Genomic DNA, 117,732 nt, shown 5'->3' with positions numbered 1-117,732 from the left:
ACACAGAGCTGGCACAAGTCTTTGTAGTTTTATGATCGACCTTGAGGTACAGAGGTAATTTTCAGCCTGTAATTATTATTTCCCTGCTACTGCCAAGGCTTCCATAGACCAATCACTCCTCTTTCAGGGTTTCTAATTGGGAATCCTCTGAACAAAGTCCCACAGCTCATTTTGCTCAGTGCCCAACATCAACCATCTTTAGAGGTACATCCAAGCCACTGCCAGATATAAGTACTTGCCTTACTCCAGGGCAGAAGTACCTATTAACACCAGCATAAGATATCTGCAGCATTCCCATCAGAACTCACTAAGCTGATTTTCTTGTCACAGCATAATCTTATGCAAATTTTCATAGAGAAAAATATTAATTTTTCATAATGATGAATGTATGATCAGCTCGGTACACTGAAGATATGTAATCTTGTTTTTGCTGTAGACACCTCAGAGAGCAGGAAGGAAATGTTCCTGAGGAACACAAGGGAAAGGAAGAGGATCTGGAGCATGAATTTGCAGCAGAGAATTGGAGGAAGTAGCTGGGGAAGATGAACACATGGCACAGTAATTGAAGTTCATAACATGATTTTACATGTGAACATCAAATCTGTACCAAACATTTAAAACCATATATGTTTAATACCCATTCTAAAAACATTTATCTATGCACCAAAACATATAAAAATGTCACTAGAATACCACTATATTAAGAACTGTAACAGTGAACAGTTCATAGCAATAACTGATTTCAGTCATTGTCTAAATCACTAACTGAGCATCCCACAATGCACAAACTAGCAAAATAGTGTTTCCTATCAAATGATTGCTTAAAAGTATTTTCTTGCATCTCACTCTAAACCTTGAAGAGGTCTTTTGGGCTTCACACCAGAAAAATAACTGCCAGTGAAAAGAACCCTCTATGTTGTCCCTCTGGTCTAGGAAACACTGTCTCTAAATGCAGATTTAGAAATTCTTCACCTCATCATTCTCAGCAGGCATTGTCTTTAGAAATCTCTCCCATTATTTGAAAAGGCGCAAGAAAAAATTCAGCACATTGCATACTATGTAGAGAAAAATGTATTTTTCATTCCTGCCTATCACTTTCAGAATTTCAACAACAGATGTAACTGAGCTACCAAGGCTTCTGATACCAAATTCAAGATCCCTTCCTTTTGCCCTAGGTAAGGTACACTGTTTTCTTGGCAGTTTTTGAGTGGCATCTCCTAGGCAGAAATACATGTACACGTGCTAGGTTTTGGAATTCTATATGGTTAATTTGGAATTCTACCATATGTGAAACGATCTGGACAGGGTTCCAGGACACATGGATGTGATGCACAGACTGACATCTCAGAGCTGAAGTGCACATTTGCCCTAGGTCTGGTCCATCCAAAACATGATCTATCAGTGAACCATAAGCAGAATGCAGTTAATATAGCAGTCTCAATATACAGCATGCATTACTGGCTGCCACTGTAGTAATTACCATTAATGGATAATAAAAGACAAATCATCCTCACATGTCCCTGTAATCCTTAAATTCATACATGTCCATCTGGTATAAAAATTTACTTTACATTAATAGCATGTACCAACTTACAAATTTAGAAATTATATTTTTCATCTCTTATTTTTCATCTCATAAGGCAGAATTTTTTACCATAATTGTTGTCTGTCTTCTCTTGATGCAGGGAACCTAAACCCTCATGCTTTTTTTGCTGCATTTATTTACTTCCCAACACCCCTTCTCTCTCACTGGAGTACACAAGTCTCAGAAAAGCGATGGCCATGGAAAAAGGATGTTAGCAGCAGCAGGAAGATGGATGCAAGATCCAAGTTGGACACAACTTCAAAGCAAGAACATATGCACTCAACCTCTTATCTGCTTTCTGCTTTATCAAGACACATCTCTTGCTTCAAACACCCCTAACAGTATAAGGTCTGTCAGTGCACCTAAAAAAATCAATGAAAGTGCCTAGGTCTACAGAGTCCTGAAGAAAAGAATAGTGTCACTTCAACCACATGAATGCATCATTAATCAAGTAGTAAGAAAGTGCTGGGTTTACAAAGTTGTCCTTTTCTCCAGTCACGCTGGATTTTATCACATCCAACAAACTGTTAGTAGAGCATGACAAAAGAAAAGAACAAGATCTTTGGATTATCAGAGCTCACTGTCATTGTGAGGACTGCAAATATTGATAACATCCTGGGCTGGGCATCCAATTCAGGTATCCGAGTGCAGAGCTGTTTTTCACTCCTGCATGTGCTGAGGGAGAGCTTTAAGGGAGTTGTACAAAGGCAGACTGGAGATCATTTGCTCTTCCCTGCCACACACTTCATGACCAAAAACTGGAGAGGAACTAACGAACACTATAAATAAGGAAAAATAAATACAAAAAGACTAAAAGAGGTTACAATAGAGCAGAAATTGGAAACAGGCATAAGTCAAAACCAAGCAACAATCTAAATAGAGACAGGCTGGCATCAGTTCAAGCTATGGGACTTAAAATAATTTAAGGCAGTCACCTTTAAAAAGAAGTCATAAAAATGTACTGGTTGTATCAACAACTTAAGCCCTTCCACAGAGTAAAATCTTTGGTTTTTGTCCCCCTGTTTACTCTGTTTTTTCATGCATTTTGCATTTCCTTCAGGTCTTATTCCTCACAGATAAATTTTCCTCCTGCTCAGAAATGCATTATTTAGAGTACTCAAGCCCAGGTTTTTTTAAATTATACTGATAAGCAATGGTATTTTTCTGGGTCTTTGAAAAGGAGGTGACATTTTTAAAATAATATTAAGTTAATGGCAACATAAAATTTTGCACAATTGTTTTTACTGTATTATGTCTCAAAATAAAAGAAAGGCAGTTAAATGTATAAACACTTCTGAAGAGATAAAAATGCTTTAACTTTGCCATCTATAAAGATGAACAGTTAAGAAAAACTAATGTATGAAAATGAGATTATCATAAAACAGCCTGGAATAATTATGGTGAACATTTATTGTTAAATGGAGATAAAATATTTTTGAAAAGTATTTAAAAAAAAACAACTTTTTAAAATGCCTTGTCACAGAAAACATAAATGGTATTGGTTCTGTTCCAAGTAGAAACAAGTTAAATATCCATGGGGTCATAAAGATTTCCCAGAAACTCCATGAAACTGTGAAGTCTGTCATAAGGAGGATTTTCCTGATGAAACCATATATAAATAGCTTAAATAAAGTAAGCAAAGGAGTTAATTCTGGCAGAAGGGATCTGCTTTGAGTTCTTGAGAAGTTGCTCTCTCCTCACATATCACTCTCAATTTAAATCAATGGATTTAAACAGCTCAAGCCACCAGAGAATAGTAAAACCTGGGACTGGTAACTTGTTATCTCATTCCCAGTCGTAGACCTTGGGCTGCCAGGAATGTCGTCTGCCCTTGGCTCAGCACAGGACACCCATCTGCCTACCCCACTGCCTTCCTACCCCTTCTGCACACTGAGGAAAATGTAGGTGTAGCTAGCTAGTTGAGAAAGATAATTTGTTCCAAGCTGCTAGGTTTCTCAAGTGAATGTCAGATTAATTCATAATTGTGAGAACTCTTGAAACATTTCCAGCCTTACACAACGTTTGTTTTAGGGTTCCGGTAATGTCTGTAATGTGTGGGTCTGCTGAGATTTGGAACAGATGCATTATTTTCCTCAGCCACCTGGAAGAAAGTAAAAATATTGAAAAAAGTTGGTTTATAAGGACTCCCTAGTGTCCACAAGCTGGTCTGGTTAATAAAAGAGAAAATATATCTGATTTTTTTTCAGCTACAAAACAAATAGTAAACGTATAATTGCTGCTTTCTGTCAAGGACATAAAAATGTCAGGAGGCTTGCAAGGCTTAAAATCAACACACAGTAGCTTGCCTAGTGTCCTGATTTGGGGATACATTAAGATTTGTGAATGTACTTTTCAGACCTGTCCTGTAAACCTGAAACTGAAGAGAGAAGGCCTCAAACCTATGTGCAATTCAGTGTAAACCAGGCGGTTTTAGCATCAGTTGGAAGAAATTTGTAAGGTTGTTTTAAGTTCATAAATTATTTTACTGGGAAAAAGGCACACTTGAAGTTTACACTTTTGACAGCAAAAGATCTTTGAAAAAGGAAAAAGTGGCCAAGGTCAAATGGCAGCCCAAAGAATGGACTTCTCCAGACCAAGCGATGTTCAGCTTGTTCCAAATGCTCTTGAAATTACCAGCAAACTATTTCACATATACAAATGTCACCAGCCACAACATTTGCTGAAGTCCTCCTCAGCTTTCCCTCAATATAATGAAATGTGGCAAATCCTTCATAATCCCCACTCCCTTCTTTGCAAGATAAGGGCCTGTCTATCTTTAGGCTGAAAAGGAACTTTGTGTGCACAGCCCTGGGCTCAGGAGCAGGTCCAGGACGTCACCAGCAGCAGTGACTTTGCAGCTGGAGCAAAGCCTCAGGCAGGGATCAGGAATCCGGGAGGGAGGAGACCCTGCTGAGCTGCAAGGCTCCTCTGCTGCTCTGCTCATCTATGCTCATATATGGCCTCAGAGGTGGTGGCATCCATAACAAGAAATTCTCAAGCTGGCTCAAGATGGAGCTTCTCTTATATAGCCATTGGTTCTTAAAGATGGTGAATAACAAATCTTCCTGTATGCAGAGGCCATGGACTATCACAGACCAATCCACAGAATCTGGATAATGACAGGAGAGATCAGCCTTTAAAGCAACTCTATACTGGTGCTTTAATATCCAGGATTTCTCAGGTGGATTTACTTTTTAAAAAGTGGTTTAAAATGTCTTCACAGGCTGACCAGAGTTTTCCAACATTCAGATATACAAGCTTTTGCCTGAATTATATTCACAAATTGTCCTGAAATGTCATCAATGTTAAATGAGGTGTTTCTTAACTACTGCTGTGAATAGGGAGGACATAGTATATGTAGCAAAAAACACTTGTCAGAGACAAAAGGTTTTGTCCCACATATACACATTTCAGCAGCACATGTAAAGAGCAGTTGTCTCACAAGACATCCTAAGTTGCTGGCCTAAAAAATAATTGTTTGGGTAGATAGTATTCTAAAAGAAATAACTCTCTGGCCAGCTGTTTTTGCAGGCTTTACAACCCTGAATGTACTTCTTTACATGTTACAACTCAGCTGCAAGATATATACACTGGAATGTCCAAACTAGGTTTCAGATCTATATATTTCATTGAAATTATTTTTTTCATTTCGTTGGAACTCTAAAATTTCAAAGGAAACAATGTGCATCTATTGCCAAGAAAACATCAGGTTTAACTGAAGTTATCTTTTGTCTCTGCATTTCAGAGATCGAATGGCAATGATTAAAATATGATTTTGTAGCACATATTTATGCATCACTAACAAAATTCCTGCATTGTTCTTGTGTGCTGGCCATTCTGTAAGACCAACTCTTTATACCACAGTCAGTTCATCTCATCTTTGAAATATAAATTATGACATTTACATGGTAAAGTGCTCTGTAAAGGGATTACTGTGAGAGAAGTTGTCACTTCTTGAAAAAAAATAAACTAAATAAAATGTTTCTTTTTCAAGCCTCTCCTCTGCTGAGTGAGTTAGAATATAAAGACATTTAGCTATAATTCAAAGAAAATAAAATATGGAATACATTCCTCTCCTTTCAACCCCCCAAATCTAAATCTTCATTATCTAACAATTTACAGTGAGCTTCATCTGCGAAACTGCATACCTGCATTTGAAAATCCCAAAGGCCTAGTGCAATTCCTAACAGATGTATCATTGCTTTTATACAAAGGGGAATAATGTGGCCCACTAACCTGAAGAAATACACCAAATTATATCTCTGGTGATGACTCTAGTGTCTGGTGATGATATCATGTGGCAACTCATTTTTTCAGCATATTACAGGGACCTAGAATTAGGTCCCTGTCTGTGAAGCTCAGCAGAGAATTGCACTACAGTTCAATTCTTATTGCCTTTTGAGGAATGCTATGGAACATTTAATTGAAATTATAATGCATTTAGGAAGTCTGTTATTTAGTAAGCCATTTGTCATCCTTACATCATGGATATAATCCAGATATCAAGTTTACAGGCAATGCCTTCCTAAGTTAGACTCAAAATTGCTCTGCTGGGGCTTGATGATGTTCTTGGTTTTTCCATCTGGAGGAAAAGTGGGAGTGGGACTAGCAAACCTGGATGAAAATCTAATAGGAGTAGAAGGATTAAGGTGACAAGGGGAGGAAAAAGAGCAAGCAACCAAGGTGACAATGCAGAAGAGAAGGCAAACTGAAGGGGACATCAGAGAAGTGACAGCAGGGCAGGACCCAAACAGGGCTTATCAGCTAATGTAGAAATTACATGGACCTGTAGTCTTCAAACAGCTCACATAATTGCCAGTTATCCCAGGCATGATCTAGTCCATTGGTTTTAGATATTTTAAAATTGACACTCTAAAACTGATTGGCCTGTTTGTGCTAACTTTTTCGAAAATGTTAGTTGGAATGAGATGGAAACGTGCTGGTTCTTTCTAACTCATTCACAGGTATGAAGCTGGTATTATTTCATTTACTGTCAAACACAGTTTCATCAGCCTCAGATCCCTCAGAGTCAGCTACATGTCTGCATCACTGCCTTGCCTACAATCAGCTGTTCTTGCATGCAGAACAGCCTAGCTTTCAGATAAAGTTGTTCTCAAGTCTATTAATTTTGTCTGTCTTCATTCCATGAATATTTAATATTAGGCATCACCTAGTTCTCAGCCTCTCAAGCATAATGAGCTAATCAGCAAAACTGCATTGCTGCATTGCACCTCTGATGCTTTATAAGCCATCATATTACTGTCAAACCACTAAAAAAATAAACATCCCCATAAAGTTTTACATTAAGTATTATCAAGCACCTGAAAATTAGCACTAGCATGCTTTTCCCACTTACATAAAGGAAAATATCCCTTTGAGTTAGTGTAGGTTGCTCACTGTTAAACATATTCTTTTATCATATAGTCCATTTTTAGTTTTAATTGTCATTGTGCATTATACTAAGTTTAATAGCCAACATCACGTTTTTCTCTGACCATAACTGTAGTGACATTTCTCATAAAGTAGCTATCTTCAGAGAGATTTCTACTCATTGGAAAAATACTATATTGATTGAGTGCCTACCATTGTACATAGTAATTTCTGTCAACAGCATCTAGATAAGTACAAAAGGTTCTTATTCCTACTAGGAGTATATATAAATACAAATTTATTTTTTATGTTATGACATCAAGCAGTTAATGGCCATTCAGAAAATTTGCCACGGGATAACAAGTTCACTCGTGATTATCACATAAATCTTTTAGTAAAAACATCCATGCAAACTAGATAAGGAATTCAAAGACTAACAGAGAGTAAGAGTACTTCTAAGAAATATTTTACTTAATTCTACCTATGCTCAACTTTTTACAGGGAAATCTCTAACTGAACTTCTTAAATAGAATTAAAGCTGCTAATTCCTTTTGGAGAAGGGAATAAAAATATAATTCACGCTATAAAGATATACCTATTTTTTATCAAAATAATTTGAATTCAGCTGTGAAATAAGCCCATTTCTTATTCTTCATCAGGAACATTTATGAAGGGGACATCTTTACCTCTTTATCAAAAACGTCTTGAACAACTTGGAAGTAATAAACTTGTTATTGAGGATGATTGAAGGATGGCTGCAGAAATTCCAGTGTTTTGAGAAAGTAGAAGCATGTCTTGTCTGATTCCATGCTTGCCTGGGAAAATTTAAGGAAGGTAATATGCAAACAGGATGTGAAGACAATATTTTCCAGATTAATTTAGGATGAAGGTTGTCTGAAAAAAATCAGACATTCTGATGAAAGATGGAATTTAGGACTCATCAAATATCTCAGAAAATTAAACTGATAAAAACTTAATTCTATCTGCTAGCAGAGACAAAATTTTTGTGTGTTGTTTGATGATGATTTCAAGTTCACTGGGGTCCAGTGAAATTCTAGGATGTTCTATGATCGGTTCCAAATTATATTAACTGGCATTTTTTCCTTCAGTTTAGTTTCAGATGGGTAATCTGATGTTCAAGTGATTTGAGGATTTATTTTTAAGGGCACAGGCTATCTGACAGGAATTAATTATGCACAAGAATTTTATAATTCTTCACATGCCTATCTCCATCCACATGAGAGGAAGGAAGAAAGGACAGGGAACTCTAAACTCCACTACAGAGCAGCTGGTAGGAAATTACAGGCACTGCAAGGCCATTATCAGCCACTCCCAGACCTGGAAAACTTCTGTCATAATCAGATCATCTAAGACTCAGCTTCCCCCTCTGGTTAAATGTTCATGGAGGTGTTGTACATGGTAGATTTGTCTTCCTTTGATCGACCAAACTTCTACTCAAAATAAAGGCAAAGATCACTAAAATGAAAAATAAATAAGGAAAGGAAATAACACATAAGAAGGAACATCAGTAAGCTTTCTCTGAGATACAACAGGCCACCAGTGAGCTTCAGAGATTTTAAAAGACTTTGAGAGGCCTGCATTATTATGTCTTTCTTATGGATGGGAGACTTAAATATTGAGAGCTAAAACTGATTGCCTGAGCATGCCAAAAGCTAACCCAAGAATGAAACCATCCTGTTTCTTATCTTCAAGGCCATCCTGCCTTAAATTAATTGCTCTAAATCTAGTCAAAGAAAGCTAAGAGATGTTTTTTTCTCTGTCTGCCTTGATCCAGAATATTTTTTATGATCAAGATGTCAAATCGTATCAATGTAGAATCCAGTAAGTCTGGAGACGGGAAGGTGAGCAGCTCAAATCGGCAAGTGTCCTCTCCAATGTGTTTAAGAGCAAAACATCCTCCTAAATTCTATTTAACTATTTAGGCTCCCAGCCACAAGAGTTGAAAACCACTTTCTTGCTTTTTTATTCTAGTTTGGGCAGCTAATTCTACCTCTTTCACTTTTTAAAAACATTTTTTATTTTGGTTCAATCATGTGTATAAAACACACTAAAACAGAGGATACATTGTGCAGACTGTAGAGTACTCCCTAACAGTTCATTTCCACTTCTCAGTATACAGGTCTCTTTATTGCCTTTAGGTCAGAGAAACAGAATTGTAACAGAGACTAGAAACCCCAGTTACTGAAAGACAACTAATATATGGATAACTAACATATGGATAAACTTGTAAAAAATACATATTAATATCAGATAAAAGGAACAAGACTCCTAATCACTGGTTTTGGCTGGGGTAGGATTAATTTTCTTCCCAGTGGCTGGTATGGGGTTGTGTTTTGGATTTGTGCTGAACACAGGGTTGATAATAGAGAGATATGTTTGTTATTGTTGAGCAGGGCTTGCACAGAGCCAAGGCCTTTTCTGCTTTCCATGCTGCCTTGCTAGTGACGTGACTGGGGATGCAAGGGAGGTTGGGAGGAGACACAGCCAGGAGAGGTGATCCAGATTGACCAGAGGGATATTCCAGACTGCATGACATCATGCTTAGGATATGAAGTGGGGGAAGGAAGGAAGAAGGAATGTTTGTCTTCCCAAATCATCGTTGTATGTGATGGGGCTCTGCTGTCCTGGAGATGTCTGAACACCTGCCTAATCTTGGGAAGCCCTGAATTAATTCCTTATTTTTCTTTCCTTTCCCTATTAAACTGCCTTCATCTCAACCAGTTTTCTAGCCTTCTTCCTAGCTTTTACCCTTCTGACCCTCTCCCCAAACCCATTGGTGGGGAGTGGGTAAGAGGCTGCATGGAGCTCGTTTGCTGGATGGGGTGAAATCATGACATCCTGTCATGTTAAAATAATTATCAAAAGCGTATACAATCTATTAGCACGGTAATTGCAAATTATCACTTAAAAAAACCCATTTTAAATACTGCAGATAGTTCTTACATGTTGGGATTCCTTTCACAAGGAATAGAACTTGCTAGAGTAAATCAGCATATAAGTAAAAGCAGGTATGATGCATTTAGATATACTGCAAATCTTGAAAATTAACAATTTAATATATCTTTATTTTTGTACATCCTCACTTTGTGTAAATTTTACCATGGACTGAATAAATTAATTCCCTCAGTTTACTTCAGGGATTATTCCACACTTTGAAGAACTGAATAGGGTAGCTCAATGTTCAGTGGCCATGTTTCTCTTCCCCAAATTGCATTCTATTTAAACCACCTCAAGAAAAAACATTTTCTTTCATTTTCCCAAACATTTCCTACAAAATAGTTGTGAATTGTTGCCATATTCAGACACTTCATGATGGTTGCTTGGCAAAAGGTCGTTAACTTCCTTAGAAAACCAGTCCTAAAGTCCCCATGGGACCATAAATGCTGGTTTTCTCTTACATTCACTCCCTTTGATAGAACACTTTGGTGAGGATTTGGATCACTTGTTTAGGTACAAAGTCACCAGTGTCATGCCATAGAGAATCATGTGGACTACAGAGGTCGCTAGATAGGCATAAGAAATATCTGCATCTTAGAAATAGATGCATGGAATCACTACAATTTCTTTAACTCATATAAATATCAAATATTTCACAATTAAAAGAAAGTACATGTAATAAAGGAATACTGTTTTCAGTGGAAGTTTCCTTTCTGCCTCCAGCTGGAAATTCATGTATCCTATAGAGATATTTAACTAATTGGCTCTCAAGTTTACAAGACAAAAGGGAAGTATGGATTTTCTGCCTGATTGCCAGAGGTTTTATTCAGGGCCCAAGAGAAATATGTGTTCATGTAAGTCATGATCCTGTGCCTGCTTCCTTGGTGTGCTGTGCCAAGACTGATGTAACAAGCCTTGGGAATCTTCACTGAAGACTCAAATGTGCTAACTGAGATCTGAGATAGCAGCCATCATCCTGACAGTTTGGCAAGCTGTCTAGAAGAATTCTCTGAATCTGCTGCAAGAGTCAAAGATATTTTCTAAAGAGAGAAGGATTTCTTGATATCTTGCCCAAACCACAAAAGCTATTTTTTTACATGGGTTCCAATTTCATTTGTAGCTAGCACTCACAAGGATGGACTTTGCATAATAAAATCTACCTAGAAAAAAAATTTAATATTTTCTAGGATAACATCACCATGATTTTTATTGGTGTCCTGTAAAACGAATACATTTAGTGAAATCCTGTCTTTAAATTGCAGTCATATATTATCCCTGGCATTCTTATTAGAGAAGATTTCTAAGTAAATTGTTCATGAGTGTTCCTTGGGATACTTCTATTTTCAGAAGCTGCAACTAACTTCTCTGTTTATTCAGTTTACTTGCACTGGGCACTTATATAAAGAAAGAAAAAATTGGACAGAGGCCTGGGACATTACAGAGAACAGGATTTCTTCCAAATGAAAATACACTCTTCAATGCTGTCATACTGAACTGTAGTAAGATGACATTACTAAAACTGATTTCCTGATCTTGTATTTTAAGACACCAAATTCCTTCTCCTTCTTAATGCACAGAATCCAGAGCTACAGGAATATGATTTGATTATCTGTGTGGAAATCTTGGCCCAACAAGAGTCTTTCCCAGGACTGACCATGAAGTGTCAATGACATCACCACATTGACTTAGCAGAGAGAAGAGTCCAGCCTTGTCTTATCTCTTGTTAATTTTTATGAGATTTTAATGTTAATGTTTTAATGTTAAAGGTTTTTATGGGCTTTCAGAATGAAAAAAAGGATGTGTTTGGTTGAAGATAGAAAGACAAAACAGAAAAATAATGGTCCATTTAGGGAAGCAGTTTCTACAACACTTTTCCAAGATCATACCTTATTAAGTTTAAATTGCAAGTACTTAAATTTTCTATAATCCTATAGGAAAATTAAGACTATGATTTTAAAACAGCTGAAATGAGCTGGTGTAGTTACTGCGATCTGCTCTCTTCAGACTAAACTTAGTACTAGTATCTTGGGTGCTTTGCAAGAAGCTGTGAATGTAAAGCTGTAACATTTTCTGTGAAAGTCTGGGATTAACACTCTAGTTTGTACTTAGTAAAAAAGCACTCAAGATTTGGTTTACAAAATAAATGTGTAATTGTTATAGCATTTCCATTTTCGTCTATTCCTTTTAAATTTACTATTTAAAGTAGTAATTAATTTTAAAAATACCATGTAAGTAACTTTTTTCATGCATATTGTAAAAGTCCAAATAATAAATATTATGGATTTTAAGGTGGCCATAGTTAAATACTGCTGATGTGAATGCTTCTATAAGACAGGTAAGATGGTTTGCAGGGTTTCTTGTGGAGAAGCAAAATTGTAACCAGTAATTCAGCACACAACAGAGACACACCTTTCTAACCACCTGTGAACAAGCAATGCCACAAGTCCACCAAGGCTGGTACTTGCAGTGTTAGTCCCAACAGAGACACCAAGGCTTGAATGAACTCAGATCTTCATCTGTGCCTGAGGAACTTTCCAGAGCTGTGGTGCTGTTCAGAGGCGCTAGAAAGTTCTCACATCTGCCAACCTTGCAGGCCAAGGCATTTTATTTTCCCATGCAAATCCAGCACTAAAATATGCAAAATTCCTGACTACAGCTATAGTTTCATGTAGCCCAAACTCTTAAACTTATAATATAAACAGTTTCTGCTCTTTCATAAGTGTGGGCTATTCGTGTTTTAATCTAATTTAAATTAGCAACAGAACTAAGGGCTGCAATACAGGAAAGCTGAAAGGGAGAGACAAGATTATCACTACGAACACAAAACCTATGCTGTGTGTTACTATACAGTGTAAATCCTGACTTTCTATCAAAGCCTCTTTTTAAGCTCTTGTACCTTTAAATAAATAAATAAAGTGCATCTAGAGTGAAGCAAACAGCAGCAGATATGAGGGGGGAAAAAAGCCAGAGATCATCACCAGCTTTTTTCATTTGTGAACATCTCACCACAGATGGGAAGCAGCATCTCAGACTTCATTTGTTTTTCCTTAGCTTTCTTATTCTCTCAAGTGTGGTCAGTCATACTTGGCTAATTATTGCTACAAAGAATCTACAAAATGGATTCACTGTAACTGCATTGGAATATTTATACCAGATTACTTGAAACCTTAAGTAAATAACTTTCTATAAAGAAAATTAAAACAATTACTGATAAATCTGGCTTATTTTCTAGATGTTTATCTGATTAGAGTAATGTAGTTAAATGTAAAATCATTCATGGGAGAATAAAGAATGTGATTCGTACAAAAAAAAGAAAAAAAAAAAAAGAAAAAAAATTAAAAAAAATCCAGGCCTAAAAGCAGCTCTAAGATCTGGTGTCATTTAGTGAAGAAGAGTCAACCTTAAACTGCAAATGGCATCTATCTAAACCTTGTAGGTTTGAAATGAAAACAAAAAGAAGGCTGATATGATTTAAAGTGAAACTATGGGTTAGGATGAGCAGTTCAGCAGTAGAATACAAAACTACTGCAGACTGAATTTTTTTGTGAGCATAATCCCAACTACACTTTAAATTATGGTCATGCAGAAGTAACACTTTAAAATTTTCCATCAAGACTGGAAGACTTTTAAAGACAGTATTCAAACACAAGATAGTGTTTTAATGCAAGAAGCTCTAGACAAATTGAGTTTACTAGAGAAGGCTACAGTGACTTCTCAGGGCTTTAAATTAAAGTCTGTTAATCTAAAGCAATAGGTAGGAGCTATGCCCCTTTTATCAATCCCAATGTGCAAAATCCTTGAACTCAAAAAAGTACGGTGACCTTTTCTGATATATATCTGCAGGTCAAATAAAAAATACTAGCTGCTTCTGAAGTAAGGTTTGTGGTAACAATAGCATTCCACCAGAAAAAAAAATAATACAGGATGAACATTTTTAAATCTACATTAATGTTTGCCTATAAGCAGAAACAAGCAGTCTTACTTCAAGGTGCTTATTGTATGTTATTGCCTGAACTGATTGTTGATATAAAAGAAATCCCCAATAATCCTATAGCAATATTTAATTTAAGGCTGTATGCAATCATACCAAAGCATTTCAGACGGAAGAAAACCTTTATTTCACTTCTACAATGTCCCCAGTCTGCTGCACTCCACTCAAGAAAGCTATTTCCACAAAGTCTAATTAAAAAAAAACAACCCTTTTCTGTGACATTTGAGTTTTTAAATAAAAATGTAGGTTGCTAAATAACTGATTTTTATCCAGAGGTAGAGAAAATAATTGGTTAAAACAACCTGAGCTTCAGCAACTGGAATAGCTCTCTTTATATGAAAGTTGTCACACTTATCTCTCAGGTGTAGCAAGAAGATGGCTTTCTACAAAAAGAGTGACCTAGGAAAGAGCAATCCTTCACCTTGGCATCTCCTAGCAGAGTTCCATGGAAGTGTGAAATCTGTTCTTGAAATTCATACCTAACAATGCCAAATCTGTTACCCAAGCAGAGGAAAAGAACAGGAACTCCTGTATGTCCCTCTGGGAGATGTTTTTAACTGGCTGACTCTGAATCTTTCTCTGAAGCATCTCATTCAGGCCTCTCTTGTCCTTGTTCACCAGCCAGCACCTGCCATGCTTGTCAGGCTGATGATTTGCCCTAATAAACACTTTGACCTTCAGTCCTGAGTTCATATTTAAGTTCTTTAGCTGTGAAAGCAGGTAGGACATTTAAAAAAAGTTCACTGCAAGAGAGACAATGCACAGAGTGGAGGTAGGGGACTAAAATAATGCTTTACTACCTCTAGTAGCTGGCTCAATAAATGGCGAAATTGCTTCCCAGTGCCTTAGGACTCTCTATCACAGTCTAGTATATGTGCTGCTTTGGTAAAATTAACCTGCTCCTATATTCCTAATGAATTTTTGCATTTGCCTGAATAAATTCAGAGGCCTTAGTGAAATCTTTCCTTTTTTCTCCCTGCTAAAACAAAACAGTAGTTCATTTCCTTTTCTCTGGACAATTCCTGACTACTTTTTTATCCCCCATCTGGACACCTTTTTCATGCTTATCTCTATGAAAAGAGACACAAAGCACTTTGCCATTTCAACCCTTGGAATGGCTGCACATCAGATTAACCACTTACAGCATCTCATAAAGATGTAAGTAAATAATGAGATTTGATTTGGCAACTCAGAAACAGCACATGACTTGTGGGAATGTAAAGCTGTATCACTGAGGGAGGCATCAAAAAACCACTAACATCTTTACCAAATGCAACAATTAAGTTTATTCCTTTATTGCAGGAATTTCTGTTCTGTTTATTCTATTTCTGAATCTAAACAGATATTCAATTCCTAGCTCTTCAGCCAAACACAGCTAGCCAGATCTTCTTGTAACTTAGGCACATCTGATCTGTACTCTGCTCCATCTGTTAGCAGGCTGTAATGCTTAAGCCCTGTGAAAGGACCATTCATAACACTGCCAGCTGGACAGCAAATACATGGGGCCCAAAAGAAAAGGAGAAGTTATGCTGGAGGTGCAGACGTTTCCTTCCCCAGTCATAGAAGGCTAAATGGGAAAAAATGGGAAGTAACAGAACTATGTCATGAACAACAGGACACGAGGAAATGGCACGAAGCTGCATCAGGGGAGGTTTACGTTGGGTATCAGGAAAAGGTTCTTCACCTAGAGGGTATCTGGGCACTGAAAAAGGATCCCCAGGGAAATGGTCACAGCAACAGCCTGACAGAGCTCAAGAAGCATTTGGACAGTGTTCTCAGGCACGTGGTGTGACTCTTGGAAATGCAGGGCCAGCAACTGGACTCAGTGATCCTTGTGGGTCCCATCCAGCTCAGCTGATTCTATGGTTCTGTGAACTAAGCAGCCAGGACAACTGCAAAACAAGTGTCTGGTATTCTTAGTATGTCTGTTTTAAAATATGCTGTTAAACAACAATGCTGCCTTTTAATGACTCAGAACAATCTCCTGACATCATAATCCAAAGCTGGTCAGGACTGTATTAGTATTGAACAATTTATTAAGCATTCAGCAATTTATTTGTTCACATTAGTTTTAGGGATAATGCTTAATTCCACCGGGAGTCTGACAAACTTCAGAATGAAATATGTGCATATGCTTATATTAGTATTTTTTGTTGACACAGTGTATTCATATACCGGATCACCTTTTTTCTTATACAAAACAAAAATTAGTCTAGTGAATTCTGAAATATATTTCAGTGAACTCCATGTTGTAGATGGGAGGCCATTAGAGGACATTACACAGTCTTTTCTTCTACTGATAATTTTATAATTTTATTACTGTGTGTGCATAACTTAAACTATTTTAACAATACAACAGCAGATATTTAAAGAAAATTAGTCAAATACACCAGCTTTTGATACCTTAATCTAGTTTTCAAATGAAAACTATGGAACAGTCCAACATGTCTAATAGCCTCTCTGAAAAGATTACTGATTTGGTACATACTATAGGCAAAAAACATGAAGCTAGCTGAGGATTTGAAAGAAAATATGAGGATAAATACTTTAGATAATGTAATTATATATGCTGTGGCAGCAAAATATTCTTTTATGAAACAAAATTAATGACTATGGGAGGTCACTCCCTATAAAGACAACTTTAATCATATTACAGCCAAATGATTCTTAGCTGTAATCAACTAAAAGAAATAACAAAGTAAAAATTTTACTTGATTTATTTCAAATGTAACCAAGACTTCCTCAAAATATAGCAGTATCAGTGCAAGGGTTTTATTCTAAATGCCTACACTTTGTGGTTTGCTAGCAAACTTCTAGGCAATTAACACCAAGTGTGGGTGAGCAGCAGTATATTTCACCAGTCTGCCGGAAAACACACAAATGACCTATTGCAGTTTTGCTTTTCTAGATTTGCCTTATGAAAAATGATAAACTATATAAACTATAGTGAAGTGCAATTAACTGCAACCTGAACACGATTCTTAACTTTGTCTCTTGGAGTCCTTCTTTAACTTCTCCCATATCAACATAAGGTAACTTAGAATTATATTAATTTCAGTGATATTGTATCACAAAATTCTTCAAATGAATTTCAAGCAAATCTGACAAAGGAACTGACCTAATGTCCTGGAGATCCTAACACCTCACCAAAGGATGAGAGTAACTCATCGTGTCCAGCAGTAATTCATATCCCAGGATAAAAAGAATAAATGAGGTAAAGAAGATCTCTTGCACGGAAGACTCATTATGAACTGAGATTACATAAACCTGAATATCCATTGGTGAAATGATGTGAAAAAAGAATGAATGTAGAATCAAGTGCTTGGCAAGGCAAGTTATGACTGGATCTATTTGGATACATGAGAACTGTAAGAACAGGCTTAAATTTCTATGTATTTGTATTTAACTGTTATGACATTCCCATTAAAAAAAAATAGTTCAGCACTAAGGTCTAAAAAATGCATTTTGCTAAAAAATAAGTGTATTTTAAAATATTCCTCCTAAGTCTATGGTATCTTTTTCCAATCATCTAAAAGAAAACAGTGAAGAGACTTTTAAATTCTATGTGTTGTAATATTATATAAACTATAGAATCTACATTACTCATTAGCCCATTGCTTACTTCTCAGAAACAGTCCTGATTATGACAATACTGCTTAAGATAAGTAATATAATCTTATCAAAGCCTACACATTGGAATTTCAGCAAATAATCTAAAGAATACATGTGCAAGAAGAAATCTTGACATTTACTTGGAAATGTGGCCCATTTTATTTTAACTGTAAAGCATTCATTATACAGTGCAAACAGTTCTTTGGTAAATTTACTGATTAAAGTAACAATAACAACAACTTTGCTTTAAGGAACATTAAAAAAAGAAAATAAATATGTAAAATTTGCATCATATTACAGCAATATTCTCACAGTGGATACTGAGCAAATGGTCAGCTAGCCCTTGGCCACTGTTTCAGAAATGTTAAAATCAATGCTGATTCTAAGACACTGCAAAAACTGAACTAGTACAATGCATGACTGATTACATTTTACACTGTGGATAAAGACTTGTTTTTCCTGGTTTATAAACGGATGGATGGTGGAAAATAACTCAGTATTATACTTGTTACATTTGTTTAAGCATATCCAGACTCCTAAGTCCATTTATATACCATATGAATAAACAGTGAACAGCGAAGAAAACCTCCCACTTAGGAGGTTGGAGAAAAGAAACAATCAGATATAAGGTACTATTTTATAATGTATGAAATGGAAACTCCTCCTATAAGCAGAAATCTTGAGAAAGTTTATTTAATATAAAATTGAAAAGAAAGAATGCAAGTAAGTAACCAGCTGGATGTATTACTGCCATATTTAACTGTTTGGACAGTTAAATAATATTTGGTTTAGCTCTGCAACCCTTCCTCTTTGAGGAATTTCTGCTATAGGTCAATGGGAGCTCCATCTGAGTTGGAATTACAGGACAAGACATGTGGTTTGGACTCTCAAGAAAAGTCAACAAAACACAGATTATCAAAGAAATACAGGATTGACATCTTTAGGAACCATGTGATACTCAAACATGTTCACCACACAATTTCTAGAAGTATTAACAAAGAATATTACATAAATCAAAACATTGTATATAAAATCAATTAAAATATTCTTAAAAATATAAATTGCAATTCCATGTGTACCACACACCTTTAACACAGCACTCACATGTACATTGCTTCTACCATAGTATGAAACAAAATTTCTGTAGTAAGCTTTAAAGTTACACCAAAGTTCGAATGTGTGTCATGGTAATAGTTTATCAAATTAGAAATTATTAATGTTAGTAATCAGAGAAATTATGTGCCAAAATATGATAGTGGATTTCATATTGCTGTGCTAGGTTAGTTATTAGACAGGTATTTGTTCTACCATGCAATAATTAAGTACTCAGTCTGTTTGCATAATCTGAAATGCTTAACATATGATGGTTTAATTTTGTGCAGATTTCTTTGATATCCCAATCACTGCCCCTTGAATTTCAACACTTAAAACTCAGAAGTCAGTGAACCATGTAACCAGTTCTGGTTGTAGTGAGTTCTGGCTTAGAACTAAAGGACAGGGCAATAACCTCTAACAAATTAAGTATTCAGGGAAAGAATCAATTCTGAATAAACAGAATAAAAACTGTAAAATGAGGTATGATAGTTGTCCTTCACTCAATCTAATTCCTGGTCAAAAACACACAGTTTGCATCCTATAAAGTACACAACTTTGAAATGCTAGTGTAGACATATACTCTATAATGTTAAACATTTAAATGGGAGATGAAGTCCATTGACAGACCATTTTTAACACGAATGATAAAAAAAATTGAGGTAAATATATATATATTCATTAGATGAAACTGGGAAAAAAAATCAAACACCCTGTCAGAAAAAGTAGTCAATCCAGAATTAATCATGTTGCTTGATTTTGATTTTTCCTTTTTTCAACAGTGCCACAATATAATTAGGAACATATGTCTATTGACAACATGCACAATGAATCAGTAGGAATCTTTGTATACAAAATGGCATGTGATATCTTTTCACATTTTCAAAACAGGGCCACACAATTACATGAGCTGATCTGAGATAAAGAGAAGCACGCTTTCAAACTGACCTGGATGGTTATGTCACAAAATTTAAAATAAATGAAACAAACAAAAAAATGTCATCAAGCAATTATAAATGTTTTGACAAAAAGGATTCTGCTAATTTTTAAGATCAAATGCTACTCTGCCATGCATGTTTCCCTAGAATGAGGAACACTGTCAGTTACATCTATAATACACATTCAATTACTTTTGCTTTCTTCCAATGACAGTTATTTATATTTTCTTACTAATTCTAGCTTTTATTGCTTTGAAAACTTGGTTAATTTTGCTCCTTAAATTAAGGAAAGGATGTTGAAAGGTATCAAGTAGCTTTCTTTATTGTCTTGCTGGTCCAGGCCCAGCAATGATAGTGTGATTTAACAGAATTTCCATGCATTGATGTTTGCAGAAACTGGCCTGGATATGGCATTGCTCAGGCACAGTGACCTCGTGTTTTTCTTTTTTTGGCATTTTACTAAATAACAGCAAAAAGCTAAATATCAAGACAGACTGGCACTAGAAAGGGACAGTAAACTTTTAATGTTGCTAAGTACAGATAGGAAACAAAGTGTTCATATTAGAGTAAATCCTAAACCCAGTCATTTTGGGTACCTAAAACTACCTGACAGTGTTCTTTTAAAGTAGCACCAGTTCGAGTTTGTCTAACCTGAGAAGTATAACACACAATTAACTTTTACCTGTTAGCTATTTTCCCTTTTGTTAATTTTTGCATTGTGATTTATCTTCATGGGCAGAAAATGTTATACTGTTACAGCACCATTAGAATATTGTAAATCTTGATTTCTTGCTGCTGTTACAACTGCAGTTACCTGTTTTTGCCATCAGCAGGCACTGATATGATTTGAGGAGTATGCACCCTAAATTCTTAAAAAGCAGATTTATGGCGTCTTTTTATTAGTATTTTGTTGTAAGCAGACTGGACAGCAATCTCCTTTACCCTTCACAGGTGCTTCGCAGTCAGCTGGCGGGCACGATTCTACAAAACAGGTAATCTGACCAACCTGTACCAGGAGAAAAATGCCAGAACAAAAACATACTTAGATACATGTTCCAAACAAGAAATACATTTTTCATGTTATTGCAGAAAATATTCTCATTCATTCTCTGTAAGAATCTGACATACATATCCACATATAATATGGTAACTCCATAGAGTCTGTTTTAGTATAAACTGACAATTAGAAGGTTAAGGCACTCTCTGGATTACCATATTTTTTGATAAAGCAGAATATATGCTTTTGTACATGTTCAGGTGCAACCAGGGCACCAGGCACTAACTTATTTTTTTACTACCTTTTTAAAAATTTCTCTGACAGAAGAAAATGACAATCCAGCAATATGTCCAATGAGCTTTTATTGATTTTTATGCATTTGGTTGGATTTTTTCAAAAATCTCTCACTTTGCAGTTAAAATTACCCATATAACTCTACATACAAGAAAACAGAAGTATAATAGATAACATCTGGATTGAAAAATAATGTCCAGGGCAGGGATATCTGAATAATATAATTTTCTGCAAAAAAATCTGAGAACCATAAAAAAAATTTGCAGGTACTACCCAGAAATTAGCAGGCACGAAACTGGAATTGCTGTTTTAGAAGCAAAATGATAATTTCAAACACAAAATTAATTTCCACATACTTACTTTGCATTCACACACAGTACAAGGGTCCCTTTTCCAGGTTTCATTGCTGGAATATGATTTACCCTCTTCATCAGTGCAATCAGAATTACTGAGGCGCGATTCAAGTTTTTTTATCTAAAAACATTAAAAAAATTAGCAACTGAATCAAAAAAGGCTTTTGTTTGTGTAAATTATTATTGTTTTCCTCTTATAATACAGGCTATATAAACCTTGTTATACTTGTCTAGGTTCTTCTTCTAACTACTTAGTTTTTATAATGCTGAAAGACTAGAAACAGGTCATACATATGGAGAAAGTCTTTCAAAAGAAAGCTAACAGAAAATATATCTTTCCTACCATTAAAATACTCGGCTAGAGCATACAAAGAGAAAAAACCTTCATGTTTCGTATAGAGAAAGACAAATTTAAATTGTCAAAAATATTTTGGAAAGGAAGTGAATTTTAATTTTTTTTATAAAAACACCTTAATTAAAAAGGTTTACTTGAATTTTTAAGTAACTACTGTATGGTGTACAGTTTAAAAATGGGATTCCACTATGGCTGACTAGAGTTTACCTGCAAACATTGTAAAGTCTTCTCTAAGTGATCTAGATTTTAAATCTGTTTACAGCTGTCTGACTCATTACTTCTTATGAAGTCTGCATTTTAATCATTGCCTTACACAAATTGTATATGTTTCAAATGGTAAAAAAGATTTTATTAACACTACAAACAAATTTTTACAAGATTAAGTCTGTGTTTAGCATACAATTGTTACACAAGGCTTCAGGTTCAAGAAGGTCCAGCTGTAGAATATTTCAATATGATTTCAAGAGAACACAGAAATAAAGACTAACACACCATCTTCTGTGTTGGTTTTCATTTGAGATACTATGTGGTGGGTATTATCTGCAGAGGATGTCTAAATATCAAAAAACGTAACACAGATGTAAGGAAAATATTATTAATTAAACCTACAATTAGACATGATAGTACAATAAGTTCATTATAGCATCTTACCTGATTTCTGAGACTTGAGATAGTTTTTTGCATTTCCAAAACAAACTCTTTGAAGTCATTTACTGCAGGTACATTTCTCTTTTCATTAGATGTGGATGTTGTGTTACGAAAATATTTACTCTGTTTCACAGAACTGCAACAAATGAGTGCCAAGTCAGGATATTAATCTAAGTAATTTTTATTTGGCTAGATATTTAAGACAATTAGCAAAAAATGTAAAAGAGCAACCAACAAATGTAGGAATATGAACCACAACAGCACACAAGCCCAGCTGGTGCTGAAGACAGACTCAGGACAGGTGAGCTCCAGATTACTGCCAATATCACTAGCAACAGGGAATTTCTTATACTTAGAAAAACATGTATTTTGTGCAGGGATAGACACAAAGTTGTCACCAGTGACAGTATACAGCATCGCCTTAAATACATCCCTGAGCCTCCAATACGAAAGCAGACTGAAGTGAAAGAGTCTTAAGAAGTGTTCCCTCTAATGTGAAATTCACATTTCACATTCTGATTCATAGATTCTTCCTCTACAGGCTTGTTGGAAAAACATGCATTTTAAGAAATATGACTTTAAAAAAGAGAAAGCTGTGTTTCCTAAGTAAATGAGAAGTACTTTCAGATATGAACATATTTTTAACTAACATTTTACATTAATAGTGCTTATAGTACACAAAATCTAAAGTCTTTTGTCTGTAGTACTTTCCAGCTGATATCTTGTAGCAGATATATAACACAAAATTTTGTTAATCAATTGAATCTGTTGATGAGAAAGTGTAACAAAAGGAACCGTCTGTAACTAACAATATATTATCTAGTACCACTTGAAAAAACAGGCATTCAAAACCATGGATAACACTAATTTTTAAGTTACTTATTATATTAAGATCCTTGAATCCATTTACTTTTTTGAAAATTCTTGAACCATTAATAATTACAGGCATAACATGTTATCTCCAGTGCTAAGGAATATCCAAAGAATGAACTGGCAAAGAAATTCTCATATATTAGGGCTCAGGATTTATAATGTTTCTGCATAAATTAAAACAGCACTTCCTGGCAGGCGTTCAAGCTACTCAGTTTCCCATAGTTTTTAATCTAAATTAGAAAAAAGGAATTCTAAACAACATAACATGCCAAAGTTCAAGTAAACCAGCTGCTATTGCATAACAAAATATTTAATCTTCCCCACCTGTTCAAGTTATTGAAAATGAGAAACTAAAAAAAAAAAAGGAGGATAAAACCCTTCTCACCACAAATGCAATTTAGATACAACACTGAGCATGAGAACTCATGGGAATGTTCAATGACTGAGGTTGCTTTAGCTGTATTTATGCTACAAATGAAGCACTGTGAATCTATTATTTTGTACTCCTAATTAGTAATTGGACTGAAACACAGACAAACAAGCTGATACTTAGATGTAAGCATTTATTTTTTTCTTGCTTTCATTTTGATTTCATTTAACCCCTATTACAATATTAGAATTATGGGAATAGGCATCCTTAAAAAGAGAGCTGCTGTTTTGTAATTTTTTTTAGCAGTTCACTTGCAAAGATGGACAAAAATCCTTCTTCAAGGATTACTTCAAAGGAACCTATCTTTTCATATTATCTGTAAGCCAGCTTATCCATAGCTGCTGTCTTCTCTTGTCTAAAATCCTAAACACTTAAATGATCTTTTATTTTGGGACAGATTCCTCTCAATTAAATGGAATATAATCATAGTGTTCCTTTAAGTAATAAAACACATCCAGAGTATTTGAAATTGCTGGAATTCATTTACCTCTTTATGCATCTGTCTAGATGCTTTTCTTGCCACAGTGGGTAGACTTTGCTTGATCATTGTCATCACTCAAGCAGAAAGTTTTATTTGTTAAAACAATGCATGCTGAATAGAAAGAACTACAATTCAGGTGTCTTACATTTGTTCATCATGATGGATCTTCACAAGAAATGGTCTGAGCAGAACTCGTTCATGTCACTGATTCATAATTAAGTTTTCATTCCCATGAAAGGGCAGGGACACTGTGCAGCTGATAACTTGTGACTGAAACTGTGATTTACTTCCTTGCTATATTTTGAGGATTAGGGAGTTATAAACAATATTATTAGCACTGCTGTTCTGCATTCCTGCTTGAAGTATTTTGGTACCAGAAGCAAACCTTACCATTATCACAAATTTTTATGAAACTGAAATCAGCACTTGGTATCCTCCTATTTCTACAGGAGGATCTAGAAGCTGCAAATAGGAAGTAAAATAATTTAATTTTGTTACTGCAGTCACTGTAGGAATGTGGCATTTCAAATCCTCAAAACATATTTCATTAGTGGTTTTTTTCATGAAAACTGAAGGAAGAACAAAAGTACTATACTTATACTAGTCACAAAGAGTTTTACACAAATTTGAGCTTGAAAAAAAAGTGGTTTATTGTTAGTAGATAAGCAGAAGTGTCAGAATAAAATAATCATAAACTTAAGAAAGCAGGAACTAGAAAAAAAGTGGCATGTGCTCCCAAAGAAATAATTCAGTTTCATTTCATTTTGAAAACAAATGTTTTTTTATAATTCTTTAAGAAAGTCTCACCTTACTGATTTGGACATTTTCATTTTCTTCAGGGGCTTGTCCTCCTGAAAGCTGTAGTCAAGAGAACGTCTTCCCCGAAAGTGATATGAAAATGCATTAAACTGCCCTCTGGTTCTACAGTCTGAAAACAGATAAGAAATTACACATAAACTACAGCATATTTCACCAGCTACAATATTAATATGGTTTTGCAGTATTTTCTGATTTGGTAAAGGCAAGTCATACGTTCATTCTGATCCGCCTAGAATTGGTTGATGGCAGATGGATATATCTCAGTGATAGAACGTTTAAGCTAGTTAAGATGCAGAGCATGTGTTTACCCACAGACCAGCTTTTTAGTGTGAATAAAAAAAAGAAATAAATACAATTTTAACAAACCCATATAGTGCTACTTTAACTATTTTTTCACTTCTGAAATTTTCACTCACTTAGTTTTTAACTATTTTCTGTGCAAACAGGACAGCTACATATGAAGAAAAACCAATGACAGAAAAACCACTCTGTGGGTACCTCATCTATCCCAGCCATTATTATTTATTATTTTTGCCATCTGAAAGAGAATTTTCAATTTAATTCCAAATTTGCAGACATGCTTTATAGGTTGATGAGTTCTATTTCCAAATCTAGGTATCTAAATGTATCACCAGACCCTAAGATTCCTACAACCACAGAGCAAAAATCTCAAGCCTGGAAATGAGCTATGACAGAAATCTTCTCCTATGATCCAAAGAGGATGTCTTGGCAAGATGAAGTATGTCTTTCTTCCAGTTCACTTTATTTAGCCTTTCAAACACAGTGAGCATTTGGAAAGAGTCCCATTTAAGAAAGGAAAGGAAAACAAAACTGCAACAGCACTTGATAGTGGAGACAATGAGAAAATAGAAGTTTTCTCATTTCTGTTCACAGAAGCTTTAAAGCTAAAACTTATAATAAGCCAAGCTGAAGCAGGAACAAACTACATGATCAACTGCTAGCAGCAGTCTGCTAAAACCGAAGGGAAAGCCTAAATACAGAATGCCACAGACATTTCTCAGCTAAGTCTGGTATTAGCAGAATGAGCCATGAAAGCAACTGAACATGGGAAAGAGTCATGTTCCATAATGTTTCTCTTAATTTGCACCAAAACAAATCAAATCAGAAACTCAGTAACATTTATAAAGTATTTTTCTGGAATTTAGATTGAATACCTATAGTATAAACACAAATTACTGCAAAAAATTCAAGTCTATAAACAGTGCTGAAATAAGGAACTAGAGAAACAAATGGAAGGTTGCTGTGATTACACAAAATTAGGTATCTTGGACTACTTTTAATTGTGTTGAACTTTTATGTATATTAAAATATTATAATTTCTCTGTTAGTAAAAATTTAAGTTTGTCTTAATGGCTTCATATCATTTAAGACACAAAAAGAGAAGAAGAAAAAAAAATTCAGATCAAAACCAGTATCTACAGATCATTCTTGAACACAAGTTATCCACAAATCCCCTTCCCTGTGCTTTCCTTGCAGTTTGTCCGATTCTTTAATAAACACATTACATTCCTCCTATAATAACAGCACCCACCAAGAACTACATGCTATTTGCTGCCAACATATTGTTCATTCTTCTTGTGTGTTCTGCTGTTTCCCACATAATCTCCTTGCTGTCCACTCAGAAAGTAAACTGGTTCAGATGGGAACAGACCAACGTGTCTGTAAGAAGCTCGGCATGAAGGCATTTTTGAACACCCTTAGACACTTCTATATTTAGTATGATGAGAAAAAGGATCATACTGAAGGGTTCCTGAAGAAAGAACTAATTTTGGTCAGAGGAATTTTCTCAAAGCAACGTACTGCCTAAAGTTTTCCTGAGTATCACAAAATCTCTGGTTTCTCTTGGAAGCAATATTTGAAAGGTTTCTGCTATCCTACTTTGTTTAGTAACTGCTATAGTCATCTTGCGTGATACAGATTTTTGGGGGTTTTTTTGTACAATAATACAATGACCTATTGTTTTTTTCATTCCTAGGTTGTTTCTTAGAAACAAAGGTCTGAAATCTTGGGATGGTTTTATCACCTTAGACTGGTAAATATAAGAACCACATGTTCAGTGACAGCTTTAAGTACACAAATCTGACTTTCCAAGTTTTTTTAAAACTCAAATATGTCAACTTGCTAAATTACCAGCTCTTATTGGCTTCTCTTTCAGGTACAACAGGGAGGAATGTCACTGCTGAGAGGTGCAGGACAAAATGCATCAGCTTTCAGACAGCCTAAATCAATAAATTTCCTCTCATTCCTTTTTTTATTTTTTTTAAACTTTTATTCTTAATGATGAATACCTTAGCAGTAATAGTAAATAGTAAAAATAAGACTGAAACTCTGGGCTTTTTTTTTCCCTAATAACTAATATGTCCCCAGATTAGCTATACCCATTCATTTAACTGTCTGCAGGAAAAGTGAATATTTAAAAGCAACCTAACCATTCTTTTTCTCTATGGACAGTTTTTTCTTCCAGAAGTTAGCTAGTTACACTGAAAGTGTCAAGCTGATCCATTTACAGAATCACAAATAATCACAGAATAATTTATGTTGGAAAAGACCCTGGTATCTTCAGATCCAATCTTTGAACAAACATCACCTTGTCAACTAGACCATGGCACTAAATACCCTATCCAGTCATTTCTTGAACATTTCCAGCAATGATGATCCTTCCATGTCCCTGGGCAGCCTGTTCCAATGTATAACAACCCTTTCCATAAAGATACCAGCATTTCTATTTTTATATGGAAGCCATGTCCACATCTTTAGAAAATCCTGTTTCCCACAAGGTTTTAAAAATGCATTTATTACATAAATTGGATAATAAAAAACCTGATAGAGAATCATAGTGCAGACTTAATTCTCTATGAATCACTCCTCAAAATCTAGGCCATGGAGAATTAATCTAATGGTAGATTAAAACAAAACAACTTAAAAGACTGAGGAAATGTGAAGCAAAGCACATATATCTATTTGATACTAGTTTGATTCTCCAGGATTTATTGTAGTGAATTAGTTTGCTTTTACTGTAAGCATTTGTATTAAGAACTTGTAGACATGCCAGTGGAACAAGTAAAAGGGTGGAGAAACACTGAAAATATCTGATGTAAAATGATTTTTTTGAGTAGATGTTTTCACAAAGCAGCTATGTAAAAATTGCACAATATAGGAAAGTGACTTTACACATAAAATAAAGCCCTAACTCAAAATAGGTGGTTTTGTTATTGCCTAAATGGGCCACAATCCTTCACATTGCACAGCATATCTTCATTTCTTCTGTTGAATGAGACTTTCTAACAAAAGATAAATTAAACACCACCAAAAATATAACGTGGTGGTCTGAAATCCAACACTAATCTGCTCAGATCAGAACAGATGTATTTTATGAAAAGGTTAGTTAAACATCCGAAAAGGAAAATGTATAGAAGGTAAAATATGAAGTAACAAATCAGATTGTCATCTGCCAGCTGATATACTGGGGAATTTTAAGAATAAAGATGTTTCCTGTAGTTTATCTCAAAACTCACACACTGAGCTTCGAGATCAGTCTATTTCCACAACTAAAAGGTTCAGATGTTGTTGGGAAAGCAAATGTCCAGTTTGTTAATATATAGCTAATGACAGACTAAAGACATTTAAAAACATGTCATGCTTTCATGATCCAAATAGGTTTTGAATGGTCTTCAGGTAGATAAAGGAGAAACATTAGGTTCTTGACCCCAAAACAAAGCAAATCCAACCTCTCCTCTCCAGTGAAAAAGTTAAATAGGCCTAGTTAGGGAATTTTGAAGATTAAAAATATGCAGCTTTTGGAATACAAATCAGTAAGAAAAAGTAATTTCAGACAGACTGAAAATCCATGGAATTTTTTAAAATAAAGACCCTAAGAACTGTCCTGCCCACTAGACTGTGAAGTCAACAGTGTCTTAGAAAGGCAGTCCACAGGAAAGAAGGAAATCCTCCAGCTGCCTAGATTTGTAGAAATCACTGAGACACTTCACTGAGATGCTTTCCTACCCATGTTGATTTTAGAGTCAATGAACACTGACAATAAGTTGAGATTGCAGCCTGACTGTCCTCCACAGACATCTCTTTATTACCAGCAGTGGACTTTTGACAGATCTGAAGTTTGAATTTAAACATAATGATTGAAGCCTATTGCTTCCCTGTTGCTCTTCAGAAGGGATGACAACCACTGGCATGAAACTCCTGGTAGCAAAGACAAAGCAATGTCATAACCTAAGTCTCCTTATTTTGTGTTTATGAATGCAGAATTGTATTTAATGGATTGTAGATACCTGAGAAAGATAAAATATTTTTGTTTGGATGAAATGCAAATAAAAATACTGATTCTCTCAGTAAAATTATTAATCATACAAAAACACTGGGCTGTATAAGATACTTCCACTCAAGGATAAAAAAGATGACATCCTTATAATTTTAGTAGCTTGGCATAGACTGAATTGTTACTAAGCTGACATCATATCTTTAAATGTAAATTTGAATGAAAAAAGAAAATTTGAATGTAGAAAGCAAAAATATATGACCTGACCAAAGCATAAAAGTTCTGGGTAAAGACAAGACCTTTTCAGGCATAAATCACATCATTTTTGTATTTTGAGAGTTATTGGTGAACAATATCCTTAGTCAAAAAAGAACTTCCAGTCTCACACTGAGATTTCTGTTAACATTTTAAAGTATTATTTACACTATATTTCACAGTATTTAGTGCTTTGCCCAGTGCTGTTTAGTGTTCTCATTGAAGATTAAAGGACATAATGAGAAGTGCATAGTAAGAGATTAATGTTGTCAGTAGAGAAGCAATAGACAGCATAACTGTTCCTCTGGTCTTAAAATACAAGAGCTCATAAATATAGGTCTAATCTACTGAAAGCATTCAGATTAAGAATGTGTCTTAACCCTTCAAATTCAGTGGGATTTGAACGTTTGATCATAACTTGTAGAAGGCTGTGTTTCTGAATTAAACAAAGAAAAAGAACAGAGAAGACAGAGACAGAGAAGATATAGATAGAAGAAGCCTATCTTCTGACAGAGAAGATAGGCTGTTCACTGAGAAATAGTTAAGAAAAATCTTTCCAAATCAGTTTACACTTATAAGGATGACTTGCATCTTATCTGAATCACTTCCTCCAGGGTCATTGTCCATTGTCCTCCTGGGTCCATGTGAAACCTCATGGGTTTTGACATAAAACAAAAGGTTAAAGAAATTTTTTACTTCAACTTACAAAAAATGCCCCCACAAAACAAAACAAAACCAAACCAAGAAGTGTGAAACTTTTAAGGATTCACATTTTAGTAATCATGAAAGCATACGCTGATTACTTAAAAAAAAACAGATTTAAAATACACTTCTTGCACTAGAGAGCCTGAAATAAAGCACCAAAAGTTTCTTGTTTGGAAAACCTGAAGCTCAAGTGCTCTTTGCACAAATAAAGAGCAGCAGCAAATCCAGCAATTACTCATCATCTCTGACAAGACAAAGGTAGAAAGTGAAGGAAAACAGAAGAAAATTTGTGCACTTCAGTGGAACTCCTACTTTTTGCCATAATAAACTAGTAACTCTGTTGTATGTTTTGCCAACTGAAATCTAAAGGTAATCTGTTTTTTAGTTATTATAAAGAGTAATTCTTTGTTTTGTAAGAAGTAAATACTAGCTTTGCTCAAAAAATGTACAAGGCAGATTTTTATAACTAAGAAATTTTTCTATTCTTCATATGGAAAAGTATTTTGACTTTTAACAAAACAGGAAAGACAACAAAACCAGATGTGTTTTTAACCAGGCTGAAACAGCTGAACATATGGATCACTTATGAAACATACATAAAAGTGCAATGAGCAATATTCTGTACTTGAAATTAGGATAATTTTAATTTTAAAATCATTAGAAGCATTTTAAATGTGGAGAAGGGTTTAATAATTTTTCCTTTAAATAATGAACAATAATAAATTTAAATAAACAAACCCCTTTAAGGTATTAAACTCAAAGTAAATGCTGTTCCTGAGTGTATACTCCACCTCGGAGGAGCGGTGGCTACAGAAGGAAAGAAATTTTTAACATCAGTTACTTAAACTGGATTCCCACAGAAAATGTCACAGTCATTCATCCATGCAAGAAAGCAGTTCCAGCCATGGATACTTCACTTTCTCTTCATTAACCCCTGCAAGGCTTCAGAAATTCAGAAAAAGGGGATAAAAATAGGAAATTTTTTACAAAACAGTACTTATTTACCCTTTCTTTTGTTTGACAGTTGTCTAACTGTGCTGCATCCAGTGGTACTCTCTGGTAGCAACTTCTTGGAAGAAAATGCAAACTGGGTTCTTGGACAGAAAAATACTTTAAAGACTTTCCAAAGATAACATCTCTTCTAAAGGGCTCAGTGATAACATAAACGTTTAGAGAATCAACACATAATTTCTCAGAACAGCATTAGCTTTTTCACAAATCAATATAAAAAATGTATTTGTGAAACTGTCTGTTCACTTCATGAACCATGGCAAAGTGAATTTCTCCTGAATTGGATGAATGTGCTTTATTTATGGTAAAGCATTGAAAGGTGATAATTGATTTTCTCCCAATGTTTCTGGCATATGTCAGGGAATTTTTGAAGAGGTTCCGGAAGACTTTGTATTAAAATTACAATGTGTCTATCATGTCTAGCTTTTTAGAAACTATTATCATTAATTCGGGGATTGCAAACCTGGTAAACATTGTTTAAAAAAACACAAGTAACCTACCAATAAAAAACAGCTGTAAAAATTAGAGTAAGGCCTGAAGGATATGGTATATGGGTAATACTGTACAAGATCTTATTGAAAAGTATTTATTTCTGTTAGTCTCACACTGATAACTGACATTTTGAACAGTCTTCAAGGAAGAATTTTCTTAGAGAGTGATTATTTTTAAAGATTTGTTTACTGGATAAGACAATACAGTAATCAGTTTAAAAGCTAAGTTATGAAGTAACTTTGAATAGTAAATCTCTATCTACCTTTTTAATTGTTAATGATATCTGAGTTTATTCTCATGGTACAGTCACATGGCTATAAATCCTCCCTCAGGATTTACTGCATCTGTAGCAGACTGAAGAGACATCCTCCATCAGTTTAACTTTTACCTTCTGCATTAAATTCTGAGCTGTATCACAAAATAACTTTGTCATTGTGGACAATTCTATCTTACCAAAAGAGTTAAATAAACAAAACACTAGTAGGTGACTTCTTTCAAAAATGAAATCCACCAGTTCTTTATATGTGAATTTCTTTCAGCAGAATATTAAATAACCTACTCAGCAGTAGTAAACTCAAGACAATCAGCAGTAGAAAAGATGAAGAACACAGATCTGGATACCTTTCATCAGTAAATCTACAAGGATATTAGTATTGAAATATATGAGGAAAATGATCAGATTCTAATAATATCAACCAACCCTTATCTTCTGAAATAAAAGCAAGGCTTTTCATACTAGGAACATACTATGTTTGACAGCAATTTCTCAATAGTCAGAGATCAAGAGCAAAGTTCCTAAAATTCCCGAATACACTTTTACAGCCTGGGCATGTCATTTGAATTTTGTCCAAAGAAAATGATAACAACATTGTCAAGGAGATCTCAAGAAAGAGAGGTCATTGTCCTCTGAAGCATTTTGTTGTTGATGCTACTGAAAATCATTCTGCATCATCCAGAAGATTCTCTTGGGAATGGACTCTAACTATGTAACAGTTGCAGAGAATTCTGATGTGACGATGGCTGAAGAGAGGCCACGCAGAAAATCTGTGAGACAGAAGCCAACATACAGGCCACCAAGCAGTGTCCTGTGCTCCATGCAGCTAAACAAATCCTATTTTGGGAGAAAAAAAGCTTATTTTTCAGGAAAAAGAAATTACCCCATACTCCCAGCTTTTGAAGGAGATGGAAACGAACAAGACTATTTATCCGCAAAAGAAAGAAAACAAGTAAACAATAATCTACACCTTGCAAATAACAAATCATGCTATTTTTATGAGATGTTTATTTAATATAGAATATGGAATGATTTCCCACTTAACAGGGGCTATGCTTCAGATTAGAATTTGTAATATCTTAACAAAATCCCAGAAATAGTAAAATATCTTCTTAAAATAGAGGAGACACTTAACAAACTGCACACACCTCACTGCCCCCAAATCCACCTCTATACAGACCTTCACAGCAGTCCTGCCACATCCTGAGGTCCAGTTTAGGAATATCTTCACAGCTACTATATCCATGTGGGAATTCAGCCACCTTAAAGACATCATGTTGTACTCTGGTTATGTTGTCACCATTGTCACACAAAACTCTGGCAAGAGATGTCTGCTTGATCTGAGTGAGCTGGGCAGGTGTGAACACACCTGGGTTTTCATACCATAACCTGTAATCTCACAGAAAAGACAAGTCTGCTAGTGAAAAGAAACAAGTGGCAGTTTTTCAAAGATATTTCAATACTGTGTTCAGAATGAAATTAATTATCTCATAAATCCTGCTCTCAACATTCTATCAAGGGACTGATCCAAATGCAAAAATGTTAGTTCCTAGTGTCACTTGAGCACTAGCTGGTGTCATGCTGACACTCTGAAAGGCATGAAGTCTTCAAGAAATTATTTGATTTCTCTTTTAGTCTCATTTTGATGTCCTGAGTGTCTCTGGACATCTAAAACACCACCAGACTACCAAGTTAAAGATTCTTTTAAGTAGGAAACTTAAATAACTATGATTTCTTTCTTTAGGCAACTTTCTTATTGTCATGAAAACCTTCTGATGGAATTGATGAGATTAGAAGAATGGTTAATCTATTTCCAGTTTACTATCAAGATAAGTAAGATGATTTAATTTACTAATGATTTTTCTTATTTTAAACTATTTTCATGACTATATTGATTCATACATGTTCAGTTAATTCATTATATTCAAGAAGAAAACACTATGGTTTCAAATAGTTTGTTTTTCATACTTAAAGGGCTAAAAGCCTGTTATCAATAGCAAATATAAATAATACATTACTATAAAAAGAAAGCTTTACATGGAAAAGAAAATTTCCTAAGTTCCTGCCCAGAATCTGAAAACATTTTACACCATTCTAACACATAGGAGCTGCTCACTGGGACATTCTTTTGGTCTTCCAAAGCTGTATCAATATTGATACCTTTACACCCACCTATGTTAAACCAAAACAAAACAAACAAAAAAAACCCAAACCAAAACAAAACAAACAAAAAAAAAACCCCCAGACCTTTAAACTTTATGAGTAATCAAAACCAGTAGAAAACTTAGAAGAATGGTCGAATGGTCAAGACAGTTTTTCATTTTACCTATTTAGTGTATAATTTTCATAAAGTATTGACAGTGGCCAATGTATTTCCAAGTACTACAATCAGATTCTCAAATTTCCATCTTCACATAAAGTTAGGCTCCCTTCATATATCATTCCTTTTTCATGCACAGACACATCTGCTTTGCATGGTGTTATCAGCTTTGATCCTCTGCCCATTGAAAAGGCTTTTCAAGGAAATAAGAGTTGCTTTCATTATGTCTAATAATATTTTACTATTTGCTGACATGTTACTTCCAAATATTTGTATTCCTTGGACATCAGAATCCGCTTTCCTAAATATTCAATGTTTAGCTAGTGTTTCAAAACGTTGTATCAGAAAACAAAACAGGAAAAGGTGCTTTTGCAGAAAAAATGCAAACACATATAAACAAAAAGAAGTATAGATAACCTGTTGTGACTCAAATAGGTACTTGTCATCAGTAACTTGGAGCATATACTGCATATATTTCTTCCCTTTTTACTCTCTCTACCTCCAGGCATGAGAGTTATATGCTTCACAGCTTTATTTTTAAACATATTTTACGCAAAAAAGTTTAGGGAATCTTAAAACAGCACAGAAAAAGGTTTGGGTTATTGATTACAAAAATAAAAAAACCTTTATAGTATTCTAAGTACCAATTTAATAACTTAATGCAAGAAAATAGCATTAAATAAAGAGAATCAAATCTAATTTCCTAATTCTTCCTCTGTTTTCCTTTCACTAGGATTGAATTAACCAGCCTAAGTCTATATACTCTCATGCCATGATAAGAACAGGATTCTAGGTAATAAATTATGTTAAAATGAGGGAAATGTTGATTTTCAGATGCTGAACAAGTGTGTTGAAAGTGTGCAAAAGACATCTGGTTGCTGTGACAAGAGAAATGACTACTCTCTTATTTCAGGTATTCTAAAAACTGAAAATGAGAATTTCTTCAAAATTAAATATATTTTATTTATAATTATTTCATTTATATTTGCATATATTTAGAGTATTTTTACTTTGAATCATTTTAATTATATATATATATATATATATACACACAATTATATAATTAGAATTTAAAGTAATTTAAAAACAATTATCAAATTATGGTCTTTGAATTACCCTGTCTGTTTTTAGCACTTTTTTTGGTGCATAGACTGTTATACTGTAGTATGCATAGGGTTATATATACAGAGTGATACTGTTCCAACCTATGCTTAAGTAACAACCACAATTTCTTTGCCAATAAAATAACTCAATAACAATGAGAGAAGCATCATTGTTTCAAAAAGGTAAATTACTTGAATATTTGGCAAAAAGAAACTCAGCATGTGTTGGCTGTTGTGTTTTTGGGAGTCAGTATGATATTCACCACAAAAAGTAACAGAATTAATAATCATGGCTTCTAACAATGTTTCAAGCATGTATTCTTCATCTTTTCAGTAATATTTTAAAATCATAAATGAACATAAAATGGAGTTTGTTTTGGAAACAAGACCTTACAACTGTTATTAAGCATCCTTAAGTTAAAATTCATTTTGGTTTCCATAGTATTTTAATGTACCTGTCTCCATCCCGAATACGCCTGAACTGCGTGCTTAACAGACACATCAAAGTTGGCCCCAGTCGACTCCCTGGAACTAAGTCTTCCACCATTAGAGCAGGAAATAGGTCTATGTTCAGTGGGGAGCCATACAACCTATAAATTGAAAAATACAAATATGGAATAACAAATATTTTTTTATTTACAAACTAAACAGTAAATGGTGAAGCTAAAATAACTAACAAAAAACTCACAGGAAAAAATGTAGTGATAACACTACATCTTTTGTGAACAAGTTGTGAGTGTATACAGAAGAAATCCTGCAATGCAGTTTCTATACACCATGTGGGTCTGCACGTCTAACCTGCAATTTTTTTTCTCCTAGCAGCCTTCTTCTGATTTCTTAGAATTGTTTCTTTTTTATAGCTTCTATTTCCTGTGCCTCTGTAAACCAATTTTATATTTCTATAGCTGAGACTAATTCTCTGTCTTTAATTTTGAGCAAATAAGCTAGGGGGCTGGTAGATGTAGATTTAATTTCAAACACTGAATCTCTAAAGAAGAACTCATTACTGGTAGTGAAGGATGTCCACATGACAGTACAGTGGACGCTACTGACATTTGTTTCACTGTACAGAATTAATGGAATTGAACATCTAAAACTTGCATGAAGTTGTCATTTAATATGGCCTTAGCATTCATATGTAACAGCATTTACAAAACTAGGCATTTCCAATTAATAATTTCATGAACACATGCAGTATATATTACTGTATATATACTGCATATACTCTTACTGTTCATAGAGATGTAGAAGCAGAGAAATTATCTGAATGTGGAAATTGTTAACATATATTTTCTGGTACTGATGGAAGTTTCTTAAAAATCTGTTAAGACTTTCTTAGCAAGTATCTTTTTCTAGATAAGACATTCAGATACGGTTTTTGCATGCACATTGAGATAATTGACTTTTTCTTCACCTCAGGCTCACCTGCTAAGTTTCTCCCTGATTTCAGGATTCTTAATTTCATTTTTCAGATCTTCAAAAGTCTGAGCTGAAGAAAGATTACAGTAAACTCTAAAATCATGGTAGGGAGGAATTCCATGATCTCTGCCTCTCTGAATATTCATAGCTGCCAGATCTAAAGCCACAGTACGTGCCATGGAGAAGAGTCTTTCTGTTAATTCTGTATTGAGTAATTGTGAGGGGACACGCATCTTACCAGCAACACCAAAAAATCCCCTTAGAAGTGGATCAATGCCTCCTTCATTTACAATCCGAAATGGAGAGAAGAATGCCTTGTGAAGAGGTAGGTGGCCTTGTGGAATAGGTTCAAAGTTTTCATCCAGTCGATACAGAAAAGGATTAATGAGTGTGTGACCAAACCTAAAAGCGGCAGTTGCAAACTCATTAGTTATGCCAGAATTAACACTGGGATCATAACCCTTATATTCGCCAAGCATCTTCATGCCTACCTCTCCAAAGATCTTAGGAAGCCAGTGGCTAAATGTTATGTGTTGCATTTCTGCCCCAACAATTTTGCGTGTTTCGTGATATATTGTGTCACCGTCCCAGTGAGGATTGAGTTTCAGTAGCTCTGTGGCAATTCTGTTGTGTTCTCTAAACCACAATGTGTGGATGCTGGTAAGACCCAACTGTTCATTAGAGCGCTGATCACCAGCCAAAAAGCAGGGTATTGGGCTTTCATTTTCATCTCTCATACATTCTGTTGGTGGGCCAGTGGCAAATGGAAGAAGGGGCTTGCCAGATCTCTGTACAATGCCCTGCCTCAGAAGACCCCTTTGACTTGCCAAGTCTCTGATTTCTAGTGCTTCGTGGTCCGAACTGCCGTACACATTGGACGCATCAATGTATGAAGTCAGCTGGTTGATCTGTTCTCGTGGGTACACAGAATTCATCAGGAGAGATGTCATGCCACTTCCACAAACCGGGCTGGAGCGTACGAAAAACATGCAGCGTGCACCATTTCTAACTCTGGGATCATTTGGTGGTATCATGATTGAAAAGCATGGAGGATCATTTGTACAAACAGAACTGCAATGCTGACCATCTGAAAACCTGGCCTCGCTTAGCGCAGCCACGGTGAGGTCAAGGTCATGGTCAAGAAACTGACCCCACTGCATGAGCATGTGAGTGTACTGGTCGTCAGGAGTTACGGTTTCCGTCCCGATGAGAGTAGTTGAAACCAAGCGAGGCATTGGGAGTGGGTAGCCATTAGAGAGTCTTCTGGGTTCAATTCCCCGAGGCAAATTAAATCCATTTTCATAGACTGACTTTAACAGACGTTCAAAAGCTGTCAGAGAAGCGCCCCACATGGGATGCTGAAGGTTGTTGCAGGTTCCATCGTGTGTCCTGTACTTCTGGTGGAAGCACATATCGGAGCAGTTGTTCACTCGTCGATGAGCTGTACAGCCTGAGAGATTGGCTATCAGATTCAAGTACTGTGGGGATACAAGGTCATTATAGTGATAACCTGAAAGAGAAAACAGAAATAAAACTATCAGAGAATTCATAGACTCACGGTCCCCCCACAGATCACAAACGTATTTGAAATGCTACTTTTCTTTTTTTATTTTACATTTCCCATCAAGATTAAACATTCATATTTTTCGATAAGGACAGCAATAATCATATATGTATATTTGAGCATTAGGTCATTTGAACAACTTCAGCACCACTAGGTCAGGAGGAAACTAAAATGCCAATTCAAGTGCAACTTTTACAAAATGATCACAAAAGGAGTCCATTTTGTCATTTAAAAAAGCAGAGATATTTTCAGAAATAAAAGCTTCATATTGAGACAAATAGAACATTTTCCTCATGTTAGTAAAAGCATTTTTAAAAAGTAACACTTAAATGGACATCAAGACTTTCGGGTTTGAGACTGGCTCATTCACTGGACAATAGTATTTTGTTTTGCTTCATTACAATGAACGTTTCAAATTTCAAGAAAAAGAAATCAATGAAAAAATAAAATAACCACCAGCAATAGAGCCAAACGTGGAATGATCTCTAGGACAAATGTTGTGGAGTAACTCATATTCACATTACCCTGGACGAGTTTCCATACAATAGTAGTGTTTGTGGAACATTTGGCACAGATTTCTTCTGCAATCCACACCATTCACCTCTGAGACTAAAACATACTTATCATTTTCTTGTATTTTTTTCTCAGTTCATAGAAAAATAATACCTACAAAATATACACTGTAATTCATTAGAATTGTGTTTTGAGAACCTCAAACAAAGGTTACATACAGTATGATCTCTGTTGTGGTATGATGGCATGTGGAAGGACTGAAGACCATAAGGCCTCCCAGTACAGTGTTGGCTGACTGCAAATAGTAGAAGAGTCAGCCTGAGCCTTGTCCTTGCTGCCTATTAGGAATCATTGTAAAAGTGATTTTTACTTAGTAACATTTGGATTTTATTTCAGGGGGAAAAATTCTGGCTACATCTACATTATCAACTTTTGTAGATCAACAGAAATGTCTCAGTAAAGTGAAATTTTTGCTGCTGAGTAAGACACATCTACTGTATCCAAGAGTAGGCTTCCTTCAGAAAATCTTTACTTTGTACTCCTGGACTGAATGTAGGCCTGGACCCCATTTTTCATTTAAGTTGAAAAGAATTCACATTATTCAAGACCTATAACAAATCATACCAAAGCACAGTAAGTGGGGACAAATTCAAAAAGGAGCCAGTGGTCCAAAGCAAAAGGCACACTATGAGTGACTAATGGATAAAGAGCGTGGATGAACAAGGTTCCAGGATCCAGGAGAAAGTCTAGGAGGTGGAGTATTTGGCAGTGTTGATGTACGTTTAGCTAATTAGAAACCATCATACACCACCATGGATCTTGATCTGGAAAGCTTGCAGTCAGCAATAAAATCAAACAAGCAGTATAAAGGCAAAAAGAAACAAGTAAATGAGTGAGTGTAGAGGGGTACTGCACTCCCACAGACTTCAGGGGTTCCCAACATGATGGCAAACACTCAAAAATATGAACTGAATGCAGTTTTGCAAGAGGTCGGTATTGGTTGATTGCACACAGCTGGGAAATGTTACTTTTAATCCTGAGCTCAGTCCCAGTGTGCCTGCAAAGACAATGGTCTTCATCTAAATTCAACACATAAACATGTGCTAGGCACAGCTGGCTCTCTGCCAACCTCCACAATACAGGGCAATTGCAAACAAACTACCTAAGCCCAGCCTTGTCTTTGCCTTGAAAGGGACTGTGCGGCTCAAAGTTGTCCAGCTGGGACAGGAGCTGTGCTCAGCCAGGGAAGCTGTTTTCTCAGCCTTAGACTATGAGTACTCCACATGGTTTACAAGTCAAAGCAAAGATATCAGATATTTAGTGCTTGCATTAGGCAAAGCTAACACGCTCATGCAGACATACAGAAATTATTTTATGGAATATTCCATACTAGGAAAAGAAAATCAAATCACAGAGCAAAACCTGTAAGTGCCACTGGGTAATGCAGCAAAATACACACTTAGAGGATATAATTGGTAGCATATTAAAATATCCTGGCTACCAGGGCTGCCTAGCTACCAGTTTAATTCTAGAATTATGTCCAGAAAACTTATCTTCTTTATAATAACCCTCCTGTTTAAATGACCATCATTCATTATGAAGTTATTTGCTTATGATAATTATTTCTGAAATCAAGTTGTGAGCAAAACTTGACTGTGGACCTTTTGGGTGGAATGACCTTCAGTACTAATTTATAATAAAAGGCTCAGGTTCTCTCTTTAGAAGCTCAAGTGGGATGTAATATCTCATGATGGATTAGATTTTAGCTTTCTGATGCCAGTTGCTAATCCTTGATTGCCTCTTCCATTGTAGGCACTAACTTTGCCTCTGCTCTCTAAATGGCTGGGCACTGGGCATTTCCAGTGCTTAGAAGCTGGCTAGCTCAATTCACATATTACCTTCTTTTTGAAGCAAGGAAGATGTTTCATAGAGTCATAGAAATATAGATTATAAGGGACCTCTTATCCAGACCAAGCTCCTGCTAGAAGTAGAGCTGTTTCCAGCACTAGATACCTGTATAGCTGGTCCAGCAGGCTTGAAAATCTGCTAAGTCTGAGACTCCTCCACCTTTCTGGATTAGTTGTTTCAATGCTGCACTGGTCTTCTGGTGAGAAACTGTTTCCTAATGTCTAATGTGAACCTCCATTAATGGTCATTCCCCTTGTTATACAGTCTGCCACTGCGGAGGAGAATTTGGCTCCATAATCTCTCCTTGGGATATTCAAAGATTTTGCAACAAAAAAAAAAATCTCTGACTGGGAATCTGTCACGTTTCTCAACTGTTCTCAGTGCTAAAGTGCTAAATAACACCTTTCATTTGGCTCTGTATTTCAAAATAAAATGAAACAAGTACAAAATTTACTATTAAAAATTGGAGTATTGGGCAACTTAAATGAAAACAGATTTATTTTACTATTCAAGTTTCCCTAAAAGACAGGTTTCTTTGGATTCTGTAGGTCTAAAAAGCAAGATCTGGTTGCAAACAGAATTTCCAGTATCACAAAAAGTTGCCAATTTTTGTTTTTATTAACTAGTATCCATAGGTTTTAGTGCCAGTTTTTGGTAAACTTTAGGTGTTTCACTATTATGAATCCTAGTCAACCAGTTCTCACATATCACATTTATATATTGCTAGTACTATATATTTATAGCGTATATATTCAATATTCTTGCATATGCATCTAATCAGAGAACCAAACCAAATAGGGTGGCTCTTATAATACATCAGCTTTCAAAGAATTTTGAGTAAGATTTTGTGATAAACAATTAATCAAGAATTATCTACTGGGCTCTAATAATGAGTAACAAGCTGCTTTTACTAGCAAATGTGACAGTACACCACAAAGCTTGTTATCTTTGGTCTTATAAATACTTGATAGTTCATGGTCAGTGTTAAAATTTTCAGAAGTTACAATAAATACTCAATTATAAATATCAAAATTAATGCAATGAGTAAAAGTATTTCCTCTAGATTGTCAGGATAGTTTTTGGCTATGTCTCAAGTCTCAAAAGCTCTCCTAAAACTCTATTATTATTTCCAAATGCTTTAATCCTATGTTTCAAGCCTATCCACCCATTTATCTACACACATTAGTTGTAAGTACTCCAGCTGGACTTCATGAGTTTGACTGGAATCCAATACCTAAAAGGCAGAAATTAAACCTCACACCTTTTTTTGCTAGTTATAAAAAGCAACAAGAACTGTATTTCTCATTACATCATGTCAGTGTTAAACAAAGCAATTAGCTTAGTTTGACACTCATAAAGTAGAAAATAATTCTTTGAATACTATTGTGATACATGCAGAATCCTTGGTTTGTAAGATATACAAATCCTTCTTGTTATGTCATATTTTCTCCTTGCCAAGGCACACTGATATTAAATGGTTTTTCTTAAAGAAACAGGAACACTGCTTATTTTTACCACACAAGAGAAAAATCTGTTCTGAGACAGTGATCCTAATAAATAAACACACAGAGAATTAACAAAGAGGATACATTATGGCCTTCCATTATACTAAGTTCGACCAGCAGAAGAATCAGAATCTGAACTTTTTCCTAATATGTCAGTGTGAGAAAAAGCACTACACTTGGAGAGCTCAGAGTTATATAGTGAATAATGTACAAACCAAGGATGGAATTTGTTAAAGTTTTACAAAGTCAAATACTTCACCATTTTTAATGTAATGATTTTGCAGCTGGGACCAAACCTCAGAGAATTAATGTCTCCTGAAGTATAATGACTTAAAAAGGCAAATACACGTCAAAACAGAAGAAAAAGGAAAGAATACTGACTTGTTCCATTCAGGTCAACCATTAGACCATCTTGTACATGATCTTGAATAAGCTGTAAGGTCCTTTCAAATATTTCCCCAGCTCTTGCTTGCTCAACAGTGTATGGGTCCCTTGGGTATCGAAATAAGGCTAGCAAATCATTTGGAGAACGAGGACGACTGATAGATAATTTGGAAAAAAACAGTAAGTGTACACAGGGGTTACAAAACAACAACACTACGTAAATCATATAAATGTTCAGCAACATGATTAGTACATACCTTGGTTACTCATCTCAAAATGGAAGGCAAACCAAGAAGAAAAAAATTCAATAAAATAATAAAAATTTAAATATTTAGTAGTAATTAAATATTTAGTAGCATTTTAATACACATTATTTCAGCAGAAGAGCTGCTGCAATGAACAGAGATCTCAACAAGAGTGTACGAACAATAACAATCCTTACATGTCAAACTGTTATTATTCTCAGAAACAACCAGACACTATCAATATCTTTTAAGTAACAAAATGGTTTATTGTTTAATAAATCTCACATTATTTCTGGTATATACAAAATTAATTCTGACTTCTCAATTAAAAAGAAAAAAAAAAGGAGATACCTGTCAAACAGATGTGTACGTGTTGAATTTATTGCTCTGTCAACAGTTGCAATTGCTTCCACAATTGATGTTTGCACAAAAGGATCTCCATTTCGGCTGACATTAGGAACTAGAGAAAAAGGAATTCACGTGTTATTGCAAAAATGGCCACACACAAAAAGATATTTCCATAAAACAGAGTCTAGACACGACATCATTTCAGTTCTACAAAGTAAACCCTTGTTCTATAAATGTTAGTTCATCCAAATATAAAATTCTTAACCATTTTGGAATTCTATCAAGGCATATTAAAGTAGAATAAAAATTAATTTAAAACAGAAGTTAACCTAAGTTTAAAAGTCATCTAGCTTGTAACTCAAAACCAAGATAAAGATAAATGCATAGAGTGTTTATCTGTCCTACAATTTCAAATGCAGATGACCAAATAAAAATTAATTATTATTATTAAGGGTTTTTTCTGGTGTATTATCAGGTTTCAGGTGTTGATATCAAGAGCCTGAACTATAACCACTGAAATCAATGCATATTTCCCCTTTGATTTCAGCTAGTTCTGAATTAGTATTGAATTCAATATAAGAGCTTAAAGGCCTTACAGGAATGTGCTGCAAGTGGTACATAATGAACATAATTTACGTAACTGAATGAACACAAATTAGCATTGTTCTTCTGCTGGTCTTAGTATAATAAGTAACACAAATTAATTTTAAAGGGCAGTAAATATTTTTTTTTATTTAGATCACTACTTTGTTTCCTACTTTACAATTATCTTTTAAATACTAGATTAAAACTCACATACTTAATGCTATTTAATAACCATATACAACACTGGAAACTCAAAAATGCATAGGCCTTTTGTGCTTTGCTGCAGTGGGATGTTTGTACAAACTATGTAGGACTAATAACCTTCCTTTCAGTCTAAACTAGGAATTACCAGATCCAGGGGCAATAGCTAACAATTTGCAGAGTGTGTTTAGATTGGAAAAGTCACACAGGAAGAAGGGTAAAGTAGGGAAAAAGTCAAAAGCAAATATACTGGTATAAAATCAGCAGATGTACAAAATCATCTGACATAAAAACTGTTGTTTATAAGCTTTTCATTACTTCTTTTTTTTATTTTTTCCCTAGGCAACTTTTCATTATTCCTTCCTAAGTGTCAGCTTAAATTGTCCCTAGATGAGTTTCAAAGTCTGGGGCCCACTTAGTCAAACTTAACCATCTATACCATCAAATAAATACAGAGCTCTCTGGAACTCTATAGCTGCAGATGAAGCCCCTTTCTGTGCCCGGAGACCAGTCTCAGGCTTTTGGCAATATATTCCCAGCATCCAAAATCAGCTGCCCTTTCCACACTGCCTGAGGGCAGTAGACCCTGATCTGTCCTAATTACCAACTGTACTTGCTTGACAGCATCATTTTCAACAGCAACCACACAGAAACACTATCAGATAAGCTACTTATTTTAGGAAGAAATGCCATTTACAGGTTTAAATTTTAGTTGTTTCAGCATGTTTGCGTGCCTTGAATGATGTGAACAGTGCAAAATTGCAGTCTTTAGAAATCCAGTGGCTGGTTACCCTCCTTAATGCTGTCTACATTAGATGTAAACTTGGTGTTTACTTGCAGGGCAATCTGATTAATGGTATACATTATATGTGGGCTGAGGTATAAACCTTTCTCAGACGTTAACTATTCTGTACTTTATTTTTGTTTAGATTATTTATTGCTAGCAGTTCTTTGTTTAGACTGATAAATGTTAGAAGTTAAAGCTTCTTGTAAGAGTTTCCCACATTACTTTTTTTTAAATTGGTCAGGGAGAGGGAATGACTCTTAAAAACAACAAAAATAAATGGCTAAAGGAAAGCATCTTTAAAATATTATCCAACACAGCCAGCAAAACCTGTTCCCAGCTTCTATACATATGTCTTTATTTTGTCTCAGTCTTAGGAAAGTGTTTTGGTTTAGAAACATTCATAAAACATTACCCTTTTTAAAAGAAATTATGCCATGCAAGATTTTAGGAATTTCTGGCTATGTCATTACAAATAATATCCACACAGCAATTAACCAATACTTATAATCTCTCCACTTGTCCTCCTTGATCCCCTGACACCACCAGTTTTTAAAGTAGCCATAGCAAAACAGCATCTCATATCCCACTAGTATGAAGGAGAAATTTAATTTAAAGTTTCACATGGAATGCAGATTAATGAAGTGTAGTTTCACTAATTTTAGGTATATTTATGCTACAGTTTAGAAGAAATTACCCATATTCAATTATTAACTGCAAATCAGCAAATAAGTAGTTTTTTAGTTTGCTGATTTCAGCAGACTAGAATGATGAATCTACACCTGTATAAGTGAATGAAACTGGGGTTTTATTTCAACTCATGATTTCATTTTTCAGCACTCTTAATGACTTAGGTAATCTTTCCTAAACAAAAATGGTTTTTTGCTCTGCATCTCCAGAGTAGCCAGATTAACTGATTTTCATGGACTTTCTTTCCTTTCCTACTTCATAAAAGTAGATATAGGAATCTTATTACTGAATGATTCCTAGCCTTATAATCTTTCTCTCCTGAGTAATCTTTACAGATTAAAGAAATAATTTTCATAGAACAAAGTACAGATTAAAAATCTACTAAAAGCAACCTAAGACAGGTAACATCATACTTTTGTTGATGCTATGGCACACAGTACATTGGAAAAATCACTGGTACATCTTTATCAATTTAGTAAACAAAATACGGAATATCCCAAATAGCACTGGGAAAAATACCAAGTATATTGAAGATATCTTCACACTAATCTTCAAAACACCAAAAAAAAAATCACTGTTCTATACTAATTTTTTGAAGATACAAAGATATTGTCATATATTCCCTATTGAGAGACAGAAATTAGACAGTTTTCTTTTATTTTCCATCAAAATTAAACTGAAAAATCAGCTATTTCAGTAAATAAGTCAGAAAAGCTCTATGGCCAATCTTTGTAGAAAATTTATTTCCTTAGCCTCTTTTGCTGCTTTATTGACATTTATTACATAGTAATAATTTATAACTATTATTTGCCATTATTAATTTCAAATAATTAAAACAAGATAAAATATTCTCCTTTTCTTTTTGTTTTTTCTTTTAGCTTCTTGAGGTCCATATAATATTCCTGAACTATTTTGCAATAGTTGCAGCCTAATTTCCAGTGAAGTGCTGCAAGTGTCCCTTTGAAGATGCCAGAAGACATTTGTCAAGTTATTTCTAAAAATTAGACTGGGCATTTGACTAGCAAATTCTAAAAGCTCTAAATAATATCTAAAGAAGAAAGTTGAAAGATTCACTTGAGCCCAAAGCATTGTTGGTTTTGGGGTTTAACACCTAGAGATACTCTTATTGCGACATCTTACCAAAGTATGGGGGGGGGGCAAAAGTTATGGGAGGAAAATAGCCACATGAATAAAATAACTAATTTAGTATCTTTACAACTTTGTTTCATCTTATGGGTTAGACAATTAGAACAAAACTAACAATCCAAGTCCTACTGAGTCATGTATCTTACCATTTACACTAAGCACCATACTAACAGAGGAGTATCCTATGGTGTTGCGGGCAACACACTCATAGCGACCTTCATCGGCTGTGCCAACGTCGCGGATGGTGAGAAACCCCTCCGGACTAACGTGAAATTTTCCACTCTCAGTTACCTGTACTCCATCCTGCAGGAAAGCCCAAAGTTGACTTATTCAAAATACACTCATTTTCATACATGATGTTTTTGTCATCTTTTTCTCTTCTGCTTTTATTTTTTATATTTCTATTTTGTATGCCAAGTTTACAGTCAGACAGATTTAGATAAACTTATACAGAAAAATCACAAGTACTTATAAATTGTACAGTGTGTTTCTTTACTTCTAAAATTACTCTTTATTACAAATAAAAGTATTTTAATAGGCTTTCACCACATAAGATCTAGGACTGAAAAATACCACTTGAGAACATATGTATTTTATTTTTCTGAAAATTAACCAACTGAAATAGGTCTCAAGAGTTTTACGTATATCAGTTCTTCATGTACATTTAGAATGCAGTACATTTAGAAGCTATTTAAGGTTCATTAGAGTAAATTTCTAATATTCACTACTACTTGAAAAAAAGAATATAATCAGAACAATTGAGTATCAATATTAGCAATTCCTTAATTCCCTGGTAACTCTGCTAATACTCTATAGTTTGATAAAGCACTTATTACATCAATGAAAATCAAAGCCACAAAGAGGTTACCAGAAAATTATCAAAGCCTGTCCTGGTTGGTCTCAACCTAGCCGTAGCAAATGGCTCCAGTACAGCATTTCTTATTGCTTATATCTATAATATCATTGAAAATGTGAATATTAGTAGGCTATTCACACCAAACTGTTACTAAATACAGACCTTTTAAGGCATACATTATGAAGTGTAGCTGGGCTGCATAATAATTTGCATAAATACATATGTATATTTATCTATATAAAATTCAGGTTTCGTATCTATATACATGCTCTGTATTAAATACTTACCGATTGTACTTCAGATAATGTTTTTAGACACCATAGGAAGCAATAATTTGGCAATGTGCACTTTCAATAATTAATTATGAAGAGACGGTAAGGCCACTGCCTTTCTGCAATAACTGAGTATGTAATACCTTATTCCATGTAATGACTGGCTCCGGCTCTCCTTGAGCATTGCATGGGATCTGCACGTTTGTGCCAACCTCCACTGTCATGTCACTGGGAACACTGGCAAATACAGGAGTCACTAAAAAAGCCAAATGATACACCGTATGAAGTATGAAACACAACTTGTGCAAAAGATGATCAAAAAATAGGTCAGCACTCTGGTTTTATCAGTTGCTGAACATTTCTTGATCTGTTACATGATTCTATCTTCAGGCTTTTACTTGCTTATAACATAATTTTAGGGATTAAATTCTCCTCGAAGAAACTAGCTTCCCATGGTATGGATGTATATTCTGTGGATAAAAAGCTGGCTGCATTATCAGGCCCAGAGAGAGCAGTGAATGGAGTTACATCAAATTGGTGGCCAGTAACAAGTGGTGTTCCCCAGGGCTCAGTATTAGGGCCAGCCTTGGTTATATTTTCATTGACAACCTGACTGAGGGGATCAAGTGCACCCTAAGCAAGGTCATAGACAACACCAAGTTGGGAGTGTTGATCTGCTGGAGAGTAGAAAGACACTGGAGCTGGACAGGCTGAATCAATGGGCTGAGGCCAATTATATGAGGTACAACAAGGCCAAGAGCCAGGTGCTGCCCTTGGATCACAACCCCCTGCAGTGCTGCAGGCTGAGGGCAGAGTGGCTGGAAAGCTGCCCCGTGGAAAAGAACCTGAGGGTGATGGCTGACAGCAGCTGAACATGAGCCCGCTGTGCCCAAGTGGCCAAGAAGGCCAGTGGCATCCTGGCCCAAATCAGCAATAGTGTGGCAGCAGAAGCAGGGCAGGAAATGTCCCCCTGTACTCAGCACTGGTGATGCCCCACCTCGAGTCCTGTGTCCAGCTGTGGCCTCTCACTACATAAATGACATTGTGGTGCTGGAGCATGTCCAGAGAAGGGCTGGTAACAAGTGACAGGATGAGATGAAATGCTCCTAAGTTGCACCAGAGGAGGTTTAGATTAGATATAGGGAAAAAAAAATTGCACAGAAAATGCTGTCAAGCACTGGAACAGACTGTCCAGGGAAATTGTACAGCCACTATCCGTGGAAGTGTTCAAAAATGTGTGGATATAGCACTTAAGGACATGGTTCAATGGTGAACATGGTGGTAGTGCTACATTGACAGTTGGACTTGATGAAAGGTCTTTTCCAACCTTAATGGTTCTATGACCTTGTTTCTGATGTCTGCTCCAGGATGATTTTAAAGTATTCTTAACTTCTAACATAATAGGCTAGTAGTTGTCAAAACCACTTAAGTTCCATGTATTAAGGGCTCTGAAAAATATTTCTGTTAATAGCTAAACCTGTACAAAGTCATCAGAATGAATATTGCATTAATTGGTGATCTTTTTTTTTTGTTTAGTTTTAATTTTTTGAAGTTGCGATGACTGCAATTTCTCAGATGACAAAGCAAAACCTTTCACAACTCATTCTAATAAGTTTCTCAGCTTGACTTGCTGAGGTGCTGAGTCTTGACAGAGCTCCTACCTCTATGACACCTATAATCCTCAGCCCTCAAAATATAAAAAAATCACCTTAAATTCTAAGGCCAGAGTACACTGTTACCTAAATCCACTGTGAATAAAATTAATGTGTTTTTAAACTTATTTGTCTTCAAATCCAAACTGATGCCTGGCACTCAGATATCATCATAAGAAGCACATATAAAATTATGAAGACATGAAGAATTCTATTTTTGCTGTAACATATACTGCTATACTGATGACATGATACTGATATTTAGGGGGGGGGTGGGAGAGGGTGGAGGGCTGTGCTTTTACAGAGAAGTATTTGGCTCCACTGCAGTCATTTATATTACCAACCAAATCTGGCCTTACTGTTAAACTGTACACAAATGCCTGTAAAGGACCAGAAATCAGTTCAAATAAGGCATCCAGAGGCAGGTGTCCAGGACTGGGAGGTAAGAGAGTCTGGCTCTGTGGATGTGAGCTAAGTCATGCCAGCAAACAGACCTGGACCATTAATCTGTGTTTATTAAAACTGACTGAACCACAGTGACCAATGACTAAACATTCCTCAGGTGAACTGTCCTTTGTTAGAAGCCCAAAAGAAAATTTCTCTTCTTGCACAATTGAAAACAGCATTGCAAATAATCTGTGCGGAGCTCCAATTTCATGTCACATATTCAGCCTTCAATCTTGTATTTACTATCTTTTGGTGACTAAATTTAGCAACCTGAGTTGCATAAAAATTGTTTTATTAAACTTTACTCAAGTCCAGTGGAATTTAACTCAGCAGGAAAGCTATAAAACTTTTTTAAACTGATACTTGTTTTATATAATTTTAATCAACATTTTATATAGGTTGAAAAAATAATCTCAATTTTGACAATCTTAAACTAAGAAAAATCAATAGATTTTTTTTCTGACAAACGTCTAAGCTCATTTGAGCCCCTTTTACTAATATACATTAATTTTAAATTAGGTCAGTAAAAGAAATGCTTTGAATTACATGTTTTATCTACTTGAATTCAGTTAAACATAAAAGTACTTAAATAAATTATGAATGGTAATATTATTATAATTTATCCTGGAAGTAACTTACTTAGAATTTAATTGAAAAAAAAAAACATAAAAATGGATTTTGGGGTTGGTGTTTTAGGACTTTCTTTTGTGTCAGTTTATTTTCAGTACAAGCAATGACTTTTCTTTGTGAAGTTTGTTCTGCTTCTGTAAAATAAAGTGTTCTATTTCTGGACAGGAAACATTATAAATGTGTTAATAATACCACTTAACTAACATCATAGAGCCTTATTAGAAACTAGGCTTTCACAAAATAAAGGCTCTTATTAGAGCCTTATTAGAAACTAGACTTTTCACAAAATAGCATATTCTCCAATGCATAGGAATACTGTAATCCTCAAAGCAAACCTCCACTTCTTACAAAAAAAAAAACCAAAAAACAAAACAAAACAAAAAAAAAACAAACCAAAACAAAAAAAAACCCACAGTAAATCAGATAAACCTCTTTCCCAGAAGACAGACTGTTCTAATGGAGTGATACCCTGCACAAATACTGGCAAAGTTGCAGACTTGTTTGTTGGAAATCACCTGGGATCTAAAAGGAGATCTATTCAGAAACAATCACACACAGTACTGTGTATTTTAGTGTAAGCTTAAATTGTTCTCTTTTTTCTTTTTTTTCCTTCCCAGCAGCTGTCCATGGGCTGTACCTCTAGGCTGCACAGTCAGGTACACAACGATCCGCTGGGATCCAATGATGTTGACAGCTTGGCATTCATACTGTCCCTGGTCATGCAGAGCAACCCTGGAAATCCTCAGCGTTCCAGAGGACAGAACTAAGTGTCTTCTGTCAACAGACAGCTGGCCTCCTGAAACACACAACAACAACATTTGCTCTTTATAGCAACAAAGCCCCTTGGTGTCAGAAAAAGGGAAGCCCAGGTTTTAAATTTTATAGAACACTGGAAATTATTAAAGTTGCTTAAAAAAAAAATAAAACCAAAAAACCACCAAAAAACAAACAAACAAAAAACAAAACCACCAAAAAAAAAAAAACAAGAAAAAAAGTTTCAAACCTTTACTTCTAAGAAGATAAACATGAAAAGCAAACACATTATACATATGCACACAATCATAATCCTTATCGCTTCTCTGTTTGTGGTAGAAATAAATATTTTCATTTAAGGAGCATGCTAAAGCATCTAAATGAGAAGGTATAGAAACACCAGCATGTGTTACTGCTCATGTCATATTATTGCCATTAGACATGGCCCTGAAAAAAATGTAATGTAAGAAAAATTCATTTATATCAGTGTCTGTACCCTATCCTCTCTTTCTGGATATTTTATTTGATTGGAGCAATCTAAGTAGAGGGAGAAACAGGGACATTATCAGCATCAAAATGATGAACAATTTGTTAAGAATCTGTTTTATGTACCATAATTTAGAATTTCCTAGGAGTTATTTAGCCTGCTAGAGTTTTTTCACTCAAATCAAACAGAATTTTCGCTTACTGATAAAACATCCACTACAATATTTCTTCCTCTGTATTTGGCTTAACACCTTTAGAGCTATAACTTGATAGAACAGTCAGCAGAGTGCACCCCATTGTTTCTGTCAATGTGCATTAAGTGACAGAGATGCTGGTACAGTTACAGGCTGCACTGTTCTGGTTTCTGAAGAGAGCACATCCCACCTAATTTCAGACCTCCAGCTAAGGACAGCCATCTCCATTCCTTCTGCAGTACAACAGCAGTGATACATACTGCCACATATAATTCACTTCATATTTCTTGAACATTTATTAATAGGAATCTATTATGGATACATATTTCGGTGACTCTTTTTTACTTAATAATGAGAAATGCTTGAGCAGCTATCTGCTGTAGGACACCTTGCCCTTCCCACCTAAAGGAGAAAGAAATGAACTCTGTTTCCTTCAGAGACGTAGCTAAATAAATACATGCAGCTCCTTTCAGTAAAGAAGTGATTCTAATATGACTGCTAAACTATCCTGGTAGTTTAAAAGTAAGAATGGAACACACTTACCTCCTTTAGTCCAGGCAATAACAGGCTGGGGATAACCTTGTGCTTCACAAGGGAAGTCAACAGTTTGCCCCTCAATCACTGTTTTGTCTTGTGGAGTGACAGTAAACTGAGGTAGAGCTACAGAAGAGGAAAAAAAGCCATTAAAAAAAAAAAAACTTAAAAATGCAAGACTAAATTATATATTTCATGTGTAAGCTAAAATAGCTCGTATTGGTGGGAAAAGAGATGCTAATGGAATTCTTTTATATTGTGACCCCTAAAGAGAAGAGAGTTAGGACAACCACTTGTGTAAAAGGAACATCTCTCACAACCTGGCCCTGATGTCCATGAAGGCATGTGGGATCTACTGTGACAGATCCAAAATAAGAGGTACAGTAAGACTTGTAGAATCAAACATAGAGTCTTCCCTGGATTAAAAATATTATCTTCTCTTTCTCTCAAAACTTCCCGGTTAAATTGTGAAGAGGAAGTAATGTAATCAAAACCTTCTTGAGCTGCCTGTTTTCTTCCATGAAAGCAATAAGTGGAGCGTGGGCAGATTCTGCAGTAGCACTATGCACTAACTACTCACTATATGAGAAGTATTTGTTCAGCTCTCAAAACAAAATTATCCACTGGTAATAAATGAACACCACACAGAAAAGTTGTTTTGTATAGCTTTAGAACTCATTAAAAGGCATTTGTAATCTTAACTGCTTGCCAGCTAAAGAGTTCCATATTAAAGACTATAATATGGGAATAGAAGCAAACAAATTTAAAGGTTACAAAGTATTTTGGAAATAAAAGTTCCAGCATGAAAACGTTTGCAAAGAATATTATCTATATATACAGGAGACTTCTGATAGTTGATCTTGAATATTTTATAATCACACTATTGACATACAATATCAAAATTTTTTCAATCACATGTTATAGTACTTTGACTTTTGCTTTGCAGAGAAGATGTCTAATGCCTCAGCTGGCAGTATGATAGTTTCTATAAAACTCAGCAGAAAATGTTTCCACATTCACTGAAGTGTCTACAAAAGAAAAGCAGCACAGACCTGTATTCAAAACTTCATTTCAAGTTCTCCAGGTACAAATTCTAATCTCTACCACTGCTGTCTGTTACAGAAAATATTTAATCACTCAAAAAATTGACACTGCTTGTTTGTTCCTCCATGCAAACAAAACGTAAGAAGTTAAGATTTTAAAACATTAAACTTCTGATAATAATCAATGAAATGTAATTTTCAGGGAAATAGTATATAATACCTTACTCTGTGTAAAGTATAGCAACTTCCCTATGGACTACAATAGTGAAATTAGAAGTAAAAACTCTTATGTTTTTAGTTTGGCTCTGTCAACTCAGAAGAAAAGACAAATCCACACAATTTCAAGTAATGTCTCTCCCAGTTTAACATTTTTTACCTTGGACTATGATGTATGCAGTCGCATGGATGTTATCTATGGTGTTAGTTGCAAAACAGGTGTACTCGCCACTGTCCTCCTGCTTCACATTTTGTATGTAAAGTCCTCCTGATGGAGTTATTGTGACACGAGGGTCATTTGGTAGAGGGGTTCTGTCGCCTTTGGTCCAGGTAATTCGTGGCTGAGGGTGCCCGGTTGCACTGCACTCCAAGGTAACACTCTCTCCAACCAGCACTTCGGTATTTTGTGGGTGAATCACAAAACTTGGTCTGGCTGTGAGAAAACAGCAATGCCTAAATGCAGCTTTTAGCTTGCACAGTTCTGATTTAGACAAATATAGTCTAAAACTGGGGACACCTCTAATCTCAGTGCAAACTCTGCCTTGCTGTAAGTCTAATCTAACTGCAGACATCAATAGATAAAAACAAAAACTCTTAATTGCTCTGAAGTTTCTTTTGTCAACTCCCATTAAAACAATTTCCAAATATTTTGCTCTCCTGTGCTGATCTTTAGAAAGGTCTCTTCAGAGGCATGGACATTGAGACCCAAAACACAAACAGACTAAGAATTGCCCTAAGTGCACAAAAGCCAAAACTGATTAAGCCACATTTTAAGTAACTTTTCTCAAGTACATGAGTAATATGCAGTGACATTTTAAGTTTACCTGATGCTGTCTGTCAAAATAAAATGTTCTCACAGCAAAGACTGTGTTTTAAAAACATTACAGTCCTGGACAGGAATTTAGTCCTTACAAACATGAGGCCTTGGCTAGACAGAGCTAAAAGATGCTTGAGCAAGGATGGCTGCACAGGGTGTGCCGAAACTTCCATAAGTGGCCTCTTCAGAAGCTTGTGGTTTTCAGTATCCAGAGAGATATTGCACTGAGAAATGTTGCAATGCAAAGCCTCTTTTCCTAACCCTTCTACAGCCTATGAGACTATTACAAAAATTGCATAGTACAATAAAAATATTAATTAACTGTCTGAGTTATATTTTTGTTCTAGGGATATTATATTATTTTGTTCTAGGGATATTATAGCTTCATAATCCAGGTCTTAAGATGTCCAAGCCCAACAAAATCTACATATCAAGCACCAAAGCATTTTATTTTTTAACAATCTTATTATTAAAATAACTCTCTATCTGAATGCAAAATTCAGACTTAATGTTCTTTACCTGGTGACTCAAAGTATCTAAGAGTAACTTCCTGAGTTTTCACTTCTCCAGCCACATTTTTTGCCATGCATTGGTAAATGCCTTGGTCTGTTTCTTGAGTATTCTGGATCATCAGTGTGCCATCATCTAGCAAGTTTAGACGGGAATCTTCTTTCATACTGAGCTCATTACTGAGAAGAAAAGGTAGAGTTAAATCTTTAAATCACAAGTGCAGAAAACTGCCAAATAATAAAACCCAGGAGATAAATTACCCAAAATAACTTGTGGGATAAAAGAAGTTTTACTTTGTTAAAAATAATGGAACTTTACATTTTCTCCTAAAGAGAAGAAGAGGAAAAACAAATCATGAAATTGTTTTGTTAATGCAAGTAGTGCATCTTCAAAATGAAAAGTTAAAATAATTTTATGAGGAAAAGCTTACAGGGAAAAAATACAGTGAACAAATACACATACCTGGTCTTTAAAAGGCTGATCTAGCTGGCAAAGCAATTAAAACTGTTTCCACTGGAAGTATGCCATACAAGTTCAATATTCAAGATACCTTCTACTAGGACAGAGGTTAGCTGTTTTAAAACCATCTTTGTGCCAACCTCTGCCTGGACAGTTCAAGAAGCACTAATGAAGCTGATTGTATTTTGTACTGGTTTAAAATGTAAATTAAGGTCAGGTCTTAAGGTAAGGTCATTAATGAGTTTCTGTGATGTAACCTAAGTCTTAAGGGGTTTTATTAAAGGAACTGTTTCTCAGTCCACCCTTTACTACACGATGAAGAAAGCACAGAGGACGGATGACATCACACATCTTATGTACAAAACGCAGCCTACTAATCTATTCAACATACTGCTCAACAGGTTGATGGCTTTTGAGTGAAATCCTGCCATATTCCACTGCCTTGCAAACAGTTTTGCTCTCATTCATGCAGCCAGGAAATGAGCCAGAGTCAATAATCCCTCACCCCAAACTCGAGTTTTTTTCTTAAAACTCATATGTGTATTCTTAATATGTTTTCTTTGTGTATTATAAATACTTGAGCCAGAGAAAATTTTGAAAAAATAATTATCCCATTTGAGTTCAAGGCTCTGTTCTTGACATACTCCATAAATGCTGTACCTTTGCTGCACAGGGGGTTCTCACTGACATCAGCAGAAAGATATAGAACCAGGACTCTAAATCATACCATTTCATCAGCAACTGACAAACTAAATTGCTTTATAGAAACTGTAAGGGAATTTATGTTCCAGGTCAGGATTGTGTAAGAGCATTATTGAGCCAAAGTCTGATTTGCTGATGGCAAATTCACAATTCATGTGTCCATTGTAGGTTCACATCAGTTTAAGAGGGTGATGCACTGGCACAAGGCTGCTTCAGCTGTGCTGTGCCGTGCCCAGTGCAGCTGGAGGGAGCCAAATTCTGGGCACAGCCTGAGCAGCCACTCTGCAGCAGGCTGGCCCTTGGGCTGTTTAAAGATAGTCATCCTTTCTTCTAAGTGGTAAGGGAAAGAGATGCAGTAGGTTGGCCAGATAACTTGTGCTATCTCCACCCCTAGAGGCTTTTAAGACCCATCTGAATAAAGCCACCTGGTATAATACCTTTGAGCAGAAGGCTGCAATGGAGACCTACTCCAACCTTGGAGACCTCCTCCAACCTGAATTACACTACAATCTTGTGATATAAAGACTTGCCTGCCCTGCATGTACTGGTCTGAGGAGGCTGGAAACAGATGTTTCTCTCCTCTCCTGGGACAGAGCTCAACCTTGGAGGGAAGAAACCTCTGACAAGCTAGGGTTCCAGAAAGAGTTCTCTGAAACTTTAATTGTATCCAGCTGGAGTCCTTAAAAAAAAGTATGTTTTGCTCCATCCCAAGACATATGCAAATGCTAAGTAATTCACAGACTGTACATACAACATGTCCACAGTGGATTGCCTGGTACTTATATATAAATGATTTAGTATTACAGGTGCGAGCAGCTTTGCAGATATACTACAGCTGAACATCTTACAAATAGTACTAGAGTAACAATACTTTCTAGTTACAAGCTCTTATATATTTAAAATCATTAATAAATAAGCTATAGGCCATCATTACTTCATATACTTATTTTAATTACAGCATGTTTTTTTTGTAACTATTTCATATAGTACCATATACAGCACATGGACATGCACCCAGAAATGTACACACACAGACAAATGTAATTGCATCAAGTTTCTCTCTTCCTCTTTCAAACTTACTTGTTTCGAAGCCAGATAATTTCTGGTTTAGGATTGCCTTCAGCCCTGCAAGTGAAGTACACTGTATTCCCTGAGGTAACATCCACATCCTGAGGCTCTGATGTAATTCTTGGCCTCTCTATATCAACAATAAAACATACAAGGAACTCTTACTTATTTTAAAACTACTAAAAGCTGGTAAATAAAAATATTTCCACACATCTTGTAAAAATATTTTTCACAAATATTTTGACTTAAAATATGTATATGCTTAGTCAGGATTAAATGCACTTTTCCCTGTGCAAAAGTGACTGTGGGATTTCTTGGGATTTCTGACCTTCATTGCTCCTTAGGATCTTTCAGCAGACTGGAAATAGATTGTGCAAATTTGTATCAGGTTCTAAAGCAGCTGTTTTATTTATTTGAACAGAGATTCAAATTGCCTATGAAGGAAAAACTTTAAAGCAGCAAGCACAAGTGCCATTTAAAACAACTTCCTCTAGATAAGTATCAGTGCCTAATCTACCTCACAGAATAATTTATACAGCCTGCTTCCTGCAGTTTCCTTATCCAGGCTCCTTAGATGTGTAAAGAGCTGGTAGGATGCCATGTGCATTATACTTGCACCAAATTCCCTTTGTACTATCTTTTTCAAGAACCTTGTAGATGCTTATGGTCATAATTCTCTTGATCAGAATTATCCACCACATATCCAAAAGGACAATTTACTTATTTTATACCTTGGATTCACTATGTGAGTGGGCAGGCAAATGCCCATAGCTTGATGAGAAATCTGCATTTTGATTTCAGTGCACAAGAGGGGCTGGGCCAAGTCACACAGTGCTCATGGGGCCAAGCTATGGTCCATTAATCCTCAGTGGCAAAGGGTTCCAGTGCCTGTGTGGGGCACTCCTATTAATTAAAGCTGAGTAAAAAAAATTCAGTGGCCCAAACCCAATTCCTACATCTCCAAAAATTTTAAAGGCCAGAACTGTGTCATCACGGACAATTCAGTAAAGCCTCTTTCCTTCCTTTCCCTCATACAGAAGGGAATAAAGGACAATAATGTTAATGCAACACCATAGACCCTGTTATAGTCAGAACTGAAATACAAAAGGGAAAAATAAACTCCTGCAGGATAATCACCTTTCGTTCTTCAAGGGGAAATTTAAAACATGATTATATTTGTTTCATTAAAGATAGGCTGAAGGGTAAAAGCAATCAATCCTGTCAGAAGGACACAAAACCAGAAGTGGAAGACAAAGAGATTTCTAGAAATAACCAATATTAACCAGAGGTGGTCAGTGTTAACAAACAGAACAATAAATTCTAACTCCCCCAAAAAAACACAGTTTCGATACATGCAACCCATTAAAAATAAGCCATCAGGAAGTGCCAAACCCACCACAGTTCAATTCTTCTGGTGTTATCGTGGCCACCGATCTTCCCTGGATCCTCCGCGGGTACTCACAGGTGGCCGCCGCCTGAGCGTTACCCGACTCCGCGTACGTCTTCAGCAGCTCCGCCAGCCACAGGATCTCGCAGTCGCAGTGGAGAGCGTTCGAGTCCAAACGCCTGCACAGAGCAAGGAGCAGCCAGAGCTCTGTTAGCAAGCCCCAGCCATTTTGCTAGGGTCAACATGGCTCTGTAAATGGAGCAATGCCTTTATCTGTGAATCCAGACAACAGCCAACATGCAATACAGGTGGTGGTTACATGCTTATAGGCATTCTGGTAGTTTTTATTGGAATATATATTATTTTTACTGCCCAAAGAACAATCTAGATATATTATTTAATCTATAAAACAATGATTACAAATAATCCCAATACAGGAAATAAACTTAAGACTTTCAGTAACTAAAACAAATAGATATAGAACAATAGTCTCAATCTATGCACATAAACAACTGAAGCACAGTTAATAAAAAATAAAATTTAATTAATATTTAATATTTAATATTTTAAATAAAAATTAATATTTAAATACTGTAAAAGGCATTTGCAAGGAAAATAAATACTGTAAGAGAAGATACAGTCTAATTGGTTTATTTTTCATTAGTTCAATAATAATTCAATTTACTTACAGTCTCTTCATAGATTCTAAGTGACTAAATGTTCCAGGAATCAAATGAGCTATTCTGTTGTTATGCAAAAACCTGTTAAAAACACAGAAATATTCATGTAATAATTCACATTTTGTGATGCATTCATTTAATTTACATACTTCTGGAAGGTTTTCAAGAGAAGGTAATCTAAAAAAATTTAAGAAAAATAATCGAACCTGTTCAGCAACTCATTGTCTGCTATTTTTTAAAGAGCCTCCAAGGTGTACTTGGGTATGTCCATGTGGGGAAAAAGAAGCCATAAGTAACTACAAGGAAGGAAGCTCATAAGCAAATTCAAATTAGAAATTTTTAAAAAAGGTCTTAAATAAATAGTCTAGTTCCTCATTCACAACATTTATTTTAGGCCAAACATTGATCACAGATCTTTGGGAAGTAATTTTGCAAAAGAAAAATAAACCACAGGCCATGCTCACTTCTGCTTGCCTCGAAGGTCAGTCTTACCAAAGTGTTCTTGGAAAGACTATGTAGTAGTTACAGTAAAAAAATTGGCTTAAAAACAATCTATGGCAATGATAAAAATATTATTTTTTAGTTTCAAATGCTTGATTTAATTCAAACAAGGAAGCAAGCTGTCTTCTGAATCTTACCCCAAGAAAAACAAACTTACAGCCTTTCAAGTTTTGGAAGATGAGTAAAGGATTCAGGTTCCAATGTTTCTATTTGATTAAAGTGCAGATACCTGAAAATATGTGAAACAAAAAGAAAAATACTGAAACAATTTTCTTAATTGGTGAAGTATTTTAAATAATTTATTGTTTCCATACTGTTTACAGATCTAAATGGCCATAGTGATATAGCAGCTTTTTTCTGTTACCATATGAATCTTATAGTTGAATCTGAGAAATAAAAGGCATGACAAAGAAAGATGTGTTTGCAGATCACTATATGGAGTGTGTGTGTGCATATACATAAGCAAAAAACCCCAAACATTGCTTTGGAGATTTTGGAGATAATGCTTTGAACACTATTTTGCCAAGTCTGATGCTCACTGTATGCATGCTTGAAACAATTTAGCAAAAAAAATTATTTTTATAGAAAAACGTTAGAGGCTATTTAGAAAACATTTACAGCTTCCAGCACAATAACATTTTTCGTGGCCAAATGCTTTCATTTCCATGAGTGAAAATTTCAAAAGATGCTGAGAAATCATCTTCTCTAGTCCATGAACACTGGCAATTAAAGCTTTGAGCGTTGAGCATTCTCAAAACCAAATTTGTAATATAAACCCAAGTTTGACTAATTTGACTTTAAACAAAGGGCTTCCTAGCAATTGGTGCTGTTTGATGCTCTCTTGATGTTTATGCAAACTAATAACATTACACAACAATAAATCTACAGCTGTTAATGCTGTAAAATTGAGAAAGTTAACATAACAGGACAATTAGCCAGACTATTAACCTGTAACTGTTGTGAAACTGGACTGCAAAAGCAGGATCACTCCAGCATCTATTTTGTGGAGATACCCCTGAACCTTACAGATGAGAACACACAATGTAATAGCTAAGACTGGCACAAGAAACTGTGAAAATTATTTAAAGACTTTGGATCTTGATTATATCCAAATGTGTTCAAAACTCTTTTAAGCTTCCTATTTGACCTCTGACAAACACAGGAACCTCTGGAGAATTTGTATATCCATAAATCATTTTAGTCTGAAAACAGACAAGCCTGTCATTTAAAAACAGTGAGAACAACTCCAAGCTCATTATCTCCTGAAACATCAATCCCTTGGCAGAAGAAGGAGAAGGACACGGGGATTGACCCGCGCTGAGGCAGACGGTGGCTGCGCGGAGAGAAAGGCGGGAGAAGCGAGGATGCCGGCCAAGGCCGTGCAGGGAGCCCGGGAGGGGCGTGCAGGGGGAAGCCGGGCACGTGCCTGGCAGCCTCCCAGGACAAGCGCGAGCCAGTGAGCGATGCCAGGGAGCCGTGAATGGGGACCACAGAAAAAGCCAATAAATCAGCACGGGCGTGATCGAGCACATCAGAGTGTCAAGCCTGCCTACTGCCAGTGCTACGCGTGGCCACAGAGGATCTTGAGCACAGAGTATGGTCGTGTTAGCGTGAAGAACCGAGGACTGCATCACCTTGCTGGGACTGCCAGTTTTCAGCTCCCCTTTAAAAAGACAGGGCGATTTCTTCTAAATTAAAAAGACAGATCTCAAAGGCAGATATTTCCTGCAAGGTTCATTCAATTTGCCAGCAGACAGAAGAGAGACTTCAGTGAGGAAGGACTAGCAGGACAAGGACTGGGCAAGGTCCAGCCATGAGGTGGGTAGGCACTGCTTGCCAGGAGCCAGGACTCTGCTCATCCACCTTCAAGGATCAGCAGTATATGGGCAAGGCAAGGTGGGGATCAGTGAAGAAGGACAAAGGGAAAAAACAGGCACAACTGGAGGGTTTTCTATCTCTGAAGCAGCATTCATTTTGGAAAAAAATTACAAACACTACTTCTTTTGCAGGCAGCAGTGATTTTTTCCTTTTTAACTTTCTTAATTCTTCTTGCATTTTTATGCCTCATGAGCACCTTGCAAACACATCTCTTTATATCCCAAATCAATTAATCTCTTGTACTTTGGCATTGACAAGGCAAGATTTGTAGGCACTTCTTATTGGAACAAAAAATAACATTGGTAAAAGCAGACACATTTAGGCACACAACCCATTCTTCAGCACCACAAATCGGGGTGAAATTAGAATGAGAGAAAAAGAAAGAATATATCTCTCAGATAGTTTAAGTAGTATATACATTTCAAAACTCAAAGCAGCAGCCCATAAAGGTTGTTTAGTACTCAGGACTATTAGAATTACAGATGTAATCAATATGTGCCTGAAAAGTCACAAAGTCACCTTGGTTTTCCAAACAAATTAAAAAAAAATATTTCTGTTATAAACCTTGCCTTGTTTACAAGCTCATACCATTGCAGATAAATAATTCAGGTGCTGAAGAACATTTTAACAGCTAACTTTACCTCATCATATATCACACTGTCTAAAGCAGCTCAAAAAAATAAAATAATGAAGTCCAGCTGGAAAATACTCTTAACTGCTTCATAGTAGTTGGGCTGCACAAGTTATTTTGGTTTAAATTATGTCCTGAGCAACTTATCATGCAATTTATTAATAGAACAAGGTGTTCAATATCTGGCTAAAATAATCTGTAATTCAAAATAAATAGATGCAGAAATCAGATTACATTTTAAGTCTACAATAAAGAGAATAAAAAAATCCTTGGAATTATGGCCTACATTAATCCTGTTTTATAACTTAGGTTTATCACTTCTATTATTTTCTTCTATGTACCACATTAAAGTTTTGTAAAGGTGTATTTTAATATTTTAATTAATATGGTAATTTCCTGGATTTAAACTTCATTTTAAAGGTAACCATATTCAGGAAATAATCTCACACTGGCATATCTTTATAGGCATCTTTTATATTCAGAGTACAAAGCACTAAAAATAGTAGTATCATGTAATAAATTAGATATTAAAGACTTTCAGAATGAAAATTGAAATAAAAGGCATGCAAGAGTGATTTTTAAATACCTACATGTCTTTCTTTTTTTAATTCTAAACTCGCTATCAAGAATTAAATAGAAGGAAAGGAAATACTTATAGGGAAAAAATAGTCCAAAGGAAACACCGCAAAAGGAAGATTAAGATTTTATCAACTAAGCATGGTATAGATTGTCTTTCTTACTATTAATCTTATAGGACAAAAATGTACAGTAAAATTCAGTCCCAGTGGCATTTTTCACAGTACTAAATTTAGGATTACATCTTATGTAGCCTAGTAGTTTTTGTAGGTGAGGACTTTTATTATATAAGCCAATTGTTCTTTTTCTAATAGTATCATCACATCTTTGAGGAAACTCACCCATTAGCTGAGTGTAATCTGTGTTCAGAATATTTGAATAGTCTGTTTGCCCTTTTGATTATTTGAATACGAATGAATGAACATATATGTTCCAGATCTATCAAAGAGCTTTCCCTGCTCAGGGACAACATGTAGCAACCTTAAACTACAAGGAAAAATATTTCAATGTATGTTGTGACAATGATATGAAATATCGGAACAGGATATTTAAGGAGATTATGGAATCCTCACTGAAGACTTTTAAAATAAGGCAAGTATCTGTTTCCATTTTGTTGTCCCTAGCTGACCTTATTGTATAATAATAAGGATAAATTTCTCAAGGCCCGTGTCATGCCTTTTGGGTTCCCTTGTTTGTTTATTAATTAATTATCTGACATAGAGTCATGCAAAAATCAGGAACTTGTATATAAAACAAGAAAATAAATAGCAACACTTCAAAAATACTGAAAACTGATTTGAGGTAAATAAACTTAATATAACAAACTGTATCACTCTATCTTAGTTAAGGTTTTTGTCTATTAATTCTCCCTAAATATGTATATGTATACATAAACTACATCATAACTAATAACATCCTATAAAGAACAAAATAAGTATGTTAATACGAAAGTTAAAAGAAAATGCATAACTAAGATTAGGTGAACAGATTTTTAAAATCCATTAATATTTGGGGATACCACTAGTTAAATAGTGGAGAGCACACTCTTTGTCCCTGAGACATACAACTCATAAGCTGAGATCTCAAAAAGTACGACAGATATTATTTGGAAGGAAAGCAATACATACACATCTGGAAATGGACTCCATTTAGAGCTAGAGCTTGGGATCCAAATTCAGGGCCTCCCAAGCAGGGTATTTGTGACATTTCAGGTGGGATTGAGGTGTCAGGCACACAGAGGCACAGAGCAGCTGGCTGGGCCCAGGCACACACAGCCCTCCTTGCCTTTCGGGTGTCCTGGCTGCCTTCCGCCTGCCGCTCTGAAAAAATGCAAGTTTCCTGCAGCTTTCTGCTGTCTGTGCCAGACCAAAACATATGTCTTGCAGATTTAACAGCATCTAAACTGGTACTAAGCAGCTACTTTTCATCAGCTGACTTTCTCCCTTCATGCCCAGCCACAGGTGAAAAGTTAGGTGATGAAATATGTGTGGCTCAGTGTGCTCAGGTACTTAAAACTACCAATTTTTCTTCAGAATTCACCCTAGCAAACAGGCTTCAAGATCTGATTCAAAGATCTTATTCCCCTGGCAGAAATTTCCAAAGGAAAAGCTATTTTGACTACATCAGCAGCTAAGAATTCTGCTTCAGAGGTTTAAGGAGGAACCTGCCAGCTGCAGTAAATACTTGGGGGGATTTTGTCCCTTATACCTGCAACAGTACATTTAGGGTTTAGTTAGTGTAATTTAGTTACATTTAACTACATTTAACAACAATCACCAAAAATGTGTTTCCTTTGCTGTATTTTTTAAAAAGCAACTATCAGTTGAATTCTGCTTCACTGGAGTAGAAGAAATTGCTGTGAAACAAGTCATTCCCTGAAATATGGCCCACAGTGTCTACTTCTGAGAACTCTGCTGAGCACTGAGAACAGCACTTGGCTGAGTTAACACAACCAGTAGCAAAATGTGTTCAATAACTTGTGGCCAGAGAGACCTCAAATGCAGAAGCATTGGCTTAGTACTGTCTATACAGTTCAAAACTGAAATTAGGACACTTAGGAATTTGTTTGTCAAGAGCAACTCTTGTCTTATCAGCAGTTTTTCTCCAAAGCTAATGATAAAACAGACCCTGTAGAGTCAGCATGTATTTTATGCTAAAGATGCATAAATGCCAAATCTCTCCTAAACTAAAAATCTCAAAGTGTACTCTCCATTAAAATTATTTCTGTGCTTGCCACTGCCTTCATGTGTTCCCATTTTCCCTCCTGGCAAGCTCTCTGTTTAGGAGAGAAGCAGAAGAGCTCTATAAAGCAGCGAGCTCTGATGCAGGCAGTGGGGAAGCACCTGCCCCCCATCCCCCAGCTGACATGACACATGGGCAGAAAATGAACAGTGACTCTGCCAAGCTCCATTTCCCAGCTAGAGATGAGACTCAAGCCTTGAGTCTGAATCTCAGTTCCATACTGAATAATGTGGATGTCTCAAAAGTTTGAGTTTAAGCTGATGTCACTGTAGGCAGAGAGGCTTAACTGCCACATAGTGGAAAAGTGCATTCAGAAGGTGTTAATAGTTCAAACTGATTTATGTCTTTCAGTAATAACATAAGTCAACAGGAAAAAAGAACATAAGAAAAAAGGATAAATATTGCCACTTACAGCATATGAGGCTTGTGGCATGGAGAAGAACATTATTTTGGAAACACTAGTAATTCAATAAATGAGCTTCAGTATCCCAAATTCTACACAGAAAATATGCATTGCTATTAGCATGCAAGTAAGCCCTACCAGTTGCTGTCAATATGGTGCAGTAATAATTTCTAGAGTCAAAGGAGAAGGAAGATAAAGAAATTAAGAAAAAAAATTACATACTTATATAATTTTTATAATTAACACTTCTGTTTTACACAGAAGCCCCTCCTTCAAAAGGCATCTATTGCACTCTAAAAGGAGCATGTATGATTTTGTACCCATATGAAGTGTCATTTTATTTCATATATATTCTGTGTCTACTAATATCCTTTAGAACAACGAAACCAGTACATATAGAACACTTGTAATACACTGATACCTTTCAGGAGTTTAAAAATTTATATTCAGCCCCCAATATAAATTTATAACTATGAAACTGATTGGTTTACTACAATTATTTGGTAGTCAAACTGTGAAACAACTGCACATTAACAGCTTTTTCCTTTTTCTAAACATAATCACAATGAATGTAGAGCAATGCTTTCTAATCACAGAGTCACAGAATTGTTAAGGCTAGAAAAGACATTTAGGATTTTCAAGTCTAACCATCAACCTAGCACCACTACGATGTTCATCACTAAACCATGACCTTTAAGTGCCATATCCGGTCATTTCTTGAACACTTCCAGAGTGACTCCACTGCTTCCCTGGGCAGCCTGTTTCAATGTGCTACCACCTGTCACATGGAAACATTTCTCCTAACACCAATCTAAACCTCTCCTGGTGCAACTTGAGGCCCTTTCCTCTTGTCCTGTCACTTGTTACCTGGGAGAAGAGATCACTCCCCACAACTCACTACAACCTCATTTCAAGTAGCCGTAGAGAGAAATGAGGTCTCCACTGAGCCTCCTTTTCCCCAGACTAAACAACCCCAGCTCCCTCAGCTGCTCCTCACAGGACTTGTGCTCCAGCCCCTTCACTCACTTCACTGCCCTTCTCTGGACTCGTGCCAGCAATTCAATGTCTCTCCTATAGTGATTATAAAACAAAACATAGTTGAACTTAATGGAATCAACACAACTGGGTTTTGTCATGCTTAGGACTGTATTCTTCATTCTTTTTTAGTAGAAATTATTCTTAATTTTACAGGAAAGTAAGTATGATTTTAATCAATCTATCTTTCTGGAGGACATTACTGAAACATCTACATTGCAAATTATGAACTTTCTTACTTTTTAAACATCTATATCTGTATGTGGCAATGATTAACACATATAAATAATAGCAAGGTTTTGATTTTAAAAACTATTCTTGTTTCAAGGTATAACAAAACAGGATTGAATTTGCAGAGGCTAATTTTGCTTTAGTTATGCTGCATAAAACACAGTAACTGCTGCAGTGAAACGAATTGAGGTATTATAAAAACCTGCAGAAACGAAAGCAGAATCTATCTCTAAGCAATACACATCAGTTTTCAACATTTTCCACAATAATTCTCCTTTGTCAAAGCTATGTAACAATGTATAGGGACATCAGGAATGCAAATAACAAATAAAAGACAAACACAGAAATGAGGAATTTGACACAGAGATCCATTGTGGTTTTTTCACATGCAAATGATTATGGGGCTCTCTGCCCACCCCAGGGAGTGCAGACGTGCAGAGCATGCAGGTAGGATGTATGGATCAAGGCGTGCACTTTTCCGCTGCAGGGGAACCATGGAGATGACAGCACAGAAGAGAAAAGGCACTTACAGTTGTTCTAGAGAGGCAAGTCCTTTAAATGCTTGCCTGTCAATTGACTGGATTTCATTCTTGTACAAATAGCTGAAACAAGAAACAATCAGTAATATTAGTACACAAACAAGAGCTACATGAAGGTGGAAAAGAAGAATTGACACGTGAAGACAGTTTTTCAACTACATATTAGAAAAAAATACAAATAAAAAACTAAAAACATAAAAACATTCTGTCCATGAGATTTCACCCCAAATGACTACTAGGAAGGACAAAAGTCCAGGGCCTTGAAGGCTCAGAGGCAAACACCCGGATGTACTTGGGCTTCCCAGTGCTCATGGCACTACTTACTGGATTTTTGTCCCTTGTTCTCTCGATTGGTTTGCCAAAGTTCAAAATAACTTAAACTTAATGGGACAGAATTGCATTAGAAGTGCCTCTACCAGAACACACCAGGGATGTCACTGGTCTCTTGTTTTCTTTAAAATCTAAATACTGGTGTAAATATTCAAATTCAGACAGAGTGAGTCTTTTACTGGACTTGGAGAACAAACAGTGAGAAATTTCTGTAACTCCACCTGTGTCACCTTTGGAATATTCACAAAAAAATACAAGTTAGAATATTGGTATCACATCCATAAAGCAGCACTGTGTATTTGTTTTATCACTGCGTAGAAGATGGACATTAGGTCCCCATTGATACTCTATAATATAAACAGAATACATATGCAGAGTATCAGTATGATCACACGTGTTGTCTACACCTTTTTTATGGAATTAAAATAAATCATGAAGCATCAGTGTATGTGCTCATGTTCATCGTGCTCTTAGCAGTAAGGATGGTTTAGTGAGGGGGTATTGGAGAAAAATCATACAGTTTAGCTGATGATACAGCTTCTGCATGGTGGCAGCAAATGAAAATACTTTGGGGGTTCAGTGTCAGTCACTCTTTTTGTGTTAGGATAGGCACAGGTTTGTGGTTAAGAACTCTTTCACAATTATTTGACAAATTATTTGAAACTCAGTTAATCAGACATGGGTTTCTATGGAAAAGGGATGACTTTATTAGCAGGCATCTTATTAGTAGTGGTTTTGGATTTTCTATTACAGTTTGCAGTAACTTATGGGAAATATTGCAAACTCCTTTCAGTGCAACAGAAAAAATACTGGCTCCGCTGGAGGTGGTGGCAGTTTTTACACAGATGTGAAATTAGGCAACATTTCGCAATAAGTCCTAAGAAGGAAAGAAGTTGTAGGTGTTTGATATTCAACTAATGACAACTTTGGGGAACAATAAGGAGTAGTATCCTTCCTTTAAATCTAAATTAACTTTTCCAATGCACTGCTTTCTGAGAATCCAACACATTAATATACAGAGATTCCTGTGTGCTTTAACATGGGTATGCACCTAAATAAAAAAGCAGAGTTCTTCCAAGAACAGGCAACATTGAAGTAAAAATTTCTGAGTTTTTTAAAATATTCAAAACAAGAAAAAATTAATGTAATGTGAAATTACTGTAAAAACTTTAATAATAATTTGAAAACTGTGATTCTATATGTGGAACTGGTTTTTATTCTATTTAAAAAAAAAACATGAGTATTAAAATATTTGTTTTGGCTCAGATTTATCAATTCATTTGAGGATCACAGTCATTACAATCTTCTCTCCTTAATTTTCCTCTCTGTTTGATATTTAATTCCTATCTTATTTTCCTGTGAAAATTTTAAACACACCTTTTTACTCCTTAGAAAATGTCGAGGACTGAATAGCTGAAATGTTATTTATTTTTCTTAATACACTTAACTCCACTTGGCAGTGTGGAAATCCCTCTTATTTTTGAGTACTAAACTTCTGGCCAGACCAGAGAACAATAGTAGGCTTAAACAGTTTTGAAAACTGCCCTCAGTTAATTATCTCTTTCTGCATTTCAACAATTTTATTCAAAAAATCTGAATTAATCAGATTTTTTTAAAAGTTTTACCATAGCCATTTATATTACTTTTATCTATTCTCTGCAGACAGAAGAAGGCAGAGAGTGAAAATCAGAGTTGAGTTAGACTGGGATAATGACTGTAGTACTGCAGACTTTTACCACCATACTGCAGGGAAGGGAGCAGCCTTTAGGGGTTCTTACCAAGCCACTGCAGTGAGCCTTTATTTGGGATTCAGCTTTAAAGCAGAGCTTTTTCCATTCTGACCAGCAAACCCTCAGCTGCAGGGAACTCAACCAACCTCAGTCAACCATATCCTCCCTTCACAGAGAAACCCCAGCAACCTCAGGGCTACACGTCCTATGACAAATGTGTTAACTAGACTTACATTTAATTGTGTAGCTATTTCACTGAGGACATTAACAGAAAGGAAAACATATAATTATTTGCCTAATGGACAGAGACATGACAGAATATAAAGTGCAAATAGGTATCATTCACAAAAAAAAAAATTGTCCTTCTAAAATGGTACCATGCACATACAGTGTTATAGAAGTAAAACTCTGTAAACACTGCTAAATTTTAACAAACATTCTCGAAACTTATCTCAGTTACATTATCAGAAAACAAATGTAGTACAATTAGGGTAAAAATGATTTATCATTTGATTTACCTAAAAGCTCTCTTACAGAACTGAATATTAGAATTTTACAGGAGATAAATAAACAGTGGATTAATATGAAAAAGGGATATATTCTATTAAGACATTAAATTATTTTTTGACAATTACTAATATCCATTTTTAGAAATGTTAAAAAAAAAAGCTTTTTTTTTTTTCCCAGAAATGCAAGCAAGGCTGCTAGAGATCAGAGGTATTGGTCATATACTTCGGAAATGAACAAATAGGTAATCAGGTATCAGAAAACTTGGGAGAAAAAGTAACTTCAGTTAACAAGTGTGCTAGATTGTCTATGAGGACATTATTGAGGGATTCTTTTTTTTTCTTTTTTTTATGGGCCATATTAAGAATCATATGATTCAAGGAAAATAAGATTCAGATATACTTGCTTGGAACTGGAGAGAAAAAAAGGCAAAAAGTAACAGGCATTGCAGTGTTAAATCTCACAAGTAAATAAGCACCCAAAGACAAGTTTACACAGGAACATGAAGGACAGTGGAACCAGCAACATGAAGTGCAAAGAAAAGAGAACTGGAAGCACTGGAGATGCTCTGAGGACCAAGTAACACCACCAAGACAGCAAGAGTGGCAGAAGGCACGGAAGGAAATGAGACCCAATCTCAAACACATAAATCTACCACTATTAATTCATTCAGCAGCCACAAAACAAAGCTTGCATGCTCCCTGTTGGCATTTCTGGAACTGATACACTTCATACAGTCTCAATGACCATTTACCATACACTTCTGGTAATAATTTCATGTCTGTTTCCTCCTCTATGCATTTCATACCAGGCGAACGTACATTGTTGACAAAGTTAATTTCATTCCCCAGTCTTATTTCTTTCACTTCATTCATGTTATCTTCTAGCTCACTGCTCTGTAAATGTCTAATACATGTTTCTCTTTATCTGGAAAGGTTTTTAATAGATAACCTATATTATATATTTTTCCGTATCTCCCCCCGACAACTGTTTTTTTTAACTTACCTTCATTTTTTCCACTTCTGATTCCAAATCTTCTAGTATTCTATACATTGAAATGGTAATAATGTGTGTACCTTAAATTCCCAACTATCTTCTCTCTTGGAGAATAAACTGTTGATTTTTAGGCTTAGGAAGAATTATCCTATCAATTTTCTACAAATTTACCTGCATCTATATCATAAGGTTGAGAAGCTTACTAAAGATCTTTATTGCCAACACTGAGGCATATGGAGTAAAGACAGATGGACAGAAAAGCAGAGAAGCAGAAGAAAAAAAAAAGTACCCTCTTAGTTTCACAACAAAACAACAATTACATTTCTTTCATTCCAACCTTTAGTATATTAATACAAAACCAAATTATTACCACAAACAGAGCAGTAAAATCCGCTTTTATAATTGCCAGAATTTCAGTTATATATAAAAAAAAATATAATAAAAAAATCCTAAAAAAAAGGTTAAAATTATGTGCAGTTTTCTTTTTGTGATGTAAACACCAACTTTTACAGTGACGAATACTTTCAATGCAGAGAAAATTGAGAAAATATTACTCTTCGTCAAAAAGTGTTCTTCAGACAGTTCTCATATACTCCTCATAAAACTCTAAGCTCAGCTTCAGAAAGGAATACTACAAAGAAGCATTTGAAAATTCTGATTCAGATCCTGCTGAAAAAATTTTTGTTTGAAAGCAAAACACTGATCTTCAGCAGTCACACAGGAATGGATCTTAACAGCTATCTCTCAGAGATTGGCTTCTAAAAATATAAATATGCTGTGCTATATTTATATAGAAATATAGAATTGTGAATATTTTTACTTAGTTTTATATATACATGTTTATAAATTGTTACAGATCTTGTATTTATATATACTCACATTTTGCTAAATCAGAGCCACTGAGAAATGACAGGGTTTTTTTTAAATTAGTGAGGAAATTACATTTTCAGAACCACATGCAATCCAGTACAAGCTGCCATAAGAACAGAAGTAACATCATGGATCAATGATCTAGTTTTATGAAACATGACAGTACAAGTTAGGTTTGCAAATACGCACAGAACCAGATGATACTAAACCTCCATTTTTCCAGGTGATCTGACTTTATAATAGTATATTCTGAGCAGCATTTCTAACTTTTGCACAATCTCTCCCCCTGATTTCTACTTCAGTAAATCCTAGTGGAAAGAAATGTTTTTTGATTTGTTTCCTTCATTTCACAGAATACAGTTAGAATTCAGTTACTCAGCTGAAACTTTCACTGCTGATTGTATTGTATTGATTTGTTACATTTAAGTGTTCTGTATTGATAATCTGACCAGTACCAGAAATTTTCTAACTTTAAGGCTGTTCAATTTAAACATTTGTTACAGCCATTGAAACAGGCAAAAAAAACCCTTAGTTTATTTTTTCAAAACAAAGGATAGCTTTAAAGAGCTCTCTGCAGTAGAAAAAATTACTACATTGAACTTTAAATTTTCCAGGGAACACCAGGAAAATAGAAAGATCTCCCTCTTAACAATATAGATAGTGACAGCTATTACTATATGTATATGAGAACAAATCAGAGTTCAGTTATCTTTTTTCACTTTTTCATTGAACTGAACACACTGCATTGTTAATATTTACTTCAGGTTTGCTACAGCTAGAAAAAGGCAAGCATGTGAAAACAAAAAAGTAATAAGAAACAAGAAAAATCTTTGTAGAATTGCTGACTTCGTAGTCAGTCTGCTAAAGAAGTTTAGCAGCTTTCACATAGTAAAACCTTATGTACTACACTACCAGAACCATCATACAGACATTTCTTGTAATACAATCATCCTGGAGTTTAATCACGTATTGGCAACAGTCTGTTCAATATTCTATTGTGTATAGGTTAAACAATTTCATTACTGAAAGACAATACACATAAAAATGAGAACAGGAAACGCAATCAAGCACAACATGGCAAAACAGGCAAATGTGTCTGCACAAATCTATGTGATTTTTCTCCCTGCTCCCACCTCCTTGGAGGTCTTCTGGCTATATTCTTGGAAACTGCATGGAAATTTCAGCTTCTTAATTGTTTCCAAAGCAATGAAATCTCAATATGACCTTTTCTTTCTGTATGTCATACAACTAACCATCAATCAATACTCCAAGACAATGGAGTGAAACTTTTCTAAATAACACTCCATAAGGTCAACTCCAGAAACTAGAGCTGAGAATCCATGACAACCAACTCTGTACCTTTAGTCTATTATACAGACAAAAAAAAAAAAACATTTTTGATGCCTTTTGTTTATTCATGTAATTAATAACCTTGGTATGTTTGTTAAAAAAAGAGAGAAGTGAGGCTTAAAATAACAGGCTGACTGAAGACCTAGTTAGTGACTCACTTCATGCATTCTCATAAGGCTAATTAGCATAAGCCTCATTTATTTCATCCTCTCCTCTTTTATAGCATAGTTCACTACAGGTGGACTTGATTGGTCATTTAATCAATACATTTCACATGATTGGTTAATTATCAAGACACCCGTTTGTAAACAACCTTATGGGTAAAACAGTTTATTGCAAAACACCAGGTGCAGATTGTTTAGAATTCTTTCTCTCCCACTCCTGAAAGCTTCTCAGGCTGACCCATGGGAAAGCTTGTCTAGCTTTCTCTCTCTCTGACCAGGGAGCTGCCACCACAACTAGTCAGTCCTTTAAAACGTATTGCCAACAGATAGCAGCCTTTTATTATCAACTACTAAGAGAAACACAGTTGCCCCCACCCCATCAATTAATTTCACAGATTTTCAATGCAGTTTATCTCCAGATAGAGTGAGTCAGATAGAAATCACCATCTCAGATTAGAACACTTTCTCACTGAAGAAGCTGTTACACAGTGAAGTGACATTTCATTTAACTTACAGATATTTCAGATTTTCAAGATCTTCAAATGCCCCACTAGGAATTCGTTTGATTTGATTGTTGTTTAGAAGCCTACAAAAAGAAATAAACAACCATTTATTTTAACATTAAGAGACACTAGGGAAAAAAGTGTAAAAGCAAGGGCAATATAGTATTAAAGAGAAAATGCTTTTTCCCCTAAGAGTAACTGTTAGAAAAAAAAGCTTATGTGCTTACAACTGCTCAACCACTATCTTGCAGGCAAAAACCTGAAAAAATTAGACAGAATTGTAAAAAAATAAATTAAAAAATACCCAAACCCATAAAAATAGCAACAAAGATAAACAAAACCCCAAACCCAAACAAAAACAAAAAGACCCACCCAGAAATGGAGTAATGTAGTTTCTTGCAGTTATCTATGATGTAGATGAAGGGGAGGAAAAACTTTCTGCATCAAGTATACACATCAGTTTGAAACTGACAAAAACAAAGATTTGTCAGTAGCAGGTGCATTAAAGTGACTTTTCCCAGATGTTTCTTAGCAATATCTTGTGTACTGGGCCCTTTACATTGTACAGGAACACAACTGTTTGTATGCACAGATTTGCACTCATCCCTCATGCACTGGTTTTACAAAGAGAAGGGAATTCAAACTTAATGTATCCTGTCTTTATCTGGGACTTGTGAATATCAGATCAGTGATCTGGGCAGTTAAAATTTGAGCTGGATATCCGGCAGAAATTTTAATTCAAAACTGGGGATCAGCTGCAAAGAGAGGTACGATCAAAGGAGACTGGAAATAGGACAGTAAGAACATCCTGGCAACACAGATTTGGACAATATACATTTCAGGGAAAGTCTTATCTTTTCTTCTGGGGTGAATATAGAGTAAAAGATGTGTCAGTATATTTGTCATGACTGCCTGAAGATAAATAGTGATCCAAAGCTCACTGACATCACTACTGCATTTCAACTCATACACTACTTTTCTTCTGGAAACAGTCACATTTGCCATCATAAGTTATGTACATTTAAAAGTAAAAATAATTGTCTGCCTTAATTCCTCCTCATGCCTGCTAATATATTAAAGAAGAGAAACATGCATGCATTTGTTTTAAAAGTGATGCCTGAAGGAATGATAGAAGAGATACAAAGCTAAAATAATAAGACTCATACTAATTGTATTTGGTTGCAAGACAGACTTTTAAAGAGACTTTTCTTTACTATCAGATATGATAACAAAGACCTCCATAAAAGGCAGCTCAGTAGGGACAAAACCATCTGACTCCTGCCAGTCCTGGTAAGCACATTAGGAAAGTTCAGAATATTAGAATTTGTCAAATATTTTGTAGCTGTAACACATTTGCACATCTCAGCCTTTGAACAGCTTTCTTGTAACCCCATGAATTATTATGTGATATTCCAGCAAAACAATTTAGCACCACATCAAAAAAATCTTACAATAATGGTCTGAATTTTTTCATGAACTTCAATTAAAGTATATTAGTAAAATACTAATATGCAAATAATTTTCTTTTTATTTTGATAGAGATATGCATGTTTCTGCCTTCAAATATTTTGGTTCTAACCCCCAGTTCCACCTGTGTAAATGCTACAGCTCAAATTTATGAGACTACTTACCTGTGAAAAGTGAGCAAATATGACATATTGTCAAATTGATCATATTAAGTCAAAAGGGAAAGGGTCTTAGGGTTTAAAAAGGACTTACAGTGTGTTCAGGTTTTTAAGCCGTCTAAACTCTCCAGGCTGGATTTCTTTAATCCTATTAAATCTTAGATCTCTGTAGAATTAAAAAAAAAATAAGTTATTAAAAAGCTATGTATTTTTTCATATGAAAAAATGAAGTAAGCACAAGTCCTTTGTGATGACTGACCAGCCTCTGTCCATAAAACACAGCTTTTGACCAAAGCAAAACAAACCCAAGTGCTGTTTGACAAGTTTAGGCAGAGGACTCACCAAATCCAGCCTCAGCGGTCAGCTGAAGGCTCTATCTAAGTTAAACATGTGGTCATAAAGTATGCTCTCTTCCACAGTGAAGCAACTTGAAATGGATTGTTTAGTATTTCACTAAATTGAATTGTCTCTGTACTTTAAAAGCTGTTTGTAAATAATACCATCGGACAAAAATCCATATTTATAAATAAACAGATATAGAAACATTTGCATTGGAAAAAAAATCAGGAAAAAGAAGAGACAGGTTAAGACTTTTAAGCTACTCAATTCTTTAGTTCTGGGTAAGGAGGCTTAAGTGCCCTGTGTTGTCTTGCTTTTAAAACATGTAAACCCAGCTGCCTGAAGCTAGACATTTTCTTATTTAATTTTACTTTCTCTTGTTTTTTTATATGTTTCTACCACCTTCAGTTAGCTCTACAGCTTAATGAGAACTTCTCCAAGAAGAAAGAAATCTATTTCCCAAGCAGTGCTCTGCAGAGAAAGCGGGGACAGGGAGCAAGGTGGAAGTGGAGCAGGGATGTGGGGAAACACCTTGGCTGTGCCTGTCTCACCCCTCTCTCCTGCTGAGAGCAGGCAGCAGGGCTTCACACCTCTGCCACCTCCTGCTCTCCCCTGACTCCATGTCTGGCTACTGTACTCCAGCAGCTCAAAATTGATTTAACCAACTGGTCAGAAACAGCAATAAACCCATGCAAAGGAACCCAAAACAAGCAGGAAATAATTTTCTGCCTGGTAAGCAAAATGGACAGGCTTCTTGGAAGAGCACACAGGTGAAAGGAGGACTACAGGACCAGGGGAAAGAAAGCAGGGCAATAAGTCTGTCCTCTTCCCTAGCAACAGACCGAGGACACCAGGACCTTATAGTGTCTGGTAAGCAAACAGAAGGGAAGCAAATAGAAAGTAAGTAAAATCTAAAAGACTGTGATCATATATCTTAGAACACATGCTTTCAAAAAGTAGGACATAAACATGTCACAACTGTAATCTTTGCACCGCACCTGGTCTCAGTTAAAACAAATATGCTTTTCATTTTAACAAGTAATATGTTAACAAAAGTCTCTCTGCAATTTTGTCAAAGGAAATAGAGAAGAGCAGACAAAATGTCAGGTGCATGCTAATCCCATACAACCCCACTGGCTGAGGCTGTATTAATTGCAGGCTTAGTTGCTGGAAGTCTTTTATAAAGACCATACTTGAGCATCATTTCTCATGAATCCACCCATCAGGACTTATTCAGCTCTGGAATAATGGCCTCAGAAGGACTGCAAGGAAAGGGTTAGACATGTGATTCTGTTTGCATTACATGCCACCAAAATACTTGGTCAGTGACTGGAACAAATGAGGGATGCAAACTTCTATCTCTTATTTAGATATGTAGCTAGACTGCCTATACAGGTGCTGGACAGCCCCTTTACACAACACTCAGTGAACTGAGGATTTCCATATTTAGAAACACAAATTTTCACAGCCCTAACTTGTTCTTCACAAGAGCACTTCTTTAGTTCTGCTTTAACAGCATTATGTTTTGCTCATCACTCAGATATTTTATGTGTCATACATATATGTTCCTGATGAGAAGGAGACACTGCCTCTGAACCTCAGGTGCCAAGATAATCTAAACAACCATGGAATGTCATATCCTGCACTGAGAGAAGATACAGCATGTAAGAATACTTCTGTAAGAATCATCAAACATGACATACTACTTTAGTTTTCTTGCTTTTTCTAGATTATCTGAAAATTTATTGTGTTCTAAAGGAGCATTTTAGTTTTGATTAAAATAGTCAAAAGTGAAAAAAAAATTCAATATTAATGAATGGAATATTGGAAACTGAGTATTTTTCAAAAGCCTCAAACTACTATTACAACTAGCAATATTTAGCTCCTAAAAACCTCTTTTTTAGATATAAAATAATATACATTCATCCATATGACAAGCAGGCCTATTCCCTACATAGGTGCAAAGACAATAAATAAAAATTTAACTTTTATGAAGGCAAGCAAGAAGGCAGTCCACTGGATCAGCAGCAAAATGAACCCCCTTTTGATGTATCCAATCTACTCTGTAGTAACTCATGAGGATAACTGGGGATTAGGAACACCAAGCAAAGGAAGTAACATTTATCAGTGTTTACTCAAAGTATTTTCATTAATTTTCAGCACAAAATCCCCCGAAATAAAGAGTTAAACAGCTCACAAATTAGGAGGATAAAACTTATATCATAAACATTGAAGATCTCTAAAGAAGAAATCTGTCAGACTGTGATAATTTCCCTATACAACAAGAATAATAAACAAGTGGATAAAAGAAATAGAATTTACATTGCATGCATTAGTTTAGGGAGTGTGGTATATGCCATTCACATAAACAATAGAGGAAATCTCTGTAACCCAAGTGTTCAACTGATAGAGAAAAATATATGCAAGACCAGTTAATGAAGTGAAAGGTTGCACCAAACAGAATTGCCAGAAATCAGATTCAGAAGAAAAAAAAAGTCATAGGAAAAAACCCAACAAACCCATTCCATAAACAGAATGCACCATTTCTCAGGCTAGAAATGTCATGCTCCCATAGCACAGACACCATACCCAGCTTGTGATAACAGAATGATTTCAGGGAACAGAAGAGCTCAGAGCAAAAGCCCAACAGCAATCGGAAACATCCCCTTGGAGAGTGAATGGCAGGAATGAGGATTGTGTTAAAACTGAAAAATGAGTATGGGTAGCACAAATAGGCCATTATAGAGCAGAACTTCAAATGCATTTTCTGTTGCTGAAATAATTGTGGTCAATCAGCATGATGAGGTTTCTTGACCCTTTTTCTCTGACTAGTTCCGGCCCAACCATGCCACATGACTTTCACTCACAAAAGCCTGTTCCCTGCCTATTCATTCTCTTTCACCTTTTTTGCTGCTCCCCATTTCTTTCTTACAAACTGACATATCCTGGCTGGATGCTGTGCTTTGGACCAGAGCAAGCCTGACTCCCACTGACCAGCCAGAGTGCACCAGGAGGTTAAAACAGCAGACTGATGGAAGCCACTCAGTTGTTGACTGTCATTTTTCCCCCTCCTAATCTCTAAACAGTAAGTGAAACGACCAATTAAAGAAATGCAAACACCTGTGATGCTGGCATTGAATTTTAGGGCATTTAGCAACTTTTACATAATGACTCAAAGCTAAATGTCATGCATTTGGTTTTTAAAATAAAAATCGATTACATATAATTCTGATTGTCTCTTTTATTATGTGTTTCAAAGTGAAAACATTTACTTCTTGAAACTGTAGCTGGACAACATAATTCAAGTTGAAAAATCCACTTCAGCCGCACAGGCTTCCACAGAAGCTAAGCCCATCATTTTGAAGCGTGCATTGCCTGAATAACACAAACAAAACATGTCCATGATAGCCAGTAAACTGACTGCTCTCAAGGGTTATTTTCCTGGCTGCACTCAGGAGTCTGTTCTGCGCTAATCCATGGAGCATGACCAGGAAATGTTCGGCAGAGCGCGAGGCTGCGCGGGCCAAGAACGTGCCAGGGAGCAGGCGGTCAATTTAGCAATTGGATGCCCTCGAGATTCACATTCCAGCGCCTCGGAATGGCCGTGGTCCCACAGCCATGGCCAGGACATGAGCCAGGCAGGGAGCACACACACGCTGGCTTTGCACGCTTCCTGCGTTCCACTACCTGAACAGGGCTCTGGGAAGATCTGTAAGGCCCTGATATATGGCATGTAAGTAAATATAATATTTGTATATGTTTCCTTTTCTGTCACAAAGCAAACGAGAAATGTGCTGCAGACACTTTTTGTCTGGATGAAAATGAATCCTGTTTTTAATAAATTCTTTATTTCAACTAACAGCATCCATTTGTCTCCCATCTTTACACTGCCCATTTTTAACTATTTCCAATTTAACATGGAAAATTAACTTTTAACAGTATTTTTATTTCATTAAACACAGTGAAAATTTCTAGGTCTATAAAAATTAAAGAACATTACTGACCCATAAGTTCCAATGCTTCTGTAGCATATCCTGCACTGCAGGACATTCTTTAAAGTTTGCACTAGCAGTGTGCAGTAATGAAAGATGGCTTTCTCTCTTAAAACATCCAATAGGGTATGGCAACATCGGGCCATATGAATTCATTGCAAGTTTACAAAATAACACTTTATAAACACTAAAGACCTTAATAAATATTTGGATATATGACAGTCACACAAGGTATACAGCAAACAGTACAAAATTGACCTTAAACATCAAGCAGCTTACAAGAAGAACTAATTAAAGAAGTTTCTGTTTGAAATCTCTGAGAGAAGGATTGTTTTTACTTAGATCAAACTATGAGCTGAATGTAAAACTGCAACTTTTTATATAAAATGCCTAAAGTGCAGTTTTCCTTTACTCTTTTTTTTCTAGTTATGGCTAAGCAACATACAGGGTGGAAAGGTAAAGATTATCATTCCATTATTTTTATAAAAGTACAGTACTTTTATAAAGACTTCAGGTACTTCAATATTATTTCAGATGCATTTTTGCACATGCTTGAATTTTAAAGATTCTGTTGCTTCATCAAAATCAGAAAAATCATTAACTGTTCTAAGTCAAATGGATTTAAAGTAGGGTTGTGAAGAACATAGCATGTGCTCTTATCATGCACCTCAAAAAACAGCCACCTTTGCATCAGATTGTGGATACTCAACACCAAAACTGGGCACTCCCAGTCATCACTCCACCAGTGATAACCTACTGGTAATAAGCACTCATTAGTCAGCAGTTATGACAAAAAGTGTCATCCTAAGCAGGACAAATGTGAAAATTCCTTATAAAGAACTGATGGAGCAACAATGGGAAAGACACCATGGCTTCTACTCTGCTTGATCCATCCCAGCTATGTACTTTTCATCTCTCCCTGAGGACTGGGCATCCTGTGACTTATTAGGGCTTGGAGGATGTCCCAGAGATCCCCCCATTGCTAGAGAGTATATTAAAAATGGCTTTCATTTTTTCAATTTTAATCTGTGTCAGAAAAAAAATTGTCGTGACCCAATACTAAGATCTTTAATAAAAAAATTAAACCCAAAATTTAACGTGCTATGCTACTGCTTCTTCTACAGACATCTTTCTCTATATATACACATATAATTAGCCAACTGTAACATGGATATAGAAACACTGTATTAAGTGATGATGTAATTAAAATATTTATCTTGGGAGATACTGTATGTATGCAAAGCATAACATCAGGGCATTCACAAAAAGAACTCACTCTGCGTGTCACAGAAATAAGACAATTCAAGAGATTTCAAAATTAGTATCATAACTACAAGTATTCTTGGTTACTCCTAGCTACAGGATAGAAATGGAAGCAAAAATAGAAATTATTTATTTAAGGCTCATTTCCTTGGGTATAACAATAAGATTTACAAAATGTAGTATAAGGAAAGAGTTTCTAACTGTAGCTGCTAGAATTACCAACACAACCCCAAAAATCTTAGTCCAAAGTAAGGGAGATAATTTAGTTTGCTTTGGACACTTCTATTCCTTGAGAAAAATATTTGAGAAGAGAATTCTCTATGCAAAAGGAAGATTTAAAGCACAACATGTAATTTCACCTTCTGTTTATACCTCTCCCGATACTGAAAAAGATAAATGCAAAAATAGACTTTTGATCCTATTTCTTTCTCACATTAAAGAATAAATTTGTTATTGTTTTAACTGTTAGGGCTGAGAAGGACACTGGTCAAACCAAGCACTCATTAGTTGCGCTGACGCCAACCAATTGTGCAACACGAAGCTATGTCTTGGTTAGACCTACTATTTCATATCACCTGGACTTCCCAACTTGAGAAGATCCCTTTAATAACTTGTTAATCTTTGAGGATCTGTTGTAAGCTTTTCTAGCCCAAAAATGAAAGTATCCTCTTAAATTGCTTAATGAGACTAAATGCAAACAACAGAACATCTTAAACACCAAATTCACTTACACTTGTTATATTTGTTCTAGGGACTTATTGACCAGCATATTGCGCCCAGAGTAAAGATCATATTTACACATTCATGCTAAGGAACACTACATGAAAAGGAGAGTAAGTAAAACAAAGTAATTTTTAAAAAGCACCAACTCCTAGCAGTGTCTCCAAATAAAGCAAATTTACCACTGGCAAACTAGTATAAGGTATTTAAATTGAAGTTTTAAAGAGCTGCATTTTTTTTTGGCCTGTCATATTGAAAGCATCTGATTCCATACTTTAAATTGAAAATAGTTGTGTGTCTGTTAGCTTTGGACAAGACAAAGGCAATTTGGATTAAACCAACTTAGTCATACAATACGCTGCTTCAAATGCCATGCTGACCCATTAAGGACTTTTATTACCAGTCCTCATTTAAAAGCAAAATACTAAAGCATTTACCAATGAAACCAAATCCTGATTTTTATTAGCAATGAAGGTAAGTATCTCATTACCTTGTTTCAAGGGTTAACCAGTACTTCAGCATCGGTTTAAGATATGAATTAACTTTAAATTTTAAGTTATTTCCTCAGCTAAGCAAAATCACCACAGCAGCAAAATGGAAAAATAAAAAAGAACACTATTGTCTTAAGTATTTTAAAAATGGACAGGTTCTCAAATGTCCAAGCTCTGCTGCAAAGGTAGATGCTTTTAAAAGGTCAAGTGAAAACTATTTAAAGCTAAACCTCTTCCTCTATAAGTGATTGTAAAGTGTATGGTAATATAATCATCTTTACTTTAATCTGACAAACTAAAAGGAGGTAGTGGCAGAAATAAGGCAAGCCTTAAAATTATTCATTTATCATTGTCACAACATTCTGATATTGAGGGATATAAACAGTCTCAGAAAGATGATTATGTGAAACAGAGTGCACTCATTCATCTGTAAGGCTAGTTATGAAATACTGATTAGCAACAAGAAATTGCAACAAGACAAAATAGAAAATAAATTCCTTCAGCTGGAAAAAAGGTGCAACCTAGTTTTTTTCCTTTAAAATGTAAAGTTTTCATTTTTTCATTTGCATTTTCCTTTAAAAAATAAAAAGAAGGGAGTAATTTAATAGACAATCATTAGATTTGTAGCTCTGTTAGATTCAAAAGGTAAATCAATAATATAAGTTTACGTAATTGCCATCATGCATTTAGCACTTATTCTGACATTTTCGTAAGGTAAGAATTGTCATAACCAGATGATTTTACCATTGCTAAATCCAAAAGAACAAAATAAGTCACATTTTTTCCTAACCATTGCAGATTAATTACTACCCAGCAGAAATAACCTATACCTTGAACACCAAACTGCTATGTTTCTCAATACAGAACAAAAGATCTGCAAATGCCAGCAAGACTACACTGCTTATGTCTACTTTATTCTTATTCTTTTTTTATTCAAGGTCATCCCAGCAGGAAATGAAAAACAGCCATCAGCATAGTAAAAACATTCAAACAGAGCAGAGCATGAAAATTGCACAAAAGAGGTTATATAATCAAGTCAGTGGAGTAACTGGATGATGTCAATGGCACTTTAATGCTGCTTTAACTACTGCCCTGTAAAAAAATGTGTCACTTTGTTGAACAAACAAAGACACAGCCACCACTTAAAAAAAATAAAACCAAACCCTACTTGGAGCTATAGCACTACTTACAGTAATCATCTCTGTTAGCAGTGTAACATTTGCTAGAATACAGGAATTAAATTTTTGTGGGATTTTTGCCTCCTTTTCAAATTTAGCCCTAGAGCTTCTTTTACAAACAAAATTCTATAATTCTTCTTTTTCTTGGCCATTCATTTTCTGGATTAATCTTCCCTAGTCTAATTATTACATACACTATGTAATTTTCTCTAATTTATATTGAGATATTTTTATTATTTGTACATTAGCATGCAGCACATAAAAAAGCTACCACATTTTGAGATGGAAAATTAAAAGGTTATTCTTACATGGTGAGGGGGTACCATAGTCAACAGTACTTAGTACACTGTAATTTCAGTACCAAAAGTAAATAGTAGGACCACAAAAATACTGAAATCTGTTGAACAGGATGCAGAGCATTTGGAAGTACTCGCCTTGATCATAAACCCATGCTTCATAAAGTATAAAGTCTATATGATATATCAATTATCTAATTTAAATAATATCTGATTTGTACAAATAAGTAAGATTTGTTAACAGGAATTTTGAGTTCACATGTCTTAAAAACTATTTTATCAGCTATAGCTTTGGTGAATGCAGAGCTTATGATATATCCTTCTCCAAGAGCTAAGGATTTGTTTTAACTAACAATTATTTTGCCATTACAGTTGAAAGGAAAACATTTAAATGTTAATTCAATGACATGCACTACAGTATTGTCATACTAAGTCTTTAGATCCCTTTGCTGCCCTTGTCGCCAACATTTCTAACCAGCCATTAAAAGTGCCATTAAAGGACTCAAGTGGGATTTGCTGGTCCAAAGTTTTAGGCCTGTAGGCTTGCCAAAAATTATACATGGAAATTCTACCCTGGTGTGATTGTGGCTCTTTGTGTCATCCACTTTCAGAGTCCTTCAATATTCATCCACTACAGAAATTTTTCTGATAATTCTGATATTAGAAATTTTATTTTATAATTTTCTAATTGTCATACTATCTTAAAAAAAAAAAACAAACCCAAAACAAAACCAAACACACACAACCAAATCCCCCTCCTTTTACCAGCATGGACAGAATTCAGAGATGCAAATGCTGTTTCTGCAAAATTGCAGATTTTGCCTTTTCTGCCACGAAAAGGCAAGATCTGTCTTTATTTCTCTCAGGGGGATCTATTGCTAAAACCAAACAATGAAAAGGCTGTTGACAGCACAGCCCTATGTTTCATTACTGATTATTTTTAACAGAAATAACCTTGGGAAAGGGCTGATGTTTTGTCCTGTGTTTGTGCTATGCCAAATAAAACAGAGCACAACAGTTGTGTCTGTGTGCTGTACTAACACAAATCTGAGACAGCAAAGGTGTTGGATCAAACTAATGGTTGGCACAGTCTGTGTAAAGAGTTATGACACATTGAAATATTTTAGAGGACTAGTGGCAGTTGGAGATGCAACCTTTTTTTGGTTTCCTTTTAAATATTTAAGAATATGCAGTTTCAACTGGACTTTTGAATAAAAACTTAAGTTTCTATTCTGTAGTAGGCTAAAGAAGACACCAAATAGGAATGACTAGTTTATGGCTCAGCATGAATCACGGAAACAAATGCACTAGTTTTGTTTGCATTTAAAGTTAGCAGATCTGTGAATTACTACTGTGAAAAGCCCACAGAAATTCTGCTGTTACACTACAGTCATAAATTAGTCTAATTTTCCTCCCATGTACCATTCTGTAAAATAAATATTGTTTCTGCACTTCTCTGTCTCACAGGAATTCTTAATTCTAAACTCTATATCCATGAAATACTGATATTCTCAGAGGAAAAAACTGAAAGCCAAAAAGAAACATTATCATCCCTGAACCTCTCTCACAAAATAAGTCACACAACAATAGAGAAATTCCTGTCTTAAGGCAATTATTGCTGTCAGAGCTCAGCCATCCATTTAAGAAATATATAAAAGTGTAATTCAAGACCATTCATCAAGCAAAATCACGACTTGTTAATCATTCTAGTAGTAAACTCTCACTGTTAAAAATGGGATATTCACTGTTAAAAATGGGATAGTCTCATCCTGCTTCCAAACTTCAGCTTGAGCATGTTTGTTTTCAGTTTCTGCTCAGCAGAAACAAACACCTTTAAGTGAGGAATAGCACTGACCATTTTCCTTTAAAAAATCCAGACACTGAAGTTCATGCATTATTTTTTTGCAGCAGCAGCTCTTGAATGATTTAAAAATAAATAAACCATAAAACTTCAAATAGGGATGGGTAGGAAAAAATACAACTCTGATTTTATTCTGTAGCAGATTTGTTCTCTCAGGAAAATAGATGCAAATAGTGTGCATAATCATAATTGAAAACCAACACAGAATAATCCCCTGCGTTTTACCACAGTGCCTTAAACTTCCTTAACTCTGCCACATCAGCACCTCTCCCACAGGAGCACCCAGCTGGGTATGCCCTATTCTGGGTGAGGATCAGTGCAGGGTTGAGCTCTCAGCAACACAGATCCTACATCTGAAAACAGGTGTGAGAGTGAGGGCTCTGAATGAACAAACAAGCTGGACAAGGGAACTAATAAACCAGAATAAAAGTGTGGTTTCCTCATCCCTGCAGTTTTAGGGACTTCTTTCCTCAGGGCAGGCAGTCTCATTGATGCAGTGCATGTGAGCTTGTATTATATTTAATATGCCAATAAATAACATCCGGCATCTAAGATGCCAATGACCTTACTAAAAAATGCCCTTTTTGTTTTCATCAATTAAAAAAGAAGTTCTGCAATTCAGGACCAACATCAAGCCAAAGGATGTGGAAAATTGAAGGAATTACTGCATCTAAAAATAACATCTAAATTTGACTCAAAAGCTTTTATTCATTGTAAATCTATATGTCACTCTTCCCACTACACTAGGCAGATTTCGTTGGAATATATTTCCAACTGTTTTGTACTTCCCACTTATTTCCAATAGTGATAATCATATTAGATTCCAATAGAGGTGTTAGAATTTATATGGATAGCTGTTCTTGTAGAATGCTAAGGGACATTTTACTACCAAAATGGAAACACTGTTGGCTTGCACAAAAAGTAACACCAAAAATTCAGGTACTCTGTCACTTGGCTGCAGACTGGAATTCCTGGTTTCAGACAAAGCAACAGCTCTTCCTTCCACTCCATGGAAAATCCCAGGTCAACTCAATGAAAAAGCTGCAACTCTTGGAATGGAACTTTCTGCTTCCTGAGGTTAACAACAGGCTGCAAGAGCAGATAAGTTAGCTACTTTCTGACTCTGCCTCCAGCTCCTCCTGCTTCTGGCAAAGAAAACTCAGAGGAACAGGGGTCTTAGGACTCCTCTGACACTCATCTCCCCAATCCTCAGGAGTGCAGACAGCCTCAAGGCAGGCAACTGGTCCCTTCTCTTGGGAGAAGTCATTTTCTCCCCACGAAGAGCAATGCAAGTGGCTACTAGAAGACCCAGCCTAATGACATGCAGAGAAGGGAATGTCTGGGAACAGATTATTGTTTCACTTTTCTTCTTAAGTCCATCCTCACACAGATATCAAAATTATAAACAAAAAGCAGTTTTGGAGCTACTATTCATCAGGGAACAAGTTACCCTACAGAATGCACAAGTTACCTTACAGAATGCATCAAGAGAATAAGAAAAGATCAATGATAAACATTATGATTTATACATTTTATTATATTCCATAGCATAACTCAATCAATACCCATCATCTCTTACCTCACATTGCAAAAGCAGAACTAAGTAATACTAGCCTACCACTTCTTCCCCTGCACATTTATTTTCTTCTTTCTCTACATAAATTAAATTGATTTGCTATCTTAAAAAACAGTTTGGAAAACTGAAAGTTATGGATGTATCTGAAATTTCAAAGTATATCTTACTAGTCTTGTTAGTATTTTTAATTCCAGTGGCCTCAGGAGATCGCACCTACTTTGCATTGTCATGCACCCTCTTCCTAGCAGTTCTAATACTGGCAGCATTAAGCCAACAATCAATTAGAAAGCACTCTTCTATGAATCTCTCTGTAATTACTCCACTCTATTGGCAAAATATTCTGTCTGCAGATGTTTCATTCTTTTTTCTGGTATCTTCAGTAATGTTTTTACACACTTCATGTTGTTCATAATACAAAAAAGGTAATTTCTGAATAAAATCCAAGTTTATCCTTCTTCAGTCATCACACTGTAATGCCATTTTTAAAGTTATAACTCAATCTGATTTTTCTATTTTGAACAGGTTTCAACTTACATTCTTGCTTTTATTACCCCATACAAACTAGCTATACCCAGGCCATATAAACACCATTTGGGCCACATGGAGAGCAGCCATGCTGCCCAGTAACACATAATTGCAAACTGATTCTCAAGGGGTCTTTCCTCAGCTCAAACATAAAGAACAAGACTTTTGACCTAGTGTGTATGTAAAAAAAAGTTCAAATATTTGATTACTCTTGCCAAAGTAGCATGAAAATACCAGAATTATCTCTAAAATATTCAATTAAGTACAAACCTGCCTTTAAGGAATATCAGATGGTTTAAAATATCCAAATAATAAATATCTAGCATAACAACTCAGTAGAGGGGACATTAATTAAAAATTAATTTGTGGAAGTTAGAATTGCAGACAATTCTGAGGTAGCATGTTTGCTCTGGCAGGTGGGTGCAGTAGCCCAGGGAAGCACAGAGCAGGGGCTGCTGGCACTTGCATCCCTGGCAAGGAAGCAAAGTGCAAGGGGGCTTTTTCTCAGAAGGGGTATTAAGAGTTCCCTGTTTGCCCAAACCTGCCCCTTCAAGCTGCACCACAGATTCAGCTTATTTTATGCTTTTCTCTGAGGGCAGGTCCTGTTTGATGAGGCCCCAGGGGCAGGTCAACTGGTTTGTGCAGGAGGCAGCTCCTCCCCTCTCTCAAACATCACCACCAAACCAGGGAAATTATTCAGACTGAAACCAAATGTTCTTCCCTTGCTTATTTATCAGCTAACTCTGAGAACTGATGAAGACCACGCACAGGAGTGAACAACTACTGCTGGCTAAAAGAAAGCCAAGATGCCTTCACAGGATGTTTCTGAGTTATTTTTGGTTTGCTTTGTTTTGTTTTACTGCGAAGAGGTACAATCTCTGTTTTGTAAATTAAAAAAGAAAGTTGGAAGAAAGCAAGTAGGTGTATACTAGCATTAATATACTAAATAGACCAGCTACTTAAATACATTTGACTTACTATTTTCTTTTAATATGCAATCTAAATAGTAAAAAAAGTCTACTATCTGCAGCCAATTTTTTTAAAAATCTTAGTTTCAATATTTGCAATTCAAGCACATATATCTACCAAAATCTTAGTTTCAATAGTTTCAATTCACATATATCTACCAATTAATTTCCAGCTTTGAATAAAAGATTCTTCCAATGTTTCTTCTACTGAAAAACACATCTACATGATTTGAAAATGTATAAATTAGTAGTATTCCACTTGACTAAGACCACTGCTATGTCATATATTTGGCTTTAAAGCCTGTGAAAAAATTATTTCCCAGAAATATTAATCACCAAATTTTAAGTTCAACTGCACAAGAATCCTCTGGCTCCACAGTTTAACGATCAGTGCTCTAAGAGTGGTCAGAAGCACAAATATACCCTCTGATCCAAAGGCATGCAAACACCAATTTATGGCTGGGATTTCCACAAATACTTAAGACACTTCAAGGACTGAAGAGGCTGAAGGCTGCAAGCCACAAACCCAGCACTCAGCATTTAAATGAAAAACTTTCTACTGGTAAAAGTTTCCTCAGGTGTCAGATGCTGTGCCACTACAGCAGTCCTGTGGCTGGAATCTTTCCCAAGACCATACAGAGCTCTGGTCTCTGGAGGGGCACGTCCTGCCCATGTCCAAACCATACAGCTACAGATAAGCCTGAACTGAATGAACATTTTATTTCCTGGCCACTGAAGCTTCATCACTATGCAGTTAAAACCAACAGATTTACATAATGAAAGAGACACCAATCAAGAAAAAAACAAAACAAATCCCAAATTTTAAATCCCCAAAGATTACCAGATTTACAAATCCTGATGTTATGAGAAATTTCTTATATATAGATCTGGATGTTAAACCAATTTATTTTACAGGTCTACTATCATGTCAAACTATCTCCAAATTTTAAAGTTAAAAAAATAAAATAAATTAATTCCACTTGAATCATGACCTCCTTCTAAAAGAATTTTTTTCTTTACACTGTCTAGAAGATTTATTCCTGAAAAATGAAATATTCTTTCAGAGAAATATGGATATTTTTAGAGTGAAGTCAGCCTGCAAAAGCCAGTAAGCATATAAAAGTTATTTAATTAACCAACCAACCAACCAGGATACAAATTCTGTCACAGACGATGTCTGACATGTGAGACAGGTACTTGCTCTATTCTAGCACTATTACAAAATAATTCCTTGTGGATATTCAGAGGGGAAAAAAAAGTACATGAAAGGTAAAGAAAAACTCTCATCTAAGGAATCTGGGTTGCACAGATATTGCTGTGTTCCATGTACAGTGGGAATTCAAAATTTTACCAATATTAAAAAGATTAGTTTGAATTCAACTTGCTATTGTTAAATGGTGAGTGCAAAACCACAACTAGTTCTTATTTCTTTCTCTGATGAATAAGGGATTATAAACATATGCCATGGAGTCATAAAACTGGCTACCTGAGTGTGGGGGCTGTACACAAGTCACTTGCCTACCTGTCATCTGTTTTAAGTGTTCTTTACATTGTAAATTCATCAAAAGCAGAAAATTTCCCCTGAAGATATCTGAGATGTTTGGCAATCCCACAAATTTGTTCAAAAGACAAGTCTATCTTACACCTATTGATGGATATATATATTTTATACAGATATGACCAATATAAAGATAGACACTGAAGGCTGGTTTGTTTTGTTGTTTTTTTTTTTTAATAAACCTTGCTTTCAGCCAATTAATTACTGTTCCATTGGAAATCTCTAATGAATATTGGGTCTCAGACTCTTTTTACGTATTTTTCTCTTTCCAAATCTTGTATTGAATTATTCCCATGCAAGATATATCAAATTTTTTAAGTAAAATAGAGGATATGAAAAAGAAAACATCTACTCCAGAAAATACACAAAGATGACATAGTATAAAGCATCCAAGAAAATACTCATATCACAATAGAGGATTAGAAGATTTTCTGGCTAAGTTTTCGAAACTGTTGTTTACTGAATCAAGAAAAATGTTTCAACATGTATCAATATTTGAGAAATTTCAAGTGATTTAGATTATTGATTGACAACTCAGGAAAAAAAAATATCCTTAGTTTTAAAAATTGGTTTAAATAAATGATAAATGTTACCACACTAAGAAAGGTACTTACAGACCTTTAATAATTGTCTGGTAGCCATTATTTACATACCTAACAACTAAGTCTCCAATGTACAAGTTAACATGCTTTAGATATACATAAAAGTCTTACTAGGAAACATTTACATTTATTTTACCCCCTACATAGCTGCTTTTGCATTTTCTTAAGCTTTTCCCAGGGCAATAAAATTAAATCAGGAAGTTAATGTAGAGCAAGCCACTAACTCACAAAATCAAATTGCTCTCACTGTTCTTAACAGCTCTGTCATAGGTCTGCAGTTGTCTTTGCCTGATATAAGCCTCTCCTTCTACTGGCACTTTAACTCAATTACCTAGACCCTTTTTATTGGAGACTGAGAACCTTACCAAAGGCAAAGATCTGGATTTTCCCATTCAATTTATGCCTGTAAGAAATAAATACTATAATCTCTCCAATTTCTTGGAGAGTTTATCAAAATACCATCAAACCAAAACTTCTTTATTGAACCCAAATTAGCTATTGTCCCAAAGAGTGACAAAATATCCCCTAAAAGGTATCCTGCCATGTACTTTTTAATATACATATGTCATACCATCATACTGCTAATCTAGCTTTTTAGTTTATCTTAGCAGACAATGTAATGTGACATTTATTTGTATTTGAGTGTTGAATGGCCCACTAGAGTTATCTGTGTACCAGAACACACATTCCCCATCATATTTTTCAAAATATTTTGGAAAAATAGGGAAGAAAAGTTCTCTCTTCTCACCATAAAAACATGACAAGACATTAATTTAAAGATGTGAAAATTGGTAACTGATTAATCAGATTATCATTATAATCTATCATTAAATAGAAGCCACCATGAGACACCAAATAGTAAAATTTTATATCAAAGTGGACAACTAAGATCTTGTAAAAGTGAAATATTTGCTTCTGTAGAGCATGATGGACCTTGGACAGGGGCTATAGGACTCTGAATTTAACTGTTTTGAGAAGTCCGCACTGAATTTCATGCTGTCCCAGTCACAATGCTCACACTGCCTAGAGATCAGTCAAGCATGAAAGGACTCATTTATTCTTTATTTTTTCTGCAACACAGGAAACCAGCAGCAAAATGGCTAATAAAATGCTGTTAAATCCAGTCTGGCTAACACAGTGCAAAGAACTTGACATTTAGCAGTCATCATCCTGCTTACCAAAAACAGTCATTAGTTAAGGTAACACAGTCTACCCAGTAATATTTTTCCTTTTTCAGACCAGCCAGGCAATAAGCAGTCTGTTGTAATAAGTGATTTAAGGGGAAAGAATGCTGAAAGAAAATGTTTCCGAAAGATACAGGGAGTGGCAATTGGAAAGAGAATAAAAAATCTGAAAGTTACAACAACAGGTCACAACAAAAAAAGAGACAAATGTCACAGGCAGTAAAACTAATTTGGAGTTAAAAACATTTGCTCATCTTTTTCATTAGTCAAATTTAAAAAACAACTCAGAAAAAAAACCTAAAAGAGAACACTACATTGCATAAAACTTCACACTTTTATTCTACAAACTTTCACATAGTTTTAAGAAACTCTGCCAGCCACTACACAAACTCTTCAATGTCCTAATCTTTGCTTATTTTGTAAACAGAGATTAAACAAAAAGACATGAAGATGAGACCACAGTAATCTCTCCTCTGTGCGTCTTTCTCAAGATTTTGAGACTCTGTTATTTGTAATAAACATTCAATGTTCTGTTTAAAAGAATCACTTGACTCTCATTAGCAGCAGTAATAATGCCACACCAAAAAGAAATCAAATTTGGCAGTCTGATAAGCAAAGGAGGGAAAAGGAAACATTTGAGTCATTCCGTTCCAGCTCAGTCAGCTCTCGTTGCAACCATCTCTATGGATTGTCTTGAAACCCTGCCCACATTTGCAATAAGAAAGCCTTTAAAGTTATTTTTGTTTTGGTTTGGGTTTTTGTTTTTTTATTGAATCCAAATGGAAAAAATGGTTGACAATTTAGCTCAGTTGTTTCCCTATATCTATCTGTATATACACATTACATACAGCATATGTATATATAAATATACAGAAACACACATACATGTAAGTATTTAAAATACTAACTTCTTTTTATAGATAAACTTCACCAGAAAGACAAGCAACTTTAAATGTTTTGATTGTGTGATACAGATTTTAAATGTTACCTTTTTAAATGGATCTTTTCTGTAAGGGAAGTCTTTTCCTATAAGGATGTAAACACTTTGGCTTGCTGGAAAGAAACTCAGCAAATGTCCCTGTCCAGGAAAAATCAGAAGCCTGAGGATTACTCATGTATACAAAGCTATGCGTGAGTTCTGCAAGATTAGATCTAGAGTGTACAAAATATTTGATTACAAAATACTGTAAACAAACTACAGTAAGATTTGAAAGTCTCAGAAATTGGAATACAAAAATAAATAATTGAAAAAATACCATATTAAAACATGAATCAAGATAGATTAAAATTTAGCTGTTTTTTCAGTTGTTCAAAATAGAACTGGAGTCTCAAAATATTAATATTAACCTACCATTTTCATTTTACCTATTACACACAGTAAAATGTTCATATAAAGACTATTTTGTAATTAAAAAAAAAAATAATATGCAATTTTAAATACACTACTTCTCTTCTTCTTTTGTTATTTCCTGAATAGTTGTCTGGTTTTTTTTCATGTCATAATAGCAATATTGATTTCTCCTGTTATATTATGTTGGTTTCTTTCTGCAGTTTCCTTCTATCTTCATGCCAAGCTCTGTTCTTTACTGGCTGTATTTCCTAATTTTTTTTTCTGCTAGACTTACAACCTTTCAATTTAAACTTCACTTACTTGTAGGGCAATCCATAAGCACATGCAACAAGCCTAACATTTATTTAACACCTAAATAACAAAGTTTTCTGCAGGCTAATGATATCCCCATGTCATCTCTTAATGAGCACTGGCCTCACCTGGGAGAAAAATCAGTAGGGGCTACTCAGAAAATGGAAGAGGTTAGACTATTTATTAATCATGTTTTTCTCTTAGTCATGTGTTTACCACCATTTTAGGTGAGACACTCCTATGATGTAAGGGTAGGCATCTCCCTGTTATTTTTCCACCAGCTGCCTTTGGGAATTAAGAAAGAAAGAATACATTTACTCAAGTCCAAGCATCCATTTCCTACTCTTTCCAATACGTAATCCTATGTTTGTCTCTGCAACACAAAAATTTCTTATTCACTGTCCCTCATGCCCCTAAATTCCCCAAAGCAATGCTGAAAACTCATTTAACTCATCATTTTTAATTATGTTGTTTGGGAAAATTGTGTAACAGCAGACACACTGAAGGACTCTGTTAAACAGAATCAGAAAGACAGAAAAATGTTTAAAACAGATTTTGAATTGGGGATGTAGACAACAACACAAAGCAATCCACTGATCTGTATAATCCTTATAGCTTTCTAAAACATTTCAGTAGAACAAACAAAAAACCTTGTGCTGACAACAGTCCAAACTCCCAAAGCTTTGGGAATTAGAAGACAATATTTTGAAACAGCTATGAAGCAAATACTCCACAGTCCAGACGAGCATATGAAGAGATGTTTGCACTAAATGGAGAATTTTTGTAGTTGGGAAAGGTCACCAGTAGAGTTTCACAGAGAGCTGTGCTGAGTTGTGCATTATTCAGTTTATTCCTAAATGGAAGAGTGATGACCACAGAAAGAACAAAGTTTTATTTATGATATTCATCTATTTTAACAAAGTCTACCCAGGAAGAACAGCAAAAAGACCTGTCAACAGTCCATGAATGGCTATTAAAATGCAGACCTAATGCAAGTATTTGTATAAAATAATGTATATGGAGAAAATCAAACTTCACAAATAAAATGGCAGGCCTAGAAGTGACCATTACTACTTACAGACAAGATCTTAAGCTACCCTTGATTAATTCATGAAACCTCATACCAGATTTGTCCATAGAAATACTGGGCAAAGTTACAATTCCCTCACCTCCAAACACAGCAGAGTGGGGAAACAACAGTCCAGATGATGAGAGATTAATACCAACCTTTCACGGAGAAAACTCCAACTTTAAAAAGAAAGGAATGGAGAAACTTAGTATCAAAGATCACAGCTGGCATTGGAATGATAGAGAGGGATCAAGGACTCACTGTCTCTTCCAATAGAAGAAATGGGAGATACTAAGTGAAGCTAACAACTTTTAGGCTTCAAACAGAAGACAGCAATTTACACCATGTAGTTTGTGTAATACTCCTTGTCACTGAAAGTTGTAATGTAACTTAACAGTGAAATTAGTTGGAAAAAAAAAAAGAGGTTAAACAATTTGTGGAGCAGAGATCCATCAAGATTTACATAAAATACGGAAGTATCTTTAGTCCCAAAAATCCACATCTGCAAATTATTATAGGTATAAACAACTATATGCTGCTATGTACTTGTTCATAAGCTGTGCTTTCCATCACCCTCAAAAAACAGATATGAGGTCAAACAGGTCTTTGGGTTTATTTATTAAAGGTATCTTTTCGGTAAATAAACACATATTTATCATTTTAATATTCAAATGTTAAGTATTTACCACTCAAAAATATATCTTAGTAAATAAGATGAAAACAAGAAATCATATTTATTCACTGTAATATATGACAATGTATTGTTGTGGCGCGGCATGCGCTCCGAGCCGCGGCACTCCGAGCCGTGCTGGGCGGTGAGGGAAGAGAACGGGCGGCCGCTTTCCCCCGCAAGCTCTGCAGTTTCAGTTTGTGGCGCGCGGGGACAGACGAAGGCGACACGGGACTTGGGGGGGGAACGAGATGGTTTTATTCCATGAGCCCCAAGACCCCGGCGGGCGGGGGGGCAAAGGTTTTATACAGAACTCAGGAGGACGGGTGTAGGAACAGCAACCAATGAGGGAATAGCAGGGGAGGAGTTTAGGGCAGAACTAACATCTGGAAGCTGAGGAGGGGGCTAGAATGAATGACAGGGAAGGTTCTAGGGAAAGGGGCAGGGAAAGGGGGGTTGGGGGGGGGAAACAGATATTAAACAAATATCAAATGAAAGAAAAACACACCACCGCATCTCCCTCTTTTTCTTTACAAAAAGAAGGAGAATTTTGTGGTTTAAGCAAATTAATAAAACATGCAAATAATATAAAATCATATGATAACATTGTAAATTACTTAAAGGACATGAAAGACACATTATTGCATTTATAGGGCAGGAAGAGTAGTAATATTCTAAATTAGACATAAGACTGTATAAAACTTGCTGTTTTGCTGCTTTGGGTAACAATTTAAAATAATGTAAATAATTGAAATAATTGAAATAGAATTGAAATAATTGACAGAAATTAAATTTTAAAATTTAATTAGAATGATTAAAATTACAATTATCTAATTTAAATAAAATAATTAAATGGAATTATTGGAATTAAATATAATAAAAAATCAACTAAATATAACTAATAAATTTTTAAATTTCGCAGCAATGCAGCAAGCCTGAAGCGATATAGTAGCTGAGTGATTCCTGTAGCAATAATGGTTAAACACAGCCTTTAAGTCAAAAAATATCAGAAAAGACTGAATTAATTATAATTATAACAAAACAACTTAATATAAAATCAAATTGTAACATTACATATTATTAAAAAAACATAAATTGAAAGACATTAAAAAATGATAAACTAATTGTGATTACAACATATGAAACATATAAAAACTTCATCTGGAATATATAAAATTGTCCTAAATCAAAGTCCAAATTAAGGGTACAAAGCACAGCAGGATTTGTGACTTTATTTGATTTAGAATTTGCTTCGTCGCGGCGCTTGTGATGTTCAGCTTCTTAAATTTTTAAAGCAGAGTCAGCGGATAACGGCGCTTGTTTTAAAGCAGAGTCAGCGGATAGCGATGTGGTTTGTTCAATTTGAATGTCCGTTTGAGAGGTGGGCATAATATCTTGAGTATTAATTAACTGGGATGATTTTTTTTTTCTATAAAATATAACTCAACAAACAGATTATTCAAAAATAATCAAAAGCAAAAAGAGGAATTCGTAGTTAAATAAAAAGGAGTATTGGGTAGGGTACATTAAGGAATAGGATAGGGGAATCAGACAATCACTTAATTAGTGATTGCCATGATTAACAGGGGGTATCGGTAAGGGGTGGACCGGGGCGCCGCCATTTCAGGGGGAAGACAAAATGACGGATCCCCAGTCCCGGGTTTCGGCTCCATTTCCTCGGGAGAAGATCCCTCCCGACCCTCCCCCCAGAGGACGAGCCCGAAGAAGGATGGGGAATATCCAACCCCGCCTCCCCACAATAGGGACTAGCCTCGTGCAGGGACGGTGCAGGGCTATTGGGAGAGAAATGGGACTGGCGGGAAACTAGGGGCGGAAAAGAAGGGTCAAGGCGGAAAATGGGTCCCGAGCGGCGTGGCCAGTGCCATCTTGGGAGGGGTGCCAGATACACTGCACTTGGCCTGAGCAGTGTCCGGCAGGGCACTTGGGGCGGCTCGGCCACAGCAATCCCCAAGGGAGGATAGGAAAGGGTTTTAGGAAAGTCCGAGGGGATGGGGATATAGGGAGCTTCACAGAAGCAAAAAGGGGAAATTTATAGGAGGGGGGGGGGGCCGCCCGACGCAGCTGGATGTCGGCGCAATGCGTGGGTGTAAAGGGCCCCTTTTAACAACGCTCCTATAGCTAACGTGTCGCCCTCTTAGCTGATCCTTACTGGTGTCTTTTCTACCCCCTCCGTCCAGCCCAGAATGGGGAGGGGAGGATAGAGAAGACAACTTTTTCGAGGAGAAGAAAAAGCGATCTAATCTAGGTCCCCACAGAAGACTAGGCGAAGGATAGCACTCAGTGCTAGCTTCCCCCAGAAAAAGAAAACCCACCCGCTTGCCAGGGACATGCACGGCTACAGCCCCAGTCTGGGCGCAGACGGGGGTTAAAACGCGAGAAAAAAAAAGGTGGCAGACCCAGCCGCCCGTCGGGGCGATCCCCACCCCGTGTAGCCTACCTTACCTTGCAGGCTCGGACGGAGATGGCTTGAATCTTCTCCTCGACTCGATGGAAAAGTCGCGCTGAAAACTGGGGATGTTCCTTCCCGGTTTTGGCCCTTCCGGAAGCCTGGGTGTTCCCGTTAAACCAAGACTCGTCCCCGAAGCCTTGGTTTCGGCCACTATCAGCCTCCGGTGGTCTCGCTGCAGATGCTGACCGAGGAATGAACCTCTTCTCGATCAGCCTTTCTTCAGGCTCCCCCGAGCCGCTGCCAAAACCGCCCTCTGTGTTCTCGGGTAAGTCTGCCCGCCAAAAAGCTCTGCAGCCCGGCTGCCCGTGCAGCGCGGCTGCTCCCGGGCGGGAAGATGGCGAGAACAAAGAGGTCCCGGAGCCTCAATCTTTTTCGCTCGGCGCTCAGCTCCTCATAGCATCCGGCAGAGCTTTTACGGCCGTAGATGTTCCTCTTCCCTCCTTCTTCTTCTGTGAGGCGGGCGCCCCCACAAATTTGCCCGTTTTTTTTACAAGACGAAGGAGGGAACCATCCTCTCGCTACCATATGTTGTGGCGCGGCATGCGCTCCGAGCCGCGGCACTCCGAGCCGTGCCAGGCTGGGCGGTGAGGGAAGAGAACGGGCGGCCGCTTTCCCCCGCAAGCTCTGCAGTTTCAGTTCGTGGCGCGCGGGGACAGACGAAGGCGACACGGGACTTGGGGGGGGAACGAGATGGTTTTATTCCATGAGCCCCAAGACCCCGGCGGGCGGGGGGGCAAAGGTTTTATACAGAACTCAGGAGGACGGGTGTAGGAACAGCAACCAATGAGGGAATAGCAGGGGAGGAGTTTAGGGCAGAACTAACATCTGGAAGCTGAGGAGGGGGCTAGAATGAATGACAGGGAAGGTTCTAGGGAAAGGGGCAGGGAAAGGGGGGTTGGGGGGGGGAAACAGATATTAAACAAATATCAAATGAAAGAAAAACACACCACCGCAATGTATTCCTCTGATGACAGTGTGTTAAGGGTACAGCAAGCTACTTGCAGTAAATGATGGGTATTATTTTGTTCCATACATTTTCCCATTTTTCAGCAAAGAATTTTATGAGGGCTAACATACTGCTGATACAAAAATATCTTCCCACCAGCGAATCCAGTGACTCGAAGCGAAGATTCGTTTGGGCCTTCTGTTGCAGCCCTCAGCAGCTTTGCCTCTCATCTCCCAGTAAATGTCAAATACTATCAATGCTGTGCCCTTCTGGCCCCTGCTAATGACCAAACACATTCTGCAAGCTCTGCAAATGTCTCCTTAACACACTCATGCCTTGGTCCTGGCTCATTCCATCAGCACTACAAGCAGGCTGCCTGGGAATGGCAGCAGGCTTTCCATCCTACACACCCTCCACAGCTGCTTTGCTGGGGAGAATTGGTATCATTTGCAGTATCCACTTGATTTGTTGGGATTCAGGATGGAGCTTAATAGAGAGAAAACAAAATTTTTAGCAACAATTTAAGCACTCTGAAAGCTATTTTTTAAAATTCACTTATGACTCCTTTGCCTACTTTTTAAAGTAATTTCTTTCTGTTGAAAATTCTATGAAAACATTCTCATGTGAAAAATACTTTAAACTTTGGTTTAGACTAATAAATACGAACATCTCCATACAGACATTTCATCTTTTATTGTCAACAGAAGACTAGTCACCACACTTGGGCTGGAGAAGGCACAAACAAATTAATAAACTGCCCAAAGAGTAGCTAATTAATTCAGTTGTCTGACCAGTGGTGCCCGTTGTTGATTTAGATGTCCTAGGCTGAGAGCAAGCAGCTATGACACAGACCCAAGAGGGACCTAGTCTGAGGTTAGAAATTAATATTTCCAATAAAGGTGTCCTCTTTTGAGTGAGCTGAGTTCTGCTCCAGGCACTATGAACTTACTGGCTAAGTTGCTACTTATTAGAAGGGAAATGCACAAACCAAATACAGATGTAAACTCCTGTGTATAGACACCTAAATGTAGGTGTTTTAATCTCAAATTGAATTCTTTATTTGTTCATAAAACTTAAATGCAGGAAGATGTAAGATATTTTTTATTGAAATAATCTTGTGCTTTAACCTCCCCGTTCTGTGTCATTCAAGCAAATCATCACTGGCACCTACTGCATTTTGCTGCCCAGCTAGGGGTGCCAATAGCTGTGTCAGTATTAAGTTATTTTCAAACCTTTCAAGTAAGTCCTCAGGATCTGTACTTCTTTTTTTAACATTAAGTATGTACAAATTCCTGTATCTTGAATAAAATCTACTGGTGTGTTATCTTGTGACTAGCTCCTACATGCAAGTTGATGTTTACCCATCAAGTGATCAAGTTTACTTACAGTCCACATTTGAGATTGCAATTCTTCACCCTTCACAGTGATGAGGTGTGTTTATGTTATTTTGTCTTAATTTTAATCTACTGGAATTTTTCCAGAAGGATTTCAAAGATCTAATGGAACACAAGGACATTGTATTTTCAGATGAAAATGGGATGGTTGTTTGTGGGCTGAAAATGCATCATGTCAAATAGATCTGCAAACAGTAGGATTTCTGCTACAATAGCCCAGAGACTCCTGCACTGACAGTCTCCATACACATCACCCATTTCATTTTCCTAAACACATCTGCTAAGAGGTATAGTGTTAGCACAAATCTACAATGAAATGCAAAATGTCATTACATTTCCATTACCCTCACCTCTTTAGCGATTCACATCTTCTCCAGATAGATGAGATTTGTGTAATTCAGTGTTGTGGGGTTGTTCATTGCATTAAGACAGATACTCTTGGGAAGCCTCAGTAATGGTTTTCACCAGCATTATGAATGTACATTAGATTCCAACAAAAGTTCTTATGGAGGGATGAAAAAGTGTAATTACTTCTTACTCAGCTGTCTAGAAAGTCACCATAGAATTAAACTACTAACACTTCCCCCTTTCCCTTTGACATCTACAGAACAAACGAGAAACTAAAATATATTGATAAATGAGTAAATAAAAAAGTACAAACCCTAAACTATCCAATGTTGAGAATATGTTAGAATCATGTAACAAAAGCAGTAACAAGCAACACAGACTGTTGCCTTCAATTTCATTTCATTCAGCTGGAATGTCTGCAACTTAAAAAGTCCTATTAAGGTTTGATCACTTAAAATTATACTTGCATCTTGAAAAGGCATTTTATTCGTAGCAGACAACCCAAAGGCGCAGGTGACCTAAAGTAATAATCACACAGCAAATACAGAATGACTTATTTCAAAATTAAATCTTCTCAATAATTTGCATGTCATTCTCAGTGCAAATCAAGTCCACTTTCTTTCGTGACAACTATTTTTGTCAAATTTTACTTTTTCTGCTATTAACAGAACATTAGTTTCTTTTCTTGTTCAATCTGTTAGACTCAAGTGCAGTAAATACAATTTTGTTCGTACAGCTAGCAAGAAACAAGAGAGCAATGAAGTGCTGCCAAGAAAAACTGTGAACAAATTTCAGTATTGGTCTGAGTATGTGTAGCTAGTCTTTAGACAGGTTTGGATTTGGATTGTGTTTAGATACAAATAGTAACATATTGCATCAATTTTCAAAGGTCTCCTGTCAGAATCATCAACACCACATACAAGAAATTGCTCTAGAACACAGAAATTCCCTAAAAAAGTGTAAGGATACAATTATGGGAGGAGGAGAGAGCAAGAGGGGATACCAAGAATTTTACATTCCTCAACTGTTTAAATTGTTTAATTTAAGTATGTTTCAGCAATTTCTGTGAAAATAAGCACTCTATATTTAGTCAGAGATAAAATAAAATTTCCATGATTGTATTTATGGTATTAAGTAGTTTTTCAAACCATTTTATACGTGCGTCTCCATTTTTAAGGGAAATTGGCACAGGACTGGGATGTTTGCCCTAGTCCAAAAAAGAGCCCAGGTAACAATATCACCTTGGGTGAAACCACATGCTTAGAAAGCTGTCAGAATCCACCCTGCAGAAGCAATCTAAACCATGATTCCCAGCGTGCAGTAGGAAAGGGGAAGTCTCAGAAAGTGGGAGAAGCAGGGGAGAGTGAGAAAATGTACAGCCAGAAGTAGCACTGGCAAGGTCAGCAACCAGTAATGTTATAAACAGTTTTCAAAAGAGAACCTGAGATTAGGAATAGACATTTTTGATATGTGGGAGAAAACACTTGGCTGCACCATTGGTCTGGGCCCCATGCTGTTTTAATCTATGTAACAAATTATATGTGAAATAGAGCAAAGTCAACTCAGCTTCCAAAATGGGGAATTTTTCAGAACTAGTACTCAGCAAAATACTTATAAACCAGGAAAATCTTAGGGCAATATTTTTTTACAAAATTACCTTGCATAATCAATCTATGTTGTAAGTAAGAAATATAACAGATGAGAATGTAGAATTTATCAATGCCAGTAAAAATGGACTTAATCCATCAGCAATACACTTTGCAGGATTTCCTAAATTTTTGTTTTGAAAGGGAAGGTGATTGATTTAAATTATTATTTTTAATTATGTAACTATGAACACTACTACTAAAGAAAATACATTTAATATACAGGCACCAGTTGAAAGACAAACATTGAGAGTAAAACTAGAGATTAAATAACTGCTAACTTTCATGCTTAAAAAAGAAACTGTTCTTGAGTGTAGAAAGCCCTCTGTAGGTGATGGACTACCTCTGTGAAGTGTAACACTGCAGTGTAGAACTACAGTTCAACATCACAGGTAAGTAAAAAGAGTGGTAGGTAACTCAGGCATGCAATAGTTGTTCTGACAGTATATCCTACAGCTAAATCTAGGCAATTAATATAAAACAGGTAAGCTATTTATGTATGATTGGTACCTTCAAACTACTGATTATTAAATAAATTATACCATTGTTCTTTGTCCCAAAGACTCATATTGCCCAACTATCTTCTGACCCAGCTCCTTTTCATTCACAGCCTTTCAGCAGAACTGTAGCAGAAGGAGAAACTGAGTATTTACAGATGTAATACTGCTTATTTTATTTATAATAGTTCCCCAGTCAGTTGTCCAGAAAGGATAATGCCCATTACTAGATGACAAGTAAGGTCACCACTAGGTTTTGAAGAATGCAGGTCATCTGCAGGCATATTTTGAAAATAACCATTCTTTGTCAAGCTGAAAACATATTTCTAACTTCTTTTACATTACTTCTGCAGCATGGTAGCTTGTATTATACCAGAATGATAATTCAGATTTGGCATACTAGACAAGTTGATATATTAGTGGGGTTAAACGTGTATAATGCTTGCATTGTTCACACATTCTCCTCTGACTCACTGCAAGATTATAAATACCCACCGTAAGGGGAGCTCCACCCTGGCGAGGTTTAACCTAATATTTTCTGCTGTTGCAGACCCTTCTACCTTTAAGACAAAACCAATACATCAAGACTTGACTCCACATTCTAAGACTTTTTTTTTCCCTTCTTTTTACATTTATGATGATTCACAAAACCAGCTTTACACGGTTTCCTGTAATCTCAAGGCAAAAGGTGTTCTGTAAATGTACTTTGTTTCAAATGTAAGAAACATTAACCACCCACTTCCTGTACTGTTCCCTAAAAGGTTTACAAGTACTGCAGGACTAATCCAATTCTGCCAAAAGCCTGCACTTCTTGCCAAAGAGGGACTCAGTTAATGCTAAATGACTGTACTCTTCACATTAAATAATACTTGGAAGCTGAAACACAGCAAGGCTTTATAGACCCCTTTTGAAAATATCTGACAGTCACAAGTTAATTTATGACAGGAGGCCCCGCAGAAAATTCCCAGGGCCAAGCTCTGCTCAGCTTCCACGGCTGCCTGTGTGTAAGGAAAGGGCAGGGCTGGTGCCAAGAGCTTTCTGAGCCCAAGTAACATATAAGCAGGTCAGTGGAACAAATCTGTTCCTCTTAGTAAGCCACGAAACAAAATAGCGTGTGATGTTCATTTGGAACTTTGCCTTTATAGTAGGGAAATATGCCTGGAAAGGTAACTGTTTCAGTCAAATCAATGTTAATTAAATATCAATCATTGGCAATACTGAAATTTATACCAATGCAATCCCACCCAAAACAGTCACCAGAGGAACGGCCCGGCCGGGCACTTCAACTGACACATTTGTGTCTGAACTAGAAAACTGGTTATTAACTAATGTTCGCAAATCCCTGTAGGAATCTAAGCCGGGTTAGTTTTCGGCAACCCAGGATCTGAGTCCCGGTTTGCTCGTACATCCCCAACATGTCTAAGAATTGAGCAGAAAGGGTCACCTATGTCCCTGTCGATCCTCCGGCCGCCTGAATATGCTTTCAAACGGAAAGAAGAAAGTACTGAAATCCTTCTAGGGACGACTAAACTGGGACACAAGCCCCGTACACTAAGCAGAACATCACCTCTAAGAGCCCCGCAGAACCGGGGGCACCGCTCCGACCCGCTCGACGCCGCCGGAGCCGGGCAGAGCGCGGGCGCGGCCGGACCGCGGCGCCCAGCGGGCAGCGGCACCGGCGAGCGCAGCCCCGGAGCGGCGCAGGGACGCCCGGGCCCCTCGGGCAGAGACACCGCCTCGGGTCCGGCCCCCTCCCCCGACCGCAGACAAAGAGCTGAGGCTCCGCCGCCACCCACCCCAGTGCCTCTCACCCCAGGTATCCATCCCCTCCTCCGCCTTCTCCTCCCTTCCTGCCTCCCTCCGCCCCCCACCGCCCCGGGCCGCCGCGGCAGCCCCCGCCGGGTACTCACAGGATGGTGGTCTGGGGCGACACGGCGGGGACGCTCTCCAGCATCAGATGCATGCAGCGCACCGTGGTGCGGAAGCAGAGGCAGCGGCTGGGGCACCACACGCTCCCGCGCTGCGGCGGCGGCGGCTGCGCGGCGGCGGGGGGGAAGAGCCCCCCGCTGCGGAGCAGCAGCAGCAGCAGCAGGCAGAGGCCGGGGCCGGCCGCCGCTTCGCACCGGGCCATGCTGCCGGCGGAGGGCGAGGAGCAGGAGGAAGAAGAGAGGGGCTCCTGCAGATCCGCGCCGCGCCCGCTCCGCTCCCGGCTGGGTCGGCGGCGGGGCGATCCCGTCCCCGCGCGGGCGGGAGGAGGGGACGGCGCTGGGCCCGCCCCGGCCGGCGGAGGGGTGGGCGGCCGCCGCCGGGGGCTCCGCGCCGCCCCGCGGGCAGAGCGCCGCGGCGGGGCAGAGCGCCGCCCGGCGGGGCAGAGCGCCGCCCCGCGGGCAGAGCGCCGCGGCGGGGCAGGGCGCCGCCCGGCGGGGCAGGGCGCCGCGGCGGGGCAGGGCGCCGCCCCGCGGGCAGAGCGCCGCCCGGCGGGGCAGGGCGCCGCGGCGGGGCAGGGCGCCGCGGCGGGGCAGGGCGCCGCGGCGGGGCAGGGCGCCGCCCCGCGGGCAGAGCGCCGCCCGGCGGGGCAGGGCGCCGCCCCGCGGGCAGGGCGCCGCCCCGCGGGCAGAGCGCCGCGGCGGGGCAGAGCGCCGCCCGGCGGGGCAGGGCGCCGCCCGGCGGGGGCTCCGCGCCGCCCGGCGGGGCAGGGCGCCGCCCGGCGGGGCAGGGCGCCGCCCGGCGGGGGCTCCGCGCCGCCCGGCGGGGCAGGGCGCCGCCCGGCGGGGCAGGGCGCCGCCCGGCGGGGCAGGGCGCCGCGGCTGCGGCCCCTCCGTGCTCGCAGGGGAGGGCGTTGAAGGCACCCCCTGAGCGGGACGGCAGCTTGCACCTCGGGAGACGAGTGAAGGAAGGTAGAATGAGGGGAGTGGAGAAGGGGAAAGAAAGGGTAAGGAGAGGAAAGGAGAACAGAAAGCAAAGAGACGGGGACAGATAAGGGAAAGACAAACCCTTATGGGAAGAAGCAAGTCCAAAAGCCAATTTCCATTTCTGCCCTGCTTTGAACACCTACATACACAGCCCGTAGACAGTTCCCTGTGAGTGCTGCAACTTTGACTGCTGAGCCAGGCCAATCTGGATTTGCCCTGAATTACTTCCTGTTGGTGGTTTTGGGTAGGTGGGTGCACAGGCAAGGAGGTATTAGAAGACCCACTAGAAAGTCATGAAGAAGAATACTGGTTGCAGCCACAGCTCATGTGATCTTAGCACTTTCTTAAAACAAGTCTTGCCTGAAAACAAACAAAAACAAAAAGAAAACAAACCCCTAGATTGCCTTTGAGATTTCTAACATTGCCCTGTCATTTTTATGTGATGTCAGTCAGTCCTAAGCAGATCAATACCTTATCACCAACCCTTTGCTTATCCCAGGTGAGCACTAGCACATCATTTCTATGATGACAGTAAGAGTGATCCCAACTAAGCTATTATGTCTAACGACACATCTTCTTCTAAATTATGAATGTCAGCAACCCCAGTTCCACCACAGTAATAAGCCATGACACTTCTGCAACATTGCCTGAATCTCTTTTTCTTCAAGAAACAATGTAGAGGCCATTCTTGCCTAAAACTTTAGTAATCCATGGAACACATTGCTCAGAGAGGTTGTAGAATCTCCCTCACTGGAGATAACTGTCTGGATGCAAACCTATTCCATGTGCTCTAGAATGACCCTGCCTGAGCTGGGAGGTTGGACTAGATTACACATCGTGGTACCTTCCAACCTCATCCACTCTGTGATTCTGTTGTTCTGAATCTCACTGTGAAAACCTGTGTTTAGCCCATGGGTCTGGGAATTACTTTTGGACATTTTTTTTCTTTTTTAACATCAAGTCAAATACCTCATGAAGAAAATCAGAGCCTGGAAGTCTGCTGTGATGCTGGAAATCACTAATGGGCCCATAATTAAAATACACTGAGATGATTCATTATCTTTGACTATGTTTTCCATGAGTCACTATGTCTCCTTCTCTAAAGTAACACAACTGCTTCCTTCACCACCCCAGTGGTTAACTGAGAGCCTGTGGGCTCAATCTGTGTCCAGAGGTAAGGGAGGCTTACTGGCATGCCATCAATATGATTACTGAGTTTCTAGGGTGGTCAGAGACTCCTAGCAGACTCTTACCAGTTAGGTACACTTCTAAATTGGGTGCATTTCTAAATACTCTTGCAGGGCTGGGCTTAATCTTCTATTTCAACATATGAAGTTGCTCAGAAACTCATATACATCCACATCAGCTGTTTTACAGCAGAAGATAACAGTCTGAAGTAGAAGAGAATTTACAGAATAAACAGGTTAAAAAGTTCATCACCTCAATGTCAATTCAGCAAGCAGCTGCTGTATGTATCACCTCCTCTGCGTTTGTAATCAGTGTTGGGATATAAGCATGTCTTAATCTGAAAATTAAAATTGTTTCCCAGTCCAGGAAAACCTCTGACACTTTTGACCCACAAAGTGCAAATGTTGGCACAAGTAAGTTTGTGTTGCAGAAATGCCACTCACATTAGAGCATCTTGGCAGCTGTAAATCTGTCATCCTGCAGGGCCTGTACTGGAAAGAGCAGAACATCTGAGGTTAGATAATTAAACACAGTAATATAGAGAGAGCACAAAATTGGGAAATTCGTAGCATTTAGGAAAATATGATGACAGTTTACTTTGTGTAATTTTGGTGCATTATGATGATTTATTTTTCAGGAAAAAAGTACATAGTTAAAATTATGTTTTCTATAGGAAATTAAAATTGTTCTGAAAAGTTTTTAGCATTTGAGATCTTGATAGAGTGTTGTGCTATGCCTCAGAAGTATCTGTGCTATTACACATGTAATTCTGAGAGTGAGAATAAAAGTGCATGGATACTCTCACGGTCTTTAGGCAATTTAGATGTAACATGTGCTGTAGAATTCTTGCCATTTACTTTGTTTCATGCAGCTTCCAGGCTCTTGGTTAATATATTATTGATGCCTCGTAAGTAATTTAAGTTAGAATTTTTTCAAGTCCTATGGAATCCAGAACAATGAGGTGTTATGTTTATAGTTGAACTCAGTGATCTTAAAGGTGATCTTTTCCTAAACAATTCTATAATTGTATGATTTTAATATTCATTGCATGCTATTCTAAATTGGTGGCAGGGAAGGTTTTTGATAAATAAAACTTCCAAATGGTTTTAATATATGTTTCTATTCTTAGCTGTTTTTCATTGAAGAATTTTTATAAAATGTGCAGGGTCATTTTTGTTGACCCTGCATATAAATATCCATGGGAAATTTGTCTTCTGTTTCCAATTTCTCTAGTTGAAAAGTAGACCTAACAAAAAAAAAAAAAAAAAAAAGAAAGAAAAAAAAAAAAAAGAAAAAAAATGCTGGAAATGGGATATGTTTCTTTCTGAATGATTGCAGAAGTAATTCTCTGATGGTTAGATATAGTGTAAATCTCCATTTGCTTTTAAGTTTCCTATCCATCTCACAAATTTTGTCAAATACTGCCACTTGCTGGTTTTATTCCATACCAGTAATTTAGTTTCATAGATTTTGCTTTGGTGAGGTACTAAAAAAAAAAAACTTTCTAAAAGATCAAATACTTAATACTTTTATCTTTTGTTTTTCTAAAAATTCAGGTGTAAGAAATCCTCTTCAATTTTGTTTATATCTTCATGTTAACATTCTGTCTTTGGATATAAAATCAGGCATTCTAGACATTTCAACATATCTTCAGATACCTGATAGTGAAAATGCTTTGCATTGTCTTTAGCAGACACTGACTCATGACGTAGATCATTAATTAGAACCTTTTGATCAATAATAACAGTAAGAATTAAGAGGACTAGACTGACAAAATCTCAAAGAAAGCACCAGAGAAACTTATATTTCAAGTGTTTTCAAGATAATTTACCAGCACAGGGATCTAAAGATTAAACATATGACCATACATATGGTCATATGATTTTTTTTTTAAAGGCAGAAACAAAGCTCAAACTGGTTTTAAAAGCACATAATCTTCCTTTTATTTCTATTATTATATATGCAAAGGGAATGTCATGGAGTAGCTGGATGGCATGTCAGCAATTGTGCTAAATGCAATGATTAAAATTAATAAATGCTTGTTCATAAGCATTTCTCAGCTATGCAGGAAAGCTTAGGCTATGCTCAGATCATTCTTGAAACGCCTCGTGCATCTTCACAGCCAGATCTGTCAGACGCAATGTGACTTCTCCAACCACAGGCATTTGAGGTTTTATGATATCTGCTGGCACAGCAAAGAACATTGAGGATATTGTCTCCACGTACTCACAAATCCTTCTTCCTCTCAGTTGGGATAGTTATGTTCATATCTTTAAAAGGTGTCATTCTCCTTTCCTGAATATAATATGAATTTCTGGAGGAAATTATTCCTTCACTGGCTCCATTATAAAATATGTTCTTCCATCAAAGTTCAAACAAGAGTGTGCCAAGAATGTGATGGGTAACTTTATTTGCCTGGTGACTTGCAGACAGCTGAACAAATGTTGCTAATTTCTTTATAATAATAAATTCCGTGACTGACCAAATAAAAAAAAAAGGAAAAGCTCGTCTTCCAAGTTATCTTTGAATCTTCACTTCAACCAGACTACCTGGTGCTAGTGAATGTGTTCAAGGAAAGATGCTTACTTTTTGTCTTAAATCAAACAGTATAACTTAACATTTGTCACATATTTCTGTTCTTTCAGCCAATGCATTTTAAAGCATCCTGCCTTTCAAAAGGACAGTTTATTACATGCAGGAAATGTACCTTGCCTACCCTTTATCTGATATTTAGGAAAATAAACCATAAGCTTGCTTTTTAACCAACTGTGCAATGAGGATCTATTAGACCTAATTCCTTTGGTTTGATTCCGCACAATTCTCACAGGTAAGACAGTGGTAAAACAATAATCAACCTGCACTGGCTAGTGAAGCCAGGCTTGAAAAGTAGATAGCAGAAAGTAGATTTTTATCCTGTTTTTGTCCTTCTGGCTTTTAAAATTATATGCTAAGAAAAAATACTGAATTAAAAAAGCCATAATAAAAAAGCCCTGCTTTGGCAAGCCACTTAAAATGCAAAGGAACATGGCCAGCAAACATACAATGGAAGAATTTGCCTGTGATGATAAAGGAAAATAAAAAATCTCCCCTGAAGAGACTTTCCCAAAGGAAAATATACTTGAACCAATGAGCTTCTGGTTTCCCACAGAGTAATTTTCTTTAATATCAGCATAGCGGGAAATTGGGTGTTATTAGTTTAATCCCTTGACTACACTGAGGAAATACCTCACCCAGAAGAGATTCTAGCCTATGATTTGTTCTGCAGCTGTGCCTGGAGGCCTCAGAGAATCAGAGCCACCAGCCACATGTTTACAGTCATGAATAAAGCCAAATGCCCTCTCTGAAGGCAGCTGAGTGCTGTGGGATTGTGCCCACTTCCAGCTGGGTACTGGGCTGACCCTGGGCACCTTTAGCTCAGGGGCCTGGCTCTTGGGGTGCTGGGATAATCTGGGAAGAGCAGAGCTTGTCCCTGGGCAGAGGGAGCTGCTGTGGGGATGGCCAGAGCCCCTGTGAGGGCAAGCAGACCTGCTTTTAAACAAAATGCCATTTGCAGCCTGGCTTCAGCCCATCCCCATGCCCACAGCCCTGCCCACACGTCCCAGAGCTGTGCCAGACACCGGTTCCCCCATGGGCTGATCCCAACCCCAGCCCAGGGGGGTTGGCAGGAGGGATAGGCCCCAGCCACGGGCATACAAAATCCTAGAAGGATCCTGGATGCAGTGGTGAACAAATGCTGTTCAAGTCTCCAGAGCACTGTAGATGTTTTCTTTTCTTAATTTTAAACAAATTATCATAATCAGGAGAAACAGAGGCAGCAGATCAAGAGAAGACGCTTTCCTCACAGCTGGCGCACATGAGGTCCCACCTGGAAGGACACATCCAGTTCTGCCTTACCAGATCAAAGGGGATGACAAAAAGCTAGGAGAAGGAACACCAAGATGCCCAATGGCCTTGAGTACCTGACCTGTGAGCATAGACTGAGGGTTCTGGTGAAGTTTGGTTAAGGTTGTCATCCAACCTGTGACACTTGGAAGAGAAAGTAAAACACTGATAAAACAAAGCCATTTTTTGCAGTGGCAGATGATATAATATCAGTGATATAAGTGTACTGGTTGTAAATTGTGGTTTGGGAAATTTAGGTTAGATATTGTGTAAAAATATTTTTTACTAGGATGGCAGTGTGGCACTGGCACACGCTAAATGGAAATGCTGGGAATCCTCTTTCTGAGTGGTTCTCAAGATTTGATTAGACAAAACTGTGACTCCTATGAGAGATTGCTGGCAATAGCCCTTACCTCAGCAGAAGGCTGGCCAAGAGATCTTCAGACATCACCTACAGGCATAATCTGTTTTTTTCATCACCTGACTTGCCCTTTGGCAATGACACCTCACTGTGAACAATAGCAGAGCCTGGGTGACCAGCTTGGGCAAGATGCCTCACAAACTTAAAGCGTGAGTCATGAGCAACTTCACCAACATGACACAATCTTGGTCAGGAATGGTCTGCTCTATTCATCATGACCTTAGCTTTCAGTGAAATGCAAGTTTGTTTGGAGCAAAATCAATTTACCATAGTTTGATTGCAGCAATAGTTTAACAAAAGTCTTTGGAAAATCAGAAGTAATGCAATACTTAACAGGACAGTCAGAAATATATATATATTTCCACATGGATGTTTGTGTTTAAAAATAGTATACCAGAAAGATGTAGTTTCTCAAACTTTTGGTTCAAGTACCAATGCACACCAAGAGGCAAGAGGGTGTGTTCAGCTAGGTTGTCTGAGGTTGAGGCTACCAACAGACCTCCCTTAATTCATCCATGATTTCCAGGCTGATCAAAGCCAATATGACTGTTCCACTAGGATAGGCCAGCTCAGTCCTGTTCTTTCCCTAAGGGCACTTTCAGTGTCCTCTAATTGCTTCCCGGATTGACTAATTGCTGTTTGATCTTCCTCCTCTCGTCACCTTTGATGTTCTGTTGTTTGTTACAGTCTCTGGTTAGAATTAAGTAATTTTAGAGAGTAAGACAGTCCTGTGAATGGGAATGCAGACAAATAAGTACTAAAAAGAGAACAAAACAAAACAATGTTCTTTGCCCCAGGGCATTGTTAAAATGGCAGTGAAATCGGCGGTCTTGATTTGTACTTCAGGTACCATGACCAAAATGTCATGTTTGCAGCCATGCTCTTTTCCTGTTGGCCCTTGAATTTATAATGACCTGCCAAGGCAAAACAGCCATTCCAGATGCAAGATTTTAGATAAGAGTAAGGAAAACAGAGTGTCCTAAAGAAGCAAATGGAGAAAAAAAATCCACTACTAAAACTTGAAACAGTATGGGCACCTTTTGCATGCAAATCAATGTAATGTACAATTCTCTTCAGTTGCACAGACAATAATATTATTTTCCACAGTCCTTGCTGTACATGTTCCACTGGCCTCCACTCCTCTGTTTGTCCCATCTCATCCACAAAACAGACATTTGGCAGGTTTGATTTCTTTCTTTCTTTTTGCATAGCTTGGGGAAAGCATAATTTATTCCCACCCAGTTCTGACTGAAAGTAGCAATATCTTCAAAATATGAGTTGAGGTTCTATTATTTATCCTTACCATTCGAAAGTTAAGTGGAAGAATTAGCCAATTTTATATTTTTTTCTGCTAATTTTTCAGATTTTGATTTTCTTTCATTGACAATTCTCATTCTATTCTCACTCTCATTTTTCTAGCAGAACAACAGCCAAACAGCTCTTAGGTAGTAATGAGTTTGAAAGAGACAAAGTTGTTGTTTGATTTTTAATTGCTTTTTTTTGTTGTTGTTTTGTTTTATCAAAAAAGCAAAATATTTGAAAGACCCAGTGCAATTAAGATGTCCTATTCTGTGGAGAAACAGACCACAAGAGACCTTGTCCTTGTTTACAAGTATCTATTAAGAAGCTGGCAGCTGGCAGGCACTTTAGTACAAAATTCTAGCCTTTAAATGGAAAAAAAATCACTGTATCATTTGTAAGACTGATATGAACAACATACTTCTAATATTCATTGTAACTTTTTTCAGAGGCAGCAGAATTAAAAGGACACAGTCATTATTTTTCCATTTCAAACTTTATTTTTTCATCCTTCTTCATGCTTTCTCTGCCCCTTCTCTTCAATGCACAAGGTTTTAGGTCTTAGATTAAAAAACCAAAACATTAGAAGGTGCTTTAGTGATTCGTAATTCTATTTCTACTTTTGAGTCATGGTGTTCATTTTATTTGATTCTTATAAATTTGTGTTATTGAAAAATACCAAGGAAGGTGAAGCCTATGGAACAGAAGCACAGGGATTGCTCCTTTGTGTGAATGCAGGGGCCCAGAGCAGTCAGTGTTTGAGACTTGGAGCAGACAGCTGGAGTTACTTCTCAGAGAGGGTTTGAGGAGCCTCCTAGGACCAGGGGGCATAAGCCAGGACTTAGCCAATGAGTCAGAAAGCAGAAAGTTTTTAGTTAGCCTGGAAGCAAGGACATGCTTGCAAGGAGCTCTTGAGAACACCTGAAAAATATTTTTATTTATCTTCTAGTTGTTTAAAAAGAAAACCTCCTACTTTTGTTAAAAACCTGTCTTTTTCTGTGTTTAAAATAGTTTTAGTCTTCTTTTGGGAAAGAATTTCTAGGCAGTCTTTTCAAAGCCAACTCTGGACCTTGCCACATTCACATTTTGTAGTCCTGCTCATTACAGTCATACTTCCTCTTGACTACAGTAAGATTTGGAGAAAGATCACTTGGAACATTTCAAACAGATAATTTAATAGATGAGCATTGTTATGCGTATATACGCTGCTATATGTTAGTATATAGTATTATGGGTGACATATAAACTTTATCTTTTTGTTTTACCTTTTTTTTTACCTTCTATCTATGTTTTATCTAAATTTACCATTTTTATTTTACCTTTTATCTATGGGTTTGTTTGTCTTTAATTGTTAACTGTGTATCAGATTCCTTAGGAAATTGTGGGTGAATTCAAATGGCAGTTCAAAAAATCAAGGTTTATCCAGGATTTTCAAAGGGAAGCATGTGAGAACAATGACTTCCCAAGGTAAATGATGTTGATCATCTCTGTTCAGACAGCTGTTGATCATGCATGGACAAGATGCACCATGGAATAGTTTTCATGATCCCTATCTACAAATGAGATCACCTCCTGTGCAGTGCTAGCAGCCGCCTGAGTCAGCACACCCAAGGTGCAACCTTTGCCATGAATATTGCTATTGCTTTTTGCTTATTTACCCATCTACCCTGAAAGATTCCCTTTTCATGCCAGTCAGTTAAAAATGGCTTATAATTATACAGTCTCAAAAGTTACAACTACAGAAACTTAGCAGTTCTGCTGATACTGAAATATCTGTTTTTTGACATGCCACATTTTGCTCTTGAAGTGTTTTGTATCAGCTGTTCTACAGTAAACAAAATTTCTTAAAAAAGATCATTCCTTTCTCTCTCCTGGAATGAATTATTCTTCCAGACAATATGCTCCAGACCTTCCTCCTGGGATAAACTTAAGTAATTGTCTAGTAATTGTTAAGTAATTTCAGAAATTGTCTTCACATGAATTCTGATAGTCATAGATGGTGCAAATGAGAAAGAGTGAAATGATTACAAGGAAATTTCAGAAGATAATTTTTTTGTAAAGGACAATAAAACTAAGCAGGCTAGAATCAGAGAAATTGGCATCTAATAGAAAGAAGTTTCTCCTGAATAGGCTTGAATTGGTTACATTTGCTGCTATTAGAGTTGCCATGCCATTTTCCTAGGAGGAGCAGCAAAACTAGATTTTACTGTGAACTTTTCTTTTTTTGTAGTTTACCAAAAGTGTTAGTGAAATAAAGATAAAATTCTTTCTTGGTCCAAGAGGTATAGCATAGAAAGGCTCTGCATTTTTTCTTCGGAAACATAAAGTTTTGGGGTATCACCATTTTTAATCAGCGATTAACTCTACATATGTATCTGGGAGCATGAGTGGTAAATAGGTATCGTATCATGTGTAGTCAGAAGAGCTTAAATATCTATTTTAGCAATAAAGGTTAGATATTACTGATATCTGAGCAAGACCTTACATCTGTCTAGGTCTGAACATGTTGGTGGAGGTGTTAACAATGATCTGCTTAAATACGAATGTGGCTCACACATGTTCGGTATCCATCTGGATAGAGTATCAGGGCTCCAAGGCATGACTGTGGATTTTGTGAAGTGGCACACTTCACAATTTAGGATTATATGGACATGTGCACACACTAGTCTTTCATGTTAATATTACAAGAAAAAAAATAAAATCTTCAGTTTCATAAATGTAGAGAATAATCTCCTTAAAATGTCTCAAGCAAGGACAAGGTGGTCCATACAGAAAATGATCTCTGCCTGAAAATCTGTTTTGATTTTGTTAACATCTCCTTAATGTGTAAATCCAGTAATGACTTCCATTCTCTCATTATAAAGGCCATGGTCAGGGAAGAACTGAATAAAAGCAATTCCATATGTTATAAGAGTCAGTGAATAGCTCATTCTTTATAAGCCATATTATTTCCTAGCTGCATACTGCTAGACATCATTGAATGTAACACATTTACTTGTATTAATTGAAGTAACAAACCAATTTAAAAATAACCACAGCCATCGCACAATCACCACAAAAAAATGGAAAACACCTACTGCCTCTTGAATTGTTCCTATTATAAGTAGTGGCTGGATATGAATTTATGCCTCACTTTCATAACAAATAACCACAGAAAAGGATCTAAACTAGAAGTGTTCTCTAAAGCATAATTTGAAGCAGTTAGTGCTGCTGTCACCCCAGTGAAATCTTTGCTGCAGCTTCTGCTCTCCCCAGAGCTGCTGCAGGTATTGCTGCCACTGGGACCCCTTGGAGCTGACAGCCCCAGAGCTACGGGTGAGGGAATAGCAGGACAAGCATCACCAGAGGAGCCAGAAGCAAGGGAAATCCTCAAGTGAGGCTACAAGATCTGACAAAGAAGATAATCTGGCCTGAGATTCTGTCCTCAGGGATATTCACTTTCTTTAAGTGTCAAATGGAAAGTGGGTGCTTGAGCAAAGTAAGAGGTACCCACAAATTCAAGTCATCCAACATACAGAGTGTTTCAGGGCTGAAGAAAGAAACTTCATTAGTCACCCCCACAGCACAGTTGGTTGTTCCTCAGATATATGTTCAATGTCAATGTGTGCAGCCCTAACATTTGGTGTGCAGTAGGAAACAGAATATCAGATTTTTTTCAGTGAAGCAGTTTGACTTTTCAGCCTTAAGAGTTTCTTGTGTTTGGATCACAAAAGCAAGACTCATCTAAAGCTAATTTAAGGTTAAAGCTGCTCTCATTGGCAGGCTGAATCACATAGAAAAAGTAGCAAAACCTTTGGACAGGGCAAAGTCCAGGGCATAATGCAAAAACAAGGGTTAAGTACATGTGTCAATAGGTGAATATCAGAAAAACTTAATTACTTCTGAAAAACATCCACATGGCATGCCTGTGGCATCCTCCAGCTCTACTGCACTCTGTATTCTCTTCCTTCTTGAAAGGGCTGTGCGTTATCCCATTATGAGTGTTCCTATCTTTTTTTTGCTACTTGCTCCATTTTATATGTCTGCATTTTTGGTGGTCTGATAGTCCTGTTTCTTTTACTTCTTACTGACCATGTTTAATTGTTCTGCAGCTTTTCTCTTTTTCTTCTGTTTTGATCCTTTCCCAGACTGTTGGGCTAATCATACTTTTTGGAGGCATTTGCAAGAGGAGTGATTTTCAATGTACAGTCAGTGAATCTGGAGAATCCTCAAATTATTCCTTATCATTCATGAGAGGTAGTGAACAAAATCAAGTCTACTGTCAGCTGGGTTAAATGTTCTGCTTACAGATCAATTTCAATCTGTTGAAAAAAGTGTCTGTAATGAAAACTCTTGCTCTAGACTTAGATCTGGTTTTCTCCACAAAAACTGCTGAATGAGTAATTGATTGCACATGCTCCATTCCACATCTTCCCCACTGCTTTATGAGGAAATAAAACTCTATATTTAGTAGTGACAAGACAGACCTCGAAGTTATTTGTGCATACAGTTTCTGATATAATTTTTGTCTTTTTGGTACTACTGAGGCCCATAATCCCATTACTGATTTTAAATAACAAAACCAGAAATGACTAAAGATGAGAAGATTGATTAGCAGAGAATTGTGCATAAAGAACTTGATGATATGATGGACTACATAGAAAGGCAAGGTTAGAGGTTGCTTAGAGATAATAGACATTTTTTTTTTATCTATTACAAAACTTGATAAAAATGTAGCACTTGGTCACAGGTGTAAGAGTTGTCAGTGAATGGTCAAGAAAAGCAAAATGTAGTACAAGGATATAGTGACAGGCAAAACATTTTGGGGAACAGAGAGATTATAACATTAATATTTTAGAACAGAGAGATCTAGTGTTATTTATGAGGACCTTGTTTGGGATATTGAGCACAGGAGCTTCAAGAAGGATTAAGTCAAAAAAGTTCAAGAAGGATTAAGTCCACAAGCACAGGGAATAGCCTGTTGATCAAAACAGTGGAGAAAAGGTCCTACAAGACCAGAGGAGTTGGCTCATATCCTTTGGCAAACGAATTTGTCAGAAGAGATACTGATGTTGGCAGGAGACAGCAGCAGGGAGTGGCATTAACTACTCCACTGTTCATCTGACTACTAATGTAGAGAACATGATGCCTTTATGTACTCTGCATCATGGCAGCCCACTGGTGTACTGAGATTCAAAACAGAACTATCCTCCAAAGTGTTCGCTTTTTCGTCTGTTCACCTTTTGCACCTTTTCTCATTCTTTTTTTAAGCTTTGCTGGTTTGTTGTGGTTTTAATTTTTTTTTCCTATGAAAAGTCTCACAGTTGGAGGTATCAAAATCTAAATTAAAAAAACTTCTATAGATGTACATTATCATAGTGTCATAAGGGTAAGAAAACAGATCATATAGGAATGATTAAGATTAAAATTTTGCATGTGATGCTGAAGAAGATCAAAT

The 117,732-nt window shown here is 36.7% G+C and overlaps 1 protein-coding gene across 4 annotated transcripts; it reads right to left on the bottom strand.

Annotated features, from left to right (window-relative positions):
- Positions 1–17,651: 17,651 nt before the first annotated feature.
- Positions 17,652–104,839, bottom strand: PXDN (peroxidasin). 4 transcript variants are annotated; one of them, XM_021551105.4, is made up of 23 exons: positions 104,504–104,836; positions 75,453–75,524; positions 73,745–73,816; positions 67,275–67,346; positions 59,907–59,978; positions 59,258–59,329; positions 58,578–58,747; positions 57,194–57,311; positions 54,962–55,131; positions 53,786–54,058; positions 52,376–52,492; positions 51,037–51,195; positions 47,814–47,926; positions 46,689–46,845; positions 43,140–43,248; positions 42,541–42,698; positions 36,676–38,179; positions 35,706–35,840; positions 33,008–33,216; positions 24,785–24,905; positions 22,197–22,329; positions 21,198–21,311; positions 17,652–20,552 (listed from the first exon to the last, which is right to left on the bottom strand). In XM_021551105.4, the coding sequence occupies exons 1-23, from the start codon at positions 104,722–104,724 to the stop codon at positions 20,430–20,432; spliced, it is 4,464 nt and encodes a 1,487-aa protein (XP_021406780.1). In that variant the 5' UTR covers positions 104,725–104,836; the 3' UTR covers positions 17,652–20,429. The 4 variants fall into 4 exon arrangements, with proteins under 4 accessions (XP_021406780.1, XP_085430689.1, XP_085430690.1 ...); XM_085574563.1 differs by lacking the exon at positions 67,275–67,346 and having other exon boundaries at positions 104,504–104,839; XM_085574564.1 differs by lacking the exons at positions 17,652–20,552; positions 21,198–21,311; positions 22,197–22,329; positions 24,785–24,905 and adding an exon at positions 31,639–32,664.
- Positions 104,840–117,732: the final 12,893 nt, after the last annotated feature.

This window comes from Lonchura striata, chromosome 3 (assembly GCF_050655825.1).
Source record: "Lonchura striata isolate lonStrDom1 chromosome 3, ASM5065582v1, whole genome shotgun sequence".
Classification (NCBI taxonomy): domain Eukaryota; kingdom Metazoa; phylum Chordata; class Aves; order Passeriformes; family Estrildidae; genus Lonchura; species Lonchura striata.
Note: the sequence above shows the minus strand (reverse complement) of the source record. Positions and strands in the feature narration are given on the sequence as shown.

Bases quoted from the DNA above. Each gene is read 5' to 3' on its own strand.
- PXDN (XM_021551105.4), bottom strand. From the start codon at position 104,724: ATGGCCCGGTGCGAAGCGGCGGCCGGCCCCGGCCTCTGCCTGCTGCTG. The intron at 59,330-59,906 runs GTAAGTTTGTTT...TGTTTTTAACAG, and splicing joins CTTCCAAAACTTGAAAGGCT to GTTTTTGCATAACAACAGAA. The intron at 35,841-36,675 runs GTGAGCCTGAGG...TTCAATTTATAG, and splicing joins ATCAGGGAGAAACTTAGCAG to GTTGTATGGCTCCCCACTGA.